The sequence below is a fragment of the Sorex fumeus genome, unplaced genomic scaffold, assembly GCF_029834395.1.
Source record: "Sorex fumeus unplaced genomic scaffold, SorFum_2.1 ptg000021l, whole genome shotgun sequence".
In the NCBI taxonomy this organism is placed as follows: Eukaryota; Metazoa; Chordata; class Mammalia; order Eulipotyphla; family Soricidae; genus Sorex; species Sorex fumeus.
Window position 1 is genome coordinate 3,630,251 of NW_026606078.1, and position 144,179 is coordinate 3,774,429.

General features: G+C 39.9%; 1 protein-coding gene across 1 annotated transcript; it reads left to right on the plus strand.

Moving 5' to 3' along the window:
- Positions 1-6,506: 6,506 nt before the first annotated feature.
- KCNK1 (potassium two pore domain channel subfamily K member 1) lies at positions 6,507-85,835 on the plus strand. The gene is made up of 3 exons (XM_056113580.1): positions 6,507-6,920; positions 78,886-79,281; positions 84,588-85,835. Exons 1-3 carry the CDS (start codon positions 6,566-6,568, stop codon positions 84,845-84,847), a joined length of 1,011 nt encoding a protein of 336 aa, XP_055969555.1. The 5' UTR covers positions 6,507-6,565; the 3' UTR covers positions 84,848-85,835.
- Positions 85,836-144,179: the final 58,344 nt, after the last annotated feature.

Consider the following 144,179-nt stretch of genomic DNA (forward strand, 5'->3'; position numbering starts at 1 on the left):
CCAGGCTCTCCGAGAGGGGCGGAGGAATCGAACTAGCCCCAAATCATCAAACAATCAAGATAAGGTAAGCCCATACTAAGGTGCTGAGATATATGATCTTATTCTAGACAGATCGAAGGCGGCTTGCCAGTGAACAGTAAAGTGATAACAGGCATTTCTGATCCCAGCTCACTCACCAAAGAACACTGAGATGGTGGGTGGGGGAATGGATTTTGAGGATGGAGGACACATTCTAAATATGCCTTGTGGGAAAAAGGACTGAACATCATTAGAATCTTTCAGATCCTCTGTGAATTTATTTTTATTTAAAATGCATTTTAAATTGAGGTGCCAGGATTTATAATTCTTAATCATACTTCTTTATGGACACATCCTTCCAACACCACATCCACCATTGAAATAAAAAAGTGTGTTATATTCTAAGAAAGGGAATATTGGCTTTATGTTAGAAAAATTGTATTATACATACAATTTTATATATTGTATATTATTATATATTATATATTACTTGTACATTAATAAGTAAAGGATTATAATAAAAATTTCTGCAAATGTAAAAAAACCCCACCTGATCAGACATATAGTATTCAATATAAAAAAAATTAGTGCAAATGAATTCAATCATAACAGGATAGGATAAGCAAAACTTTCTCCTTTTTTTGTTTTGCTTTGTTTTGTTACTCAGACGCTATGCATTCATGAATTCTTTGCAGTGTAAAGGGGCCTAATGGAATGGCAGGGATAGAATTCAGATCAGCCACATGTAAGGCAAGTACCTTACCCACTGTACTATCTCTCTAGCCCCCCAAAGCAAATGAACCTTTCTTTTCTAGTAGAAGGCAAACATAAGCGCTATGACTGAATGCCATATTCAATGTCAAGTGATGAAGAGTTTGCCTTGATTTTAAAAGAAGCTTTTCCAATACTTCTAGCAGATTGGTTTCAAGACTATGAATTCTAGTTGTCTGTCCTAAACAGTTACCTGTCCTTGAGGCTCTCTCTGTATTGCTTTTTCAAATTTGAATGATAATTTAGCTGGTTAGAGTATTCATGACTATTTCATTGAGTTTTTGTACTATATCTCCCCATTCCCTCTGACTCATAGAGTCTCATTTGATAGACCTGCTGTGAATCTTATGGGCTTTCCTATGTATGTATTCATAACAAGCAATACAAAAGAGAGTATTGGGGAGAATGTCTGCCATGAGGCAGGGGGAGGGGTGGGAGACTGTAGTCATTGGTGGTGGAAGATGTGCACTGCTGGAGAGTTGGGTGTTTGATCATAGTAGGACTGAAACTCAAACAGTGAAGCTTTGTAACTATCTCATGGTGATTCACTAAAAAAAAAATGCAATGTGGCATTCATGCCCAATTCAATCAGCTTAACGAATGGCTGAATAAATAGCAGTACTCCTACATTAAAAAAATACTCCCAAGCAAGTATATACACTACACATTTCAATCTACTCATTCATACAGACTCTTTATTTGTTTTTATCCCTTGACTACTGTGAATAATGGTGCTATGAATCTGGTTGTGTATATACTGTTACATAGTTGTACTTCAATTCTTCTAGAAGTAAATCCAGAAGAGAAATTACAAATTATAACAATTTGTTTTTGCTGCAGTTTGACTGAGTTTCCCCAATTTGTGCTTATGAATTGCATAGTTTGATCCCAAGTGAATGACTTTCCTAGAACTACCAGCCCTACAATTGTTTTCATCATCTCAACCTGTTGAGATAATTAATCCATTTACATAACTGCTTGCCATTTATGCCTAATTACCAATACAGCACAGTAGCAATTATTTATACCATTAGCTTTGTGGCAAATTAATTTGCAAGGCTCTATGCCAGGTGCAAGTTTTGTTTCTCATAACACTTGGTCACCTGTCTCTAAATTCTGTCGATTACAGAGAACAGAAAGCAGCCTCCCACTGACCTGGTAACATATCACTTCTCCTATTCCTTTCAGCTCCTCCTATTCCAGTCCTTTTGTGAATCTTTGACTCTTCTTTCAGTATTCTTCCATACTCTTTTGTGTTTTATATTTTTAGGAGAAATGCTTGGGATAACCTCTGGAACACTGTGTTGTGGGTGGGACAGCAGGGTGCCCGCTTCATCTCATAATATTCCCTGGAGAGAAATAGCTAGCTAGCAATGTAATACATAGAAATCATGTAGGGCAAATATTTATACAGAACAGAAATATCACACTATGTCTGATATTGCTAATTTCCTTGAAGACAGGTAAAACCTTTCCAGATCAGCAAACCAGAAATAGGAAGAGAGAAATATCACCTTTATAACAATGATCCCAGACAACTCTAAGAAACAACACTTCATACTCAGCCTACCTTCAAGTTTGGGCTCCAAAAACTGATGATACCTTGCACGGTAGGACCTAAGTCCCTCTCAGAACAATCACATAATGTTTCCAGTTTCTACCCGTAGTTTAAGAACAGCATACGTTTCCAAAATATTTGATATCTCTGACCTAGTTGCAGTATGAAACTGGGACAGAGTCTCAATAAAAGAAATCAAATCTTGGGGAAAATGGCAAATTAATCTGAAGAAAACTTCCAATGATAAGTTTTAATGTTCAAACACACTGCTGATCACTGCTTCTCTGGTTATTTTTCACTGCATAAGAAGCCACTCCCAAATGTGATTGCAGAAAATAACAATCGTCTTATCATATCTCATGACTCAGGCCAAGTTCAGGTGAGGGATTCTTATTAACCAGTTTCCTAAGTGGTATTCAGCATGTGGATGGCTCAGTCTGGAGGGTGAAGATAACTGCACTCAGATCTCAGGCCACCGTGAGGATAATGGATAGAATGGCCCAATGGAACTTCCTCCTAGAACTAACATTCTTTCACATGGCTTTCCTAACAAAGCAGATTACTTGATTACATCAGGTTAACCAGGAATCTTACATGGTAGCACAAACTTCCAAAATAGACATATTCTAGTAAATCAGGACAACCTGCTGGCGTCATTCTATTATATAATCTTGGAATCATCAAGTGTCATATTTCTTGTACTTTACTGATTGATACTTACAAGTCCACACAGTAGGAACACAGGTAAGGGATACAAACCCTACCTATTGGTTGGTAAGAGGAAAGTAAAACAATACACAACCATGTTTTAGAGTTGCTGAGCATATATATGTTTGTATTTGTGAGTAGATAAATACTTAGAAATTATATACTGCTAATGCCATACCTGTGTATGCAATTGACCAAACTGCAACTAACGGGTCGGATTGGGGGGTTGGGGGGGTGGGAGGGATACTGGGATCAGTGGTGGTGGAGAATGGGTACTGGTGGAGGGATGGGTATTCGAACATTGTATAATTGAAACCCAAGCACAAACTTTGTAAGTCTACAACTGTACCTCATGGTGTTTCACTAATAAAAATTAAAAAACAAAAAAAATAAAAAATCTGCAACTAACAAGCTACTATATTCAAAGGGTTATGTGGTATAGGAGCAGGAAAAAAATGCATCTCCTCCAGATATCATAGGTTTTGTGGATGAGTATAGCATGTATGCCATACCCTAGCAAATTGGTGATGGAGAAGAGGTGGTTCCAAATACCTAAACAGAGGCACTGAGAAAAAAAGAATAGGAAAATACTGACACAGGAGAAAAGGCAAAAGGAGAAGTCTGGGACAACTAAGATGGAAAAAGTGACTTCAGGAGTAAATAGAGTCAGCAACATTTTGGCCCTTGAACCAGTCAAAGGCCAGACTGAAGAGATGGCTCAAAGGGGTGGAGCACATGTTTTATATGAAATAAGTCCAGGTTTGATCCCTGAACCACATCCTCCCTAAGCACTGATGGGAATAATCCCTGTACACAGAGCCAGGAATGCCCAGGTCTACTGTCCCTCCAAAAAAACAAGCGCATGTCAGGACCGGAGCAATAGTACAGTGGGTAGTACTTTGGTCTTGAGTACAGTCGACCTGGGTTTGATCCCTGGCATCCCATATGGTCCCCTGAGCACTGCCAGGGGTAATTCCTGAGAGGACAACCAGGAGTAATTCCTGAGTATTGCTGGGTATGACCAAAAAGCAAAAAAAAAAAAAAAGCATGTCAATGTGTGAGTCTCCTGCCCCCGTGCCTGGCTGTCCTCGCTGGGGCCCCTTGGAGGGGAGCAGGTTGAGTTTCCCTCCCTGCCCCGATCAGGGCTCCGGCAGCAGAAGACCTCCAGAACCAGCCACCGCCATGCTGAGACCACTCTCCACACGCATGAAGGTACCAGCAGAGGAACAAATGCGGGTACCGGGGCTGAGATCTCCAAGCCTGCTCATATCGGGGCTGAGCATCCTCCACCCAGATTCTCCATATTCCAGTAGGCAGGAGTCACACCCACCAATGGCCCCCTGGTGCCGTGTAATCCCATCAATGGCCAAGACTCAGAGACTATAAAACCCAGTTCCTGGACATCTTATTATCTCATTCTTACTTTGGACAAACTGGCAGGCTACCGAAGGTAACCTGCCCACACGGCAGAGTCCAGCAAACTCCCCGTGGCGTACCCAATATGCCAAACACCAGTAACAATGATGGGTCTCATTCTCCTAACCCTGAAAGAGCCTTGAATATGGCACTTTTTAAAAAAAAATCTCAGGGCTAGGACGAAGGAGACGTTACTGGGGCCTGCTCGAGGCAATCGACGAACAACAGGATGGTCGTGATCTCCCGATCGTGATCGTATGGGTCTGAGAAATAGTACAGGAACTGACAAAGTTGTCTTGCACATGGCTGTCTTCAGTTTGATCTCTGGCATTGCATATGATCCCCCATGCACTGCCGGTAGTGATCCCTCTGTACAGAAGTAAGCCCTGAGCACCATCCAACATGGCCCCAAACCAAAATAAATAAACTGCCAAAGATCAATAAGTATGGGGGAGGAGGGGCAAGAGTTATGAAACAGGTTACATAGAAGAGCGTGGAGACACTGGAGACTTGGGTGGATTTCTTAGAGATAAAGAATGGACCTAACAGAGAAGGAAGGAATCCAGTTCTGAAGGGTAGGGGATTGATTAATGACATGAAGGTCTTCTGAGGGACTGAGAGTGGTGGGTTAGAGATGGCATCTAGAAAGGATTTAAAAGCAACGCTTCGCGCAACTGGAACTGTGATTTTCCTGAGAGAAAGAAAAAGACAGGTCACTGGTTAAGAGATTCTGAAATGCAGAAAAGTAGGCAGATGGTTTCGACTTTCTGAGTAGGAAATGAGGTTATTTACCGAAAGTGAAAAAATCACTGATGAGTATGCTAGAGATTTCAATGAAAATTTCTAGATAAATCCCCAAGTACAATATTTTCAAAAAGAAGTGGCAGCACACAAGGTACTGAACTAAATGATTATACAATTATATTTCGTATTTTACTATTTTCCTGTTCAAGTAATAATATGTCTGCTGCAGAGGATTAGAAAAACAAAAATATACTGAATACTTAAAAAAATACACTGAATACTGCACTATCACCCAAAGAAACCTTCAGGTGATAATTTTATTTCCATGCAGTCCGTGTATTGTGCAGAGATAGCTCTTTTTTACAAATCAAAATACAAATATTTACACACATGACTATATATTCACAGGTAAGAGTGCTTGCATTTCAATAGACTTACTTATATGGTATGTACTTTATGGAGACACTATGCTACATAAATACTCTCATAGCTTTGTCAAATTAACTTTCCAAAACGGGTGTATCCACGGTAAGGTATTTGCTGATCCTCATCAACATTTGCAGTTACCTTGAAAGGAAACGAATCCTGGAAAAGCTCAGTGTCTTTAGTTAGTTATATTGGTAACTTCTTTCTATCCCTCGTGTTTTACTACATTAGAGTGTGAGTGATGAGGACCTGAGGGCAGGAGACATCTACAATCCCGGGTGCCTTCAAACCCAGAGTTTGGAACGCTCATCATAGGTTCCAGCTTGCTCAATTCTTTGGCCAACAAGACTTGAAGGAAGGAAAGTATCCCAAGGCTCTCCATTTTGTCACAGTAGCTTGAATTAAGAAGAAATAGGTGGAAAACAAATGTAAATCCGAGGAAGCACAGAGCCTAGAAGAGCCCCTTAAACGCACAACCCCTCACCCCCAACCGCGTTTGAGTGCCAGTGACCCCCCACACCCGACCCAGAGGTTCAAAGCGCAGGGTGTGGGCTTCCCGGGCAGTGGGCAGGTCCGGTCTTCAAGGCCAAGTTTGCAGCGCGCGGAAGCGGTGGATTCTCGGGTTACCTGAGCTGGCAAACACGTCAGCGCCACATCATCTGGGCTTTTTATATATCAAGGAAACAGGAAAAGAAGAAAAGAAAAAAAAAACAACACAACCCTCTGGAGTGAGCCAATCGCGGGCAGCCGGCTGTGCCTTGGAGCGGGGCGGGCGGGCGCGCGCCGGGCAGCGGGCAGTGGGTGGGAGCTGGGCGGGCGCGGGGCGGGCCCGAAAGGGCGGCGGGGCCGCGGGCCGCGCTGGGGCCAGTCTGCGGCGTGTGGGCCCTGGAGGTGGCGGCGGCGGCGGCGGCAGCGGGGGGGAAGATGCTGCAGTCCCTGGCCGGCAGCTCGTGCGTGCGCCTGGTGGAGCGGCACCGCTCGGCCTGGTGCTTCGGTTTCCTGGTGCTCGGCTACCTGCTCTACCTGGTCTTCGGCGCCGTGGTCTTCTCCTCGGTGGAGCTGCCCTACGAGGACCTGCTGCGCCAGGAGCTGCGCAAGCTGAAGCGGCGCTTCCTGGAGGAGCACGAGTGCCTGTCGGAGCAGCAGCTCGAGCAGTTCCTGGGCCGGGTGCTGGAGGCCAGCAACTACGGCGTGTCGGTGCTCAGCAACGCTTCGGGCAACTGGAACTGGGACTTCACCTCCGCGCTCTTCTTCGCCAGTACCGTGCTCTCCACGACAGGTAGGAAGGGGCCCCCGCCGCTCCTCGCTAACTTTGCTCCTAGGATGCCATCCGCCCCGCCCCGCCCCCCACCCCCGCCCCAAACCTTAACCCCGAGCCCGGGGCGTCCTACCGCGCTGTCCCCAAACCACCCCACCAGACCTGACCACTTGGGGCCCGGGAGCGGACGCGGCCACTCGCGGAGCCGGAAGCCGGCGAGTGGCTTCGGAACGTGACTTGGGTAGTGCTGTCTCTTAACTCTTGACAAGTGATCCCGAAAGCGTTTACTCGGGGGTTGTCTCGGGGACTCTTCGGACCACGTTCTTTCTGAAGCGATACCCTTATGGCCAACCAACCGCTTCACCTGCGGACCCTGCGCTCCGCGACCCGGGGAGGACACGGAAAGTAGCCGGTGCAACCGAGAGCGCCCGGCGTCCTCCCGACCCATCCCGCAGGGCCCAGGCTGCAGGATCTAAGGACAGTCAAGGGTCACCTTCCGGACTGTCTCGTCTTTGGATAATCCACGGACATTTTGGCTGCTTTCGCTCTCGAGGACGTTATTAAGGTGACATCACTCTGCTCCTTGCCGGTGACCTCTTAGCGGACAGGCCGATCCGGTTTCCTTTCAGAGGAGGAGGAGGAGGAGGGGTGAGGGAAGGAGCATCCGATTGCCCGTGTTCTGGCAAAATGGGGGCACCCTGATTCAGCAGTCTCTGCAACTTTAGGTCTCCTCGGCCACCCTTAACTTCACAGAGCCACTTCCCCGCACCGCTCCTGCAGCCGGACGCTGGCGGTCGGAGGAGCTTGGTGCGGAGGAGGCCGGGCCGAGCCCCAGGGTACAGTCTCTGGGCTAGACTAAATGACTGAAGGCTGACTTTATCCTGCCCTGTCCAGGAAAGGATCATAAACCTCGGGGGAGATATTTGCAAATTGGTTTCTTGACTCCGCAAAGTATCCCAAAGGCAGTTCAGTGTAGTACTGTCTTCTAATCCGTGACATCAGATCTCCAAGTCAAATATTTTGGCTGTCACAAGGTCACCGACATTCAAGTTACCTGTGTAGTCCTGGAATCTAGGTCTCCTGATTTCTCTCCCAGAAACGCTTTGTACCCCTGTCCATTTACACTCTCTCAAATCCTTTCACTGATGAATCAACTCTGTGTGACTCCAACTCTTTCCCCCTTTTCCCCCTCCCACCGCCTAGGGTTGTAATCCCCTGGGACTAAATCGGTTGATTGTTTTGGTAGTTATTTGGTAATGAAGAGTAATGCACTGTGTAGATCTTGTAAAACAATGACCAAGAAGTCTGGAGTGAATTACTGAATGATGGGTTTACTCTGAAATAAACAAGAGTAATTCTAACTTTTAATATATATATATATATAGTAAAGGTAAAGTATATATAGTAAATATATATTTTTAATTATATGGAAGGTAGCCCTGAGACATGTTATCTTTCTTTTCATCTTTACCAATATTTACTGTGAATTTGTCAAGTACTTTTTCTATTGTCTTTACCTCTCTTTTCCTTGGATCATTTATAAGTTTTCATGTCTTTTTTTCCTTAAGTATGTTTGTATTAAATTGAGATCATTCTTTGCAGAAAAGGCTACAGAAAGTCTATGACCCAACCACAGACCTGGAAAAAATGTGAAGAATGATAATTTTTAGCATTTTCCATGTAATGGTATTTTAAAGGAGAGCAGGAATAAGTAACAAGATTATGTTTGTTTTTCCTGGGTGGGATTTTTTAAATTTATGATGTAATTCATATACAATGTGGGCATCAAATACGCCTAATGTGAAAAGCATTAGTTTGCATCTGACAGTTATTTCTCAGATTCCTACTCCTCTTTTTTCACATTAGGAAAAATTGCACTTTTTGTAACAGTAATGAGTCTTATTATTGTTATTCAGATTGCATTGTAGTTCCTAAAAAAGTCTGTATTCATTCAAAACAAGAGTTCATTTAGGAAATCAGTGCAAGGGGCATTTAAGGATAAACTAGATGAAAAGGTGCCCTTGGTTTATAAAATTAGCAAACCAGTGAATTAACATTGATGGATCACAATTGAATTTATTAGTTCAAAAAGAGTTTGAATGGGCCTTAGAATTCTATTCTAAATCCAAAACACTCTTTAGTTTTGTACTGACTTACTGTCTGACACATTTGATGTTCCCTATATCGAAACACTGATCTTTGTGGCCGAGGATCCGACAATTTAGGGTCAAAAACAGTGTATTTTTATTACTAGAACAGTATTTTCTGGGGAAGTACCAGGCAAGGCAATTGAACTGTGGTTTAAGCTTTTCTTTTAGCTAGATGTTATACATGTAGAATTGAAACAAAAAGCAAACCAAAAACTCTTGCCACTTTTTGTTTGTTTGTTTTGGGGCCATACCTGGCTATGCACGAGGTTTATTCCTGTCTCTGAATTCAGGAATCATTCCTGGAAGTTCTTGAAGGATCATATGGAGTGCCAGCGATTGAGCCCTGGACAACCACGTGCAAAGCAAGTGCCTTAACTACTGTACTATCTCTCTGGCACCCTAGACTCTTACCACTTTTGATGGTAAATCACTCAGATAATTGTGAGGCAGCCTTCATGCCTCTTTTTTTTTTTTTAGCTTTTTGGTTCACGCCCGATGATGCTCAGGGGTTACTCTTGTCTGCCTGCATGCTGGAATTACTCCTGGGATGCCAAGAATCAAACCCGGGTCAGGTGGGTGCAAAGCAAATGCCCACCCCACTGGACTATAGCTCCGCCTGCCATGCCTGTTTTCAATGATGAATAGCTTAACGTCACAAATGTGCTGTTATTAGGAGTCCTTGTCGTGCAGGAATGTAGTTGTACTGATATCGGACAGCACAGCCTTTCTGGAAGGCAGTGAGTAAAGTTTTCACCATCCCTTTGGAAGAAATTTTAGGTGGTAATTCAGCATTGTTTTCTTTATTCTGTTAAGTATAGCATTGTAGCACTGTAGCACTGTCCTCCCACTGTTCATCAATTTGCTTGAGCAAGCCCAGTAACGTCTCCATTGTGAGACTTACTGTTACTGTGTTTGGCATATCGAATACGTCACGGGTAGCTTGCCAGGCTTTGCTGAGCGGGCGAGATACTCTCGGTAGCTTTCTGGGCTCTCCGAGAGGGGTGGAGGAATCGAATTCCAGTCAGCCAGGTCCACTGTTTGCAAGGCAAATGCCTTACCTGCTGTGCTCTCGCTCCAGCCAGTCTTAAGTATGAACTAGATGAAAGATGACTCTGAATAACATGACAACATCTACATAGGAATCAAAAGAATGGGGAAAAAAAGGACAGCGCACTTTTATAGAGTAAAAGGCTGTATAAAACTGAGACACATATGCTCGGGAGATAAATCAAAGGGTTAGTACATATACTTTGCATGCCAGAAGTTCAGGTTCTATTCCTGGCACATCGTGCCCCCCCCCTCAACCACAATGAAGCCCACCTCCCCTAAAGTACAGCTGGTAAGACCCTAAAACCACAGCAACATAAAAGTAAGATAAAGGAGCTATAATAAAACGAGGAATTTTCCACTATTAAAATAAAATGTATCCTAATAAAAATTAGAGACTAATTGGCTTTGATAAACAATTCATGCTTTGGGGCCAGACAGATAGTACAGTGGGTAGGGTGCTGGCCTTACAGGAGACCAACTGTTTTTAATTCTTAACATTTCATTTGGTTTCCTGAGCCTTCCAGGGGTTATTCCTGAGTACAGAGCCAGGAGTAACCCCTGAGCATTTCTGGGTGTGGCCCCCAAACCAAAAATAACAACAAAAACAATCCATGCTTTTAAATCACTGCTTTTAATAACTAAAACGACCCTGCAAGAATTTTTGCTAAATAGAAAGTCTTTAGTAATGTGAAGGAGGATAGCCAAGGTTATTAACTAAGTACTTTTTGACCAAGTACCTTTCCTTAGGAGAAGTCAGGCTGGGGAAGTGTGAAAATCACCTTATTAGTGCTAACCAGAGAAACTCCATGTTGACTACTTTAAAATAACAATCTTGGGAGCGGTTGAAACTACAGTTAGATTAGACATTAAATTTTGACCTGGCAAGCAAATGAAAGAATTTCATTTGTGTCTTGCTATTTCTTTTTTACTTTTTTGTTTCTTTTTTAATGATATGTCTAAAATTGTTTTTCAAGGATTAAGAAAATAATGTCTAGATGACATTGAGTAGGAGTAAAAATTAATTTTTATTTATTTATTTATTGTTTTGGGGGCCACACCTGGTGGTGTTCAGGATTTACTTCTGGCTTTGTACTAAAGAATTACTCCTGGAGATACTCATGCAACCATATAAGATATCAGGGATCAAACCAGGTTGGCTATGTACAAGGCAAGTACCACATCTTTCCAGCCTCCCAAAATAATTTTTATTAAAGATACCTTTAGTAACCATATGAAATTTGGAGCAATCTCATTCAAAGTTAAGAACAATTTACTGTAAGTTTGTTGTTTTTATTCATTGCTCTAAGAAAAGCTGTATCATGATGATGGATTTTTGGTTAAAATAAATAGATTTTCTTGTTGTTATTTTATTTGTTGTTTTGTCTTTAGGGCTTACTCATGGTTCTGTGTTCAGGTATGACTCCTGGAGGGACTTGGGAAACAATATGGGGTTCTAGGATTTGCTGCATACAAGGCAAGTGCACTACCCTCTGTACTGTCTTTCTGGCCCTAAAATAAATATAGGTTTTGTATGCATATGAATATAAAGCCACCTTTGGCTGCTTTCTAAGTATGGGGTTTACTGCTGCCTCAGCCGTGTCTGTCATTTGTAAGAAAGATGCCTTTTATCAGGATACAGCTTGATCCATTTTTAAGAAAAGAACTATTGAAAGCTTTATTTATAATGCTCAGAAGGATTATGAGATAGTTCAAGTAGTTCACTTGCCTAGTGTGTTGGAGACCCTGAGTTTAATCCTTAGTTAGTACTGCACACATTCCCTGTCCCCACCACCCAGCCCCAGCATCACTGAGTGGGCTTTGATTAAAGCAGGTAGAAAATTACTATAGTATTGGTAATTTTCAAGGTAACAGGATGGTCAAGGGTAACAGAGATTGGTGACATTGTTTTTAAGAGGAGAAATGTATTATTATCTATAGTTACTATTTGTTGAACCTTTAGAATAGAATGGGGTACATAAATTAGCTCTTGGACCAAATTTGACTCATTACCTGATTTTGTGAAGCTAAGAATTTCCTTTCTCTAGCCAAGAATGCTTTTTATATTTAAAAATGACAGAATAAGAAAAGAATATTTTTGACACATTAACTTTTATGAAAATCTATTTTCAGTATCCACGAAAGTGTCATAAAAGCACAAAGTTGGTTTGTGCACAGACAAACCCATTTGTTTCTGTCATTTGTGACTGCTTTCCAGCTACAATGGCAGAGTTGAGTGGTTGTGACAGAAACCATATGGCCACAAAACCAAAAATACTGTAGCTGGCATTTTGCAGAAAGCGTTTGCTAATTCCTATGTTAGAATGATCCTTGGAAGGAGCTCTCACAGAGTTCCAAGTGATTTATCTCCTTTCAGAAAACATTCTTTTAAGACAATTTAGCCACTCTGACTTTTTGTTATGCTTTTAAAGTGGAACATAAAAGAATTGCTAAGGAATTACTCCCAGCACTACTCAGGCAGCTATATAAGATGCCAGGGATCTATTCTGGGTTGGTTGCATGCAAGGCAAGTGCCCTATTCATTATACTATCTCTCCAGCCCCCCAATTTTTTTTACATTATATAATCACCTATACATCATATTCCTTGAATATGTAAAGAGAAAATTAAAGGGGAGGGAGAGAGATAATAGTGGTAGAAGCAGAAGACAGGAGAGAGAGAGAGAGAGAGAGAGAGAGAGAGAAAGAGAGAGGAGAGACAGACTTAGTTTGATTTCCAGTACCACTAAAAAGCGCACTATAACACTATCAATTTGCAAACAAGTCATATAGAATGTCACTAATTTCAGGTTAAATTTATGAAATTTCCTTTTAATAAGTCATTATGATCATTATGTTTCTTGTGAGGCCCTTTCCTTGCAGTGCTGCAGGGACCACACAGTTCTAACTAAGCTCAGGACTTCTGGTATGCAAAACATACATTCTACCATGTGAGCTACTAGACCATGTCATCTCTAGACCTTACCTTAAAAAGAAGATTGAATAAGCTACAATTCACACTAATATAATTTTATCTAAAATGTGTAGCAAAAACTATATTATATGCAACAGAACTGACAATGAGTAAAGATTTTTTTTTCACAGAAAGCAAACATCTGTCAGCCAAAAGAAAGTTCTGAACTTAACAATCTGCTTGTTATTCATCAAAGAACCTTTAGTCTGTTTTGAGACTTTACCTTTAATTCTAACAAATCTAATGATCTGGGTTTAATTCTTATAACAGATGATAGAAAGAAAGGTAAACAGAAGTGAAACTTAAACACATATACAAGTAAATACAAGTGGAAATGCTCAGAAAGACAGATGTAGCTCAGCTATAAAAAATTTTCCTTGCATGTGTGATAATCTGGGTTTTATTTCTGGCACTGCCAAACCAACTGACCTATAAAGTACTAAGAGTAAAATACTAAAAGAACTATAGAGTCCATGTGGCATTTAGTGTTTGCATGTGTGATCTTTCTTGTATTAGAAATGAATGATGTGTCAGCGTACTATCCTTACTTACAGAAGCTCAACCTACAGTTAAAACAGTGAACTTCTCAACCGCAACCATGTCATAAAGCTGGACATGGTATGGCCTTGATTTGAATCCAGATATATTTGATTTCAACTTTGATCTTTCACATAGTTGTAGAAAGTTTTATGGACTGTTTCGTGTTTTTCCAAAATTCATATGTTGAAACCTGTGACTATATTTGGTGGTCATGGTCACGGTACTCCTGTTGTTCATTGATTTTTTCGAGTGGGTCCAGTAACATCTTCATTATGAGACTTGTTGTTACTGTGTTTGGCATATCAAATACATCATGGGTAGCTTGCCAGGCTCTGCCGTGCGGGCAAGATACTCTCGGTAGCTTGCCGGGCTCTCCGAGAAGGGTGGAGGAATCGAACTCAGGTCAGCCATGTTGGCTGCTTGTAAGGCAAATGCCATACCACTGTGCTATCGCTCCAGCCCCATATTTGGTGATTGTTCTTTTAAAAAGAGGGTTAAGAAAGTACGTGAAGAAATAGTTTTCATCTGCAACATCTGAAGAAACCTAACCTACTGACACCTGGATCTTACGTGGACAGTTTACAGACTATGAAAAAATTGAGACAAGCATATGCTTGGACACTACCTCCACTACCCAGCCGTCGCCACACTCCAGGACGCTTTCCGGACACATCATAAGACACTAAATACCCATCTTCCGGAATTGTCGTACCATATTTGATAGGGTTCAAATATGGTAACACCTACAAGGGTGATTAGAGGTCGCCCCAAAAGCCTCTACCCCTCTCGGAAAGACTGGCAAGCTGCCGAGAGTATTCCGCCCACACGGAAGAGCCTGACAAGCTATCCATTGTGTATTCGATATGCCAAAACCAGTAACTACAACTGGTCTCATTCACCTGACCCTGAAGGCTTCACCGACATGGCAGCACTGAGAAGGATGAGAAAGGAGAGGCCAACAAAATCTCAAGGCCGAACTAGGCTGCCACAACGAAGGAAGACAAAAATGATCGTCTGTACTTTCAATGCACGTATGCTAGCATCAGATACATCCATCGAGGACCTGATGGTACAAGCGAGAATAATCAAGTACGACATCATTGGTCTGACCGAGACAAGAAGGCACGAATCTCACCATGCTGTTTTCGACACTGGAGAAGAACTGTTCCTCGGAACATGCGATAAAAGAGGTGTGGGAGGTGTCAGTGTCCTTGTCAACACAAACTTGGCCAAGAGCATTGATTCATTCGAATGCCTAACAACCTGAATCGGACGTTTACATTTGAATAGATGTGGCTCACTGCCGGCAGCTTCTATCTTCATTGTCTACGCACCAACATCTCATTATGATGAAAGAGAAATCGAGAAGTTCTACATGGAGCTGGAGAAGTTCTAAAAAGAAGACCACACCTTCTACAAGATCATCGTGGGTGATTTTAATGCCAAGATAGGACCAAGAAGATCAGCTGAAGAACTTCACATCGGGACCCATGGCCTAGAATGGAACGAACAGGGTGAGAGACTGTCTGAGTTCATCATGTCGACCAAGACCATCCATGGTAACTCACAGTTCCAGAAGGCAGAATCTAAACGTTGGACATGGGAGTCTCCCGGTGGATGATTCCACAACGAAATAGACCACATCATATTCAATTGACGGTTTTGCCTGACCGATGTCACTGTTGTCCCAAAATTTCGAATGGGATTGGACCACTATCTCCTTCGTGCAAAATTCTACTTCACAGAGCGGGGAGAAAGGGCTGCAAAGTTCAAAAAGAGAACTCCCAGAACGACCACCAACTGGGAACTCTTTGGCACTATTGCGGCAACATGGGAAGATGCCACTGTTGACAACATTGACGAGGAATACGATCAACTGGTTCAGCAACTCCTTGAATGTGCGAGGAACGCCAAGAGAGAGATAGCCACAAAAAAACGCCTGTCTTCGAAAACTCTTGAGCTAATTCGCCAGTGTGGTTTGGCGCATGCCTCAGGCAACCACAAGCTAACGTCTGAGCTCGCAAAGCAGTGCAGAGATGCGATCAAGGACGACCTCAAAGAGAGAAGAGCAGAAGTACTGGTAGATGCGGCAGAAGCTGGGAAAAGTATTCGTTACGCCCACCTGTCCTTCGCCAACTACAAGACCAAGATGACTGCCCTCTGACGTCCTGATTGATCCATCACATCCTCCGGAACGGCAATGGAAAAGATTATCCATGACTTCTACTCAAATCTCTTCGATAGCCATGTCCACTTGCCGACATACCAAATTCCACAGGATGGATATGTCGTTCCCAACGTTCTCCCTTCGGAAATCCGACACGCCATTTCGTCGGTAAAGAAACAAACAGCACCCAGCCCAGACAAGGTCAGACCTGAACACCTGAAGAACCTGCCATCAGTACTCATCAATACACTGGCTCGGCTCTTCACTCACTACCTGTCTGAATGCAAGGTTCTGTCCCAATGGAAAACCAGCAGGACCGTACTACTGTTCAAGAAGGGAGACATCCATTACCTTGGCAACTATCGCCCGATCTGCCTATTGTCTGTCATCTACAAGTTGTTCACTTGAGTCATCCTAAATAGGATTGGCAGAACACTAGATGAAGGACAACCATGCGAGCAAGCCAGGTTCCGCAAAGGATTCAGCACCATCGACCATATCCACACAATAACCAAACTCATTGAGGTTTCTCGGGAGTTCAAGATGCCGCTCTGTTTAACGTTCATTGATTTAAAGAAGGCCTTTGATTCTGTTGAGACGGAAGCGGTCATTGAAGCCCTAGCCAATCAGGGCATTCAAGCCCAATACATCAAGATCCTCCATGAGCTGTATTGCGGATTCACTACCAGGATCTCACCATTCTACAAAGAAGTGATCGATGATGTCAAGAGAGGGGTTCGGCAGGGTGATACCATTTCACCGAAACTCTTCAGTGCCACCCTCGAGAACATCATGCGACGACTGGAATGGGAAGGAATGGGAGTGAAGTTAGATGGTCGGCAATTACACCACCTCCGCTTTGCTGATGACATTGTTTTAATAACACCAAACATCAGCCAAGTGGCACAAATGCTGGCCGACTTTGACCGTGAGTGTGGAAAGTTAGGACTACTGCTGAATCTTACGAAGACAATGCTTATGAGAAACAGCCTCGTTTCTGATGCCCCATTCGCTCTCAATGGAACGACCATCTCCGAATGCAACAGCTATGTGTACCTAGGTCGAGAAGTCAACATGACAAATGACCTGGCACCAGAGCTACGCAGGAGGAAGAGAGCAACTTGGACCGCCTTCAAGAACGTTGAGGAAATAGCTAAGAGGACGAAGAATCTCCGGCTCCGGGCACATCTCTTTGATTCCACTGTTCTTCCTGCATTAACATATGCCTTAGAGACCTGGGCCCTAAGCAAACAGGATGAGAACGCTATTCAGGTCTCCCAAAGAAGAATAGAAAGAGCTATGCTTGGAATATCACGTTTCACTCAAATGAGAGAAAAAATCCGGAGTTCCGACATCCGTCGACGATCAATAATCAGGGACGCTGTCTCATTTGCCAAGGTGTCAAAAATCAGATGGGCTGGTCACGTAATGAGATTTAAAGATGACCGCTGGACTAGAGCTGTTACTGACTGGATTCCACGGGATGTCAAAAGACCGCGTGGCCGCCCACCTACCAGATGGTCAGACTTCTTCGGGAATATCATGAACGATCAGTTTGAGGCTCTTCATGTTCCCAGAGCGAACAGATGCCATTGGGCTACACTAGCACACGACAGGGACAAATGGAGACGTTACTGGCGCCCGCTCGAGCAAATCGTTGACTAACGGGAAGTTAAGTGATTAAGTGAAAAAATTGATTTCTAAAAGGAACCCCCATTTCACTAATAGTGGGATTGTTATCTTACTCAACCTCTATGGAAAATGGTATGGAGACTTGTAAAAAATATATAACAGAACATCCATGTGATCCAGTAATGCTACTTCTTGGTATATGTCTCTAGAACACAAATACACTTATTTAAAAAAATAGAAATATGCCTATGTTCATTGTTATTTAACAATAACCAATATCTGGAAACAACGCAAGTTCCTAATGACAGATGAGTGGATAATTTAAATATGGTTTACCCAATGGAATACTACTCAGCTTTAATAAAGAGTCAAATCTTGCATTTTACAACAGCATGAATAGGTGTAGTGGGTTTAATGTAAGCAAAATAAGCCAGACAAGAAAGACACATACCAGATGACATCGTTCATGTATAAAGAAATAAGAATTTTGAATAGACAATGGCCATTTGAGTAAGTCCTAGGCTTCTGCCAACAGAACTGAGTTTGCCAGCAGCAGGAAAGGACCTAGAGATAATGGCGGAGGGTAATGATAGTTTGGTGGTACTTGAGGTGTCATAACATACACTAATGTAAGCCATGTTATGTCAGTAATAAATGATAATAAAATTAATTTTTGCTTTTTAATTCATCTAGTCTTGGGTACATTGTTGAGGCAGCTTTAGAAAACTAGCAGCACTGTGTAGCACTGTAGCACTGTCCTCCCATTGTTCATTGATTAGCTCGAGTGGGCACCAGTAACATCTCACAAGAAATTGTGAGACTTGTTGTTACTGTTTTTGGCATATCGAATAAGCCATGGGTAGTTTCTAGCAAACTAGTACAGAAAGTAATCAGTTATTTTGTTGTTGTTCATAAATGAAACAAATAACAGAAGCATGAGGTACAGATTTTCCCCTCTTTCTTATTGAGGTACTATTGGTTTTTAAATGACAATATTTATATGTTATGGGGCCAGAGAGAAAGTACAGCATTGCACATGGCTGACCTGGGTTTGATCCTCAGCAGTCCCCTGAGCAAGCACTGCCAGGAGTTTTCCTGGTATAGAGTCAGGAGTAACTCCTGAGTATTGCCAGGTATGGCCCAGAACCCTCTCAAAAATTTACATGTGTTAACAAAACAATGTTACTGCCCCATACCCACCACCAGATTGCCAATATGCCTTCACCTCTGTCCACTGGTTATTCTCTACCCTTTTTTTGTTAATTTCATTGACTCACTGTGAGATAGTTACAGGCTTTCATGTTTGGGTTACAATCACACAATGATCAAACACCCATCCCTCTACCAGCGCACATTCCCCACCACCAATATCCCCGGTATACCCCCTCTTTCCCACCCTCCCCTGCTTCCATGACAGACATGATTCCCCATAATCTCTCTCTACTTTTGGGCATTATGGTTTGCAATACAGATCCTGAGAGGTTATCATGTTTGGTCCTTTATCTACTTTCTGTACACATCTCCCATCCCGACCAATTTCTCCAGCCATCTTTTTCTTAGTGATCCCTTCTCTATTCCAGCTGCCTTCTCCCCTTTGCTCATGAGACAGACTTCCAGCTATGGAGCAATCTATCTGTCCTGTGTATATACTATCCTTAGGTGTCAGCCTCATGTTACGTTGTTTTATACTTCACAAATGAGTGCAGTCCTTCTATGTCTGTCCCTCTTGTTCTGACTCATTTCACTTAGCATGATACTCTCCATGTCTATCCATTTATAAGCAAAGTTCATGACTTCATCTCTCCTGACCACTGCATAGTATTCCATTGGGTAGATGTACCAAAGTTTCTTTGACCAGTCATCTGTTCTAGAGCACTTGGGTTGTTTCCAGATTTTGGCTATTGTGAACAGTGCTACAATGAACATATAGGTACAGATGTCATTTCTACTGTGCTTTTTTGCATCCTCGGGATATATTCCCAGAAGTAGTATTGTGGGTCATACGGAAGCTCAATTTCTAGTTTTTGAAGGACTGTCCATATTGTTTTCCAGAAAGGCTGGAAAGCACTATACAAATTCATTGTGGTCCCTATGATGATACCCACGACATTTTTAAAAGAAATAGACAAAACACTCCTGAAATTCATATGGAACAATAAACCTCCACGAATAGCTAAAATAATCCTTGGGAAAAAGAGATGGGTAGCATCACCCTCCCCAACTTCAAACTGTACTATAAAGCAGTAGTAATTAAGACAGCATGTAGTGGGGTAGAAGCAGACCTCCAGACCAATGGAACAGAGTTAAATATTCTGTCACAGACCCCCAAATATATGACCACTTAATCTTTGACAGAGGAGCAAGAAAAGTGAAGTGAAACAAGGAAAGCCTCTTCAACAAGTGGTGCTGGAAATACTGGATAGCTACCTGCAAAAAAATGAACTCTGACCTCTGTCTAATGCCAGGCACAAAAGTCAGATCAAAGTGGATTAAAGACCTCAGTATCATACATGAATCCATAAGGTCACTGTCACTGTCCTCTCGTTGTTCATTGATTTGCTCCAGCGGGCCCAGTAACACTGTGAGACTTGTGTGTTTGGCATATGTGTTTGGCATATCTAATACATCAGATATTAGATATGCCATGCTTGCTGTGTGGGCAAGATACTCTCAGTAGTTTGCCGGGCTCTCCAAGAGGGGAAGAGGAATCAAACTCGGGATTTGCTGTGTGGGCAAGATACTCTCAGTAGTTTGCCGGGCTCTCCAAGAGGGGAAGAGGAATCAAACTCGGGTCGGCCATGTTGGCTGCGTGCAAGGCAGATGTCCTACCCACTGTGCTATCGCACCAGCCCAATCCATAAGTACATAGAGGAAAATGTAGGCAGAACTCTCCACGATATTGATGCGAAAAACATATTTAAGGGTGAAACAACACTGACCATGCAAGTGGAAGCAAACATAAACAAATGGGACTACATCAAGCTAAGAAGCTTCTGCACTTTAAAAAAAACAGTGATTAAAATACAGAAAGAGCCCACAGAATGGGAGAGAATATTTACCCAATACACATCTGATAAAGGATTAATATCCAGGATATACAAGACACGAGTAAAATTGTACAAGAAAAAAACCTCCAACACTATCAAAAAATGGGGAGAAGAAATGAACGGAAGTTTCCTCAAAAAAGAAATACAAATGGCCAAAAGGCATATGAAAAAAATGTTCCACGGGGCTGGAGTGATAGCACAGCGGGTAGGGCGTTTGCCTTGCATGCTGTTGACCTGGATTCGATTCCCAGCATCCCATATGGTCCCCTGAGCACTACCAGGAGTAATTCCTGAGTGCAGAGTCAGGAGTAAACCCTGTGCATTGCTAGGTGTGACCCAAAAAGCAAAATAAATAAATAAATAAGAATTAAAAAAATAAAATGAATTTAAAAAAAAAGAAAAAGAAAGAATGTTTCACATTGCTAGCCATCAGGGAGATGCAAATCAAAACAACAATGAAATATCATCTTACACCACAGAGACTGGCACACATTCAAAAGAACAAAAGCAACCAGTGCTGGCGTGGATGTGGGGAAAAAGGGACACTCTTTCATCCCCTACCCTTTTAACCAGTGCCTTCCACCCCCTTAGTAAGTTTAGTTCTGTGGTCAAAATTCAAGGGTTTGTTTTCATTGAACATTCTCTTCTCTTGCTTTGCTTCTTTATATATCACAGAGTCATTCAGCATTTGGCATTGTTTTGACTTAAGTTTCATCCACCTTGTAGCAAAAGGCAAGATATCTAATAGAATTCTGTTCTGTTGATATGCCACATGTTTACCCTCTTATTCATCCACTCATTTTTGGTCACAGAATTGAGTTATTGAATTGTTTTAAAATCTTGGATACTGTAAATAATAGGGGAATGAACCTAGGTTTGTCTGCATGTATGTGCGTGTGTGTGTGTGTGTGTGTGTGTGTGTGTATCTTTGAACTAGTTTTGTGTAATACTTGGCTTAAAATTTAAGATTAGAATTTCTGAGTTATATGATATTCTTATTTTTAATTCTTTGAGACGTTTCCATACTGTTTTCACAGAAGCTGTCACGATTAGATATTTGCCAGTAGTATTTGAGGGCTCCTTTGTCTGCACATCCTTGCCAGCACTTGTTTCTGACTATTTTTTTTTAACAGAACATTTTTTAGTTAGGCATTGTGAATTACAAAGTTCTTGACAGTAGAGTCTCAGCACACTTTTTAAAATGAACAAATTCTCTTGTTTTCCATTTGAAAATATACATAATTGTGTGACATTTAACCTCAGGGGTGCATCCTGAGAATTGTGCCACTGGGTGAATTCATCATTGTGCAAACATCATAGAGTAATTACACAAACTCAGAAAGTATAATCCAAGGTTTCTTCATTTTTTTATTCACAACTCCTTTTCCCTTGAGAATTATTTTTTCTTTTAAAGTTGACACCATGATTTATGAAGTTGTTCATAATACAGTTTCAGACATGCAATGTTCCAACACCAATCCCACCATTAGTGTGCCCTCTCTCCACCAGCGTCCCCAGTTTCCCACCCACCATCCTAGCCTGCCCTCTTTGCCCTTTACAGACACAAATTTATTTAATATTTCTTGTTAAAGCAAAAATGGAAAATGTAATTATCAAAAAAATAAATCGGGGGTTGGAGCAATAGCACAGCGGGTAGGGCGTTTGCCTTGCATGCGGCCTATCTGGGTTCAATTCCCAACATCCCATTTAGTCCCCCAAGCACTGCTAGGAGTAATTCCTGAGTGAAGAGCCAGGAGCAACCCCTGAGCATTGCTGGGTGTGACCCAAAAAAGCAAAAAAAAAAAAAAAAAGAAAAAGAAAAGAAAATCAATAAAAGTCCATTTGTGATAATTGTTAACTCTCACAATGTTGTTACTAAAGTCCTTATCTGAGCATTTACCAGACTGGTTGCTGCTAGTTGAAACTTCTCTATTGTTTCGCTCATTGAGCTTGGTCTTCTATGCAATTTTCCCTTCAAATTTATTATGGTCCTACGAGGCTGATAGTACTATGAAATTTGGAGGTGTTATGTGCTCCAGGAGTGTGGAGCTGGGATTGTTTGGTGGCTTGATGGGGTTCAGTTTGTGCTGTTTTCAGGCAGAAAGGAGAGTCTCTCATTCCAAAAAAGTCCCAGAGCTGTCAGCCCAGACTAATCTGCCTAGGATGACTCAATGGCATCATGCTCTTTTTGAGATTAGTTGTGGAGTTGGACTCTTTCTTTGTGAGAGGATGTTGAGTATGTGTGTGGGGACCTACAGCATTTTCTGGTGTGTATGTGGGGGGTGGTGTTAAGTATGGGGAGAAGGATGGGAGAATTGGAGGGAACCTGTCTATGCCCATTTTGAGAGGACGTAGAGTTTTCAGCCTGTAGATCAGTTCCACTTGGGAAGATTCAACTGCTGTTGTTCTTTTTCTGTTTTGATACAGACCATTCTCATAGGTGTGAAGTACTATCTCATTGTTTATATTTGCATTTCTCTGATAATAAAGCTAATAAATATTTTATGTGCACTTTGGCCATCTGTGTATCTTCTTCGTTAGAAAGTCTGCTCAGCTATTTTCCCTATGTTGATGGAGTACTTTTTTGTTGTTGTTTTCTTCTTTGCATACTCTGCATATCTTGGATATTATCCCTATGTTAGATGAATGATACGTGAATATTTTCTTCCATTCAGTAGGATATCTTTTGTTTTATTGACAGCAGAAGCTGTGATTTACATTTTGTTATAATCCCTTTCCAGTGGAGTCAAATCCCAAAGACACTGAAACCAATTATCATGGAGTATTTTGCTCATGATCTCATCGGTGCATTTTATAGTTTTGGGTGTAGGGTCTAAAACTTTGATACATTTTAAATTAACCTTCATTTATAGTATCGGATAATGATCCAATTTTATTCTTTTGCAATGAGGGTATCTGAGTTTTCCAGCACCATTTTTGGAAGAGCTTTTTCTAGAATCAGAATTTTTAACTCTTTACTCTTGGAGTAAAGTTTTATATGCCCGAATAAGACATTTTTGTTAGTATAATACTTGATGTTTTTGAATGATCAAGAAAAGGCTTTTTTATGCATCTATTTAATAAAGCAGTGATGTGTGAAACAAATTCTAGAAATATACATTTCTCTCTCTATTATTCCATAGTTACTATCTTTAGGGCTGAAGCGATAGCACATTTGCCTTGGAAGCGGCTGACCCAGCTGACCTGGGTTTGATTCCTCCTCTCCTTTCAGAGAGCCCGGCAAGCTACCGAGAGTATCTTGCCCACATGGCAAAGCCTGGCAAGCTACCCATGACTTATTTGATATGCCAAACACAATAACAACAAGTCTCACAATGAAGACGTTACTGGTTCCCACTTGAGCAAATCGATGCACAATGGGAGGACAGTGCTACTATCTTTATTTTTTAATTAAAAAAATTTTTTTTTGCTTTTTGGGTCACACCCGGCAATGTACAGGGGTTACTCCTGGCTCATGCACTCAGGAATTACTCCTGGCGGTGCTCAGGGGACCATATGGGATGCTGGAAATTGAACCTAGGTTGGCCGCATGCAAGGAAAACGCCCTACCCACTGTGCTATCGCTCCAGCCCCAGTGCTATTATCTTTAAGCTTATATTACTACTGGTGGTACTTGGGAGTCCATAATTGGTGCCAGAGATTGAGCTAGGGTCAGTTGTATGTAAGGCAAGTGCCTTAACCCCTACACTATCTTTCTGGCTCCTAAAAATAGTTTATATCCAATAATGGTGAAAGAATAGATGTTAGTCTTTAATGTGAAAGCCCATAATTATTTATAAAATGTTGTTCTTAAGTATTCGTAGGCTTTTACTCAAAACTGGAGCAATAGCACAGCGAGTAGGGCATTTGTCTTGCACACGGCTGACCTGGGTTGATTCTTCTGTCCCTCTCAGAGAGCCCAGCAAGCTACCGAGAGTATCCATCACGCACAGCAGAGCCTGGCAAGCTTCCCGTGCCGTATTCGATATGCCAAAAACAGTAACACCAAGTCCACAATAGAGATGTTACTGGTGCCCGCTCCAGCAAATCAATGAACAACGGGATGACACGACAGTGCTTCAGTGCTATTTTATGGCATCAGGAACATACTATTAATATTATAAATGACAATTTGAAATAAATTATATGTTTTATTACATAACTATAACTATAACTCTTATAGACGTAAGTTTCATTTGCCAGTGACCCCGTGGGAAATCTGGTGCTCTTCAGGACAAATAGTTTTATAACGCTGTTCATTGGATTATACTTCTGGGTAGGAGGAAGACAGCTGTGGAGTAGATGAGTATGGGATAGTTGGAGTATGTGAAATTACTGGTACTTGATTGTTTTGATGACCCAGGACATAGAAATTTCATAAAAGTCAATATATGATGCATTGGCCTTAAGGACAGAGATAACTTCATAGTTGCACTGTGCTAGGTTTTGTTATATAGAGACATCACTGCTTCCTAATTGGCATCAAATCTGTGGGATTCTAAAGACTTAATTCCTTTTGACTACACTGTAATCACCTGACCTGTCACTGAGGAGTTGTCTCTCTCTAAAAAGGAGTCATCTCCTTGATTCCCTTGTTTTTGTCTCCTGGACTCATTTTGTGCTCTGGTTTTTATTGTTTTTCCTGTGTCTACTTGTTCTGTTATTTCACTCCTTTATCTTGTTTTAAGAGTTGGTGATTACTTTCTTAGTGCAAGGTGTGCCCCAGAGCCAAGATCAAAGTGAAGGACTGAGTGAGAATTGGAAATAAGGAGTGAAAAACACCGAAAGATGGGGTGATTCTTTCCCTGATCATAAATCAGACTAGCAGAATTTGTCTGTTATTTTCTAGTATTCAAGTCTTCTTTTTTGATACCTAAAACAAAAGCAGTTCTTTTGTGAAACTAAAATATTTGTACTCTATAGTATTATTTTTAAGGAACCTATTTATCTTTTATTTTATTTATTTATATTTATTTTGTTTGGTGGTAGGGCTGGAGCGATAGCACGGTGGTAGGGCGTTTGCCTTACCAAGCGGCCAACATGGCCTACCCGAGTTCTATTCCTCCGCCCCTCTCGGAGAGCCCAGCAAGCTACCGAGAGTACCTCGCCTACACAGCACAGCAGAGCCTGGCAAGCTCCCCGTGATGTATTTGATATGCCAAACACAGTAACAACAAGTCTCATGATGGAGACGTTACTGGGCCCACTCGAGCAAATCGATGAACAACGGGAGGACCGTGACCATTTAGGACCGTGATTTGGTGGTTACACTTGGTGATTCTCAGAGCTTACTCTTGGCTCTATGCTCACGATCACTTCTGGCAGACCTGGGGCATAGGGATCAAAATCGGGTAGGCTGCATGCAAGGCAAATGCCTTACCTGATGTACTACTTCTCCGTTCCTGTACTTTATATGTGTATGCATTGTGACCCAATTTAAGGTATTTACTAAATTGGTGTCTTAACCCCTTTTCCCTTTTTATAAAGACCTCTTTAAAAAATTAAACATTAAAAATTATTATGATTTAAGATAGCATTTTAAAAAATATTAATGTACAGATTTTTGATGTACAATTACCATGTTTTGCAACTCCCAGAATATCCTTTATACCAAAGTCCTTACATTACTTTTAGTCCACCTCTTCATTACCCCCAACCTCTGACTTGGTAAATTGAGTATTCACAGATTTGTTCTCTAAGGCTAAGGGTTTGCCATGATTCAGTACTGTTTATTTTCTTCTTCTTTATTTTTCTGTTTACCACAAGTAAATTAGATCATCTCGTGTTTGTCTTTTCCCGTCTGACTTTCTTTGCTTAACATGGTTCCTTCCAGTTTACAGAGGCCTCTTGAAGTTTATTCAGATCTTGGTTTTGCTGTTTGATCAGAGGCACAGCCTGAAGGTGAATATAGTTCAAATAGGATATTAGAAAAGCAGTTGGGAGGAGTGTCCATGTAGCAAGGAGGAGCTTGCTGTAGCCTAGGGACTGGATCCTGTTTACCCAGACCTGTACTCCTCTGCTTCCTGCGCTCGCACCAGGGTAGTGTCCTTTACACCTTGTATCGCATTATATGTTGAAATATTTTATTCTTCAGCTCTAGCACTCCCATCTTGTATTACTATGATTTGGTTTTCTATCAGTCCCCCTACAAGTGTAGTTTTGAGAGTAAGCATTGGCTGGGCTCATTCTGCATTGCTGGCATTCATTAGGTCCTCCAGAAGTACAATTACGATACCTTCTTCCACATGTATATTCAGGGAGGTTCTAAAGATGTTACTCATTTCAAGAGACTTTATCGATCTTGGTAAGAAAACAGAGGGTCAGTTATTAAGTGATGCAGTTACTCATGTGAAACACATAATACAACATTACATATAAAATATATAATACCAATATGTTATATGTCATATAAAAAATCAGGAAACTTCATGTACATGTAGTGCAGTGTAATAGGCCATAGGGGAATTTAAAAAGAGACAGGCACTCTTCAAATATTTATTGAGCTTTCACATTCTCAGATGTTGTTAAGAGGCCAGTGGTTCTCAAAGTAGACTGCACACTAGACTCACCTAAACAGACAGAAAAAATACAGCGGCCTGGGTCCAGTCCTCAGAAAGTATTCTGATCTAGTTGTCAAGGTAGTGGTTCAGTTTTCATCCTGAGTGTTAGAAAGATGTTAGAAATTTTAGAAGTTTTTCAAGTTATTAAAATGAAGAGGAATATTTGAGAACCTCTACTCTAGGCAATTATGGATCTTGTTTGCTCAGATGAGTTCATCTAGAATGAGAGGAAGGTATGGTGAACAAGGTAAGTGAAATGCAAAGGATGTTGTTACAAAGGAAGAAATATCCTGCAGGCAAGGTAGCCTAGGAGAAAGGGAGCATGTATGGCAGGGAGTGCTGAGGGGTGCACTGGGGTCTAGACTTGCCATCTTTAATAACCAAAATAGGCCTTCCTGAGACTGTGGTATTTGGGTAAAGAACTGAAACAGGCGGGTGTTAAAACTCAGCTTTCTGAGAAACTGTGTTCTAGGTACAACTGGAGGTACAACTGTGCCCTAGGTACTATTGGAGGTACATCTGGTGAGCCACTGAGGCTGGAGTTCAAAGAACAAATGGGGACATGAAGAAGGGAAAGGGCCGCTGGCATAGGGAGTTGTACACCACAGCAAACTTTTGGGTTTTCTCAAATAAGCTGGCAAGTATTGGGGAAGTGAAGCAGAGGGATAATATGACCTGGTTTATTTTCTAACACATTCTGTCTCGTTGATATGGGATTGTGAGGGTGACAACAAAGTGCCCGCAGTGTGTTTTATAATACCCCCCCATGACTCATAGAGTACTGGTAGAAGGAAGTAAAGGTCAGATTTTCATATAACCATATAACCATGATAGAAGAACTTGCTGATGAATCCAGGTGTGAGGTCTGTGAAAAAGAATAATCAAGAAGAACTGAAGAGATAGTACAAGTGGGTAAGGAGCTTCCCTTGCACATGGCCAGCCTGGGTTCAATCTCCGGGACCTTATCTGGTCCCCTAAGCCACTCTAGGAATGATCACTGATCACAGGACAGGAGTAAGCCCTGAGCATCTCTGGGTATGGCCCTCCAAAAACTAAACAAACAAACAAACAAGAAGGTCTTTTTATTTTTTTTTAATAATTTATTTATTGAGGGGGCTAGAGCGATAGCACAGCGGGTAGGGCATTTGCCTTGCACGCAGCCAACCTGGGTTCAATTCCCAGCATCCCATATGGTCCCCTGAGCACCGCCAGGAGTAACCCCTGTGCATCGCTGGGTGTGACCCAGAAAGCAAAATAATAATAATAATAATTTATTGAATCACGGTGTGATAGACTATTACAAAGCTGTTCATGATTGGGTTTCAGTCATACGATGTTCCAACACCCATCCTTTTGCCAGTGTAATTTCCCAGCACCAATGTTTCAAGTTTCCCTCCAACCCCCTGAACTCCCCCTCACCCCCCATCTGCCTCTGTGACAGGTACCTTTTCTTTCTCTCTTTCTCTCATTTTGGTCATTATGGTTTGTAATAAAGATGCTGAAAGATTATGTATATTCCTTTACTTACTTTCAATGCTCTTATCCACATTGATCATTTTCCACTATTGTTGTCATACTGATCCTCCTCTGCCTTATATCTTATCTACCCTCCGTCCTCCCTTCCCCCCTCCACACACTTATGGTAATTTCCAACCATTGACCAGTCCTCCTGGTCCCTGTTTTCCCTAACTCAAACAAGAGAGTCTTTAGAGAATGAAAGATCTCAGGATTATCTGGTCTCTGTATTTGGCAGAAAACAGACTAGAAAGACAGTTTGAGTGGAGGGTTTTGAACTTGAGAGCTCTACTGGGTTCTGCACTCAACCTGGTGAGGTGTCCAAGGCCTGAACTGATAATGCCGTGATGCTCCCATATGGACCATGACCCCTTGCTTTCTTACTTGCGTCATTTATCTGACTCAGAAGCTGAAGAAGGCTTTTGAGGGGTAACATCTGAATTTGGCCTTGAAGAAAAAACTGAAAGTCCAGAATAGAGAAAATTTATCTAGTTTGCGAATGTGAATTCTCTGGCTGAGTTGCTTTTTGGTGAATACTTTGACAACAGTTTAAGTGTTTTCTAACTTCAGGTCAAGAAAATGTGTTTTCAACTTTAATTTTCTGGAAAAATCAGGAGCTGGGCGAGGACAGAAAATTTGTTTTATTTTTTAGAAGTAACAATAATATATTTCTTATTTAATATTATTAATTATGTTTTTGTATTCCAAAGAACAGCAATAAATAAATGCCTTAAGTGTTTAGGAGCAGCTAGTAAGTACATAAAATTACAAAAAAATCAATCAATCTGGATTGCTTGTTTATTGTTCATAATGATACTTTCAGGTATTAAATAAGAAAAACATCAATTGCTTCCCTGTATCCCCATATCACACTTACCTCCCAAAATATCTATCACTGTATCACTATCAACTCGTTGTTCCTCGATTTACTTGAGAAGGTGCCATGAACAACTCTATTCCTCCCATCCCTGATATTTTAGCAGCCTCTCCTTACTCGTCTTTCCCAACCATTGGAGGCTTTTTCAGCATCAGGGGAATGAGATCTGTTATTGTTACCATTTTTGGTTTATCGAATACTCCACAGGGAGCTTGCCAGGCTCTGCCTGTACAGATGGAATACTCTCGGTAGCTTGCCAGTCTCTACGAGAGGTGTGTGTTTGTTGCCTAATGTCTAAACCCCATCAAATATGGTGTGGTAATTATGGAAAATGGGTGTGAAGTGTCTTATGATGTGTCCAGAAAGCAGCCTGGAGCGTGGCGGTCAGCTGCCAGGACTGGGTCCCTTAGAGTGGGAAGGGCTCTCACCCACCCCACTCTGGGGCACCCCAAGTGAAAACAGCCTGGCGCAGATTCCCTTTGATAAAATAATATATCAAAATAAGATATCTAAATATTTAAAAAAATATATCAGCTTCAAATAAACACACAGTTTGTAACTGATGGGAGCATGGTCTAGTGACTTCTCTGTACACATCTGAGTGATCATTATTTTGTCCATGTTTTTAAATTTGCAACTTTATCTTTGCACATTTTCTCACTTGAGTAACATGGCTACCTGCTTTTTGTCAGTAATTTCTCAAATAAGCTTCCCAGTGATCTCTCAAATAAGCGTTTTTGTAAATTCCATATTTTCGAGGTTTCCCCCAGCTTGTAATTGAAATATTTGACACCAGACTTGAAAAGTTAAAATCTTCTTGTAATGAAAGTTCTTCGAATGCTTGTTCACCAGTCACCAGGCACTCAATTATTTAAAGACATGTTAGTGGTTGGGTGGATTAAGTTGATTAAAGCAGCTGGAGAGGCTACCGGAGGCCCTTGGCTTCCCTGAAAAAGAAAAGAAGCCCCCATCCCGCCTACTTACCACCCAGTGCTGTGACATGAGCCATAACCACAAAACAACTTCTTATCCATGACTGCCTGCACAGATGAACTTCCTGGCAGGGTGCAGAGTGGAGCTACGGATGAGCCCTCCAAGTTCACACCCTCTAACTGCAGGGAAGAGTGCTGGTGTGCAGACAAGCAATCCACCATCTGTTTCGCCCATCTTCTGTTCCCCTGCCTCCGCAAAGCATCTTATGTTTAGAAATTGAACCAACAAAGATGGAAAGAGCAACACTAAAATTGTAACAACAAAATAAGCAAACTTCTGTTCGTAGTTTTTGTAATATCACCGAGGCCTCGTTTTGCTCTGGAGAACTCTGTCTGAATACCTATTATTTGTAAAGGGTCATCTGGAGGAAGGAAAGAGCTTGTCTTTGGCAGCCACATAGGCACATGCTTGCTTTGCTGATGACCACTTTTTGTGTATTTGTTTCTGCTGGTCACCAGTGCCACTGAAGGAGTGCCAGAGAGCCAGACTCCCAAATAACAATGGACAGGTTTTGCCTCACTGACCCACTAAGTTAATATTTTTAAAAGTATAGTCTCATTGAGTGAAAATGAGAAGGGCTAGTTTTTTTTTTAATTTTTGGGTCACACCCAGCGGTGCACAGGGGTTACTTCTGGCTCTGCACTCAGGAATTACCCCTGGCAGTGTTCAGGGCACCATATGGGATTGGGAATCGAACCCTGGTCAACTGTGTGCAAGGCAAATGCCTTGCCTATCCGCTGTGCTATAGTTCCAGCGCCGAGAAGAGCTATTTTTAGAGAGAATTGGCTTTTTTTTGGCTTTTGCTTTGAGGGCCACACTCAGTGATGCTCAGGGGCTACTCCCACTTTTGTAGCTCCCACTTGGGGGACCATGCTGTGCCAGGGATCTAATCCGGGGCTCTTGCATGTGAAGCATGTTGTCAGCCCTTTGAGCTATCTCTTCAGCCCTTAAAAAGAATTTTTATTTTCAGTAATAAATGAATAAATGTGGCATAGGAATGCTTTTCAGGGAATGAAAAGAATGAAAGATCTCAGTACCAGGAAATTTGAACATTGGGATGAGGAATGGTAGGTCTGGGTTTGCTTTAGGCAAGTCATTGTCAGTGAAAATTTATCTATAAATTCTCAAGAGTTCAGTTGTTTCCTGTAACAGCTCTGCCCTGCGTGTTCCTAGGTGTTTTTGAATGTCTGTCTTCTCTTTACCCAGGACATATGCATACATAGGGATAACCTCTGGCCTGAAAAAAATATATAGCCCAGCTGGGAGACTAAATCAAAACCTAAAATGTTGAAAACTATGGAATATAGCTTCACAACTGCTGAATTATATGAGGCTATAGGAACTGTAAGAGATTTTGAGGGTTAGAACAGTATGAGCTTACAGGGTTAAAGAAGCTTCAAGAAGGATGTGGGTTTAGATGAACAAGCAACTGAGGGAAGTTTGGTTAGCTTTCCCAGAGGAAAGAACTTTTAAGGAACAGGACATGTATTCAGCACAGGTACCCTAAAAGAGGAATTGATACCAACCAAGAGAATAATGATGCCAGCTTCACCAAGCTAACCTGTTGGTTGATTAGAGACTTAAAGGTGGAGATGGAGGGTCTCATGTGGGAAATGGAATTAGCTCTGAACTTCATAGGCAACAGATTCTGATCCTATGTGGAGATTGTTCAGCTTGCAGGCTGACTTAACACAGGAAAAACTGGATAACACAGCTCACTTATCTCAGCGGAGGTAGCCTTTCAAACAGCTTGAGCAGTAGAGAGAAAACTGCCCAAAGTATCATCCACCAGGCCACGAAGACAGAGTCAGAAAGATGGGCAGGGGAAAGCATGGAAGAATGCATGAGAGCCTTTAGGCAGAACATCAGTGGAATTACCTAAGTCCTGGGGGACATCATTGGGTCAAGTAAAGTGCTCTGGGAATTTCCCATTCTGAGCTGCCCTATGAGGCCTGGTGAGTAGACAAGTTGTTGCTATATGTAGGAGGTTTAAAACTTTCTGGGAGTATATTTGGTGGGGAACATAGAAGGGAACGCCTCAAATTCTACACTTGTTTTCATGCATGTGTGGTAAGGCCAGATCACAGCCTTAGGGTGTGCTTCTGAGAGCACAGAGGGAGGCTATCGGGGTCTGGGTCTTCAAACAAAAATACTAGGAGTTCAGGCCTAAAATAGTGATTAAACTCTTCACTTCATGGCTATACATGAGCTCAGTAATTATTTTGTTGGATGCTGATAAATTAGCATTCTAAATAGTTTTGAAAAGTTCTAAGTAGGTTACAGGCATTCCCCAGACGGTGTTTATACAACCATCTTTACATAATTTTTGACATATGAAAGTCTCAACTTCATTTTAGATTCTGAATGACTAAACTGTACTTAATGAGGTGCTTTTCTTAAAAGAAAAGGGGGAGAGGAAAAATAAACAAAGCAGGTGTTAGAAATATACTTCTTCGTATTTTGTAATATCTTTGTATTAAGATAATATCTTAGCACATTGGGCTTGGCATGCAAATTGCTTCTCTATAATTTTTTAGTATTCTCACTTGCTTTAGAGCATCCCATTTTCTTTAGAACTTTGTACTTCATAGGAAATCTGGGAGGGTGTAATTACTGGAAAAAAGCTTATGAGAATTAGGAAATGGTACCACATCTCATTGTATATAAGTTTATACTCTTATTCTGTCTTCTTTGTTGACATATATAATTTTAACTATCCACATAATCACACTTGGAATGTTGCCTTTTCCTTCTAGCTACCTTACTTGAAAACAGTGAATTCAAAAAGTGAATTTCATATTGAATTCACATGTGAATAAGTTGTTCTTTTAGCCGAGATGTTTTTACAAATTCATTGGCAAGTCTGAATACACTCGTATGTGGAAGCGTTTTAGAAGAAAATTAATATCAGAATTTTAAACCCCTTTAAGACTGGCCATCTAACTTCTCAAGATTTATTCTCATAAATCTCTGACACAAGATTGAAATGATGACATGAGAGGTAGAGCCTTGGCATTTCCAAAAGATAAAACAAGTTAGAGGGTCAGAAGGGTATGTCTCAGAGGTATATTGCATGCCTTGCATGCTGGAGGCTCTGGGTTTAGTTGTTGATATCAAAAAATAATGAAACATACTAATTCTCAACTCCTCCCTTTCCCAGCTTTTGGTAATCAAAACAGTAATAGCAAAACTGAAAACATACAAGACCACCCCAACAATTAAAGTGCATTTATTATTATTCCTCTAATAATGTTACCCTCACATACACATTTCTTTGAATATACTTTCTTAAAAAGGAACAAACTCATGCATAAGTTAAGGTCCTCAGAATGGCACATCATCCACAATCCCCTTTACTTATACGTCTGTGAGTGTTTGTACTAGATATGTTGGGCACTGATTATTATAGTGTTTCCTATAACACTATACTGTTGTTAGGTTCTGACCTCCTGAAGTATGCCCAGGAGAGTGTACCACCCAAAGGATGTCTAATGTCTGTTTATCTGCTGGGGAAAAGGGCAAGAATCACTGCTCTGAGGCATTGCATTTAATTAGGCTCACATCATTATGTTTTTCCAAGAAAGGGTTTGAAACTCAAAAGCAGACAAAATTAACTTAAACCGTAAGTCTTTGAAGAGAGTGTGTATTGTGGAGCACACCATGAATTTAATTGCATTTCTCCTTGCTTATATAAGTAATAGTTATGAATATCTTTGTCTCATCTATTAAAGAGTGCAATAAAGTCACCCGCCCTCATCCTTATACTTTGCATGTTTTAGAACTTCTGATACATTGGGGTTCACATTCGTAACACAGTAATCACAATTCATTTGTTTGCAAAGTTTTCCTCATTTCTTCTCCTGTGAAATGAGGTTGGATTAGAATGTTGCTCTCTTTTCTTAAAGAAACATCCTCACCATGCTCATACTTTAGACTTATTTCTGCGTGGTCATAGGTTCCTCCATGGGAGGAAATGGAGCAGGTAATTCTTCATTTCTCATTAACTGCAGCAATATAGAGAATTTTTTTTTATCAGAAACTTGAGAGATTGACACTGACTTCTAGTTCAACCCTCTTTGACTTGCCCAGGGTGAACCACTATCCCAGGACATAGAGTGGTATAGCTTTGCCTGGTCCTTTATCTGAAAGTGGCTTTGACCTTGGTAGCAACACCAAGCAGTGACCAAGCTACCTTGCAAATGCATACCTTCACACTCTGCTTCCACTTCTGTACTGCTGAGCATTAAGGAAAAACAGTAGAGCTTTGTCTACTAAGTGGCATGGGGCTGTGGTGCTGAGGAGCTTCTTATCACAGGTCAATGCATGCTCTGTCCCCTCAGTACCTGGAATGTTCTCTATAACTGTCCCAAGGCACCTGCCTAAGTTAATGATTCCTCTCACAAGATGTTCTACATGAATTCACTTCTACATGAATGTAGTTGCCCATTTTCCATTTTTCTCGCTAAAAATATAGTGCTAATTTGAATCTAATTAGTTTTATGCATAAATAAATTTAAGTTCTTATGCATAAATAGTCAAATTGTGAGATTATATTAAGCAGAATGTACTATTAGTAATTTGACTCAGTCATAACGTAAAGTCAGTGTACTACAAGCCTCAAAGGTCCATTTCTTCCCATAGTCTTGCCAATACTAGATTTTTTTCTTTCTTTCTTTTTGAGACTTTGAACTAAACCCTTGTTGAAATTTAGTGTAAACACTGCTGCTGTCTCAACAGGCAACGGCTCATCCTTTATTGCTGCTTAGATTTGACAAGGTTCTATGAAGCCCAATAATCTCTACCACCTGCTGACCACACACTGAAGGACACCTACTGGAACTGGCTCTGTGTCCTTCACTTAATTGGGAATTGCTGATACTGGCTGTTTCAGCAGCTCTCTGATCATCTCTGGGGTCTGGACCTCTTTTTTTTTTTAACTTTTTATTAGTGAATCACCGTGAGTTACAGTTACAGTCTTAAAAACTTTCGTGCTTATGTTTCAGTCATACAGTGATCGAGTACCCATTCCTCCACCAGTGCCCATTTTCCACCACCAATGGTCCCAGAATCCCTCCTACCACCACCACTTCGTCCCCTCCACCCCATCTGCTTCTGTTGCAGGGCATTACCTTTTGCTCTCTCTCTCCTTTGGGGTGTTGTGATTTGCAATAGAGGTATAAAGTGGCTGACATGTATGGTCTATAGTCTACTTTCAGCCCGCATCTTCCATCCCAAGTGGGCCCTAGCACCCTTTACTTGGTGGTCCCTTCTCTATCTGAGCCGCCTTTTCTCCCAGCATGTGAGGCCGGCTTCTAAGCTGTGGAGTAATCCTCCTGGTACTTTTTTCTACTATTCTTGGATTTCCCATTCTTTTACTTTATATTCCACAAATGAGTGCAATCTTTCTATGTTTGTCCTCTTTCTGGCTCATTTTACTTAACTGGATACTTTCCATGTTGATCCACCTATATGCAAATTTTATGACTTCATCTTTTCTGACAGCTGCATAGTATTCCATTGGTAGATGTACCAAAGTTTTTTTTTTTTTATTAGTGAAGCACCATGGGGTACAGTTGTAGATTTACAAATCTTTGTGCTTGGGTTTCGGTCATACAATGATCAAATACCCATCCCTCCGCCAGTGCCCATTTTCCACCATCATGGATAATATCCCCCCCATTCCCCCTCCTCCCATCCTGCCTTTGTGGCAGGGCATTCCCTTTTGTTCTCTCTCTCCTTTTGGGTGTTGTGGTCTGCAGAAGAGGTATTGAGTGGCAAACATGTTCAGTCCATAGTCTACTTTCAACATGCATCTCACCTCCTGGGAGGATCCTCCAAACACCCTTTATTTGGTGCTCCCTTCTCTATCTGAACTGCCCTTTCCCCTAGAATACCCAGCTGGCCTCTAAGCTATGGAGTAATCCTCCTGGTGTTGATCTCAGCTATTCTTGGGGTATTAATCTCATATTTTGTTACCTTATATCCCCCAGATGAATGCAATCTTTCTATGTCTATCCCTCTCTTTCTGACTCATTTCGCTTAGCATGATACTTTCCATATTGTACTACTTGTATGTAAATTTCATGACTTCATCTTTTCTAAGAGCTACATAGTACTCCATTGTGTAGATGTACCAAAGGTTCTCCAACCAGTCATCTGTTCTTGGGCACTCAAGTTTCTTCTAGTTTCTGGATATTGTAAAGAGTGCTGCAATGAACAAACAAGTGCAGATGTCTCTTCGACTACACATTTTTGCCTCTCTGGGATATATTCCCAGGAGTGGTATCGCTGGGTCAAATGGGAGCTCAATTTCTAATTTTTTGAGAAACGTCCATACTGTTTTCCAAAAGGGCTGAACTAGTCGGCATTCCCACCAACAGTGAAGGAGTGTCCCCTTCTTGCCACATCCGCACCAGCAATGGTTGCTTTTGTTCTTTTGAATGTGGGCCAGTCTCTGAGGTGTGAGATGGTATCTTATTGTGGTTTTGATCTGCATCTCCCTGATGATTAATGATGTAGAGGATTTTCTCATGTGCTTTTTTGCCATTCGGATTTCTTCTTTGAGAAAGTTTCTGTTCATTTCATTGCCCCATTTTTGGATGGGGTTGGATGTTTTCTTCTTGTGGAGTTCAACCAGTATTTTGTATATCCTTGATATCAATCCCTTGTCAGATGTGTATTCGCAAATATCCTTTCCCATTCTGTAGACTGTCTTTGTATTTTGGTCACTGTTTCTTTGGGGGTGCAGAAGCTTCTTAGTTTAAGATAGTCCCATTTATCTATCTCTGTTTTCACTTGCTTGGCCAGTGGCGTGGCATCTTTGAAAATACCATTAGCCTCAATGTCATGGAGGATTTTGCCAACTTTGTCTTCAATGTACCTTATGGTGTCTGGTCTGATGTTGAGGTCTTTAATCCATTTTGATCTTACTTTTGTACATGGTGTTAGGCAGAGTTCTGAGCCCATTTTTTTGCATGTAGCCGTCCAGTGATGCCAGCACAATTTGTTAAAGAGGCTTTCCTTACTCCACTTCACATTTCTTGCACCTTTGTCAAAGATTAGATGATCATATGATTGAGGGGCGATGTCAGTGTATTCAACCCTGTTCCATTGGTCTGCAGTTCTGCCTGTACCAAAGTTTTTTTAACCAGTCATCTGTTCTTGGGCACTTGGGTTTTTTCCAGATTCTGGCTATTGTAAACAGTGCTGCAATGAACATATAAGTGCAGATGTCATTTCAATTTTACTTTTTTGCATCTCCAGGATATATTCCCAGGAGAGGTATTGCTGGGTCAAATGGGAGCTCAATTTCTAATTTTTTGAGAAGTGTCTGGATCTCTTTTTTAGTAGTAGCCCCATCTAAGCTCCCACTTGACTTGCACTCCGGTTTTAATTTGCTCTTCAGCTTTTCTTCCTTATCAGGTTCCTATGCCTCCAGTTCACAGAACTTAATTTTAGAGTAACATTTCATTTCTTTTTTGTAGTAGTACTGTCCTCCCGCTGTTCATCGATTTCCTTGAGCGGGCACCAGAATGTCTCCATTGTGAGACTTGTTAAAAATTTTTTTTCCTATTGAATCACCATGAGATACAGTTAGTTACAAAGCTTAACACCTCATTTCTTAAGTGGTATTTTTTTAAGCATATGAATGAGGAGATGATCTTCTATATTCTCAGAAATGTTTTATAATCTGCCTTCCATATGTCTAGCATCTCTGTCAAAATTTTTTCCTTGGTTCTTAGGCTTGATTAATGATTAACCAGTTTGAATCTAGATGTAATTTCATGGAGAACTACTGATTGCTCATAAGCGCTTCATATGAAAATGGTAGTAAGATCTTTGGGATATCTTACAAGGAGGTGAAGAGGACATTAATTGCATTGCTTTTGCTTTATGACCCTTAGAAATTAATTATATTTGAGTATATTCGTGTCATTCCTTTGTGCTCTTTGAAACAAAATATGTAAAAAATTATAGAGGGAAACTCTATTACTAGGTATTATAGGGAATTTTCTAATGAGTCAGTTAAAACAAGCCAGACTAACGTAATACACTAGGAAATGTTGCTAGATCAAGAAAGTTCTTTTAAATCTTCTTTTCTAAGGAAAGAAATATTCCTGAATCTTGATTTTATTGCACTCATCAAATGACAGTTTTGTAATATGGAACCATCTTTGGCTATATTCTATGAAAGAATAAGATTGTGACATTAATTTCTCTAAGGTATTGCATAAAGTATTATAGAACCTTGAATTTAGAGAATAGGATATTTAGGACTAGTCTGTCAAGGAAAGAAACTTCAATTGTTTTCAGTGTTTAAAACTGTGCTTTGATTTAGGGGTGATACTTTTTTTGTTTGGAAGTGAGAGAGAAGGAGGGGTTACAAATCAGTAGCACATGGTTTCAGAAGCAAACGCTAAACCTCAGTGATGACTAATGTCAAGACAACACGTTTTAATGTTTTGTATGATGATAAGTCTGTTGGTAAAGTTCTAGGTCCACAGCAAAATAATAGTCCCTTTTATTAATGTACTGAGCTTTTGCTGGCTATAAGAAATTGTGCAGATACATAGTTAGTAATGACAATGATGGTAAGGGACAATAGGAAATTCCTTCAGTTTGAGTACTTACATTTTAATATTGCTTCTAAAGTTTTCAGACTGCTGCCACCTATATTTCTTTGATTTTTAAGACATTTAAATATGAGTAAAGGATCTTAATTGTTGCAGTTTCTCTGAAAGCTATCATTGAGAGGGCAAATATTTAACCAGAATCAGGAAGTGACAAGATGGGACAGAAACTCAAGTGATCCTTAAGACAGAAACCTAGGGGTCCTGGAAGAGGATCTTTCAGAGAGTTGGTGAGGTGTGACTTGATGCAGAAAGGCTCATGCGATTATTAAGGCCACTCTCTGATCTGTGTCTAGTAATTGTAACTTTATTACATGGTCCAGATTGTTATTTTAGGGTTTTTTTTTTTTGGTATTAAACATCCCTAGGAAACCTCTGCTGTTGCCAGCAATCCCTTACTTATGCTTCCTTAGAGTCGTTGAGCAGAAAAACGGAAAAAAAATGGTAATGGAAAGAAAAATGGAAATCTCATGGAAGTGGAAGTATATCACTTTGCCAGTGTCTTGCTGGGGCACATGAATATGAAGGTGGTCACGTTGACCAGATGGACATACTTTATTTATTTTATTTACTTTTTGGGTCATATCCGATGATGCTCAGGGTTTATTCCTGGTTCTGCACTCAGGAATTACTCCTAGCGGTGCTCGGGGGGACCATATGGGATGCTGGGAATTGAACCCTATTCAGCCATATGCAAGGCAAACGCCATACCCTCTGTGCTATCTCTCCAGCCCCAGATGGACATACTTTACATAAAAAAGTAATTGTTTCTTTTCAAAATTAAATTTACTTATAATATTCATTGCTATGCAAGATTTTCATGCCATGGATCAAAGGATATTTGAACATCAGTACTCTGGTTCATCCAATCCATTAGTTTAGGCCGAGCCCTTGAAAACAAAATTCTCTTGGGGTGAGGGTAGGGGAGTGATAAATAGAACCCACCAGATATTTATGGCAACCAAAATATTATCTATGATAGCACAGTGGGTAGGGCATTTGCCTTGCAGGCAGCGGACCTGGGTTCGATTCCTCTGCCCCTCTACGAGAGCCTGGCAAACTATTGAGAGTATCTCGCCCCCCATGGCAAAGCCTGGCAAGCTACCCGTGATGTATTCGATATGCCAAAAACAGTAACAACAAATCTCACAATTTGTTGTGAGACGTTACTGGTGTCCGCTCAAGCAAATCAATGAACAACGGGAGGACAGTGATACAGTGATACTATATTAATTGGATATATGTCATTATTTGTTTAAGTTTATGTATTTTACCATACTAGAGTGAATCCCTAGGTAAACTATGGACTTTGGTGTTGTGTCAGTGTAGCTTCCCCAACTGCTAGTTTTTCCTAAGTGGAAGATATTTCCCCCACACCCAACAAATGGCTAATGGAACAGTTTAGATAAAGGTTCATAGTTGTCTTGGGTGAAATTAGAGGGTACTTTCTCTGCTTAAAAATGTAGATTTCTGGGGTTTGGACAGAATGGGAGGCGGTGCGGATTAATTTTATTTTTTTTTGTAAAGTCTCTCCATTTTTTTTGTAAAGTCTCTCCATTTTTGGAGAAGACTGTGCTCCCTCTGAGCGCGTTACTCTCTTACTCTTCATTTCCCCACTTATCTGCTTACCCCTCTCTCTTCCTCTCCCAAAACCTCCAAATAAAATCTGTTACTTCACTGCTTGTCTACTCCTGAAATTCCTTTCTGCGAGCGAGACAAGAACCCTAGAAACCCCGGGTAAGGCTTGGGACTGGTCTCTCCTTTCCTGCAAAGAGCAAATTCTCGCTCCAACTTGAGTCCGTGGCTCCCCGAGCAATCGGGTGGCGGGGATTAACTCCCGTGCCGAGAAGACCAAGCAGACTTCAGGTGTGGCTTGACGGCCACCTTGTGGAGCTGGCGAGGCTTAGGCCCGTGCCGAGCAGGGGCCACTGCAGACTTTACCGGTCCTAGCCTACCCAGGGACTCTTGGGTGGCAGAGGCGGAATGAGAGAGAGTGATCATCATTCTCTCCTCCCAACTCGTGTGAGCCACCCGTGGGGTTCACCGACATCAAAGTGATTAACAGTGGCTTTAGATCAGGCCCTGCAGTGCTCTGGAGCTATTGCCTACTTGGTGCTTGGAGCTGTTCACACCTAGTAGTGTTCAAGAGAACAGTGCAGTCTCCTGCCCCCGCGCCTGGCGGTCCTCGCCGGAGCCCCTTGGAGGGGAGCGGATTGAGCTTTCCTCCCCGCCCCGACCAGGGCTCTGGCAGCCGAAGACCTCCAGGACCAGCCACCACCATGCTGAGACCACTTTTCGCACACATGAAGGTACTGGCAGAGGGACAAAGCCACGCGGGTTCCGGGGCCGAGATCTCCAAGCCTACTCAGATCAGGGTCGAGCATCCTCCACCCAGATCCTCCAAATTCCAGTAAGTGGGGGTCACACCCACCAACTGGCCCCCTGGCGCCGTGTAATCCCATCAACGGCCAAGACTCAGAGACTATAAAAACCAGCTCCCGGAACATCTTATTATGACATCTTATTATCTCATTCCTACTTTGGACAAACTGGCAGGCTACCGAATGTAGCCTGCCCACACGGCAGAGTCTGGCAAACTCCCTGTGTCGTACCCAATATGCCAAATACCAGTAACAATGATGGGTCTCATTCTCCTAAAGAGCCTTGAATATAATCTCAGGGCTAGGATGAAGGAGACGTTACTGGGGCCTGCTCGAGGCAATCGACGAATAACAGGATGATTTGTGATTTGTGATTTGTGATTTGTAAAGTCAGTTGGCCAAATAAGTTTTGGACATTGTAATAAAATTCTCATTCTGATGGTGGATTGTGTAATCTCCAGGTGGCTAGGGAAAGCCCTGCGCAGCTCTCTCTGGCTGCCTGCATTTGATGTTCTCGAGTCACTCACCCCAGTCCTGGGACAGCCAATGCCATGGGTGGACAAAGGAGGAAATGAGGGCCACCAAGCTGGTTGATTGATGATCAGTTGCGATTTATACCATTCTTCCCACACGCCTGTTCCAGTCTCACTGAATCCTTCATTCTAGTCTTACACTGCCCTTCATTCCCATCTCCTCCTGTCTCTCCCGCTCATCTCTCCATGCTCTATCTCGCAGCCTTGGTTCTCATCTCTCCATGTACCTGCTCCTGCATTCTTCTCGTACCTTCTTCTCCCTCTGTCCCTCTTGCTAGTCTCTCCGTGCTCTATTTTGGTGCCCTGGAATCGCCTTAGTCTTTTACCATCTCTCCAGCATTTGGGGGTACCACACCCCATCTGGTAGCACAATTAACATATCAAAAGCCCGTCCTGATCACACATCAGGCTCAAGAGCTGAAACACCTGGGGTGTTTCTCTTCTCCTTGGTCCAATAGCTTAATTAACATCTTCATTAATATCTTAATTCTACTTCTTAATATTAGTTATTTTGTATGGACACAGTAAGAGATACATTGAGCTTGTAGGGTGTCTCTCCTGGGGACATCTTGCTATAGATCTCAGAATACAGTGCTCAGGTTAGATTAATGTTTCCTAACCCTAGTAGGCTCCTACTCTAGATGTTAGTGTTTGGATCAGGACAGAATTTGTCCATGACCATGCTCTTAACTTATAGTTAAGTATTATGGCACTTTGGCCAGGCTGATTTTGATGCCAGGATAGCTCAGAGTTTGTCCTAGTTCCATCCAGTCCCTCATCGGGACCCTGTTTTGGGGGTGCTAAGAAGTAAGGGCAACTGAGGCTTAAGTCCAAAGAATAGATGCCCAGAAATGAATATCATTCAGGTCAGTTAACTCCCAAATTACAAAAGTGTAGCATTATTCCTATGTCTATACAAAAAGGACATTGCTCTGAATCAACTATGCAAAGGATTTAAGGAGAAGAGAAAAGCAATATTCACGAGTTAACAGAGTACAAAGAACAAGGTTACAAATAAACACAGAGGAATGGGAGCACTGTGATGGGAGTAACTCAATAAACCTAAGCTCCCTGTGACAAGGCAGAAAGGACAAACTAATGTTATCCTAACTGGATATTAATAGTGGAAAGGCAGTTGGGGGAAAAAGATACATGGTAGCTCTCTGTAGCTTTCCCTTTTTCTGTGAACATTAAAATTTCTATAAAAGAAAGTCTTTTAAGACAGAGAGAGGGAGAGAGAGATCACTTTGATTACAGCTGAAGAAAGTAAATTCCATGCATTTTCATTTTATTTTTAAGAACCATTTTAGTATTATACTAGAAGCAATTATCAATTTACAAAAGGGAAAATAATATTTGATTTTTTGATAGGAGGTATTAGGGCAGGGGCCTTCTTCTCGTGGTGTTCATGAAATACTGGGGTTTGAACCTGGGGCTCAAACTTTTGCTACTTTTTTGCAATTTTGTGACTGGTTGAATAAAAATGGAAAGATTAAGCAAATATTAAGAATGCCATAATCAGTAGGTTGATGGGGGTATAAGCTGAAGAAAGAGAAATTCAAAGGAAAATGAGAGTACCCTTCAAGAGGGTATCCTTTGGATATCCAGACTTTCATTCAGCTCTACAAAGAAATGAATTTGTCATGAGAAGCCTCAAAGGAATCATAACTGCATGTTGTTAAATGAAATATACAATCTGAAAAGGCAAAACACTATGTTTTTAATTATATGACATTCTTGAAAGGTCAAAGCTATGGAGACAGTAAGAAAAGCTTGAGAAATGAATAGAGAAAGCATGGAATTTTTAGGGTAGTGAAATTATTCTGTATGACACTGTGATGATAGATGAATGTAATTGTGTATTTGCCCAAACTAATGTGCAATGCCAAGAGTGAACCCTAATGCACACTGTGAAGTTTAGGTAATGATTTTGTCTCCCTATAAGTTCATCAAGTATAACCAATGTATTACTTAGTGGGGGATGTTGATAATAGGATGATCCTTTTATAATTTGCCAAGAATTTTATGGGAACTTTCTATAACTCTCAAGTTTCCTCTAAACCTCAATCTATTCTAATAACATGTCTAATACGAGAGATAAACTGGAGGCAGAAAGTCAATAGTGGTTTCCTCTAAGTTTTACTGCAAAGAGAAACAGAAAAATGATAGTAGTTGGAGCGATGGGGATAAGTGCTAATTTGTTTAAGATGGAGAGAATTGGTGGTTTTAAAAGAAACCAGATGTGTCAGACAGGGTCCTTCAGTAGGTAAATGAGGTTGGGATCATGCCTAGATAGGGAGCCATTGTCCAGAGTGGAAGAGAAAGGATGGGAAAATTTTCCCAAGTGGCAAAGGTACAGTAGGGTGTTTTCTGTTGATGTCCTTTTTTTTCAAGAGATGAGCAGGTCAGGTCATTTGCCAAGGTGTCAAAACTCAGATGGGCTGGTCACGTAATGAGATTTAAAGACGACCGCTGGACTAGAGCTGTTACCGACTGGATTCCACGGGATGTGAAAAGACCGCGTGGCCGCCCACCTACCAGATGGTCAGACTTCTTCGTCAAGATCATGAACGATTGGTTTGAGGCCCTTCATGTTCCCGGAGCGAACAGATGCCATTGGGCTACACTAGCACGCGACAGGGACAAATGGAGACGTTACTGGCGCCCGCTCGAGCAAATCGACGACTAACGGGAAGTTAAGTGATTAAGTGATTAAGTGAGCAGGTCAGGAGATTTGGAAATAAACACACTTAAAAAATACACCTTTTTTCCATCCTGCCCATCTATGAGTTTTTAGTTTCTTTTAAGCTAGCCTTTCAGCCTTGTCAAATAAAAATTTACATTTGGCAGTAAATGGAAATTTATCTTTTCTTAAACACAGAATAGCCAAGCTTTTAGTGGGTCCTTTTGACTCTAACTGTGGTTTTTCTTTTCATTGTAGGGTCTGATCAGTGATGAAAATTTTCATCTGCATAAAATTTAAACAATAAGACTCCCCCCACCCTTTTTTGCATAGAATATGCTGACTAGAATATATTGTAGGTTTGGGAATCTCTGGATTAAAAGAAAATTCAACTTAGTCACTTGAAAAATGTAAAACTCATTTTACATTAAGCTGACTGAAGTGGGCATTAACTCCACATTACTTTTTTTAAAAATTTTTTTATTGAATATCACTACAAAGCTTTTCATGATCGGATTTCAGTCATACTGTGATCCAGCATCAATACTTCCAACAGTGTACAATGTCCCATCACCAATGTTTCCTGTTTCTCTCCCACCATCCTCCAACATGCCACCCCCCATCCACATCCTCCCTCTGTGGCAGGCACATTTCTTCTTTCTCTCTCTCCTTTTCCTTTTGTGTATTATGGTTTGCAATACAGATATTAAGAGGCCATCGTGTTTGTTCTGGGCATTCAGTATTGTTATTAGAATGGTAAGGGTGGAGTAGCTTTTTAACTGAGTGACAGCTTTGGATGTGGATGTGACTTCCAAGGCTTCTGGAAGTACAGGGAGGTGGAGGTAGGTAGCCTATTCCAATCCCAAGAAAGTCTGGAGATTTCAGTCACAAACCCACATACCCAAATTTTCAGCAGCAGATTTTATCTCCATGAGGTCTGCTCTGAGATAGAGGAGTCAGGCTGGGACATGGCCGTGATTGAGGAAGAAAGTGACTGCCGAGGGCTCTGCTTGGGTGGGTACCAGGCTGAACTGCCCCCCTTCGATTTACCCTGGTCTATTCAGCCTTTCGCTGGTCCAAGATTAACTGCAGCTTTTGATCTTTTTCAAGATTTATGTATGGGTCTCTGAAGCAAGGCTGGTAGAATAGCTTACAAGGTGGCACTAGAGTTGGTTTGTGGGGGTGACTACCAATGCTTACAGGAATATAGGGAAGTGGAGGAAGGTAACCCATGCCAACTCCGAGAAAGCTTGGAGATTTTAGTCAGAAAACTTACATATCCAAATTTTGAACAGGTTAATATCTAGATGAGGTCTGTCCTGAGATGGTGAAGTCCAAATGGGGCCACAATGGCAGTTTTGAACTGTGAGAGCAAGAGGCTTCTCAGGGTTCTGTTTGGGCAGGCACCAGGCTAATCTGCCCCCTTCCAATTTACCCAGGTCTGTTCAGCCTTGCATGGGTCCGAGATTAACTGCAGCTTTTGGTCTCTTTAGACATTTATTTATGGTCCTCTGAAGAAAGACTGATAAATGAGCTTGTATATAGCTGAGCCATAGGTGGTTTGTGGGCATGGCTCCAACATAGCTAATTTTTTGGTGTTTAATTTCTTGAGAAATTTGGTTCCTAGTTGTTGGGGTCTGGTGAGAGGCAGAGTGGCAATTTGGCATATCAGGAAGCCTGAAGGCACCATCAGACTGTTGATGCATTCGCCCTGCAGGTACAAGCTGAGCTGCTGGCAGCACTATACCTTCTCATTTTGCATTTTAAATTATTCTATTTACTGTACTGATTGGACTCAATTCTTGGAGCCTTTGAAGAACTGAGATCCTCAAGGGCTGCGGGGAAGAAGAGGGATATATAGATTGCATACTAAATACATTTTATATTATTATCATGCAGATTGCCGAAACTAATACTTGATGAAATGTTCTGGTTAAAAAAAAAACAGAGTATTTGTAGTCCCTGCCTGGCATATATGGGGCCTTCTCTTGCGACAAATTTCTTCCTGTCCTTTTAACTAAAGGAAGCATTGGCATGACGGTTGGTGAGATAATACAGTGGGTAAGATGCCACTGTGGGTAAGTTGCTGTATGCAGTGGACCCGGGCTCATTCCCTGGCATCCCTTATGGTCCCCCAAGCCCCACCAGGACTGACGGTTAAATGAGTGCAGAACCAGAAGTCCTGAGCATAGTCAGGTGTGGCTCTCAAATCAATAAACAAATAAAAATAAGCATTGATTAAAGAGGAATGTGTGTTTAATGAATAATCTAACACATATCCTACCCACACACATACACCTCAAATAATTAAACAGGAATTTTTTTAAAAAGCAAATAAAAACAACAAAATTATTGGGGTTAAGAAATCAAGAAGTATTGTCCTGAGGCTTTGGAGGCTATGTCCTGGCTTCCCTAGGTGCAGTCCCATTGTTGTACTCTTTTGACTTTGAAATGAACAAGATTTCATAGGCCTTTGTTCTGATAAGGATACACACACCCTAGATGGAAGGAAGTAGTAATGGCAGCTGCACTATGGAAGCGTGGGGGTGAAAACAGCACAGCCTTTGTTGGCTTGACTAGCTTTGTAATTTAAGTCATTTTCTTACCAATAAAGCCCATCTTTTTTACTCATTTGTTCCCATGCTTTTGGATGGCAAGACACCTCTTGTGTCCAAAATGATAAAGCAGCCAACTGTCTGAGTGAAGATGTTTAAAAGAGGAGATGTGAGCCTCCAACTTACTTGCTTTCAAGAAATGCCTTTTTAAACAGGGTACTCATGCACCTCTTTGTACACACAAGACAGTGTTTGACATTCACAAAAGGAGAAAAGGTGACTTCTCGTTATGTTTTAATGTTCAGTTTACACACACACACACACACACACACACACACACACACACACAAATTAAAAACATCCAGTTCAGGGGGTGTGGTGCCGCCAGCAGGTCAATCTGTACCTGCAGGGTGAGTGCATCAGTAGCCTGATGGTACCTTCAGGCTTCCTGATACCCCCAAACTGCCACTGTGCCTTTGGCCAGACCCAACAACTTGGGGCCAAGTTTACCAAGAAATTAAATAGCCAAAAGTTAGTTATGTGGTAGCTATGCCTACAAACCACCTCCAGCTCAGCTATAACAAGCTCATTTATTGGCCTTATTTCAGAGACCCTTACATCTCAAAAGAGATCAAAAGCCACAGTTAATCCCGGACCCACACATGACTGAACAGACAGAGTAAATTGAAGGGGGTCAGGTTTGCCAGGGGTCTACCCAAGCAAAGCCCCTGGTAACCACTTGCTTCCACAATCCAAAATCACCTCCATGCCCCTGGCCTGACTCCACCATTTCAGGACGGACTTTACCCAGATATAATCTGCTGAAAATTTAGGCATTGGGGCTTTGTGACAGAAATCTCCAGTGTTTCTTTAGTTGGGATGGGCTACCTCCCCCCATTTCCCAATACTTCTGGATGCATTGGCTTCCAGCACCCCCATGTCCAGTGCCATCATGTAAGCTCTTCTACCGGCCTTACTTCATAAATAAATCTCAAAAGAGATCAAAAGCTGCAGTTAATCCCAGACCCGTTCATGACTGAACAGATCCGGCTAAATTGGAGGATACGGGTTGGCCTGGTGTCTGCCCAAGCAGAGCCCCTGTCAGCTGCTTGCTTCCACATTCCAGAATCACCGCCCTTTCCCTGGCCTAACTCTACCATCTCAGATCAGAACTCACCAAGATATAATTTGCTGAAAATGTGGGTATGTGGGTTTTGTGACTGAAATCCCCAGGCTTCTTGGGGTCAGAATGAGCTGCAAAAGGAAAAGAAGAGAGAGTAAGAAGGAAAGTGCCTCCCATAGAGGAAGACTGGGGTTGGGGGGGTGGGGTGTTGGGGGATGGTGGTAGAGAAGCAGGGGATATTGGTGGTGGGAAATGTACACTGGTGGAGGGATGGGTGCTGGATCATTGTATGACTGAAACTCAATTATAAACAGCTTTGTAATGGTCTCATGGATTTTCAATTAAAAAAATTTTTTTAAAAAAGTAATGTGGAGTTTATTCCCCAATTCAATCAGCTTAATCAATAGCTAAATAAATAGCAGTACTTCTACATTAAAAAAAACAGGTCAGGAAATTAACAGAAGGAGTGAGATTTCCTTATTTTTAAAAAGTTCAAAACAAAGCGCTTCAGCAGCAGCTTCAGAGTGGACAAATCCTAGAGGTTGCAGTGATGGCCTGAGGCCACCCTCCTGTTAGTAGGTTCTCTGTGCGACTCAGCTGATGATGAACAGGACATGAAGTGACAAAGTTCTGTATTCAGGGACTCAGTGAATAAATGGAACAATATGTAGGAAAGCGATTTATGCTAGAAAGCAATATTTATAGAAAGGGAGGAATTCACATGATTTTACCACCTAGTTCTTCCTATGTTTGGTTTCATGGGATAAAGTGTGAGTCTACAGAAGTAGAGGGTTCAGTTTCCTAATATTCTGTGATAATCACCTACAAAATAAATGATGCTATTTGCTGGTTAGGAAAGTCAAACAAATGCTGAAGGAGAATTAGTTTCCTCTGGCCATAGCCTTTATAAATTTTATTCTCACATTTCTGCACCCACATGTATATCCACTCCTGTTATATCCAATCCTAATATATCAAGTTCTTTATTTTTTCAGAGCACAATTTAACTACTTACATGGATCCTAAATCATACAATCTTTTGCATTTTCAAAATGTTATCTTTTTACTTAGATTCAAATCTACATTCTTCTTATTGAAGTTATTGTGGAAGTTATTTAACTATTCTGTTGTCATTTTTTCAAGTGCTAATGAAGAGAATAAAAGTATCTACCTCAAAAGTTGCTATTAGCATTGAATGAGTTAATACACTATACTGTATCCCAAATATTAGTTCTTATTAAAATTTTTAATTTTCTTTTTGGCCCTCACAACTTTTTGAGACAAAGAAGAACATGGATCAGATCTTGGGAAAAGATGCTGCACTTAAAATTATTTGGGAAAATGAAATAAAAAATAATAAATTACATGGTACATAATAGATGAGACACAGAGTTCTGAACATCACAACTAGAGCACATTCATCCTTTTTTTGAGCTGTTAAGCCTACTCGGATGGGGCTGAGCATCCTCCACCCAGATCCTCCAAATTCCAGTAGGCGGGGGTCACACCCACCAACTGGCCCCCTGGCACCCTGTAATCCCATCAACGGCCAAGACCCAGAGACTATAAAACCCAGCTCCCGGAAGCGAGCGGCCACATTCGCGGCTGTGAATGACGCCTTATTATCTCATTCTTATTCTGGACAAAATGGCAGGCTACCAAATGTAACCTGCCCTCACAGCAGAGTCTGGCAAACTTCCCGTGGTGTACCCAATATGCCAAATACCAATAACAATGATGAGTCTCATTCTCCTAACCCTTGAAGAGCTTTTAATAAGGCACTTCAAAAAAATCTCAGGGCTAGGATGAAGGAGATGTTACTGGGGCCTGCTTGAGGCAATCGACGAACAACAGGATGGTCATGATAGTGATCGTGATCAAAAAAGGTCTATTTTTTTTAAACAATAGTTAAAAAAACTATCGTTACTTTTCCAATTGTTATGTTGTCTTCTTGATTAATTTATCTCATAAAAGAAAAGAAACCTTCCTTTTTACCATCAAGCCTCATTCTCATTTATGTTCCAAGAATATTTAAATTAGAAGAATCCATTGTCTGTAACTATATTGAACAATATCTAGACACTTGTAGCAAATACTTAAACCCTCTTTCCATTAATATCCTAGGGAAGAAAATTGTGCATTTTGTTTCCATTTAGAATCCATTTAAAAATCAAACTCCAAAGTAATCAGTCATCTTATGAACTTCGGGTTTGCTGCATATTTTCTTGGTTTCAGTTTTGGTTTTCATTTAAGACTTCCGACTTTTGAGTACTGCTTCCAGAGAAGCTTTACTGAATGCTGGTTCCTTCTTATATTGTGGTCGGTTGAACTTGCCTGGCATAGATCCTCTTTGGCTTGCTTCCTCCTTTGTCACTGATTTGTGAGTTGCTAATCTGAAACTGTGGGCTGAATGAAAAAGATGCTGACTGAAAAATTGACCCTGCAGCAGCTAACTGCTTTCAGTGTTCCCATTTTGCACTTGAGAATTTGCAAGTGTGATTGCAAGCTTTTTCTTTAAAGTGAGAAATAACATGAGAAATCTCTTTACAAACAGAAGACTGCAATCCCCCTGACGTGATTGAGTCAATAATGACAAAAAAAACTTTTTGTAGTATTTTTACATAGTTAAACCATGAGAGGTAAACATTTTGGGTAACATTTAAATAAATTGGAAAAACACTCTTCTGTAAAATAACTGTTTTTGTACCCATAAATAATTTTTAAAAGTTCTGGGCACGCTTAATAATAGCAACAGTACAATATTAGTATAAGTGTGGTCTTAGTTTTGGGACTTTATATCTTGCTCAGTGGGCAGGTATTTCCTGAAATAGAAAATCTTATTGCTAAACTCTCAGGAACCAGCTTTAAGTCCGGTCTTGCTTTTAACCTAGTAATTAACTTGAATTCCTTAGACTCAATACACGCTAATTTCATCTCCATTGAAAGATAGATTTAAAAGTAACTCTTGTTAGTTGTTAATAGTAAAACTGAGTTGGCATCAAAAATGATTTTCTTATATAGCTAATTTCCTTAAGGTGGAAATTTAATATGTTAATATGTATTTTTAATCTCTTTGGTAGATTAAATAAATTGCTCCAAAATAAATGCTTCTAGAAAATCATTGAGGAAAAAAAGGTCAGATTTGCCTAGTAATTTAATAGTCTCTCTAACTGTTTTCACATGGGTGGATGCTCTCAAGGTTCATGGGCTCCATGAATATTCTCCACTGAAAGTAGGAACTTACTACTAGTATTTTTGGTATTTCAGATCTGGATACTCTATTACCATAAAAAAAAAGAGTTTTGGGTGGGTAAGTTGCTTGTCTTGCTCATAGCTGACATGGGTTTGGTCAAGGACCCCTTCAGTTCCTCAAGCCTACCAGGAATGATACCAGAGCATAGAATTAGAAATAAACCCTAAGTACAATTGGGTGTGATTCCTCCACCCCCACCTCTCACCCCCGCCTCAAAAAAGAAAAAAGTGTTTCTAATATATACCTCATTAGGTCATACCCTATAGAAATGCTCTACTTTCAGATACTGGGTGAAACTTGTCTTAGTTAACCACACATAAAAACAGTGCTGTGCTGGGGTTCTGGAATTTGGGAGATGACTAAGAGTCCCAGCAATGAAGTTTATGTTAAAGAAGTGCATAAACTATTCATTAGAATTCAAGTGACGGCAATAATTAAGATTGTATTCAACTACAATAAACCAAATGCCAGTTTAGAGTGGCTTACATTGAGAAAGGTGGGCTTGTATAACTTATAACATGTCTATCCTGCAGACATCTTTAGACCCTCAACATCACAAGATGACTAGCACAATACACTACAATAAAGGAAGAAGCAGCAAAACTCTCAACCATCTTCCCTTCTACTGTTAATTCATTTTTTTGAGATATATATTTTTGAGATATATTTTATTTTTTTAAGGAGTACTGCTATTTATTTAGCCACTGATTAGCTGATTGAATTGTGCATGAACTCCACCTTACTTTTTTTTTCATCTTTTATAATTTTATTTATTGAATCACCGTGAGAGCAGTTACAAAGATTTCGGGTCTAAGTCTCGGTCATACAATGAAACCTTACCTTCACCAGTGGCCATTCTCCACCACCAAAAACCCCAGTATACCCCAATCCCACACCCTCCCGCTAACTGTGGGGCAGATGATTTCCACATTACTCTCTCTCTACTTTGATCACATTCAATATTTCGACACCAGACCCACCATTATTATTTGAGATTTTACCCCAAAACTCAGATCTGCTGAAAAGGCAACAGTAGACAATTTGTGTTCTGTTGCTGGTTATGAATAACATATGATGTCGTGTGGCTGCAGTAGGGCCATGTGATTTTGAAATTCCGAAATTTTAACACTTAAATCTGGAGAGATTTCTGCCAAAAGCCACTCAGTTTCGAGATTTGCTCCTGAGTCTCTGGGATCATGGCCGTTGAGCAGCTTGATCAGGAGCCAGAGAGGCCATTTGTGGGTGATGACTTGGGGTCTCATTGGGGTGGGGAGGACAGGACCAGCTCCACCCCATCCCGTGAGGCCCAACAAGTTTGATCACTGCAGACCCAAACCTGACTGTCCAATGGCCTCTGGAGGATGACAGCAACCGAGCCGCCAGGAGGAAGTAGGCGGAGGGACAGCACCTTTTCCCCCCTGGGGTGGCCTGGCGACAGTAACCTACTGCATGGTCTGGATGCATTTCTGCCAAACGCCACTGGGTTTCGAGATCTGTTTCTGAGCCTCTGGGATTATGGCCGTTAAGCAGCTTGATCAGGAGCCAGAGAGGCCATTTCTGGGCGATGACTTGGGGTCTCGTTGGGGTGGGGAGGACAGGACCGGCTCCACCCCCATCCTGTGAGGCTCTGCGTGTCTTGTCACTGGGGACCCAAACCTGACTGTCCAGTGGCCTCTGGAGGATGGCGTCCACTGGGCTGCCGGGGGGAACAGGCCAAGGCACAAAACTTATTTCCACCTCGGTTGGCCCTGCACCAGTAACCTACTGCAGGGACCGGATGCATTTCTGCCAAAAGCCCCTGGGTTTCGAGATTTGTTTCTGAGTCTCTGGGATCATGGCCATTAAGCAGTTCAATCAGGAACCAGAGAGGCCTTGCCTCCAATTATATAGCTGAGCTGGAGGTGGTTTGTGGGTGTGTTTCCCACATACCTAACTTTTGGCCGTTTACTTTCTTGGCAAACTTTGGCCCAAGTTTTTGGGGTCTGGCCAAAGGCACAGCAGCAATTTTGGGGTATCTGGAAGTCTGAAGGCGCCATCATGCTGCTGATGCACTCGCCTCACAGGTACAGATGATGGCACCATACCCCCATGTTAATTCATTTTTATCTCAATAGTCAGACCTATGCCTTGTGGTTACTACTGGATTCCAGGGTGAAGAGGGAAGGAAATGTAGAATTTTTCCAGCCTCTCTAGAAAAGGGAGAAGGTGTCCTCAGTGCATTGAAAGCTGGTATAGTGTCAGATGTTAATGGAGATGAGTAGAGATCAATATTTAAGGGAATTGGGGACAGATCAGGAAAATAAATGGGAAATGGCATATTCTAAATCCTGTGTAAAGGAAGATGGTTCTCTGATATAGCTAAGAGCTTGAAACAAAGAGGAGGCTGGACATATGGGCACCACTTGAGGGGAGGAATCTGTATTTTAACTTTTTGCAATGAGGATTAATAGTGGGAATGGAGTGCAGAATAGGAAAACTCCATCTAGGGCAGTGTGTGTACAGGAAAGAAATTCTTCAACTCAGACCACAGTGGTTGCAGAGTAAATGAGGTATATTCTTCCGCATCACAAAAGACCTGTGATGAGGGAGAAAGAGCCAGAGATTTCAGTGAATGTACAGGGAAGCAACTTTCTAAGCTAGAGGGTGCAGGTGGTGGAGCTTGTTTGTGAGTTGAGCTTGCTTGTTTAGTCATAGGTAAGCTGAGTGAGAGATAGCCCTAATATATCCTGAGGTGGCTGGAAATGGAGGACTGGATTGGAAGAGAGATATAGATCTTGGAGTATATGTAGGTCAGGGACTTTGTATGGGTAACATGTAGATACTGATTGAAACAATGGTTGAGTGGGAGTGCCACAATGGTTGAGTGGGGTGGCAGAGTAACCCATTCACTCACTCTTCACCAACTGGTACTCATGTCAATATATGAATTCAAAGTGTCCCTTTTCCTCCCAAATTATAACATTTTCTCTGATGAGCTCCCATGAATGTAGCAAATTTCCTTGAGTGAGTTCTCTGTAAGCCCCGAACTTCTCCCTGAAATTGCTGTACTTCTCTTTCCTTATTCTGGCCTCAAAATTTGATATACCCATTGTCACCTGCCTACATAAGGAAAACATGAGTCATGGAGACCTGGGTCTTTTACATGGGTGTTTATTGTCCATGAGATCTCAGATCAGATTGGCAGGAGTAGCTAATACTGCCTTTACCCTCCTCTGCCCCATTGTATTGGTATGAGATGAATCCATATATATCACAGCTCACATTACTGGCAGATGTAATTGCCCCATCCATGCTCAGTATGGAATACTAGGAATGTGGAAGGAAGGCATGTGGAAGTACAAAATCACCTTAGGTGCCACCATGCTGACAGCTATTTCCATTCACTTTTCTTTGCAATGGTACTGTCACCTAGGCTAAGAGATTTCATCCTGTTTCTTAAACAGATCCCCTATAACTCTTGTTGTCAACATGTATTAGGACACACACTTGATTGCTTAAGTGGCTTTCTAGGCTCCAAGGTAACAGTAAACAGAAAAACAAAGACCCTGTGTCCATTTAGGTTGGAGAGACAGTCAGCATGTTACCAAATACAGTGGGATTTAGTGCTACAGAAACTAAACAGAAACAGGATAATGGACTGATGAAGAGAGAAAGGGACTACCTCGGAGATGGGGAGCTTTTAGCCTGTGCCTGAGATATTGATACTGGTTTTTCAGACTATAATGAAGAGAATGTACTGCTCCTGTGAAAGCTGAGTGCCAGGAGATTTGGAGCTTAGAAAAAGGAGGGCAAAGACTCTGAGGTAGGATTTTGGAATCTGAAGAACAGACAAGAGACTATTTTGAAGAGATAGTACTTGAGGGGCTGGAGCAATAGCACAGTGGGTAAGGCATTTGCCTTTCACTTGACTGACATGAACGACCCGGCTTCAATTCCTCTGCCCCTCTTGGAGAGCCCGGCAAGCTACTGAGAGTATCTCGTGCACAGCAAAGCCTGGCAAGCTCTCTCTGACATATATGCTAAAAACAATAACAAGAAGTCTCACAACTTGTTGTGAGACATTACTGGTGCCCGCTGGAGCAAATCTATGAACAATGGGAGGACAGTGCTACCATACTTTAGGGATATCATCAAGAGTTTAGTCCCCCGACTCTGAGGTCCCCTCACTGAACCCATTTTAAGTTGAAAATATCTTGAATCAAAAATAAATTGAGTGTGCCTAGCCTATTCAACGTTATAGCTTGGTCTCACCTATCTTAAATGTGCTCAGAACACTCAGAGTTTGGTAAAAATCATCTAACACAGAGTTTATTGTGTAATAAAGCATCTAGCATCTAATGTAATTTGTTGAATACTTTTCTGAAAGGGAAAAACAGAATGTCAGTTTACCCTTGTGAATGGTAGCAGTAGCTCACTTCTGCCACCCAGTATCACAAGAGAAAGTCCTATTGCACATCACTAGTCTGTGAAAAGATAAAAATCTAAAATTTGAAGTATATTTTAACTTGAATGCATATTCTTTAGCACCATCAAAATTCAAATACCAGACTATTTTTAAGTCAGGGCAATTGTCTTTAGTAGAAAAATTTAGTTGAAGAAATAGTCAGGGGCCAGGTGATGTAGAGTTCTATAAATCAGAGCAAGGAATTTAAGGGGACAGTTTGAATATTTGAAATAAAAGTTGTGGAACTTTTAATATAAAGTGCTATAATTTGTGTCATTAAAAGTAACCCTACAGCATTGTAGTATATTACTAGTCACTGCCAAAATTTATATTATGTATAACCATAAAACGTGTATACTTGATTTTTGGGTTTTTATTTTTGAAAAAAGAGTCTTACAGATCTAGTTAAGAATTTGGAGTAAGGTAATTATGGTTCTTTTAATTAATTGACAATTGTCTTAATATGAGTCAGAAAAGATGATAGATATAGAGTGGGAAGACTTTATAAAGATATAGGTGTAGGGGTAGTAATGGAAGTTACACTAACATAAGCTGCAGACTTCCAGGAGAAGCTGGAGGAGAAGAAAAAATTCTCCCCTAAGCATTTTAGGAGATGTGTAACTCTACTGACATTTCAGTTTCAAAAACTGGAACTCCAGAACTGTGAGACCATGCCTTTCTATTTTCTTTTAGCAAGCAGTAAGTTTCTTTCTTTTCTTTTTTTATAATTTTCTTTTTTTATTGAATCACCATGAGGTACAGTTACAGATTTACAAACTTTCGTGCTTACATTTCAGTCATACAATGATCAAGTACCCATCCCTCCACCAGTGCCCATTCTCCACCACCAATGGTCCCAGCATCCCTCCCACCACCCCTATCCCATCCCTTCCACCCCACCTCACCTCTGTGGCAGGGCATCCCCTTTTGCTCTCTCTACTTTTGGGTGTTGTGGTTTGCAATGGAGGTATTAAGTGGCCTTCAATTTCAGTCTATAGTCTATTTTCAGCACTCTTCTCCCATCCCGAGCGAGAAACCATACCCTTCTATTGTTTTAAGTTATCACATTAGTGGCAATTGTTTATAGCAGCCACAAGAAACTAATTGTGGCATAGTCTTGACTTATATTAAGGGATAAAGGGAATTAAATTATAGGGCTCAGTGGAGAGGATGTAAATAAATCCAGGGGAAAAGTAATGTGAGTTGGATCAACTATTTGAGAATGGTGAAAACTGGTAATTTAGAACATATTTTGAAAGTAGGATTTTTAAAAAAATTTTGTTGATAGGTTTTATGTAGAGGACTAGGAAAAGATGATATTTGACCTAAACAGGTATTAGTTCTATATTCAGGATGAGAGATGATGTGTTGGGAAGAGGTGGTTCTGAGTATTGCATAATTGAGAAGTGTCATGTGGACATACGCATTTTGAGATGCTTGTATCATATTCAGCATGGATATTTGAATGTAATAATAGGATTGTGTTTTCAGCTTTAAAGAAGAAGTGAATGTAAATAGCTTTGGACATCATTAATATATACATCTATAAAAATTCTCAGTGCTGTACATTGGAGTTCCTTGGGGTTGCTCCAGTATACCAATAGCTATAATTTATCCCAGGGAAGTTGAAATGAAACTTTTAAGACTCTGAAGAGTGCTGCAGATGACTCTAAAGAGAATCTGATTGAAGAGCCACAAGTATAAAGATAATTATTGAAAGCCATGGGCTGGAGCGATAGCACAGCAGGTAGGGCGTTTGCCTTGCAAGCAGCCAACATCACCAACCCGAGTTCAATTCCTCCACCCCTCTCGGAGATCCAGGCAAGCTACCGAGAGTATCTCGCCCACACAGCAAAGCCTGGCAAGCTACCCATTACGTATTTGATATGCCAAACACAGTAACAACAAAGTCTCACAAAGGAGACGTTACTGGGCCTGCTCGAGAAAATCGATGAACAACGGGAGGACAGTGACAGTGATATATATTGAAAATCGATGAACAACGGGAGGACAGTGACAGTGATATATATTGAAAACCATAAGTCTGAATGAGTTACCCCAAACAGAACTATACAAGACAGAACTATGGAAAATATTTTATTAATAGGTCATGGGTAGGCTAGATTCTGATCCCTGGATGTTAGCGTGACCTTAGATTGGGTTGGTGTTGTTTCTTTTTTTGGCCCATGAGATAAAAGAGAGAAAACAAAATTAGTATAGATGGAGTCAATTATTAGGACCAAGTCCTGGAAAACTGATATGATGTACACCCTAAGAAGGAAAGATTATGGAAAGATTATGAAGTATCTGTGTATAGAGAGACAACACATGAGAGTAAGGTAGGTCTGAATCCAAGTGAAGCATTTTACACTTGCAATAGCCAAGATCACAGCAACAGGTGTCTAGTGTATATATACAATGGAATAATACTTAACTATAATAAACGACAAAGCATTTCCTTTCCTAGACCATGGATAGAATTGATGGAATCTTATCAAGCAAATTAAGTCAAAAGGAAATGAAAAATAGAAGATTAGTAAAATTATCTGAAGAGTATAATGAACAAAGGAAAGGAATAGACAATGCTCAGTGAAAATGAATGCTTAGATTCTAATGCTTGGAGGTTACCAAGATGGGGAAGGTCATATGTACTCTAGTGATGGGGAATGGTTATTAGGTGGTAGGGTTATATAGTAACTCTTCACCCCTGCTACATACAAAAATGTGTAAACCATTTTTATTTGACTAATTTAAAAACAAAAGTTATAACCAAATCAAATTTGAACAGTGAGATTTCTCAAACTGTTTTGAAACTCTTTTATTTTCTAAGTATTATATTGTATATTGCAAAGGACATTGTTTTATTTGCATTTTATCCCCTTTCCTAAGGCCTGAGAGCCTCAAATTCTATAAAGTTTAATGGAAATGGGGAGGGAGATGTTTAACAAAGAACTTTTGCATCTGGAAAGTGTAGATGTCACCACTAAAGCAAAGCATTTGTTTTCCTCTAAGAGTCACCAAAACCCTTTGAGCTTCCCTATTCTGTTTTCTGTAAAAGAAACATTGGAAATCTGATTTGATTCAGAAGGCACTTAGAGCTCTCCACCCACAGTCACTTGATCACTTGACATCCCATTACTCATTGATTTGCTCAAGCTGGAGCCAGTAACGTCTCCATTCATCCCTGTCGCGTTCTAGTGTAGCCCAATGACATCTGCTCAATCTAGGAACATGAAGAGCGTCAAACCAATCGTTCAGGGTCTTGACAATAGGTGGGCGGCCAAGTGATCTTTTGACATCCCATGGAATCCAGTTGGTAATGACTCTAGTTCAGCAGTCATCTCCAAATTTCATTATGTGTCCAGCCCATCTGATCTTCAATGCCTTGGCAAATGAGTCAGCGTCCCTGATGCTCGACCGTCAATGAAGTTCAGAACTTTGAATTCTTTCTCTCATTTGAGTGAAGCATGATACTCCAAGCATAGCTCTTTCGATTCATCTTTGGGAGACCCGAATAGCATTCTCATCTTGTTTTCGTAGGGCCCCAGGTCTCTGAGGCATATGTTAATGCAGGAAGAGCAGTGGAATCGAAGAGATGTGCTCGGAGCTGGAGGTTCTTCGTCCTCTTAGTTATTACTTCGACGCTCTCGAAGGCATTCCAAGCAGCTCTCTTCCTCCTGCGCAACTCAGGTACCAGGTCATTAGTCATGTTGACTTTTAGACCTAGGTACACATAACTGTTGCATTCGGAGATGGTCGTTCTGTTGAGAGCGAATGGAACGTCAGGAACGAGATTGTTTCTCATAAACATTGTCTTCGTGAGATTCACGGTCAAAGTCAGCCAGCATTTGTGCCGCTTGGCTAATGTTTGGTGTTATGAGAACGATGTCATCAGCAAAGCGGAGTTGGTGTAATTGTCGACTGTGTATCTTCACTCCCATTCCTTCCCATTCCAGTCGTCGAATGACGTTCTTGAGGGTGGCACTGAAGAGTTTCAGTGAAACGGTAGCACCCTGCCAAACCCCTCTCTTGACATGGATGATCACTTCCTTGTAGAATGGTGAGATCCTGGTAGTGAATCCGTAATACAGCTCACGGAGGACCCTGATGTATTCAGTTTGAATGCCCTGTTTGGCTAGAGCTTCGATGACTCTAAAAGAAACATTGGAAATTTGATTTGATTCAAACTGCATTTAGAGCTCTCCACCCACAATAAGGGAGGTAAGCACTGGGCCAAGAATCTATTGATTATCTGTGGATGAGAGTGGAAATTCAGCATCAGGTAAATGGTGTGTCATCTTATCATCAAACTTATGTTTCATTACTTTTTCATTCATTACTTTCACAGAATAAATTACCCAGATATTTCCTTTGGGAAATAAGTTGAAATCCAGAGTTATCTGTCATAGTATCCATGCCCAGGAAAATGCCTACAGCATGAATTTTAAAATCCTGTTATCAGAGTGCACCACTGGGAAACTTTTACAATGTAATAACTTTTAAAGCTCAGGTTAGTGATGACTGTAGGATAATTATGTCAAACCAGAAGACAAATCTGAGAGAAAGGCAGGTAGAGAAAATTATACTCTGATTAATAGATCAGAAAGCCTGGTTTAAAGTATTGGGGCTTTAGAAAAAGCTGGACCTGTTGTTCTGCCATTTCTATGTTCTGTTACTATGTTGTCAAATTTTCTAATACATTATTCTAGTTGGTCAAATGTTATTATTTTGAACACCTAGGGCTCATATTTGCAGACCATTTTTTAAATGCTTTCAAGCATGTTATCCTGTTCCTGTACCCAGTATACTGGATTCTTATTGGTTTGGTTAATAGAATAACTTCCTCAAGTTTGATGCTATTTCTAAGGCTACTACATGGGCCTGCTATTCAAAGCTGAACTGTTATTTTCACCACTTTTATACCTGGCATGCCATTTTTAAAACATTTTATTTTAAGCACTATGGTTTATAATACTATTAATGGTAGAATTTTATGCACAAAATGTTCCAACATCACACCCTCCACCAGAATGTCCCCTTTTCCCCCATCATAATACGCTCAGTTCTATAGACCAGTTCTCTGGTTCTATTGCCTTTGGCTTTTGTTAGTCCTTTACTAAGTTTTTTTTATGTTCCACACATGTAAGAGAGCTCATTCTGAATCTTATCCCCCTTCTTCTGTCTAACTTCACTCAGGATTTCACACTCTTGAGTCAATCTATGTAGAACCATGCATGATTTCATCCTTTATAGAAAAGTATCATTTCATTATGTATATATAATAAGAAAATTATGATATATATGATATTGATATCATATATCATAAAGAAATTATGATATATCATAGCCATAAAATATCATAATTACTTTATCTAGTCAATCTAGTCATCTTTTCTTGGATACTTGGGTTGTTTCCCAGATTTTGGCTATTGTGAATAGTGAAGACAGAACACAGGAGCATAGGAGTGCAGATGTCTTTTCTAAATAGAGTTTCTGGGGCCCTGAGGTAGATGCCCAGACTCGAATTGCTGCATCATCTGAAATCTTAATTTTTTTTAATTGACTCACCATGAGCAACACTTACAAAGCTTTCATGTTTGAATTTCAGTCATACTATGATCGAATACCCATCTCTCCACCAGTGCATATTTTCCACCACCAAAATCCTCAGTATCCCCCCATCATCTTATTCCTCCCCGTCTCTATGGCAGACAGTTTCCCCCATACTCTCTCTACTTTTGGGCATTATGGATTGCAATATAGATACTGAGAGGCTATCATGTTTGGTCCTTTATCTACTTTCGGCACACATTTTCCATCCTGAAAAATTCCTCCAACCATCATTGACTTAGTGATCCCTTCTCTATCCCAGCTGCCTTCTCCCCCAGTTCATGAGGCAGGCTTCCACTATGGAGCAATCTTCCTGGACCTTGTCTCTATTGTCCTTGGGTGTCAGTCTCATATTATATTATTTTATATTCCACATGGGCTGGAGCGATAGCACCGTGGCTAGACCATTTGCCTTGCACGTGGCTAACCCAGGTTTGATTCCTTCATCCCTCTTTGATTCCTCCATTCTTCTTGGAGAGGCTGGCAAGCTATGAGAGTATCCTGCCTGTGTGGCAGAGCCTGGCAAGCTCCCCATGGCATATTCGATATGCCAAAAACAGTAACAACAAGTCTCACAATGGAGACATTACTGGTGCCCGCTCGAGGAAATCAATGAACAGCAGGAGGACAGTACTACAGTGTTTTATTCCATAAATGAATGCAGTCATTCTATGTCTTGCCCTCTCTTTCTGACTCATTTCACTTAGCATGATACTCTCCATGAGCATCCACTTATATGCAAGTTTTATGATTTCATCTTTCCTAACAGCTTTAGAGTAGTTCATTGTGTAGATATACAAAAGTTTCTTTAACCAGTGGTCTGTTCTCAGGCACTGGGGTTGTTTTCATATTCTGGCTATTGTGAACAGTACTGCAGTGAACATATAGGTGCAGATGTCATTTCTACTGTGGAAAGCTTAATTCTTAATTTTTGAGTTGTTCATATTTTTTTCCAAAGGGATTGAAACAGTCAATATTCCCAGTGCTGGGAATTGTATCTCGCTGATGATTCGATGAAGAGCATGTCATTGTTCATGTGTGTTTTGGTCATCTGTATGTCTTTGAGGAAGTTTCTGTTAATCTATTCTCCCCACTTTTTGATGAAGTTGATTTTTTTTCTTGTTATGTTTTACCCACTCGAGCAAATTGATGAACAACGGGAGGGCAGTGCTACGTTTTGCAAGTGTTCTTTATATATCTTGGATATTAATATTTTTTCAGATGAGTGTTGAGCAATATTTTCTCCTAGTCTGTGAGGAATCTTTCAATTCTTGTACTCATTTCTTTTGTGGTGCAAAAACTTCTTAAGGTACCTTCTCAGACCATACTTTGAAAATGAAAATTAATAACACAGGTAAAGGTAAAGGTAAAGGCCCTCCCGTTGGTTGTCGATTTGCTCGAGCGGGCCCAGTAACGTCTCCATTGGAGACTTTGTTGTTACTGTGTCTGGCATATCGAATACTCTCGGTAGCTTGCCGGGCTCTCCGATAAACTGTTTAATAACACAGAAAAGGGGAAAATTTAAATATTTGGAAACTAAACAGTTTATTACTAATCAGTGCATCAGGGTGCAAATCAGAGAAGAATTAAAAATATTCCTGGAAAAATATAAGAATGAAGACATGTTACCATTACATATGAAACACAACAGAAGCAGTATTGAGAGGAAAGTTCATAGCAGTTTTATTTATTAGGAAGCTAAAGCACTCAAATTAATGAACTAATAGCACAGCTTAAGCAACTTGAAAAAAGACTATGAAAGAGAACTCAAGACAAAGGAAGGAAAAAATAAAACAGAGTATAAATCAGTGAAATGAAGACTAAAAATAATTTTTAAGATCAAAGAATAAAGAACTGTTTCTTTAAAAGAATAAGCAAGATTGTTACACCATTAGCAAAATTCACAAAGAAAGACATCAAACACTAGTAAAATGGATCAGAAATGAATAAGGAGATTTTACAATAAATTCCACAGAAGTTGAAGGGATCATCGAGACATGAAAAGGATCATTTATGGCATGAAAACCTTCTTGCCATAAAATTAGAGACCCTAGAAAAAAATGGACAATTTTTTTGACTGATTACTTTCAAAGGTTGAACTAAGAAGAAAAGAGTATCTGAACAGGCAAAAAGCTATCAAAGAAGAGGAAATGTTAATCAGAAGCAAATAAAAGCTTGGGCCCAGTTGGGTTTACTAATGAGTTCTTCCACACTTTTAAAGAATGCCTACTCCATGTCCTTTTCAGGTTTTTCCAGGAAGAAACATGAATCTTTCCCAAAGAGTTCCTTTTTGGGGGGATCACACCCGGCGATGCACAGGGGTTACTTCTGACTCATGCACTCAGGAATTACTCCTGGTGGTGCTCGGGGCACCATATGGGATGCTGGGAATTGAACCCGGGTCTACCATGTGCAAGGCAAACGCCCTACCCACTGTGCTATGGCTCCAACCCAAGAGTTCCTTTTTTAAAAAAATGAAAAATAAATTTTATTGGATCACTGTGAGATAGTTACACACTGACATGATAACGTTTCAGTCATACAATGATTAAGCACCCATCCCTCCTCCAGTGCACATTTTCCACCACTATTGTTCCCAGTGTCCCTCCTGCCACCCCCACACTATCCCACCTCCTGCCTCTTTGGCTGGTACATTCCTTCTTACTCGAATTTTGGACATTATATTTGCAATATAGAAACTAAGAGGCCATTGTGTTTGGTCCTTAGTCTACTTTCAGTACATATCTCCCATCCTGAGTTATCCTTACAACCATCATTTACTTAATGGTCCCTTCTCTATCCCAACTGTCTTTTCCCCCAGCACATAGGGCTGGCTTCCAAACCATGTTGTGATCCTCCTGGCCCTTATCTCTCATATTACGCTACTTTATATTTCACAAATGAGTGCTGTCATTCTATGTCTGTCCCTCTCTTTCTGACTAATTTCACTTAGCATCATACTCTCCATGTCCATCCACTTATATGCAAATTATATGATTGAATTTCGTCCAATAGCTGCACAGTATTCCATTGTGTAGATGTACCAGTTTCCTTAACCACTCATCAGTTCTTGGACACTCAGGTTTTTTTCCAGATTCTGGCTATTGTGAACAGTGCTGCAATAAACATACAAATGCAGATGTCATTTCTACTGTGTTCTTTTTCCATCTCCAGGATATATTCCCAGTAGTGGTATTGCTAGGTCACATGGGAGTTCAATTTCTAGTTTTTGGAGGAACTTCCATATTGTTTTAGAAAAAGGCTGGACCAGTCGACATTCCCATCAACAATGAAGGAGAGCCCCTTTCTCCCCACATCTGCACCAGCACTGATTGTTCTTGTTCTTTTTGTTCTCTTCCAGTTTCTGTGGTATAAGATGATACCTCATTGTTGTTTTGATTTGAATATCCCTGATGATTAGTGGTGTAAAGCATTTTTTTCATGTGCCTTTTGGCCATTTGAATTTTCCAAAAAGTTCCTTGAGGCAAACATTATCCTGGTATCCAAACCAGACAGAGAAACTATTAAAAAGAAAATTATAGACACATTCTGGATGACTATAGATGCAAAGATCCTCAACAAAGTACTAGCAAGCTGAATTCAATATTACTTCAAAAAGCATACACTTTGACCACTGTATCACTGTCTTCCTTTTATTCATCAATTGCCTCGAGCAGACCCCAGTAACGTCTCCTTCGTCCTAGCCCTGAGAATTTAAATAGTGCCATACTCGAGGCTCTATCAGGGTCAGGAGAATGAGACCCATAATTTTTACTGGTTTTTGGCATATTGAATATGCAATGGGAAGTTTGCCAGTCTCTGCCATATGGGCAGGATACTTTTGGGAGCCTTTGACCAAGTAGGATTTATTCTAGGCATGCAACAATGGTTTGTAGAGTATTTAGGATTTTTTAAGTACAGGATTATGTCATTTTCAAATAGTGATTATTTGATTTCTTTTATTTTTTTAATTAATGTTGGAGTACTGCTATTTATTCAGCTATCAATTAAATTGATTGAATTGGCCATAAACTCCACATTACTTTTTTTAAAAAAAGTTTAATTGAATATTCATGAGATAGACCATTACAAAGTTTTTTATAATTGGGTTTCAGTCAATACAATGATACAGCATCCATCCCACCCCCTAGTGTACATTTCCCACCACCAATGTCTCCTCTTTCCTTACCACCCCCTCCCCCAACACCCCACCCCCAAACCCCAGTCTCCCTCTGTGGGAGGCACTTTTCTTCTTGCTCACTTTCTCTCCTTTCCCTTTTTTGCATTATTGTTTGCAATACAGTCACCAAGAGGTCATTGTGTTTGTTCAGGTCATTTTGTATTTTTATCGGGGTGATAAAGCTGGAGTAGCTTTTCAATTGGGTAGCTGTTTTGGGGAGTGGATAAGACTTCTGAGGTTTCTAGAAATACAGGGAGGTGTGGGAACATAGCCCAACCCAACCCCAAGAAAGCCTGGAGATTTCAGTCACAAAATCCACATACCCGAATTTTCAGCAGATTGTGTCTCCATGAGGTTTTCCCTGAGACAGTGGAGTTAGGCCAGCAGCATGGTGGTGATTTTGGATTGTGGGAACAAGCAGCTGCCTGGGTCTCTGCTTGGGCAGGCACCAGGCCAACCCACCCCCTCTGATTTACCCAGGTCTGTTCAGCCTTGTGTGGGTCCAAGATTAACTGTGGCTTTTGATCTTTTTCAAGATTTATTTATGGGTCTCTGAAATAAGGCCAATAAATTGACTTGTGTAGCTTAGCCAGAGGTGGCTTGTGGGCATGACTCCCACATACCTAACTTTGGGTCGTTTAATTTCTTGGTAAACTTGGCCCCGAGTTGTTGGGGTCCAGCCAAAGGCACGACAATTCTGGGGTATTAGCAAACCTGAAGGCACCATCAGGCTGCTGATGTACTCGCCCTGCAGGTACAGGTTGACCTGCTGGTGCCACCACACACCCTGATTTATTTTCTAATAAGATATGCAACTCAATCAATTTAGGACATATCAATATAAGAAAAAATAAAGACCATATTTTTTATAATAATGATCATGTCATATCATATCAATCAATAATGATCATATCAGTAGATGCTGAAAAAGCATTTGAAAAGTTCCAGCCCCCATTCATAATAAAAACTAAATAATCTGTGCATATAAGGAACTTTCCTCAATATAGTTAAAGCCATGAGCCATAAACCCACAGATTACATCATAATCAATGGTGAAAAACTGAAAACTTTCCCTCTAAGGTCAGGAAAAAGACAGTACTCATCACGCTATTCAATATAGTGTCAGAAGTTTTTGACATAGCAGTTAGGTAAGAAAGAGATAGTAAGACCACCCAGACTGGAAAATAAATAAAATGGTCACTATTTGAAAATCACATAATTCTATATTTAAAAGAACCTACATGCTCCACAAAAACCTCCTGAAATGAATGATCCTATACAATAATATACAATGAATGATCTATACAATAATACTAGCCTGCCCACAGGGCAGAGTCTGGCAAACTCCCCGTGGCGTACCAAATATGCCAAATACCAGTAACAATGATGGGTCTCATTCTCCTAAGTAGCCTTGAATATAATCTCAGGGCTAGGATGAAAGAGACGTTACTGGGGCCTGCTCGAGGCAATCGACGAATAACAGGATGATGAAATGAATGAATGAATACAATAATATAGACGTCTATAATAGCAATACACAGATATCTGACATTTTTATATGCAACAATGAAAAAGAAGAAATAATAAAAAAATTCTGTTCGCAATTTTGCTTCCAAAGAAAAAAATTAAAAGAATTAAAATGGGAATCATCTTTTTTTTCCTTTATTTTATTTTATTTTTTTTAAAGTTGTAGATTTACAATTTTTTGTGCTTTGGTTTCAATTATACAATGATCAGATACCCATCCCTCCACCAGTGCCCATTTTCCACCACCATAGATAATATCCCTCCCACCCCCATCCCCCCATCCCCCCTGTCTCTGTGGCAGGGCAATCCCCTGTGTTCTCTCTGTCCTTTTGGGTGTTGTGGTCTGCAAAAGAGGCATTGAGTGGCAAACATGTTCAGTCCATAGTCTACTTTCGACATGCATCTCCCCTCCTGGGAGGATCCTCCAAACATCCTTTATTTGGTGCTCCCTTCTCTATCTGAGCTGCCCTTTCCTCTAGGATACCCGGCTGGCCTCTAAGTTATGGAGTAATCCTCCTGGTGCTGATCTCAGCTATTCTTGGGTATTAATCTCATACTTTGTTACTTTATATCCCCCAGATGAATGCAATCTTTCTATGTCTATCCCTCTCTTTCTGACTCATTTCGCTTAGCATGATACTTTCCATATTGTACCACTTGTATGTAAATTTCATGACTTCATCTTTTCTAAGAGCTACATAGTACTCCATTGTGTAGATGTACCAAAGTTTCTTTAACCAGTCATCTGTTCTTGGGCATTCAGGTTTCTTCCAGTTTCTGGCTATTGTAAAGAGTGCTGCAATGAACAAACAAGTGCAGATGTCACTTCGACTACACATTTTTGCCTCTCTGGGATATATTCCCAGGAGTGGTATTGCTGGGTCAAATGGGAGCTCAATTTCTAATTTTTTGAGAATCGTCCATACTGTTTTCCAGAAGGGCTGAACCAGTGGACATTCCCACCAACAGTGAAGGAGTGTCTCTTTCTCGCCACATCCACGCCAGCATCGGTTGCTTTTGTTCTTTTGAATGTGGGCCAGTCTCTGAGGTGTGAGATGGTATCTCATTGTGGTTTTGATCTGCATCTCCCTGATGATTAATGATGTAGAGCATTTTCTCATGTGCTTTTTTTGCCATTAGGATTTCTTCTTTGAGAAAGTTTCTGTTCATTTCATTGCCCGATTTTTGGATGGGGTTGGATGTTTTCTTCTTGTGGAGTTTAACCAGTATTTTGTATATCCTTGTACATCAACCCCTTGTCAGATGTGTATTCGGTGAATATCCTTTCCCATTCTGTAGATTGTCTTTGTATTTTGGTCACTGTTTCTTTGGAGGTGCAGACGCTTCTTAGTTTAAGATAGTCCCATTTATCTATCTCTGTTTTCACTTGCTCGGCCAGTGGCGTGGCATCTTTGAAGATACCATTAGCTTCAATGTCATGGAGGGTTTTGCCAACTTTATCTTCAATGTGCCTTATGGTTTCTGGTCTGATGTTGAGGTCTTTAATCCATTTTGATCTTACTTTTGTACGTGGTGTTAGGCAGAGTTCTGAGCCTATTTTTTTGCATGTAGCCGTCCAGTGATGCCAACACAATTTATTAAAGAGGCTTTCCTTACTCCACTTCACATTACTTGCACCTTTTTCAAAGATTAGATGAGCATATGATTGAGGAGAGATGTCAGTGTATTCAACCCTGTTCCATTGGTCTGCAGTTCTGCCTTTGTTCCAGTACCATGCTGTTTTAATTATTACTGCTTTGTAGTACAGTTTGAAGTTCGGGAGGTTGATTCCTCCCATTTTCTTTTTCCCAAGAATTGCTTTAGCTATTCGTGGGGGCTTATTGTTCCATATAAATTTCAAGAGTGTTTGCTCCATTTCTTTGAAGAATGTCATGGGTATCCTTATAGTGATTGCATTGAATTTATACAATGCTTTCGGTAGTATTGCCATTTTGACAATGTTAAGTCTCCCGACCCATGAGCAGGGGATATCTTTCCATTTCCTTATGTCCTCTTTTATTTCCTGAAGTAGCGTTTTGTAGTTTTCTTTGTACAGGTCCTTTACTTCCTTAGTTAAGGTGATTCCTAGGTACTTGATTTTCTGGGGCACAATTGTGAACGGGATTGTTTTTTTCATGTTGCTTTCTTCTCTCTCACTGTTTGCGTATAGGAAAGCCATGGACTTTTGGGTATTGATTTTATAATCTGCAACTTTACTATACGAGTCTATTGTTTCTAGGAGTTTTTTTGGTGGAAGTTATTGGGTTCTCTAAGTAAAGTATCATATCATCTGCGAATAGTGAGAGCTTGATTTCTTCCTTTCCTACCTGAATGCCCTTAATACCTTTTTCCTGCCTAATCGCTATTGCAAGTACTTCCAGTACTATATTGAACAGCAGTGGAGAGAGTGGGCATCCCTGTCTCGTCCCCGATCTGAGAGGGAAGGCTCTCAGTTTTTCCCCATTGAGGATGATGCTTGCTGTAGGCTTGTGGTAGATGGCTTTAATTATGTTGAGGAAGGTCCCCTCTATACCCATTTTGGCTAGGGTTTTCATCATAAAGGGGTGCTGGATCTTATCAAATGCTTTCTCTGCATCTATTGATATGATCATATGCTTTTTATCTTTTCTTTTGTTGATATGGTGGATTATGTTGATTGATTTCCGAATGTTAAACCATCCTTGCATCCCTGGGATGAATCCTACTTGGTCGTGGTGTATGATCTTTTTGATGAGTAGTTGGATTCTATTTGCTAGTAGTTTATTGAGGATCTTTGCATCTGTGTTCATCAGGGATATCGGCCTGTAATTCTCTTTCTTTGTGGTATCTCTGTCTGCTTTTGGTATCAGTGTGATATTTGCTTCGTAGAAACTGTTCGGAAGTGTTTTTGATATTTCAATTTCGTGGAAAAGCTTAAAGAGCATCGGGAGTAAGTCCTCTTTAAAGATTTGGAAGAATTCACTAGTGAATCCATCCAGGCCAGGACTTTTGTGCTTGGGGAGACTTTTTATTACCATTTCAATTTCCTTGATGGTGATAGGTCTGTTCAGGTATTCCAGGTCTTCTTGGTTCAGCCTTGGGAGTCTGTAGGAGTCTAGGAATTTATCCATAAAATGGGAATCATCTTAAGAGATGAAAGACTTAAACCAAAAAATGGCTATAAATTACTACCAATAGAAATAAAAGAAGACATGAGAAAATGGAAACACATCCCCTGTTCATGGATTATAAAGATCAATATTGCCAAAATGACAGTCCTACCCAAAACACATACAGGTTCATTACAGTTTCTATAAAAATACCCATGACAAATTTTAAAGTCATAAACCAAACTCTCCTTTAAATAGCCATAGAAATTCTATTTAAAATAATTAATTAAGTGGGAGGTTTCTCTTTCCTCAATTTTAAGTTAGCACTTTGGCTAAGGTAAGGTAGATAGGTCAGAAAGTGAGCTTCTCAACAAGGTAATCAGCTCAAAGGGAATGTTGAAAATAGTAAGTAATTTGATAGCACAGCGGGTAGGGCGTTCGCCTTACAAAGCGGCCAACATGGCCGACCCGAGTTCGATTCCTCCGCCCCTCTCAGAGAGCCCGGCAAGCTACCGAGAGTATTCGATATGCCAGACACAGTAACAACAAAGTCTCCAATGGAGACGTTACTGGGCCCGCTGGAGCAAATCGACGATCAACGGGAGGGCCTTTACCTTTACCTTATCGAGCAATTTATTATACTTATGCCTTCCACAATTTTGATTTTATTAAGTAAAGCTTCATTTGGTGACCATAACGTATAATATATAGAAGCTAATGAGAAGAAATCCATGAAGGACAGGTTCAGTAGTTAATACATTTGCCTTGTATGTATCTGGTCCGAGATCAGATGAGATGGGGCACATTCAGGGTGCTATGGCCAAGACCCAGAGACTATAAAACTCTGCTTCCGGAAGCGCACGGCCGCTAATGTGGCCGCATGACATCTTCTCATCTAGTTCTTACTCTGGAGAACCTGGTAGGCTACCAAAATTATCCTGCTCATACAGCAGAGTCTGGCAAACTCCCTGTGACGTATTCAATATGCCAAATACCAGTGACAATGATGGGTCTCATTCTCCTGACCCTGAAAGAGCCTCAAATGTGGCACTTTTTAAAATCTAAGGGCTAGGACGAAGAAGACGTTACTGGGGCCTGCTCGAGGCTATCGACGAACAACAGATGACAGTATCTGGTCCTAGTTGATTCCCATTACCTCAGGATCCCCTGAGTATCTCTGAGATAGCTCTGAGGGCCCCTAAACCTTACAGGTTGTGGATTTGATGGCCCCTCCACTCCCATCAATATATCCAAGGGCCAGAGCTGTACTGACTAGCATCGAACTATCTAATAGCAGTGTTGGTCAAGAATTGCTGGGAGTGGTTCCGGGGACCACCTTATCCCCATTTAGCAACCCTCTCTCCCCAACCAATAGATTAACAGTTATGATAATATGAAAAAGGTAAACATCATTATAATTTGAGCTCTAGAGCTAAGAAATATCTTTCAATAAATTTAAAAGGTAAAGGTAAAGGCCCTCCCGTTGATCGTCGATTTGCTCGAGCGGGCCCAGTAACGTCTCCATTGGAGACTTTGTTGTTACTGTGTCTGGCATATCAAATACTCTCGGTATTTAATCTAGGGAAAAGTAAATGTGTAAAAATGAAACAATTGGTATCAGCTAGAAATTATTAATATTACTAGTTTGGAAAGGAGCTAAAATGGATATGCATATACAATTTTTGCTTTGTTTTCTTCAGCATTGGAGCCACATCTGGAATTGCTCAGGATTTATTCCTGGCTCTACATTTAGATATAACTTCTGGTGGGGCTCTGGAGATCATATGTGGTGCTTAGACTCAAAGCTGGGTCAGTCTTGTTCAAATCAAGCACCCTACCCACTCACTGCACTATCTCTCCAGCCCCAAATAAACGGTTGTTATATGTTGTCACGGGGGCACAGGGGGGTGGGGGGCTGAAAACACTTATTGCTTAGCAAAGAAAGCATTCATTAAGAATTCCTATGATACTCATATTGGTTAACTAAAAATTAAAGTTAGAAGATCAAGTATTTTTATTAATTTTGTATAGGTAGCAGTGTAGCACTGTCCTCCCGTTGTTCATCAATTTGATCAAGTGGGCCCAGTAACATTGTGAGACTTGTTACTGTATTTGGCATATGGAATATGTCATGGGTAGCTTGCCAAGCTTTGCCATGTGGGCGAGATACTCTTGGTAGCTTGCTGGGCTCTCTGAGAGGGACAGAGGAATCGAACCTGGGTTGACCTGGTCAGCCGCATGCAAGGCAAACGCCTTACCTACTGTGCTATCGCTCCAGCCCTTTATATAGGTAGTATTTAAATAATAAAAATTATTTAACTAGAATCAGTAGAACAAATGTAGTTTACTGTATGTCAGATGTTGTATGCTAATCCTCGACATACAAGAGAAAAATGATTATTTGCCAGTGAACACTTAATTAAATAGTGTATAGGTGAATGTAAGACCAGAGGCATAGAATCCAAGGAATAAATGAGACGCTACACCAGGGCAGAGGTCTAGCTCTCACCTGGAAATCACAGTACTATATTCTTCTGTAAGAAACTGAGTGTTGTTGTGCAAGCACAACCTAGGAACTGTGTACATGAACCCCTGGGAATGCCTTCTGCTGAGAGCTAGTGGATTGTTAGAGCATTAGAAGTTATTCTTAGGTTTCTGTTAATACTCTCTCTTTTGAACTGACAATTTGAATAGTACCTGAGCCTAGAAGGAAATGTCATAGATTGTATAACCATTGTATTACAGGTGACTTTCCAAAGACCTAAGTAAGTTACCTTTGACCTGTGGTTATTAATAGTGGAGAATTAGAAACACTCTATATGTTCATCAATTTGGGGATGGTTAAATAATCTAGGGCTCTTGCATACTAGCATACTACCCTCCTCCCACAGACAGACACCAGGGTTGTTCAATCTTACTCCTGGCTCTGCATTCAAGGATCATTCTAGGCAGGGCTCTGGGGACCATATGAGGTGCTAGGCATTAATGTACTACCTCTCCAAACCTTTCTCCCTACATCTCCAGGGTTCTTTCATCGTACAGAAAACTGTATTTAATGAACACGTAAGGCATATCACAAGTGGTAGAGCACATAAGTCAAATGTGTGAGTCTCTAAATGTAATTCCTAGCATGAAATGGACTCCCAAGCACTGCTGGCTGTGAAGCCTATAAAATTAGAGAATGAACAGGTTTATCTTTATTATTTGACATGGAGCCAGATATGTTGTTCAAAGAAAACTTAACATTTGGAGAACAAAATACATGTTTTACTATTTACGATAAAAATTGTCATTCTTTTAAATATCTAAATGTTTAAAAAATAGAGAAACTAATTTAATATAACATAATAACAGTAATTTGGGTAGGTAACTAGAATTGAAGAGGAAATGGGTAAACAATTTTATTTCATCAGAATTTTATGGTGGCATGGTGGCAGGGGGTTGGAAAGGGGGGGGAATACTAGGGTCTCTTGTGGTGGAGAATGTGCACTGGTGGAGGGATGGAGGGATGGATGTTTGATCATTGTATGATTGAAACTCAAACATGAAAGCTTATAACTGTATCTCACAGTGATTCAATTAAAAAAAAGGAGCTTCAGGTTGATGCATTCTGGCAGGTGCTTATTGCCATTATTGTTTCTAGTTATTCTTCAACTATGCTATTTTTAGTTACAACATCCATTGCAAAAGTGCAGGGTGTTCCGTTCTGAGACATTCAAACAATTTTTTAGAATCCTCTGGGGTTCAAATATGTTGTGTCAAGCGTATCTCTTTCTCAGAAAGAAATACTCTGAGATAAAAATAAATAAGGGCAATATCTTAACAAGGAATGCCACTGGCCTTGCTCTCTGTTTGGATATGAAAAAGAAACCTCTGTGATTAAGTAGCAGCAACAAGAAATGTTTAGAAAAATACCACATGACTGGAGCAAAAAGGGGGTGCAAAGGTGATGACATTTACAATCCCTGTGACTTTTTAACTCAATTTCCTTTGGTTTGTTGTACATCCTACAAAATGTATTGGATATAGTCCAGTTTTAGTGTTTCCTAATACTTCTAGTTAGTCTAATTTAATCCTCCTTTTAGTTACCTCTTTCAGATAAACATCCTTTCATAAATAAGCAAGTAATAGAAGCTTTACATCTCTATTACACATAACAGTGTTTCTCAACCAACATAACTACCAGAAAGCCACAGGTAAAAAGTGCATAAGTGATGGGGGTGAGGGTGGAGCAATGGAACAGCATACAGGGCATCTCTCTTGCATGCAATCAAATTGTATTTGATCCCTGGCACCGTGATCACTGCCAGAAGTGATTCCTGAATGCAGAGCCATGAGCAAGCCCTGAACACTGCCAGGTATGGCCTAAAAATAAGGAAAAAATGCATTAAATGGGGGACTGATGCCTGAGAATAGGGAGCCAACTGGTAGGATGGGAGCAGGAAGGAACAACAGGAAGAAAAGTTTGGAAGGGGATACAATTGGAGAAAGGTTGAGAACACCAGTAGATGCCATTGTTGGGAGGAATAGTCATTTTATCCATAGAGTTTTTCTAAATGCAGGTCTTTGAAATGGATTATCACAATATTAAAAAGATAAAGATCTATCGTAGGCAAGATTTCTGGAAGCTTTTTATTGAAACCATGAAGTAGAACATATTTTCAGTGAAAACTAAAGTGGCAGAACAAGTAAGTTTGCTCCCAAGATTATTCAATGAATTGGAAGACACAACCCCAGTATTATTGCTCTCCTTAGGCTGAATAGCCCTGTGGTCAAATAGCCCTGGAGAGACTCAGGGTATAGAATTGGGATGGGGGTGGGAGGTGAGGGTGGGAGACTGGCTGTCTACTGAGAAAGAGACACTTATGAATTAAAGTGTTTTTCCAAAACAAGGGCCAGGAGGACTGGTCAATGGTTGGAAGCTTACCATGTGTGGGGGGGGCAAAAGCAGGGTGGGGGTGGGGAGGAGACATGGGAGGAGGGAAGAGGAAGGAAACTGGGGACATTGGTAGTGGGAAGTATATACTGGTGAAGGTGGATGGGTGTTGGAACATTATATGACTGAAACTCAATCATGAACAACTTTGTGACTGTGTATACACTCTGATTCATTTAAAATAAGAAATTATGAATAAAAAGTATTTTTTTCAAAAAGAAAATATTGAGATAAATTTCAGTTCTCTGCTGAGATTGAATTCAGGGAATGAGGTTCTTATTCCATGGCTTATTTTCTTAGCATGTATCATGGTAACTTAATGGAAAAAATTTTCTTAGGACACTTATAAATATGATACTTGAGAGTTAACAGGATATCCAGCAAATATGGAGTTGGATACTACAGTACAAGAACATTTGTACATGGTAGTTTCATCTCATGATCCTAAGTTTTTGAAATCTGTATTTTAGTATACTTTGGTGTGCTCAGTCTAAGCCCCACAAATTAAATGAATAAAATTAGAAAAAATATATATACATATGTATAAAATAGTAAATATCTAAGGCATATGCAAAGCTCACTAAATTCTTTGTGTTTTGTAATGAATCTTAACTGATTTGATTTAAAATACAAGATTTGCTTTATGATTTATCTGGGGATTCAGTTGAATGAACATTAGTAAATTATTTACTATTTCATTACAATACAGATAGTTAAGGGTTTCTATTTGATTCATTAAGCTGTCTAGTACAAAAGAATTTCTGTGTGATTTCGTTCAGAGAATGGCTTTCCCAATGTGGCTCTCCCTGAAATTTTAAGAATACAAATGAGGTGTAAATTTTGCATTTCACATCACATCAAAAATAATGTAGCTAAACATTAGGAGAAGACACTAGAATGCAGTAAAATTTTCATGTTGGTGATTTTTCAATCTCTTAGTGGGAACAAATTACTGATATAAAAATGTGTCACTTCAGAGTGAGCTCTTACAGTCTGTTACTTAGGTAAATCATTTTAGTAAACAGATTTTATTAACATTCTACTAAAAGGCAATCATCATTTGAGAATAAAACTAATATCCTAAAACATTTAAAAAATATAACTTTGATTTATTCTACCATACTGGAACTGAAATTTCTTGCAAGAGAGATTCTAAAGAGGTGGGATGTGTGCAGTAGTATTGCACTTTTATTTAAGAATTTACAAAGTTGCCACCAAAAACTGAATAAGATCAGAGATATAAAGGCTTTTGCCTAGTCTAATTGACTCAGCTAATCTTAGGTCTCCTCCACATAATTCCTGCCTATGTGAAATCTACACCTTCCTATTTCTTCTTGAACATTGTTACCTGTTCTTTTTTTTTTTTTAATTAGTGAGACATCATGAGGTACAGTTGTAGACTTACAAACTTTCATGTTTGGGTTTCAGTTATACAATGATCAAGTACTTTTATACAATGATCAAGTATCTGTTCTTTTAGTCTTGGACTCACAACTGAATTTGTGAGTTGTGAGTTGCTTTCTGGTGGCTTGGTTATGGTTAAATAAAATTGCATTCTCAGATTCAATTTCCAGCCCTTACCCTATCCCCATCTCTGATAGTTAAATCTTAACACCTAGCTTGGATGGTAACTGATAGGTTCCTTTCCTCTGTGATTAGGACTGCTTTATTCAAGTCTCATTCCTTTGTCAGTTCCCCAATTCCCAACCCCCCCCAAAATCAACAGTTGTCTTTAATTGACATTGTGTGCATGAACATTGCTTTGACATGCTTTCTGCATCCTTTCTGATATTTTCTGGAGAATATAGCTCAACCATTTCCCTCTTTAACCATGCTCAAAAATTGGTGTGGCTTTGCTGGAGCAGCTGGGTGTGAGAACTAAATGGATTCAGGAACTAACTGATGCTCAAAACCCCCTAATCCTTTGAAAAAATCTAAGCTTTGAACTCTCTCCACAGAAAAGTGCCAAATGTGGGTGGTTGCAATATAGTTTTTGGGAAATCCTGGTACTCTTTTTAGGTCAGTTCATACCTTTCTTTCCCACCCCTGAATTTACCTTTTGTAGTGGATCAACATCCCTGAATGTTGGGGTGAGGTCATGCACCAGAATTGTATGGAAACTTTGATGGTCATATTTTCCTGGCCACTACCTCGAGGAAAACAAAGCAGAGGTTTGAGGCATCAGGAGCTGAAAGTTTTTTTAGTGACATTTACGTTTAAGCCAAAATTATTTTAGAAATCAAGCTTTAGAACCACATTTTAGTTATAATCACATGAGGGTTTTTTGGGGGTTGTTTTTAAATTTTTTTTATAGAATCCAATTTCACAAAAATGGCATTTCATTAGCTTTTTCCTGAACTGACTTGTTCAGCTATGTTAATCTTTTCCAGGTGAAATACTCAGGAGAATTTTGAGCCCGGTTCCTAGCTGAATTCCTCTTTGCTTACACTTACTGAATGAAGAGTCTTGTGGTGGGCTTGATTTGAGAATTCTCAAAATAAAACTAGTTTAGACCACTTGCCCTAATTAATTTTTTTTAATGTTTGCTTTGTTTCAGAATTTTTGGTATTTTAGAACCTACAGAAATGACAAGGGGTAAAAGCCACAATTTCTTTTTGTTTTAAATTTTTTATTAGAGACACCATGAGGTACAGTTGTAGACTTACAAATTTTTGTGCTTGGGTTTCAATTATACAATGATCAAATACCCATCCCTCCACCAGCGCCCATTTCTCACCACCACGGATCCCAGTATCCCTCCCACCCACCCCCAACCCCCCCATCCCACCCTGCCTCTGTGGCAAGGCATTCCCTTTTGTTCTCTCTCTCCTTTTGGGTATTGAAAGCCACAATTTCTGAATGTACTATTTAACCAAACATTTAAAAAAATTTTTAAAAGAAGTGCACAATCCTGTATGCTTGAATGTTCCTTTTAATTATTTTTTGTGTTTTTGTATTCATTTAGTCTCCTCCACAATACCTGATTCTATTCCCCCACAGAGATGTTAATAATCCTTATGAAAATGCACTTGGAATGGTTTGAGATTTAAATGTAAACTAGTGAGAATTCTTGCAGATAGAGGGGAATTTCTTGGCCTGATAAAGTAAATGTCCTGTGATATGTTTTCTTGAATGGGTAAGGAGGTATGAAATTAGCACTTCATCACATGATTAAGAAGTGTTGGAAACAGCTGAAGAATATTGTAAAGAATGGTGAACATCCTGAATGTATAGTATCCACTGTGAAATTTAAAGTATCAGACTAGTGGGTGTGACCAAAAGAGACAGTACAGAGGATAAGGACCCTTGCCTTGCCTTTGGCCTACTGGTTCCATCTCCAACACCATATGGTCGTGAGCATTATTAGGAGAAGCTGCCAGATGTCCACCAGGTTAGGCCCCCAAACCCCAAATAATAATCAGACCTGAAGCCTGGCACTGCTCCTGGATTTCAGGAGAATAGAGGTGAAAGATAAACAGTTGTTTAAAAATGTTTCCACCCCTCTCTTCTTTGTCATTTCATTTTTTCCTTCTTCTTTCAGGTTATGGTCACACTGTGCCCTTGTCAGATGGGGGTAAGGCCTTCTGCATCATCTACTCGGTCATCGGCATTCCTTTCACGCTCTTGTTCTTGACAGCAGTAGTACAGCGTGTTACTATCCACGTCACCCGAAGACCTGTCCTCTACTTCCACCTCCGCTGGGGCTTCTCCAAGCAAATGGTGGCCATCGTCCATGCTGTTATCCTTGGGTTTGTCACTGTGTCCTGTTTCTTTTTTATCCCAGCGGCCGTATTCTCTGTTTTGGAGGATGATTGGAACTTCCTAGAATCATTTTATTTTTGTTTCATTTCCCTGAGTACCATTGGCTTAGGGGATTATGTTCCTGGAGAAGGCTATAATCAGAAATTCCGAGAACTCTATAAGGTTGGGATCACATGTGAGTATCAAGGTTCACAGACTGTTTCCTTAGTCTCTGTTTTTCCTTTCCAAATCCTACCTCACCTACTAATGAATATTAATTTATGAAAGTCCTAAATTTTGATTGATAGTTTTTTTCAGTTTTGCTACCTTCCCAAAAATGTTTTATTTCATTCAGATTCCCTTCAAAATTCTTTATGCAAAAATTTTCTTACCAACAGTTATTTTTTCCTGGTTTCCCTATAGTTACTAATCAAGGTCTTAATAATAATAATGTAATGGGCATTATAAAGTATCAAAAAATCACACAGAATGAAATTTTTTTAAAAAAATTATTATTAAAATAGTTACTTTTCTTTATTGATATTTAATTGATATTTTATTATTGAGTTAAAATGGTTATGATAGTGTTAATGGTTTGGTATATACCCTACTAGTGTGCTTCGGTCACTTCTGGTTCAGAACTTTATTCCCCTTCTCCAAGCTCCCCTCAACCCTTACTTGGTATCTCTAACTTTGTTGTCAAGATTAAAGGGTTTTTGTGGAGTTCATACCCAATTAAATCAGCCTAATCAGTGGCTGAACAAATAGCAGTACTTCTACATAAAAAAGAAATTCAAAGGTTTTCCCTGAATTTTAGCCATTCCTTGCTTTGCTTCTGTATGTAACACATATGAGTAAGTTTATATATTTGGAAATTTTTATTTACTTTTGGCTTCAGTGTCATACTTTGCAGTACTTGGAGTGTCACTCCCAAATCCTGTGGTGCCAGAGATTGAACCTAGGCCTTCTGCATGCAGAGTATGCAGTCTAACTCTGAGAACTGACTTCCCAACCCTGAGATCATACTTTGAACTAAAGAAAACTAGGGGCTAGTATGTAACTCATTAGCATCAATCATGTTCTTTCACTTACCAAGAAAATCTTAAAGCAGTTGCTTGTCTGGTTTGTCAATCTTGTTCTTTTTTGAAGAATTGCTAGAATGTTAGATGCTAGCAATTAGCTAGTTAGAATGTCAGCAATTTTTAGAAACTTATGACAATAATTGCAATAAAATTCACTGGCTAGTGAATTTTGATTTTTCAATAGTTTTTTTAAAAAGCAATTTGATATGGAAAGCTTACTAATCTATTTACCAAGGAACTTTGTTTTTATGTGTCTCTTTCCAGAACTTATCATTTTAAGACAAATATAATTACATTGTAATGTATGTACAATTTTTATGTCTGTTTTCTCAAGTATTTTACAAGACTTCATTATGTCAGGTCTGCAAGGAAAATCATCATAGGTATTCAGGCAGTCAGTTTCTCTTTCTCAGACCTGTTTTTTGGTCTTAGTCTGATAAAATGCATAGTTGAACTATGTATATTTTACCATGTCTATTAAATTATGGGCCTCACCCAAGACAAAGACTTCACTGTTGACATGGCTGTGAATAGTGCCTGAATACTAGACAAGTTCAATAAATACACACCAAACAGTTACCAAAATGTTTTTATATTTCTCCTAGCTACCATAAATGTTTAATGTCCTCATAACTTATCACCAGGTGGCTCTACTACAATCTAACACTGCCTCTATTGTTGAATATTTATATTGCTTCCAATTTCAGGACATTATTTTTTAAAACTTCAGTAAGATTATTTTGTGTATTTATGATTTTCTGTTTTGTTTTCAAGAATTGATATAAAGGGACTATACCTTTATATATAAGTCACTGCCTTACATTCAACCATGGTGATCGCAATCGTGATTCAAACCCTGGGTACATGGTCCACTGAGCACCACCAGAGGCTACTCCTGAGAACAGAGCCAGGAATAACTCCTGGATAGCTGTATACCATCATTGTGGCCCAGACCCACTCTTAAAAAAAAGTCCCTCAAAACATCAAATTGCTAGGAATCACCTTAACAATAAAATCAATAAAAAGACATCCTACCAAATGGAGGAAGATATTTTCACAAAATATATTGGACAAAGATTTAATATAAAAATATGAAGTATTCATACAGCTCATTAACAACAATAAAAACCAATAATCTCATCAAAAAATGGGAGAAAATGAACAGGAACTTGCACATAGACTATAAATATGGTCAGTAAAAATGTGTTCATCATCACTTATTGTCAGGGAAAGGCAATTACAGTGATAAGTAGATATCATTTCACACCACTGAGAATGGCATATATTCAAAAGACTAAACACACCAGTGTTAGAAGTGATGTAGTAAAATATAAACTTTCATTCTGTCCTGGTAGGAATATTTTTCTGGTTCAGTCCCTATGGAAAACAGTATGGAGATTTCTCAGAAAAGTTAGAACTTTCATATGATCCAGTGATTCCACTTCTTGGCAAATACCCAACATAAAAACATGAATTTTAAAAGACATTTGTGCACCTATGTTCACTGTAGCTTTTAGTACAACAGCCAGGATATGGAAATACCTAAATATCCAGTGAAAAATGAGTGTAGATAAAGAAGTTATTTATAGTTAATGGAATACTATACAGTCAAAAAAGATGAAACCATGGAGTTTTATTTAACTGAGGGTATCAAGCTTAATGAGAAATTCAAAGGGGAAGAACATACTGGGTGATCTTATTCTCTGTGGCATAGAGAAGAATAAGATAAGGGAATGGGAGGTATCAAATAATTGAAAGTCATTACCCTGGATTACAGAAGTGAGAATGGTGGTGGTGTGGAGTGACCAGAAATAACAGAAAGATATTGTCAACATTAGTCAAGGCTCTTGAACACTTCCATGTAGAGCTAAGGTAACAGTACATTAAAACCAGGAGTCAGCATTATTGTAATCATGTGGCCCAAACTGTAGCACTGTAGCACTATAGCACTGTCCTCCCAAGCGGGCACCAGTAACATCTCACAACAAATTGTGAGACTTGTTGTTACTGTTTTTGGCATATTTAATACGTTACAGGGAGCTTGCCAGGCTTTGCCGTGCGGGCGAGATACTCTCGGTAGCTTGCCGGGCTCTCCAAGAGGGGCAGAAGAATCGAACCCGGACCGGTCATGTCAGTCGTGTGCAAGGCAAACACCTTATCTGTGACCCAAACTATAATAATTAAAATTTTTAAATGTGTTTGCTAAGGAAATGGAACTGGAGGCCTGGAAGGGAACCTTGGGACATGGTGTAGTGGTGATCGAAACTCTGGTTGTGGGCTTCAGGTTAGAACATTATATTCTCAAACTCCATTATTACAGTTTTGTGTAATAAAAACCCAGGTGCCTAAATAAAAATTGAATTAAAAGAAAGAGCAAATCAAAGAAAAAGTTCCATATCCTCAGTAAACATGGTTTTCATAAGTATCATTGCCCTATTTAAATTTATCTGGTATGACACTGGCAGAAGCAAATAATAGTAACTTCACAATGAAACTAAGTAGACTGTTAAAATCATAAAAACGAACAACACCGAAACACCAAAACTTCTTTACATAATGGAAATCTAAATTGTGACTTGATCTCAGAAGAAGTTCAGACGTCTCCCAATGACCCATTTCTGTGTGCTGCAGAAGTGAACCCATATTAACTTCATGTAAAGTAAATGGCTTACCTGCTGCTTACTCTCTCCATCCCCAAATAAACATTAAAACAAAAAAAATGTTGGACTAGATTGACAGCACAGTGGGCTCAGCACTTGTTTTACATGCAGAATACCTGGATTCAAGCATGAAACTGCTTGAGCATCCCCGGGAGCAAGAAGTAGCACTTAAATACCACTCATTGTGTGCCCGCCCCCGCCCCCCAAAAAAAAAGCAAAAACAAAACAGTAAAATCTAGGAAAAAAATTAAGTAGCACTGGTTTATATCAGAGGATTTAGGGTGGCATTGTTTATACACCAATTTTCATATATTTTGTATTAGTTTATTACTTAAAGTCTAATTCTGTCTTTCTCAAGTGACACCATTTTATCTAATTAACCCACTTCTCACTTTCTTTTTACCTTAGATAATCAAAACTTTGTTTATTTAGGCAAAAGTTTGTTTTATTTAATTCATTTGGTTCTTTGTATACCACATAAGTAGAAATATATGTTTGACACTGACCATTTTAATATCTGCATCGTCTTTAAAGGAGTTTTTATAGTTTAAACTCTTATTTCTTAAACATCTTATTGTGTGGCACAAATAATAATAAAAAGTATTATGTGCTTAGGTCAGTGCTATGGCTCAAAGGGATGGAACTTATATAAGCTTCGCATGCAGGAACCTGCCTAAGTTTGATCCCCAGCACCATATGGTCTCTTGAGCATTGCTGGCACATGTGAAAGGCATGGTCCTAAAACAAAATAAGATACAGAAAATGGTACCTACCTAGGTGCTGGAGCAATAGCATAGCAGGTAGGGCATAAGCCTTGCATGTGGCTAACCAAAAAAGTATTATTCCCAGCATCCCATATGTTCCCTAAGCACCACCAGGAGTAATTCCTGAGTGCATGAGCCAGAAATAACCCCTATGCATCACTGGATATGACCCAAAAAGGAAAAAAAAATGGTACCTACCTAGATTTGTTCTGAGCAATCATGATAAATATTTTTTTTTTCTAAATGCCTCTGGCTCTTTGAGAACCTTTGATTGGAGGAAATTTCACATCTCCAAGGCCACCCTGACTGGGAAGAAGGAGACTGCTTATGGGAGGATTCAGTATGTCATCTCAAACAATGCTTCTTCAGCCCCAACTTCTAATTTTTTTTAATCAAAAAATTATGCCATGTTGAGGCTGGAGAGATAGTACAGCAGGTAGGGCATTTGCCTTGCATGCTTCCAACCCGGGTTCAATTCCTGGCGTTCTGTATTTTCCCCTGAGCACAGAGTAATTTCTGAATGCAGCTAGGAGTAACCCCTGAGAATTGCTGGGTATGACCCAGAACCCAATAAATAAATAAATCATGTCATATTATAGTGTGGGTTGGAGCGATAGCACAGCGGTAGTGCGTTTGCCTTGCACGCAGCCAACATGGCCGACCTGAGTTCGATTCCTCTGCCCCTCTCGGAGAGCCCGGCAAGCTACCGAGAATATCTCGCCTGCACGGCAAAGCCTGGCAAACTCCCCGTGAGGTATTCGATATGCCAAACACAGTAACAGCAAGTCTCAGGATGGAGACGTTACTGGGCCTGCTCGAGCAAATCAGTGAACAACAGGAGGACCGTGACCATATTATAGTGAATAATCTACACTCTTTGAGCCACAGTAGTCCAAACCATCCAAGCAATCAGGAAAGTGATCATGAATGTATTTACCGAGAGTTTTGATTCATCTGTAATGAAACCCCAGAGACACTGTCATTTCTCTCACACAGGTTATCTGCTGCTTGGCCTTATTGCCATGTTGGTTGTCCTGGAAACCTTCTGTGAACTCCATGAGCTGAAAAAATTCAGAAAAATGTTCTATGTGAAGAAGGACAAGGATGAAGACCAGGTGCACATCATGGAGCATGACCAGCTGTCCTTCTCCTCCATCACCGATCAAGCAGCTGGAATGAAGGAGGATCAGAAGCAGGATGAGCCTTTCGTGGCCCCTTCATCATCAGAGGGCTCTGATGGCTCCGTGAACCATTGAGCTTAGAGCTTTGCTACATTGTTCTCGAGAGTTCAGTGTCAGGGCAGTGAGGAAGAGGTTTCATTTTGTTCATTTTTATGAAAATGTAAAAACCCAAGATAATATTTTAATAGCTACTGATCGCAAGATTTTAACAAAGAAAGAAAGCTTTTACTCTAGAGAACTAATACCTAGCAAATGGGCTATATTCCTATATTCATCTGTGACAAAATATTATCTAGACATCACTACTAGGTGAAAAATACTTGAAGCAGAGTGCTCCTAAGTCTAGAGGCAGATTTTATACTTTTAACTGGGGACTTTGGGGATTTGCACTTAAATCTTTAGTTGATGGCAAAACAGCCATATTTATATTTAAAGGCAAAAAAAAAGCATAGAAATGGTTTTATAAATAAGTTTATGTGGATCATTTGCATGTGCCCAAACACAATCATTATTTTTGTAGAATCTAAGTTAAAAACTATTTATAATGAATAGGAAACGTTTGACTATGTACATATAAAATTTAAATATGTTTATATTCTGTATATAAGCTTTAGGTCAGTGGTTTTCAACTACCAGTCCATGGATCGGTGCTTGTCTACAGGTGTAAAAGTGTTGAAAACCACTAGTTTAGGTCACCTGTTTCCAGCATACTCTTAATCCAAGATTGTAGATATTTTTTCCTTTAGATTTCTATTTATATTAAATAATCAAGAACTGCTTCAATAAAATAAGGGGAGTAGTTATGTGCATTGAAGAGTGGGCTACTGCAGTATTCTACAATAAATCTCTTTACCCATTTGCAACAGTATGTTAGAAACATCTAAAGTGTTTTAGACATTCCTCTGGAGGTAAGCAAATGATGAAAAATGTGACTTGTAAACAAGAGTAAGACATTTTTGTTTTGAAAGTGGATTTGAATGTCAAATTAAATTTGACCAATTCTGTCAAATTAAACTGAGAATTTTATGTTTATAAGCTGAAATAAATAACATTCACAGCTGGTTGCAAGCTCATGCTTTAATCTCTCAGGAAAAATTTTCCTCCATGTAAGTTATATATATAACTTCCTTTATAGTAACCACAAAGCAATAATTACATGGAGGACATGTAATTATTAGGAATATCAGATATTTAGAAAGACTCTACATTAAAACTTGTGCTCATGAATTTAGTCTCATCTACAAGAGGTGCTTGAGATATTGCTAAAGATCAGCATCTCTGACGATTCAACTAATTAGAACTAATCAGACATGTACCTGCTATGTTACATGCTGCCCTGAACATTTCTAGCCCTGTCTGTGTTCACTTTTAAAACCAGGTGTCTCTAATTTATAGTAGGATCCTTTATTATTTAAAATTTCCATTTGTCTCAGAGGTCACAAAACTGTAAGAAAATTTTACTCAACTCTATAGGCTCAGTGTAAGCCACTTACTAGTAAACCATCCTCAGCAGATCCCTTCCAGTGTTCTAAGGTGTTCTGTTTTTCCAAGTCTCATTTTACTGTCCAGTAAACACATTTCTATCTGCATTCCAGGCTTACCATGTCTTCAGAGTGGAAGCCGCTCTGTTTTCAGTGTAGCATTTGTTTAAGTAAGGAGGGAAATAATAAAGACTTCAACATAATGGACCAGATCTGGAAAAGTTTGCAGTGATCATAATACTTTTTATAGTTCATTGAACATAGCAGCGGGTGGGAGAATGTCTGCTGTGTTCCTCTTGCTTGACTTTGAGAGGGGAGGAGAATATATAAAGAGGCAGAGTCTAAAGTAAAGGGAAGATTTTTAATCAAAAGGTTATTAGTAAACAGTAATATTAGGTACTCGATTTTCAAAGCATATTTGAATCTGAATAGAATGCAATTTATGATGCATCATAAGTTGTACTTGTTTGTTTTGATGTAAAAAATGAGACAAACATGAGAGCAAGTTTTGTCTCCTACACCTTGTCAGTTAAGAATTGTAAGAGTGTCAGTTGTGAATTTACTTTTTGTCATTTACCAATAGGCAGAGGTTTCCTTGCAGTCCTGAGGGAAGGGTAAGTTGAATCTCAAGTAGGGGAAGTCCATGAGGTAGGACAGTACAGCCGAGTTATTTAGGTCCCTACCTTCTTTTAAAGCTAGGTAAGAAGTTTCACTTCCAATTTACTCCAATCACATGTAACCACAGGATGATTAAGGCAAGAAGCAACATCATTCAGGGTCCACAGTTTCACTTGTAACATCAGACTCAGGGAGGGCTATGCCGTTTTTTAGGGAAAACCACCTGTTATTTTTAAGTCTCTCTATGAGTTTTCTCTATCCTTACATGGTATGTTTCTTTATCTTTACACGGTATGTTTATCAATGTTCTCATAAACAAGTGATTGCTTTCACTTTATTTTTTTGTTGTGCTTTCTCTTCCTTCCTTCCTTCCTTCCTTCCTTCCTTCCTTCCTTCCTTCCTTCCTTCTTTCTCTCTTTCTTTCTTTCCTTTTTTGTAGGGGAGAAGCACACCCAATGATGCTCACCCAGGCTTACTCTTCCTCTGTGGCTCAGAAGATCACCTAGGCATTACTGGAGGAATCATATTCTGTGCCAGGGACTGAACCAGGGTTGACCTCATGTAAGGCAAGGCTTGCCTTAATTCCCTGTACTATCTTTCTGGACCTCATTTAATTTATAAATTTATATACTCCCTTCCCATTTGGTGCTGCTCTGTTGCATTGAAAAGTTGTCACATATTTGGTTGTGTGATCAGTCATTCTTGGGTTCCAGTCCTTTCTGGGCGTTGTACATCTGGTTACGGTAGTTGCACACTCAACTGTACTGACCAGAGATCTAACACTAATTTGCTCATGTCCCTGGTTTTGGTGCACCAAATATCACACACTGTGTTGTGGCACTGATGATACAAACAACAGTGCTACCTGTGGGGAATTGCTGGGGATTATGTGGTTCAGTGCTGGGGATTAAATTCGTGGTTTCTTGCCTACAAGGCAGGGATTCTACCACTGAGCTGTTCCTGGACTTTTTTCCTTTTAGAATGTTAGCATCTGTCACTGCATTTGAATTATGTTTTCTGAACCATTCAGCTCAATCTGTATATATAATTAAAACTTACATTGAAACCCTCATTTAGAGTGTAGACTTGAAGGTGGAAGTGGATACTGAAGATGATTTTTTAATCAAATTACCATGAATTACAAAGTTATAAGGTATTTATGATTGAGCTTCAGGCTTATATTTTTCCAACACCAATCTCTTCAACAGTGTCCACTACTCTCTGCCAATGTCCCCAGTGTCCCTCCCACCCCAGGCCTACGTCTGTCACAGGCACTTTTCCCCTCCCACATTGTCCTAGTTTCCCTTCCCTAACTAATCCTCTCACCCCTGCCTAGTGCCAAGCTTCCTATTAAAAACCAATTCTCCTGCTGAGAAGATAATTCTGTGTGATCAACAGGAGACTGAACTGAAGGATCAAGTTCTTGAGTAGAAGTGTTCCAGATAGAGTGTGTAAAAACCCTATAGTATGCTCTTAATATATACTGTATAAACTTATCATTAAGGAATAATACTGTGCTAGAATATTTTTTAAAAATTTCTACTGTGATGATGTTCAGGGGGGTCACTGAGTATCACTTGAGAAACCATGTGGTGCCAGAGATGAAACTCAGAGACTCACACAGGCAAGAATTGTGTACTTCCCCTTGAGCCATATCCTTGACTCCTGTGTGAGAATTTAAAGTTTCATGTATCCTGTTAAGTATGATGAATTTAGAATAGAAATTACCATTTATCTTGCTGTAAGAATTCCTCAATATCATCAAATCTAGAAGAACTACAGATCAAGTGACAGGAACTGACTCCAAAATCATCTTATGAAGAAAGTTAGGGGCCAGGAGGACAGCATAGAGGTTAGAGAGTGTACATACATGGTGTTCAGCAACACAGGATCTCCGGAACATCAATGGGAAGTCCCCAAGCACTGATGAGGTGGCTCTATTCATCCTATGGCACTACAGTGCCTGAACTGCCTTGTGGTCTGACTTCTGAATTACTGACTCAGTTAGCTAAGTACTGCCAAATATTGCCCTGCTACCCATGAGCATTAATGAAGAGTCCCTTCTGTCAAATAAAAACAGAGAAATTCACCCATTTATTTCACCTTCCCTCCAACCCCACTTCTCTCTGGTAATCATCAATCTTTTTTATTTCTATGACTTTAGGGTTTTTTTTTTGTCTATTTTGTATTTTAAATTCCATGTGTTAGTAAAATTTTACAGTATTTATCTCTGTCTAACTTATTTCTCTTGCCATAATATCCTCAAGACATTGAATATGTGATTTGTGAATATTTTAGTAGGTTGTCTTTAATTGGAGGCTGGACTGATAGCACAGTGAGTAAGGCATATTTGCCTTGCACACAGCCAACATGGCCAACCTGGTTTTGATTCCTCCACCCCTCTCGGAGAGCCCTGCAAACTACCGAGAGTATCTTGCCCGAGGGGCAAAGCCCAGCAAGCTACTCGTGACATATTCAATGTGCCAGTCTTTTTGCATTTTGAGTTTTTTTTAAGACAATGTAAGGTAATGGTGAATTTCATTCTTTTCTTCTGTCCTACCTTTTAAAAGATACTTCATTTGATTTCATTTTATTATTCAAAGAGATTATTCAAAGAGATGAAATGATATTTTCTTTGATATTTCTAACAAGGAGTCAGCTCTTGATTCCATTGATCATTTTAAAAATTACCTTTTAAGTTTCTGTCTGATTTGTGTTATTTTCTTTCTTGTGCTATTTTCGGAGTTTAATTTTTTTGTAGTTCCTGTAGGTGTAATGATAATTTATTTAGTTCATATTTTTTCTTGCTTCATGAATTAGAATTGTACTACTATAAACATCCATTTTAGAATTACATTTGCTGCATCATGTAGATTTTTGTATATTGAATTTCCATCTTCATTAGTTTCAAGGTATTTTCTTGGGTTTTTATTTTTTTGGTTGGTCTAGACACTTCTTATTTTATTTTATTTTATTTTTAAATTTTATTAGTGAAACACCAAGAGATACAGTTGTAGACTTACAAATTTTTGTGCATGGGTTTCAGTCACACAATGATTGAGCACCCATCCCTCCACCAGTGTCCACTCTCCACCACTACTAATCCCAGTATCCCTCCCATCCCCCATCCCCCACCCCACCCTGCCTCTGTGGCAGGGTACTCCCCTCTGCTCTTTCTCTTCTTTTGGGTGCTGTGGTTTGCAAAGGAGGAATTGAGTGGCAATCATGTTCGGTCTATAGTCTACTTTCAGCATGCATCTCCCATCCTGGGAGGATCTTCCCAACACTGTTTACTTGGTGCTCCCTTTTCTATCTGAGCTGCTTTTACCCCTAGAGTGTATGGCTGGAGTAAACCTCCTGGTATTTATTTCAGCTATTCCTGGGTGTTAGTCTCCTATTTTGTTACTTTATGTTCCCCAGATGAATGCAATCGTTCTATGCCTGTCCCTCTTTCTGACTTATTTCACTTACCATGATACTTTCCATGTAGTATCACTTGTATGTAAATTTCATGACTTCATCCTTTCTAACAGCTACATAGTACTCCATTGTGTAGATGTACCAAAGTTTCTTTAACCAGTCATCTGTTCTCAGGCACTCAGGTTTTTTCCAGATTCTAGCTATTGTAAAGAGTGCTGCAATGAACAAACAAGTGCAGATGTCACTTTGACTATACTTTTTTGACTCTCCGGGCTATATTCCCAGGAGTGGTATTGCTGGATCAAATGGAAGCTCAATTTCTAATGTTTTGAGAATCATCCGTATGAGAAAACAGTATTGTTTTCCAAAAGGGCTGAACCAGTCAGCACACCCAAAGCAGTGAAGGAGGGTCCCTTTCTCGCCACATCCACACCAGCACCGGTTGCTTTTGTTCTTTTGGATGTGGGCCAGTCTCTGGTGTATAATGATATCTCATTGTGGTTTTGGTCTGCATCTCCCTGATGATTAATGATATAGAGCACTTTCGCATGTGCCTTTTAGCCATTCGGATTTCTTCTTTGAGAAAGTTTCTGTTCATTTCGTTGCCCCATTTTTTGATGGGCTTGTATGTTTTCTTCTTGTGGAGTTCAACCAATACTTTGTATATCTTTGATATCAACCCCTTGTTGGATGTAGACACTTATTATTTTAATCTCTGTATATTTGTGGGGTGGTTTTAAGTTTTTTATTGTAATTTATTTCTAGTTTCATTCCACTATGGTCAGAAAAATGACTCTGTACTTGTTTCAGTATTTAGGTGAAACAACTACCTCTTATTGCTTAACATAGCCTTATATTTTGGTTGTTTCTTGATTGTTTGTGGTTTTTATAGGAAGCCTTCTTTATTCTTGATAACTCTCAGCTGGTGAGGACATGACATGACCTGTCGTTGTTCCAAGGAAAAGGATTTGATTTAGCACCTTGTTCAGACACTCACATTCCAGCTTTTAAAATACATCTATATATGGCCCTGTGGGGTCACATTTGTAAAACCCCTCTAACTTTTGGACCTGGTGCGACAAAGTATATAATCTCTTTTATAGCAAATACCAGCAATAGTTAGATCAAGGGTGAAAGTAAAAATTGCATCCCCAGTCTTCATTTCTTGAGAGTCCCTCTGACTTCATTAGTGTAGTGCATTTTCTGAGACCAAGGTAGCTTACGAGATCTGCATCAGTGAGGCTGGTGTGTGCAGAGTCCACCAACTCTAGTATAAAAATGGTACCCATCAATCCTACTCAAGTAAAGAAAGGTGAAGCACAAAATGGCACCCATCAGTGTGGTGGTCCCACAGGAAGAATTTTTTCTTTTCCTCAGCTTATAACTCTCTTTAATGCTGGTTGGATGTTTTTCCAATTGCTACCTTTTTGATGGATCTCTTGGTGAGTGTCTGTGTGCTTGCCCTTCAGGGAAAATTGGGTTTCTCACAGCGTCTAGAATCTTAAATTTTATTGGTTTCCTAAGCTATATATTGTGTGTGTATTTGTGTATATGTGCAGGGATATCAGTGCTATGTCTCTCATATGAGTTCCATGGACTGGGGTATCTCATGTGGGACACAAAATCCCTCCTTCAGGAGAAGCCTTATGTTTGAGTGGTTATAGAGAGTTAGTTGTTCTTCTTATCAAAATCACATCTCTAATTCTCATACCTGTTCTTGTATAGTCTTTTTGTCTCTTGTCGTGAGGCAGTTCATTTTATTCCTAGATCCTTTTTTGAGAAATGCATACCATACAGAGCTCCATATTTTAAATTTTTAAATATCTATGGGAAGAGGAAGTCTGAATCAAGAATCTTTCTCCACTGCCATCTTGAACTGATCATTTAGTTAGAAAAGTTCATTTTAAATGTGCTTTGGAAGGTGAACATAGAATTTTCTCTCATTAATAATTCATTGAACAGGGTCGAGTGAGATAGTTCAATGGGTTTAACCCATGCTTTGAATGTAAGAGACCCAAGTTCAATCCTTGGCACTTAGATGGTTCCACGCTCCACTGATTTATAATGGCTCTTGAGCACTGTCTGGTATGACCAAAACAACAATTCAGTGACAGTTTTTTCATTGTGCGGCATGATACAATCATTTATTTCTGAGATTTCTTGTCAAAGCCTGCACACAGAGAAGTAACTGTGATTAATACTGAGATCCTCCATTCAGGGAGGCAGTCCTTTTGGGATGTTGTTTCAGAACCATATACATGTCCAAACAGATGATTACTTAGAAATTTACAAACAAAACTTCCTCAAAAAGCTGAAATAGAAATAATACTATATTTACCATTTATTTAATACACTGGTAAATTTTTAAATGTCTCTACAGTGTATTTAAAGTTTCCTGAAGGATCATATATTTCAAAAGTTTTTTGCAATGAAAAATTGATATATCTAAAACCTTTGTGAGAATAAACACATGAAATTGTTTGCTCAAAATCTTTTTCTAAATATCTCACCTATCTTACTTGCTATCTCACCCCACTTTCAAAAGACGCAGTAAAAAACCCAAAAGTAAACAAGAATGCTTTAAAGCAGTGGTTTTCAACCACTCATCTAAATACAGATATCAGTCCACCAGGTGTAAAAAAGGTCAAATAATACTGCTTGAAAGTATTTTTCACAGTATGGCAATAAAACACAGTGAAAAATTAGATCCCTCTTTGCTTTACCCAGAATTTATTCACACTTACTTTAACAACAACAACAACAACAACAACATTGCTCTGCATTCTTAATCCACAGAAAATAAAGGAGAGCATTACTACTCAGTAGTTGTATAATTTTGTGTTAGCATAATATTTATATTACAATTTTGGTTGGCAAAAGCTAAAAATAACCGAATGTTTCAATATGTAGTATCAGTAATTCCTATGTGGTTTCCTAAGGTTGGGCAAAATTTAATTGGCACCTCCTGGCTGTCCTCTGCCATCCCCCTGGACCACCTGTACTTCAAGAACAGCAGTTGATGCACAACCACCATTTGTACACTTACAAGGAAAGCTTATCACATATTCCAGGAGTTTGACAACATTTCTCTTATATGTAGCAAGTTTTATCTATTTTATCCAAGCCAAAGTGCAGGTCAACATGGTTATAAAAATGTGGATGCTTATGGTTAAAGTAGATTTTCCATGTTAGTTAAAACTTGCGAGGTGTTGGTTAAAACACACCCAGTGTGTCTCATGGATCCAAGTTACCCCATTTTACCCCTGTGGAGAACTGTATGCTGTCTCCTCTGAAGTGCATTAAAATGAGTAGTTGCTGCTGAGAGACTAATAGGAAAGAAAGAGGCAGTGTAAGAGAAAATTGGTTCCCAAGTGTTTTCCAGCAGGGGAAAATGACCCCCAGTACAGCATATATCTGATATCACTTAAATAGCATTTTTTTTTTTGCTTTTTGGCTCACACCCGGCAATGCACAGGGGTTACTCCCAGCTCTGCACCCAGGAATTACTCCTAGTGGTGCTTAGGGAATATAAGATGCTGGAAATTAAACCCAGATCAGCCGTGTGCAAGACAAATACCCTACCCACTGTGCCATTGCTGCAGCCCCTAAATAGCAATTTTTATAACAATGTTAAGCTAAGTTTAATGTACTCTCAGAAGATAAACTAAGATATATTTACATACAAAATTTATTCTAATTAGCTTTAAGAGGATTGCTTTTTAAATAATAATTTTTATTTTTCAATAGATAAACCAATTAAACATCACATTTTTCCAACCATTGATAACATGGTGAGAAACATATGAAGATTACTTTATTGCTAAATTCTTCTGTAAATAAATAGGATGCTATTAGTTATCTTATCTTGAAATATACTCTTAATTATCTATTAATCATTTGTCTTTTAATTATACTGATTATTATTATCTTTAATCTTTAAAGGTTTTTCTATTCTCTTGCTTCCATTATTTATATACATTTTATTGTTTTGCTGCACATAAATCAGCACTTAAGTTCCATTCTTTAGTAGTGGCTTGAAGCACCAAAGTGTGCTAAGCATAAAATTGTTGAACATTCAGATGGTAAACATAGTTCCACAGGTTCACAAGATATAAGCATACTTTACTTTATACCCCTTTAAGTTACCTGGTTCTTGCTCTCTGCAAACATTGTTGCTCTAAATTGCTGCATTCATTTGGGAGAAGAGTCCTTTAGTGTGTTCATTTGTTTAATGGAGTGTTCCTCTGCAACAGTGATCTGCTTGGTACAGGGTGAGATGATTGTAATTTAGGACAATGTGACCTTAAAAGCTGGAACTAAGCTTATTCCCATCCATTTAGGTATGATCTTGCAAGATTTTTAAAGTTGATATAGTTTATGGCAGGTGCCATAGTTCACAGAACTCTATTACAAAGTGAAATACTAGACTGTCTTTTTTTGTCATGGTCTAGCATTTCCTCCCAGGTAGCGCCATCTGAATTTCAGGACCTGAGAATGAGACCAGGCTGTCCCAGACACCCCTGGCATGGGGCTGAGTGAGGCCCCCTTTATTTATCCTGTTTATTTATCCTCAGGTTCCTGTTGGAAATCACTTCCCAGCAAAGGCCTGTACATGGATCTCTGGGGACCTAGCTGGTCTACCAAGAGCACATTTCAATAATCTACCAAGAACATATTTCACTTCTTTAAGTGGAGGTTCTTAAAGGAGAGAACAAAAGGGCCTAGATTCTTTAAGGATTTTCTTTCTGTATTAAGATTGTGAAATTGTAATGGCTTTCATTGCTCTAAGTTGGAAAGGAAAGAAGCATTTTATATCATATAAAAATAATCTGGTAAAGAGAGTCATAAATAGCTTTTTCCCAGATAATAAAAATAGTAAAGTCACATATATTTATTCCCTGAAAGTCATAACATCTGATAGATCACAGTTAATACTACAGAGAATGGTCAAATGTTTTGAAAAGGGTTGGTTGTAAATTTGATTTTCTCCTATAGGCCAAGGAGAAAAAACGGTGGAACTAGAGAAAGAATGAAGAATTATTCAGTATATTATACATTATTTTTTGGAGGAAAGGAAAAAAAGATCAATTTTATTGTACCAAATTCATCTAAAAGTCTAAACATAGTTTATTAAAAATTTCATTGCAATAAATTTCTGAAAATGAGCATTGATAAAAGTTCAAATAATTATATCAGTTAATTATAACTTTTATGTAAATAGATTAGATCTGAGTATGTAAAACATTTTAAATTATTGAGACTATTTCAACTTAAGTTTTGAATATTCCCAGCCATGCCTCCTATGGGAGTCATGAACCATTAATTACAAGGGCAGGAACTACAAAGAAATCAAGTTAGACACTCTTTCATAGCTAATTTATAGTAGGAATCAATTTTTGTGGTAATAACTAAGCCTAAGGAATATCTACAGGTGGTAAGAGGTTCAAGTGTTACAAGAACAGTAGTTTCATGGTGTGGAATGAGATACTAATTCCAAAATATTCAGCTAGTGCTTGGCACTTAGTATCATATGCTTCCATGATTGTTGGCTGCTACTATTAAAACCAATGGTGGTGTTTTGTTAAAAAGATGATAAGATACCTATACCTGTTGAAGAAATATGATTCAAGTTATCATGAAGATTCCTGTGTATATATATATGAAATAACCGTGTACCAGTTAGCAACACAGGTCCATTAAAATTCCCCTGTGTACTAGTCTCATGTGGATAAAAAAATAAAAGTGGACTCAAAAGAGAAATGAGCCCTTTAAGATTGTTATAAAAATATCAAAAATAATAAAAGTCAAACCACTTCAGTAAAAATAGTATTAGAGTTTGTTGTACATATATGAATTATTTGCACAATGGAACTCTTGAAATCAAAGCTGTTCAATAGGCTTAGAGGCTTAATGTTATAGGATGGTTTATAAAGTGGTAATGAGGAAGTTGTTAACAATAGTTCGTTCCACAGCTTCAAGTTAGGGTGCTGTCATTAGGCATATTTGTGCTTTCTGTGGAAGTGGTTATGCTACTGTGAGTCTTCATCTATTAGCTGGAAGGAAGCACCCTCTTTAGGAATTTAAGGTTCATGGAGCTTTCTGTTTTACAATTGATTTATCATGGTTACAATACTATGGAATTCCAGGTTTATAATTTCAAACCTCTGAATATGTATTAGACTTCTTGTTACCCACCACCCAATTTCTGTGTCATTTCACTCCATAGTGATTTTCTTGCAGGTACTTATTAGAGTACGTGGCACATTTCTTATCATAAGAAAGTTCAGTTATTGGCATTATTTCATAACCATTCTCAAAGTTGAATTTAAACTATATTTACATTTTGTGTTTCCAAATAACAATAGTAGCACTGTCCTCCCATTGTTCATCAATTTCATTGTGAATGGGTACCAGTAACGTCTCCATTTTGACATTGTTACTATTTTGGCATATCAGGGAGCTTGCCAGACTCTGCCATGGGGGCAGGATACTCTTGGTAGCTTGCCGGGCTCTCTGAGAGGGACGGAGGAATTGAACCCGGATTGGCCTCGTGCAAAGCAAACACCCTACCCGCTGTGCTATTGCTCCAATCCATTGTATTTAATTAGAGAAATATTAATTAAATAAAACAGTTTTAGTAACCAAAGATAGAGAAGAGTACTCAAAATAACATTAATTAGAAAAAAAGATTAGGATTTGAAAACTTGGTAGAGTTATCAAAGTATTTTTATGTGAAAAGAAGTACAGAATGTTCCATAAAGACACAGTGTTAGGAAAGTTAGTGGCATATAGTCTAGATCAAAATGAAGGACACTTGAACTGAGCAAGATAGGTTGGAGTTTGTCATAATTATAAAAGCATGTGCTGATTGAATGTGAACTGGAAACAAAGTAGGAGGGAAAAAAGTAAACACATTCAAAAAACAGTTTTAAAGAGTTTCAAATATGATGTTTGGGTTTGATGTAATGCAGATATTCAAGAAAATAACTGAGGTTGTATGTGCAAAACACCCATTACAGTGTCTCACATTTGGAAGGAAGGTTTCAACAAACAAAAAATAGTCAAAATGTTTTCTGCAGAAAATGCCCAAATGAATTGAAGAAAAGAACATTGAATTTAACTTCAAGGTGGAGTTGGAAACTTAGTGAAATAACTTGAAGAGATAAGGAGAGACTGAGTGGAGATAGAAGGAATAGTGATCTTAATATTTAAACAATGAATCCGGTCAGTATTTTAAGTAAAGCAAATTTATCACTGGAAACCAATGACATACATCTTTCTTTCTAAGATATTTAGCTGTCCATAATCTAAATATTTTATATCCTTCATAAAATTTTAGTTTAACACACAATACTCATACCATTTAATGTCTTTCTATTTCATTCTTAAGTGGCTAAATTCTTACTTTTAGGAAGCTGATTTAGTAAAACATTTGCTAATTATAAGGCCAATAACATTTACATACGTTTCATAATAAAATTTTATACTACATTCTACCCTATATATTTGGTTAAAGTGGATTCACTTCCAAATTATTTCTCTAAGACTGAGTATTAATTGTGGTGGCCTTGGTGGACTCAATTTTTAAAGGCTGCCCTATATTCTGCAGTGACCACTGATCCAAGAGAGGTTGGAGAGGTTGAGTTTTTTTCTTCCTTCCTTTCTTCCTTTGTGACTATGATTTATTCATAATTTAACAATCATAATTCATAACTTACTGAAACCCTATAATGTGCCATAGATTAAACACTTGTGAAACTAAAATAAGACTATCCTTAAGAAGCTTGTACTATAGTGATCAAGACAAGTCATCTGCTAAGTCATGTTAAGTGCTGTAGTGGAAACTTTCACGGGCAGCTTAGAACTTCCATGAGTACTGCAGCATGACCCCTGGCATAATAACAGAAAATGTGCTTGAAAACAAGACTGTGTTCTAAAGTACAATCATAAATCAATGACATCACAGGAAAAGCCTCATCCACTGCCTGAGATAAACATACATCACATATGTGAAGGTGTGTGACTGTAGTGCACAATGTAAGTGGAGGCAAGGTTCAGTCAATGACGTACATCTGCCACCACTACTGTGGGAAGACCTCTCAAGAGCTATCAGTCCACCGTCCAATTAGAGGTGAAAGACTGACCTTCTGGCACAGCCTAAGGGGAAACAAATAAAAAAGGGAAAATGACAGACAAGCCATGATATTTTAGGTTAGCAGCACTTGAACCTTCTGAGAACTTCATTCCTTTTACCTTCATCAGGGGGATAGCACAGCCATCCAGCAATGTCCCAGAAGAGATTCTTAGGCAGGTTGTTGGGAATCAGAATAATTATAAGCAATTATAAGCAATAAGGGGGCAGTGAGCTCTCCTGGGCTGTTCCCCTCACTGGCAACACTGAAATCAGTATATTAAGATTTTAGATTTTCTTATCATTGTCATGCTCTTCCCCATAATCTTCATATAGACAAATGAGAGTTCTGACACTGAAAGCAATGATAGTACTTTACAGGAAAACCAAACACACCTAGATTCATAAGCAAAAAAATCCTGTAGGAAACTTTTGTCTGAATAAGATAGACTTCTTCAATGAAAACAAGTCTTTATAGGGCAAACTGAAGAAAATCCATCATAACAAAACTAATGAATTTAGAGAATCTCACAAACCTCAGAGAAACAGTTTCAAGATATTAAATAAATAAGAGCCACATGGGAAAAGGAATTCTTCAACATAGAAATTGAAGATACTGAAAAGTTTCAAGCAAAATTGCTGAGAATAAAGAGCATATTGACTGAAACTAGATCTTAGTTGGGAAGAATAAGGAGTAGACTCAATTTCATAGCAGAAAAATTGAAAATTGAAGATAAAATCACAGCAATGACTCTAGTACAAGAGAAACGAAAAACAAGATATAGTACAAATGAAAAAGTCATTGCAAGATATCTGACTCATTAGAGAGTCAAACTTCAAATTATGGGTAAAGTCAGAAGTGAAGAGAGGGAACTGTTCAGGGACAATACTAAATTTATAGCTGAGAATTTATTAAACCTAAGGAAAAGTGTAACCATAGATGTCCAGAGAGCTAAGAGACTACCCAAATGTTTGAATCCTAAATTATTAAACCTACACAGAATGACCTACTCCATTTTCAAAATCAATGATTAGGGGCCAGAGAGATGGTACAGTGGATAGAGCACTTGTTTTGCATCCAGCTGACCCAGGTTCAAAGCCTGGCACTACATATGGTTCTCTGAGTTCTGCCAGGATTGTTTCCTGAGTGTAAAGCAAAATTATTTCTGAGCACCCCCTGTCACAAAACAAAGCAAAAGTCAATGATTAAAACTACTGAAGGCTAGTAGGAATAAAAAAGTAACATAAAACCCCTCTTCCAGGTTTTCAACAGCTACTCCCACATACATGATGTCAATATCATGCTAATTTCAAAATAAAAGGAATATAGTCCCCAAAAGAAAAAGTGTAGACAGAGATATAATGATCATAAGATGTATGTGTTCTTCCCAGTGAGTGCCATCACTAAACGTGAGAACCCAAGGATGTACTACAACCAAAATTGCACAAGCATCACAACTTAAGTTCTACACCTAGTGAGTAACACAACAGAAGTGTGAATACTTTATCAAAGTGTGTCCCACAATCAAGTGTGAAATTACTTGGCTGAAATTACAACAAGTGGTAAAAATCAGTTATCACATAAAGAACTATAAAGGGAAAGGAAGGGAATCAGGGAAATGGAGGGTTGGAGAAAGGCAGAACACAAACTCTTTTACAATTTTATCAAAACATTAAATATCTGGGAGTGAACCCAACAATGAAGGTGTAAGATCAGAAAAGTGGAACACCACATAAAAAAAGCTGAAACTAGATCATTAATACCAAATATGAAAATTAACTCAGATGCATTAAAAATTAGGTATCATACTCAAAACCCATAAGTTATGTGGAAACAAAACATGAATAATGTACTCTGTGACCTCAACATCAAAGATGAATTTGGAGCTTAAATCCAATGGCACAGGATTTATAGCAAGAGTAATCAAAAGAGTAATTAAAGAGAAATTAAAAAAACTTTTACATAGCAAAAGAAAGTATAACAAGCAAAAAAGGGAAACCTATCAACTTGAAAACTCATTTTTACATTACATATCTGGGAAAAGCTAATATCTAAAATATGTAAATAACTCATAATTAAAACACCAGTAAAAAATCACCTAACTTTTAAAATTGGCTAAATTATCCAATAAAATTATTGGATAAAACAATTATCCAATAAAAGACAATCAGATTACCTAGAGGCATAAAAGTCTCTTCAACATCATTTATTATTAGAGAAATGAAAATTACAATGAAATATCATCCTAAACCCCCAGAATGGTAATTTTAAGAACATGGAAACAACTTGTCGGCAAGGATATAGAGTAAAAGGAATTCTGAAAAACTGTTGCTATGAAGATCCTCCGTGAACTGTATTATGGATTCACTACCAGGTTCTCACCATTCTACAAAGAAGTGATCATCCATGTAAAGAGAGGGGTTCGGCAGGGTGATACCATTTCACCGAAACTCTTCAGTGCCACCCTCGAGAACGTCATGCGATGACTGGAGTGGGAAGGAATAGGAGTGAAGATAGATGGTCGGCAACTTCACCACCTCCACTTTGCTGATGACAGCAAACATTACCTTCTAATAACACCAAACATCAACCAAGCGGCACAAATGCTGACCGACTTTGACCGTGAGTGTGGAAAGGTTGGACTGCAGCTGAATCTCACAAAGACAATGTTCATGAGAAACAGTCTTGTTTCTGACGTTCCATTCACTCTCAACAGAACAACCATCTCTGAATGCAACAATTATATATACCTAGTTTGAGAAGTCAACATGACGAATGACCTGGCACATGAGTTACACAGAAGGAAGAGAGTGACTTGAAACGCCTTCAAGAGCGTCGAAGAAATAACTAAGAGGACAAAGAACCTCCAGCTCCGAGCACATCTCTTTGGTTCCACTGTTCTTCCTGCATTAACATATGCCTCAGAGACCTGGGCCCCACGAAAACAGGATAACACTATTTGGGTCTCTCAAAGAGGAATCGAAAGAGCTATGCTTAGAGTATCACACTTCACTCAACTGACAGATAGAATCCGAAGTTCCGACCTCCGTCAACACTCAAGAATCAGAGATGCTGTCTCATATGCCAAGGCATCAACAATCAGATGGGCTGGACACATAATGAGATTTAGAGACGACTGCTGGACTAGAGCCATTACCAACTGGATTCCACGGGACGTCAAAAGATCGTGTAGACACCCACCTATGAGATGTTCAGACTTCTTCGTCAAGACCCTGAATGATCGGCTTGAGTCTCTTCATGTTCCTAGAATGAGCAGATGCCATTGGGGTACGCTAGCATGCAACAGGAATGGATGGAGACGTTACTGGCGCCTGCTCGAGCAAATTGATGAGTAACGGGGTATCAAGTGATCAAGTGATGAATGTATATTGATGCAGCTCTGTGAAAATATTATAGAAATTCCTTTTAAAAAATCTAAAAATGGAGATTTTACATATCCCATGATACCACTTCTTGGCACCAATCCAGTGGATATGAAAAAAAAATATTCATACTCTATCTTCATGTGAGCTTTATTTTTAATAGTGAAAACATGGAATCAATCTAAATATCCATGTTCAGAAGGATGAAGAAGATGTCACATATAGACTCAGTGGAATACTATTCTGTCTTTAAAATTCATAACAGAAGTAGGAAAGTGAGCATAGAAAGATTGCTCAGAGGTTCAGAGCACACAAGGGAAAGTCATTTGAATGGTGAACATGTCTTGCTCCCCAAACACCATAGGAGTGACCCCTGAGTCCAGAGACTTTAAGAATCTACATGCACGGCCAGTTTGGGCCCAATAGTTTCCTATCCCAAAAATGAAAAATGAAATAATGGTTTTACACATATACAGAATGTTAAAGCAAACAAACTGGAAAGAAACTAACTCAAACCTGGTAAAGCCTACGGTAATTGCAAGACAGATAATGTGAGTCGAGGTCACAGTGAAATGAGAGGCAGGGGTCTTTTGGTGGTGTAATGGAACTAGAGTTGGCGGTGGGTGTTTAACAGATACACACATATAAAGATTTGAATTAATCTGTGAAAGTTCATGACATTGTAAACTGGTTAAAAGTCAATGAAGGAGTCTGGGAATAGCTCAGGGATCATAGACACCTGCCTTTCATGTGCAAGGATCAGAGTTTAATTTATGCGCCATATCCCACCCCATCCCACCCTCACTCCCAGGACTGCTAGGTATCCTTCTGGTGTTCCTACACCGCAGCTGAAGTGACCATGATGGCCTGAAGCACCTTTGTTTTGGAGCTCTGAACTGGCCTTCTTGAACACTGCTTGGGAATACACCACCCCTTCCTTCAAGTAAAAATTTAATGAAGGTGGAGCTGGAGCGATAGCACAGTGGGGAGGGCATTTGCCTTGCACACGGCTGACCCGGGCTAGATTCCCAGCATCCCATATGGTCCCTTGAGCACTGCCAGGAGTAATTCCTGAGTGCATGAGCTAGGAGTAACCCCCGAACCCTTGAGCGTCACCACTGTGACCCAAAAAGCAAAAAAAAAAAAAGGTAATAAAGCATAGGGAATATGACTCAAGACATAGATCGTGAACCTTACAGATGAAACTTGCATGTGAATTTGTTCCCAGGTACCACATGATCCCTACTCCAGCCTGATTGGGAGGATGTGGCTCTGGTGACTCCCAAGCTTGTTGTGTTTAAGCACCAAAATATCAAGTGTTCAACACTGGCCCCTGCGCATCACTGGGACTTCTCTTATATTTTAAAAAAGTTAATTAAAAGGTAAAATAAAAAAAAACATATAAATAGATATAAAGGACATTCCACAATTAATTTCAAATATTTTACACCAAGAAATAGCTATAAGAAACCATAATTTGGGGGCTGGAGAGATAGTACAGTGGGCAGGGTGTTTGGCTTTCAAGCAGCCAACCCTATTAAATTCCCAGTTTTCCATATGGTCCCCTGGGCACTATCAAGAATAATTCTTGAGTGCAGAGCCAGGAGTTACCACTGAGCATTACTGGTATGGCCCCAAAACAAGACAAAAAATAAATCACATTTTTTTTAACATAACCGCTAAAACAAAACAAACCTGAGGTACTTCTTCCCCAATTCCTAGAGTGTTAGCTGTTTTTGGTTCCCCATGAGTTGCTCACTGTGAATACCCTTCATGGAAGGAAGTACCTTTTTCCCAGAAGTCACCCTGCTTTGAAGAGCGTCTATCCAGTAGTAGGCAAACACCTTACCCACTACTACTATCACTTTGGGTCCCATTGTGCTTGATTCTGATAGTATGATTTTTCCCCCAAGACTATTTTGTGGGAATTATCAGAAAATTTCAAAGCAATCCAAAAGTATTTACAGTTTTAGGCATAAAATGGGACTCTGCACCAGGCTGTTTTCACTTGGGGAGCCCCAGAAGGGGGCGGGTAAGAGCCCTCCCAGCCCCAAGGGACCCAGCCCAGCAGCCAACCTCCACTACCCAACCGCCTTCATGTTCCAGGTCACTTTCCTCATGTTCAGACCGAGCCTCACATATGAGTGAACATATTCCTGGACGCATTATAAGACACTCCTTACCCGATCACGATCACTATCATGATCATCCTGTTGCTCGTCGATTACCTCAAGCAGGCCCCAGTAATGTCTCCTTCGTCCTAGCCTTGAGATTTTAAAAAAGTGCCATATTCAAGGCTCTTTCAGGGTTAGGAGAATGAGACCCATCACTGTTACTGGTATTTGGCATATTGGGAATGCCACGGGGAGTTTGCCAGACTGCCCATGTGGGCAGGTTACATTCGGTAGCCTGCAATTTTGTCCAAAGTGAGAATGAGATAATAAGATGTCACGCAGCTGTCAATGTGGCCGCGCGCTTCCAGAAGCTGGGTTTTATAGTCTCTGGGTCTTGGCCGTTGATGGGATTACATGGCGCCAGGGTTCCAATTGGTGGGTGTGACCCCTGCCTACTGTAAGAAGGAGGATCTGGGTGGAGGATGCTCAGTGGGTCCCAGGGCTGAGATCTCCAAGCCTGCTCAGATCAGGGCTGAGCATCCTCCACTCCTTACCCATTTTCCATAATTACCACACCATATTTGATAGAGAAATATATGTATATATGCCTCTCAGAGAACCCAGCAAGCTACTGAGAGTATCCCACCTGCACGACAGAGCCTGGCAAACTAGCCATGGCATATTCTTTATGCAAAAAAAAGTAATAATAACGAGTATTGTTCTCCTGACCCTGAAAGAGCCTCAAATATGTTGGGAAAGATGAATAAAGAAAGGCTGCTAAAATCTCAGGACTAGGACAAATTGAGACGTTACTGGTGCCCAATCAAGTAAATCTAAGAACAATGGGATGACAGTGATACAGTGATACAGGCATAAAATATTAATTTAAAAGAAAGACAATAAAAATGCAAACAAATACATTAAACAACATATAATTAAAATGACGCTGGGCTGGAGTGATAGCACAGTGGATAGGGCATTTGCCTTGCACTGACCCGAGTTCCATTCCTCCGCCCCTCTCGGAGAGCCCGGCAAGCTACCGAGAGTATCTCGCCCGCATGGCAGAGCCTGGCAAGCTACCCGTGATGTATTCAATATGCCAAACACAGTAACAACAAGTCTCAAGAAGGAGACATTACTGGGCCCGCTCGAGCAAATCGATGAACAATGGGAGGACCGTGACTGAATTAAAGTGACATCAGTAAACAGAGTCTAATTTTCTGTTTGATATCAAGGTGTTCTTATAAAACTGAACTTCTCCCCTGGTTGGTGAAAATTAGATGCAGGAAAATACTATTACCCAAATCATAGCTGAAAGTGAAATCATGTCATATAGCATCCTGAAGTGCAGTGCCCTCTCTATGAGAACATAACAATGTTTCAAGATGTGAGTTTTCTTATGGATGATTATGCCCCTCAGAGACACTTATTTATAGTTCATGTTCATGATATTTTCATGAGTTAACTCAGTGTCACTATTTCAATGGTGTAGATAAAGATGTTATAAAAACACAAAATAGTGATAGCACAGTGGTAGGGCGTTTGCCTTGCACGCAGCTGACTTGGATGACCCAGGTTAGATTCCTCCGCCCCTCTCAGAGAGCCCTGCAAGCTACCCAAGAGTATCTTACCCACATGGCAAAGCTTGGCAAGCTACCCATAACGTATTCGATATGCCAAAAACAGTAACAACAATCGAGATGTTACTGGGCCCGCTCAAGCAAATTGATGAACAACGGGAGGACAGTGCTACTGAGTCATCATGGTTTGTATTGAGTTATTTAGAGTAAAGTGGTATTTTACCTAAAAGCTAATTTTCTTCAACATTACTGATTATGTGACCATTTCAAATTTGAAGAAACAAAATTTGACTTTTAGATTTTCCAATTCAACTGCTTCCTGAAAATTGAAAGAGCTGTCAACTTTTGTTTTCCTTCTAGTGTGACTTTTATAAAAAATTATTTGAGCAGTTATTTGACCTCTGTACCATTTCTTCTCTTTGCTATCAGATTCTTTCCTGGGGGACAATAAAAGTACCACTGAATGGCCCAAAAGTAGGCTTATTAACATATTTAACTAAAAACTTTCCTTCAGTGAAAGCATCATAAGCATACCCTTTTTTTGGGGGGGGTCACACCCGGAGATGCATAGGGGTTACTCCTGGATCATGCACTCAGGAATTACTTCTGGCAGTGCTCTGGGGACCATATGGGATGCTGGGAATCAAACCTGGGTTGGCCATGTGCAAGACAAATGCCCTACCCACTGTACTATTGTTCCAGTCCCAAGCATACCTCTTTTAATGTACCTTGAAATTCAATATGTATTATCTGGTATAAAAATAATGGTAGTGCAGGACTGGAGAGATAATACAGTGGATAGGGCTCTTGTTTTGCACACAGCCAACCTGTGTTCAATGCCTAGAACCCCAAATAGACCATAACCTTGACAGAAGTAATCCCTAAGTGCAGATCCAAGAGTTAGCATTGCCAGATATGTTCTCCCAAACAAAATCAACAACAGCAACAACAAAAACTACTAGCAGCAATGGAACAGAAACATTTGCTTGCCAGTAATAGAAGTTTGGATGAGATTCTGACATCTGACAAAGAGTGAGGATGGTTCCTATTCACTTTACTCTCTGTTACTCTTCCTAAGACAGAGACACTGTTCTATGAGGCATCAAACAACATGTATTGTGACTCTTTTTGTTTCAGAAAAGAACTCCAGATGTCACAAAGAAGTTGGATTAAGTTTCCTTCTACCGGTTTCCAAAAGTAATGCCATTTCCATTCTAAGGTAAGACTTAGAATGGCTGCAGTATCTACCAAAGTTGTTTCAGAGGGTGAGCATATCACTTCAGCTTCTCGATAACTGGAAAATTTGGGTGTCCTGAAAATTGTGAATCAATTTGTTGGCTGACGCAGAAGATTGGGAATACTGCCCAGACACTGCCAATTATCTGCAGCCCCAATGGGCCTTTTAGACTCAGTCTTCTATTTACTCTTTTCTTGAATCAAGCCAAAAAGTTTCATATATATATATATGTGTGTATATATATATATATATATATATATATATATATATATATATAATCACTATGGGAAAAGTTACAAAGCCTTCAGGTTTAAGTCTCAGTCATGCAATGATCAAACACCTTTCCCTTCACCAGTACTTACTTTTCACCACCAAGAACCCCAATATACCCCCCTCCCACCCCTCCCAGAGCATGTGAGGAAGATGAATTCTACTTAACTCTTTATCTACTTTGATTACATTTATTATTTCGACAAAAGATTCACCATTATTGTTTAGAGTTTCCACCCAACAATCAGAACTGCTGAAAAGGCATTGTGAAATAATTTGTTTTCTACAGCTGGTTATGGTTATGTTATGATGTTATGAGAACCATATGATGTCGCGCGGCTGCAATAGCGATTTTGGATTTCTGATATTTTACTAATTAAGTCTGGAGGGATTTCTGCCAAGAGACAGATAATTACGAGATTGTCTTCTGTGTCTCTGGAGCCATGGCCATGACAGAGAGCCGCTCGTGGGGGCAACTTGTGACCTCAGTAGGGCATGAAGGACGAGACAGGAATGCCCCCCTTCCCATGAGGTTGCAGTTGCCCCGTCACAGCCGGCTCATACCTGGCTTCCCAAAAAGCTCTGAGGTGGCTGCCATCTTGCTTCCCAGGGGGAAAAAGGCAGAAGGGAGCGACACCCCTTCCCTCCCTGGAAGGCATGATACCGTGGATTAACGCATAGTCCATTCACTTTTCTGCCGCAAGCTGCCGGACTCTGAATTAAGTCCTTGTGCCTCTGGAGCGATGGCTGTGCCGGAGAGCTGCTCATTGGGGGCAACTCGTGAGCTCAGTATGTCGTAAAGCTCAACCCAAAAAGTTTCTAAGGTGCATATGCTGCCCGAGTCCATGTGCTGCTTACGCTCACATGGCCAAGCACATGTGGTCCCCGAGCACATGTGTCGCCCACATCTCCCCTCTTGAGATGTGTACTTTCATGGTTTCTTGTCTAATGCTTGGATGTGTCTAGAGGGTCTCTCTCCACCCTTGGAGAAGCCCACGTTCTCTCTTGAACACATTCCTCTTTCTCACTCTCTCTCTCTCCGCAACTTCAAAAACCCTCCAAATAAAATCTATTTCTTTCAAAAAAAATCAAAAGCAAAAAGTTTCTAAGTCAAAAAAACCTAAAAAAGCCTTTTAAAGAACAATGAGTGGCAATGCCTGCACATTAACATAAGAGATAAATATTAAAATCAGAGGATGCTAAAAGCAGTCAGAGTCTTTTGAAATGCTAGAGAGCTTTCTTTATAACTCCTACCCATGCCTCAATGTGAAATTCTATTTTTTAAAAAAATTTAATTGTATTATCATTTTGGTTTGGGGCCATACCTGCTGGTGCTCAATGGTTAATTCTGACTGTGCACTCAGGAATTACTTCTGGGGATGTTGTGGGGGCATGGGGAAGGGGAAGCATATGAAACACCAGAGATCGAAATAGGGGAGGCCAAGTGTAAGGCAAGTGCCTCACTCATGGTACTATCGCTCTGGCCCCTCAATGCAAACTTTTAATGAAATAAAGCTTTTAATACCATTTGGAATTTTAAACATGAATTAAATCCACTGAACAGTATTCTTACACAAAATCTTTGATACTGGAGGGGAGATAGTACAGCATGTAGATGCTTGCCAACCTATGTTCAACCCCCAGAACCCCATATAGTCCTCCAAATCTATTAGGAGTATTTCATGAGTTCATAACCAGAATAAAGCATTGAGCGCAGTTGGATGTGGTCCCAAAACAAACAAACAAACAAAAACACTCCTCTGAAGCATACTTGAAAAATAATACAACAGTAAGACAACTACCTGGCATACACCCCAGCAGGGTTTGATCTCCAGTATCATCTATGGTCCCTAAGTCACCACCTGGAGTGATCCCTGAGCACAGACATAGGAGTAAGTCCTGAGCACAAATGGATGTGGTTCAAACCACAAGAAAATAAAACTGAAACCTTTCTAGAATTGATGTGTAACAAGAAACAAAATAAAAATACTGCAGAATAAATATACTGGAGAGGACAGTAGGTACAGCCCTTGCCTTGCATGCGGCCGATCAGGATATTCCTGGCATCCTATATCACCCCATGATCACTACCAGGAGAGATTCCTGAATGCAGAGCCAAGAATTATCCCTGAGAACTTGCGAGTGTGGCCCCCCAAATGAATAAAATATAAAGCAAAATAAAAAAACACAAAAATAATCTGGGAAGAAGGTAGAATGAGAGTGCAAGGGGTAAGGTGTTTGCCTTGAATGTACACTACCTGAATTTGATCCCTGATATTTCATTTGTTTCCCCAAGACCCTAAAGGAGTGATCCCTGAGTGCAGAAATAGAAGTAAGCTCTGCGCATTACAAGGTATGACCTAAAAACATAAGCATTTTTCTGTACACTAGCAATAAGCATGTAGATAATAAAATTTAAAATATAATTCCAGACCAACCTCAAAGAGATCTTCAGAATTCTGGAGCCTTATCCAGATTTGGAAGGTCAAGACCCAGGCCTGCCAAAATGCTCAGTACCCCACACGCCCCTGACATTCTTTGGGAATATAAACAGCCTACCCTCACAGCTCCATGACTCATCTCAAAAAGACACCAAGATGCTGAATTATCCCAGTTCCTCACCTCCTGGATTAACATAAAACAACGGCAACACCTCCAAATTTCACATTACTGTCATCCCTGTAAGAACATAGAATATTAGATGAGAAGTTGTGTAGAAACCTATCAAGCTCAGTGAATGAAAACAATGTAACACAGAAGGCTCAACTAACATCAAACAGCTCAGTAAACCCTCAATGACTTTTGTAACACCACTGTGAGATATAAAGCTTTTCACAAATTTTCTCTTACCAAACTATTTTTGAGAATTACATTTGCTATTTTGTTGAAACAAGCAATTTCAAGTAAGCTATTTTGTGCCTGCTAAGGGACAGACATGAGGGGTGGACAGGGAATCAGGAACATTGGTGGAGGTCACACCGGTGGTAGAATTGGTGTTGGACCTTGAGTGTCTAAAACAATGTATTATTAACAATTTTGTAAATCACAGTTTAAGAAAGTTTCAAACATAAAAATTAAATAAACTATATATCATGTATAATTGACTCAGAAATATTTATATACAAATCTAACAAAAATTGTATAGAAATTATTTAACATATAAGATGCTGAAAACAGTATCAAATCTGATGGAAGAAATTTAAGGTTAATATGTCACTGAAAAGCCAAAAACCTGTTTACTGATTTGAAAATCAAAATATTAGATATCAGCTCTCCTCAAGTCTTGGGGAAACCCAAGCAGTTTTCTATTTCTATCAAAATCCCTAAAATATACTGTGTATATAACAAAGCTATTCTAAAATTTATATGTAAATTTAAAAATCTAGACTACATAAATCAAGTTTTAAAAAGAATAAAGTTTATCTTATTTATATTAATTTTTATTGTACTTGATTATAATATTTTTAACATTTATGGTATTGATGTACACAATTATATCAAAGCCATGAAATTATGATCTATTTTAGTTAACCAGGATAGCATGGTATTGGTATAGGAATGAAAGAAGAGAGGGAGAGAGGGAAAGAGTTAGGGAGGAAGAAAGAAAGTGAGAGTAAAAATAGAGAAAAGAAAGCGAAAGAAAAAAGGAGGTTAAAAAAGTAGGTGTGGTCATAGACAATAAATACAATTTATTTTACTATTAAGACACATCAGTGTTTTAGTTTCAGGAAGTAACTCAGTGAACACTTTTTATATTTAAGCAGGCAGAAACTTCTGAGCAAAACTCTCTGGCAAATTTTGTTAAAGGCTGATTGAATAAATCACAAGCACACTCTGATAGTCAGAGTATGTCCAGCTCTGGAGGAAACTGAAGTCTTATCTGGTGTTCCTGTGCCAGTTGCTTACATTTAAAGAGTTTTTTTTTAAAAAAGAAAAAATAAACAAAATACCACACACACACACACACACACACACACACACACACACACACACACACACCCACACACCTCAAGACTTTAGGAACTTCCTCTTCTCTCCCCAGAGATTATAAATAGTATTTATTTACGTCCAGAACAAAGGTGCTCTCTCTTTCTCCTACTTTCTCCTTCAGTCTCCTACCAACCACCCCACACTACCTCTCCTAACATTGCCCACTTACCCTCCCCCACCGCCTGATTAAAAAAAGAGATGTACTAGCTACCAAATGAATGCTGAGTTTCATGAATTTGAAATTTCTCTACTATTGTAAAATAGGCACATACAGATACACATGCCCTTTCTTCTATATCACCGTAAGAAAATGGAATGTGGGACTGGTACTGCTAAAGTACTTATGAACTCTATTGTGATTGAGAATCCTAATGTTTCCTGCCAAATAAACATAGATATAAAAACTTGATAGACAGGTTCTCTTGTAAGGTAAATCTTACTTTATTACAGCAATTAAATAAAATCTATTTTCTTTGGAGGCTGAAGGGATAGTACAAGGGGCAAGATGCTTGACTTGCATGCAGTTGGCCCTGTTTTAATGCCCTGCACCATATTATGATAATGCAAATTCTGCCAGGAATAGTTTACATCCTGAGATAAAGCTAGGAATAAGCCCTAAGCACCACTAAGTGTGACCACAAATCAATTTTTTTCTTTCTTTCAAAGTTGAAGGTTAGAAATATAGTTCTTGTGGCTGCATATTTCATAGTGGCTACACTGGTTGTGTACCTATTGAAACTTAACTTCTTACAGTAGAATTTCTCTCTTGCCTTCCTTTGTTTCTTTGGTACACAGAGCCACTTCTTGGCTTAGAAGTCAGGTCAACCGTGTGCAAGGCAAGCTCCCACATCAGAGATGCATCTGTAAGGAGTTCTATTATCAGCACAGAACCATCTTTTTAGTCTTGGTATTTCTTTAAAAGTTCCTTAGTATTTGGCGTTCCAAAGAAAATATTATCTACAGTTTCTTTTTTCACTTATTCCTTTAAGTCATTTAGGGGGAAATGGGAGCATGTTGGGCACTAGGGCAGGGAAACAAAATGCCATGTAGATCTTTCAGCCATATGTCCTATCTACAAGTTTTGCATCTTATGCCTTGCACAGTGCCTACCATATAGTGATAATTTACAAAATTATTACTGAGTGAGAGATTTGGCTGCAGTGGGTAGGGAGCTTGCCTTGTACACAGTTGACCTAGGTTGTCTACCACACCACATTTCATACTTTGAGCCCCACTAGGAATGATTCCTGAATGTAAAGCCAGGAGAAACTCGTGAACACTGTCAGGTGTGACCCCAAATCATGAACTCTTGAATGAGAAAATGGATAAGTGAATGGGTCTTACATGACTATTTTTTGTCTTTCAATTGTACTGTTACTTTAAGTTCTACTTCCTCTTTTATTTGCTGTCATTGTTGGTGCCAGTTAGTTCCTGACTACAATCAACTGGAATTCTAGTTGTACCTTCCAGTACCAGTTTTCACTTCAGTGCTTGTGCTGGTGCCAGGAAAAATTTGATCCCTGCTGTTTTCATTTTTTCTCTTCTTCTCTCCTCCTTCCTACCACCCCACTCACTGCATTTCAACATAGTTTCAGCATTCATTTCAAGATTTTTCTGTTATTTGAAAACTGCTCCCTTGAGTATACTGTTATTCCCAATATTTTTATTACCCCTTTCCTCTATGTAGTTTGGTTCCACACCATACTAACTTTTCAAATGCTTTTTTATATTTTGCTATTAAACACCTTCTCAGACCACTGAATAGGAGCCATATCTAATCCTGCCATGTTTCTTTTATCTGGCAAGAGAGCTGAACATATGCCTCAAAAAGCCAAGACATATGGAGAGCGGAAACTCTTCAATGTTTTGTTCATAATAATAATGAAAGCAGAAATGAGAAAAGGGAAATAACATTTATTTATGAACACATATGTCAACAACATATCAACACATATGTTCCTTCTATGGAACAGGCACAAGTCTAGATACTTGGAATAAAAGTGAACAAAAGAGAAAAAATCTTTTCCCTTATATAGTTTACATTCTTAAGTACACTTGCTATTTATTAGGTTTTTTAAGTAAATTGCACATTTTCTTAATTAATCCTCACATTTACTTTATCACATAGTGGTGTTGGGATTGTTCTTTTACCCATCAAAGTCATTGTGCTTTCATCTGTGATTGGTGATGATTACCTTTTAAGATATTAGGAAAGAACACCAATAATTATTAAGAACTACTGTGTTCCTGGTATTGTTGTTAGGTGTTTATAAGCTACTACTCAGCAACTTTATGAAATGAATCATCTCAGTTTAGGTTAAAAAATTCATATTATAAGAAAAGTAGAACAACTTAATGAAAGTTCTATACTACTAAGTTACAGAAGATTCAAATCAACTCATGTCTGAGTCCAATGCTCACTCAGAAATCATTCAGGAAGCTATTATATAATAGCTTTTTTTACATAAAATATTTATTAATTATGTTTTATATAAAATACTATATGACATATAGCAAGCCTCAGGAAACCGCAAGCGAACGTTTGAACTTGCAAAGCAGTGCAGAGAAGCGATAAAAGAAGACTTCAAAGAGAGAAGAGCAGCAGTGCTGACAGATGCGGCAGAAGCCGGGAAAAGCATTCGCAATGCCAGCCTGTACTTCGCCAACTATAAGACCAAGACGACTGCCCTTAGACGGCCTGATGGATCTATCACATCTTCCAGAAGGGCAATGGGGAAGATTATCCATGACTTTTACTCGGATCTCTTCGATAGCCATGTCCACCTGCCCACATACCAAATTCCAGAGGATGGATATGTCATTCCCAACGTTCTCCCTTCCAAAATTAGACATGCCATTTCATCGGTAAAAAAGCAAACAGCATCCAGCTCAGGCAAGGTCAGACCCAAACACCTGAAGAACCTGCCGTCAGTACTCATCAATGCACTGGCTCGGCTCTTCACACACTACCTGTCTGAATGCAAGGTTCTGTCCCAATGGAAAACCAACAGGACTGTACTACTTCACAAGAAGGAAGACATCCACGCCAGATCTGCCTGCTGTCTGTTGTCTACAAGCTGTTCACTCAAGTCATTCTGAATAGGATTGTCAGAACACTAGATGAAGGACAACCATAAGAGCAAGCCAGGTTCTGAAAAGGATTTAGCATGATCGACCATATCGACCATATCCACATGATAACCAAGCTCATTGAGGTTTCTCAGGAGTTCAAGATGCCGCTCTGTCTAACATTCATTGATTTAAAGAAGGCCTTTGATTCTATTGAGACTGAAGTGGTCATCAAAGCCCTAGCCAAACAGGGTGTTCAAGGATTCACTGTGAGCTGTGTTACGGATTCACTATCAGGATCTCATCATTCTACAAGGAAGTGATTTTCCATCTATAGAGAGGGGTTCAACAGGGTGATACCATTTCACCTAAACTCTTCAGTGCCACCCTCGAGAACATCATGTGACGACTGGACTGGGACGGAATGGGAGTGAAGATAGATGGTCGGCAACTACACCACCTCCGCTTCGCTGATGACATCATTCTAATAACACCAAACATTAGCCAAACAGGACAAATTCTGGCCAACTTTGACCGTGAGTGTGGAAAGGTCAGACTACAGTTAAGTCTCACGAAAATAGTGTTTATAAGAAACAGTCTTGTTCCTGAAGTTTCTTTCACTCTCCACTGAACGAACATCTCCAAATGTAACAGTTATGTGTACCTAGGTCGAGAAGTCAACATGAAGAATGACCTGGCACCTGAGTTGAGCAGAAGGAAGAGAGCTGCTTGAAATGCCTTCAAGAGCATCGAAGAAATAGCTAAGAGGACGAAGAACCTCTGGCTCTGGGCACATCTCTTCGATTCCACTTCTCTTCCTGCATTAACATACGTCTCAGAGACCTGGGCCCTACGAAAACAGGATGAGAATGCTATTTGGGTCTCCCAAAGAGGAACCGAAAGAGCTATGCTTGTAGTATTATGCTTCACTCAAATGAGAGAAGGAATCCTGAGTTCCAACCAACCTCCATCAAAGGTTAAGAATAAGAAACGCTGTCTAGATTGCCAAGGCATCAAAAATCAGATGGGTTACTGAGATTTGGAGACTACCACTGGACTAGAGCCATTACTGGCTGGATTCCATGGGATGTCAAAAGATCGCATGGTCACCCACCTACAAGATGGTCAGACTTCTTCGTCAAGACTCCGAACGATCGATTTGAGGCTCTTTGTGTTCCTAGAATGAGCAGACACCATTGGGCTATACTAGCATGCAACAGGGACGAATGGAAATGTTACTGGTGCCTGCTCGAGCAAATTGATGAGTAATGGGATGTCAAGTGATCAAGTGATCAAGTGACTATATGACATACCAGATTATTAAAACTGGAAACCCAAATTTCTGTTGCAAATAATTTTGTAACACTGGAGGAGAAATCTCATTGCAATTCCAGTGCAATTACACTATGTAAAGGAAGGGTATGGTATGGTGCATAATTGATTTAGGGCACATTCAGATTAGTTTTCAGTCCTGGGTGTGGTGCTTTTGTTATATTAGATTTTTTTTGTCTTTTGCGTATTTATTTTGTAGAAATATTAGAATATTTAATCATTGATGACCAGAAAGCAATTAGGTATATGGTTTCAATTTCAGGCAGATCAGTAAATCAGTTGCTCTGGAAATTAAAGCTGTGGAGTGGTTAATAAGAAATAGCAAAGTAGTGAGAAAAAATTAGTCATCAAGATAACAATATTTAAGGCTACGGTCCTCAAACTTGTCTGTGCATAAAAAGTTCCTCTTACTGGTGCTTCGTAAACTTCTCCAGTTCTTAACAGCCACAGTAAGGCAAAGGGGGCAAAGCAAAAAAATCATTCATATGGGGCAACCAGTGCAGGAATTTCTTTCTATCATCACAGGAAAGCTTGGGAGAAAGTTGGAGATAAACCTAAGGGGAATATAAGTTCTTCCTGCTGTACAGATCCCTTGATCAATAAGAAATGACCTTCACTGTCTCTTGTGACCTTCTTCAGTCTGAAATCAATGTGGTCTGATACCAGAATGGCCACCCCAGCTCTTTTATTGGAGTTGTTTGCCTGTAGAATTGTTTTCTAGCCTTTGACTCTGAGTCTGTGTTTGCTCTAACTGTTCAGATGTGTTTCTTGCAGGCAGCAAAATGTTGGGTTCAATTTCTGATCCATCCTGCCACTCTGTGTCTTTTGCAAACCATAATGCCCCAAAGCAGAGAGAGAGTATGGGGAATATTGTCTGCCATGGAGGTGGGGGGAGGGTGGGGAAGGGTAGATATACTGGGGAGGTTGGTGCTGGGGAATGTGCAGTGGTGGAGGGATGGGTGTTTGATCATTGTGAGATTGTAACCCAAACATGAAAGCTTGTACCTATCTCACTGTGATTCAATAAAATTCACTGCATTGCTGTTATCCCATTGCTCATTGATTTCCTCGAGCAGGCACCAGTAACATCTCCATTCGTCCTAGCCCTGGGATTTTAGCAAGTACCACATTGGAGGCTCTTTCAGGGTTAAGGGAATGAGACCCATCATTATCACTGGGTTTTGGCATATTGAATACGCCACAGGGAGCTTGCCAGACTCTGCCGTGCAGGTAGGATATTCTCAGTAGCGAGAGCGAGACCTAGACAATAAGAAGTCGTGGTCGCAAATGCAGCTGCGAGCTTCCAGGAGCTTGGCTTTATAGTCTCTGTGCCTTGGCCGTTGGTGGGATTACACGGTGACAGGGGAAGTTGGTGGGTATAATACATAGCTACTGGAAGATGGGTGTTCTGGGTAGAGGAGGCCCAGTCCCAACCTGAGCAGACCTGTAGATCTCAGCCCCGGGTCCTGCACACCTGGGTTCCTCTGCTGGTTCCTTCATGCATAAACAAAGCTTATCCGAGCATGTAGAGAGTGGTCTTAAGCGTGGCTGTGGCTGGTTCCAAGGTCTTCATCTGCCGGGGCTCTTCTCAGGGCGGGAAGCGAAACTCAACCCGCCATCCTCCAAGGGGCCCCAGTGAGTACAGCCAGGCACAGGGCAGGAGACTCTGAGGGCTGGAGCGATAGTACAGCGGTAGGTGCCTTGCACGTAGCCGACCTGGGTTTGATTTCCAGCATCCCATATGGTCCCCTGAGCACTGTCAGGAGTAATTCCTGAGTGCAGAGCCAGGAGTAACCCTCAAGCATTAATAAGATTTAAAAAAATTATAAGTAAAATTTAAAAAAACCCTAAGAACCCCCATCTTTATTTATATCATCTCTAATATGCTTGTTTGAAAGTTTACTTAAAAGATATGTTACAGTGGACTGAATTGATACCACAGTGGGTAGGGCATTTGCGACCAACGTAGGTTCAATTCCCAACATCCCATATGGTCCCCTGAGCACTGCCAGGAGTAATTTCTGAGTGCAGAGCCAGGAGTCACCCCTGAGCATCGCTGGGTGTGACTCAAAAAGAAAAAAATATACAGTACAAACCTTACTAGCAATTATGGCTTAATAGGTGCAGAAATCTATATTATTAAAACCTGCAATGAGTTTTGTCCCAAGTAAGCCAAGAATCTTCTTTTTTGAAACACAATTCTAAGAACTAGATGGAAGAAACATTATTCAATTATCTAAAATTCAGTGTCTATAAGAATGAAAGAATGAAGTGTTGTGAAAAAGCAATCATATAGTATTCCGAAAAGGGAAAAGAGACATAGAAAAATGAATACTTCTAAGAAGTCAAGTAAGCTATAGACTGAAAACATGTTTATTCAATCACCAGCAAAGGGGTGACTATACCTTTAATGTGATCTTAGGGGGAAGTAGAGAAGGGACAATTGTTGGTCAAAATGCAAATGAGATGCTTAGCAGGGTGAAATTCGTTTAAAAGCAAAAAAGTTCTTACGATACTTAAACATATTAAATGCTTGTGAAGGAACTAGTAAAGGGGAACCAGTCATTATATATGAGAAGGATGAAATAATTTTGTCTCTAGAAACGTCTGAGGAAATGAGAGATGGAAGAAGGTGAGGATCTTGTTTCAGAGAACTGTAATTATTTTAGAGAGGCTGTTCAGAGCCATGGTTCAACAAATGTGCAAGCATCAAAATTACAAGGGCAATTTTATGACCTCATTTTTCCTAACAGCAGTGTAGTATTCTATTGTGTAGATGTGCCATAGTTTCTTTAACCAGTCATCTGTTCTTGGGTATTTGGATTGTTTCCAGTTTCTGGCTATTGTGAACAATGCTGCAATGAACATACAAGTACAGATAGCATTTCTACTGTGATTTTTTTCATCCTTGGGATATATTCCCAGAGGTAGTATTGCTGGATCAAATGGGAGTTCAATTTCTAGTTTCTTGAGGAATGTACATATTCTTTTCAAAAAGGACTGGACCAATTGGCATTCCCATCAACAATAAATGAGAATCCCTTTTTTCCCCTCATCCTCACCAGCACTAGTTGTACTTGCTCATTTGTATGTGTGCCAGTCTCTGTGGCGTAATATGATATCTCATTGTTGTTTTGATTTGCATCTCCCTGATAGATTATAGTGATGTGGAGCATTGTTTTCATGCACGCACTTTTTGACATTCAAATTTCTTCTTTGAGAAGGTTTCTGTTCATTTCTTCTTTCCATTTTTTGATGCGGTTGGGTGTTTTTTCTTGTAAAGTTTTATATGCCTTGTATATTTTTTATATTATCCTCTTATAAGATGTGTATTGGGTGAATAATTTTTCCAATTCCACAGTCTGCCTTTGTATCTTGGTCACTGTTTCTTTTGAGGTGCAGAAGCACCTTCAGTTAATGTAGTCCCATTTGCTAATCTTTGCTTCCATTTGCTTCGTCAGTAGTGTTTTATCTTTGAAGATGTCTTGAGTAAAAGGAGAGGAACAGCTATAGAATTACTACATTCATTTGTGGAATATTAAAAAAAAGTGTGAAACTAATATCCAAGGCCAGGGAAAATGGGCCAGGAGAACTGATCAGTGCTTGGTCAGTGATGTGGGAGATTAAGGGTAGTTAAGATACAGGAGGATCTATTAAGACAATACTGGTTGGAAATGATCACTCTTGCCAAGAACTGTGTTGAAAGCAGGTAAAGGGATGTAGATGATAACCTTTCAGCATCTATATCACAAACCATAATGCCTAAAATAAAAGAGAGAGAGAGAGAGAGAGAGAGAGAGAGAGAGATGCCTGCCAGAGAGGCAGGCTTGGATGGGGGTGGCCTGAAGGGCTGGTAGGGAAACTGGGGGACACGGATGCTGGGAAATTACACTGGTGGAGGGATGGGTGTTGAAACAGTGTATGACTGAAACTCAATCATGAACAATTTTGTAATGCTCTATTTCAAGGTAGGACTGGAGCGATAACACAGCGGGTAGGGCATTTACCTTGCAAGCGGCCAACATGGCTGACACAAGTTCGATTCCTTCGCCCCTCTTGGAGAGCCTGGCAAGCTACCGAGAGTACCTTGCCCTCACGACAAAGCTTGACAAGTTACCCGTGACATATTTGATATGCCAAACACAGTAACAGTTGTCACAATGGAAACGTTATTGGCCCCACTCAAGCAAATCGATGAACAATGGGAGGACAGTGACAGTGACTATTTCAAGATGATTTAATAAAAAAAATTTACAAGGGAGCTTTAGAAAAAGTCACAATTCTTCCATTCTTTCACTCCTGAACCTAATTTAATAAATATGAATATTTCAATATCATAAAATGGTCATATAAAATATAGTCTATTTTTAGAGCCTTCGAATGAAGTCTAATTATTAAGTTTTAAAACCATTTACTCATTAACTCATTTGCTCATTAACTCATGGAGAATACTTTTTTCCTCTTAGTCTTTCCCATAAAATTAACAATGAAATATTACTCCTTGGAGTAAAAGCAACATATTCTTGGTCTTGGTATTTGGAGGTAGACTCCAGAATGCTAACATTTGTTCAAAATACTTTTGGGGGCTATTTTGTAAGTATACTAACAGTTTTCATTAATTACTTTAGCATTCCAATAACCTTGATTGTGCTTGAATTTTTCATTTATGGCTGGGATAGCACAAAAATAAAAAATATCTAGTAGTAGAGACTTAAGATGGATTTATTTTTAATTTCAATGTAGAGACATAAATAGAACCTGTACTGGGATAATGACAATAAGGAAACTAAAAAGCCAAGGCCTTTAAGTGTCTGGCACAAAGAACCAAGGAAACAACTTTAACAACCTGCTTCGTTTTCCAGTTCTGCCAGTATCTTCCAGTATCTGCACATATCATTAAGAGTCAGTTATCAGTTTTTTGATCTATTAATAGTTCCAGTCCCTAAGTGCCTTTCTGGAAGGCCATAGTATTTCAATGATACAAGAAATGCAGTGGCATTTGGTATATACTTGCCATATAGACACAATTATTATGCTAGCCAATGCCTTCAGTGAAAAACTTATCACCAAAATAGTTTTCAAAATGGGATTTTGAATCTTGAAGGAACTTAGCATTCTAGATGACATACCTACTAATCAGAGTTCAAATATTGTGCAGACATTGTCTGACACCATAACAGTTTACTGATTGTGGTGATGTGGTATACATATGGAATAATATATGATAAAATAACTATGGGAATCTTACTAAGTTTCTTTAGCAAAAGTTTAAGGGATCCCTGATTTCCTGAAGATGAAAAACAAAGCCTTGCCAAATGCCTTGAGTTTATGTGAGTATTAAAGTTCTTAATTCTCATCGTCTCATTTGTCACTTCACCTAGGTAATTGTGGTTTAACTTTGATGTGACAACTCAAAAGTCTCCTGTTGCATTATCGTCCATTTATATCCTTAAATCAGAACCCCAAGATTTAGTCTTCTACTTCTTAAAACCTTATATCCTTTTTTTATCTTCAATTCACTACCAACACACATCATTTTTCCTCAGTTGCTCAATAAACCAAGCCTTTTTCTAAAGCTTTTGAATTAATACAACACATTTATAATTTATACGTATTGAAGTGTATATATTGAATATGTCTGGAATCAAAATGTTTTATAATCAGTAATTATTTGAAATAATAATAGCATACCTTTTTAATATTTGGGGCTATAATAGCAGTATATTACATCCTGTGGAGAACGAAAAATACAAATTTAAAAACTGGAGTGTCTGCCTCTCTCCCGCTGGTCTCTTGTGCCTGATTCAGCATTAGCATTCTTATATCAGCTCCAGCTTCCTCACCGCCTGCTCAGGTAAGTGTTCTCTTCTTCACCTCATCACAATGTTCATTTTATGTGTGGCACTTTTGCAATTAATAACATACCTAGTTACTTGCTTATTTATTGCCTGTCATCTTTATAAAATGTAGGATCCACAGGGGGTTTGGGCTTATTCTTGGATGTATTCCCAGATCTGGTGGGTGATCTATGGGTCAAACCTGAAGATGTCAAAGATCAAGGCATCTCTTCTATAAGATATATGCTTGTTCCCATTCTCTTATAGTCTGAAATGAATAGCTTTATCAATATCTTATTAGGCTCTCCACTTTTCACAGCAATCATTTACTGCTTAATTCTCTACCACTTAAAAAATAATAGGACTTTTATAGTGAATGATACCATGAATGAAATTTTCATAGGGAAAGATTTTGGCAAAAAAGAAGTCCTATTAGAAAATATCTGTCCTTAAATACACCATAGGGATGAAAGTAAGGCAATCTTAATTGATAATTTTAAGTAATGATGGGTAGAATAATAGGTAAAGGTAAAGGTAAAGGCCCTCCCGTTGATCGTCGATTTGCTCAAGCGGGCCCAGTAGTGTCTCCATTGGAGACTTTGTTGTTACTGTGTCTGGTGTATCAAATACTCTCGGTAGCTTGCCGGGCTCTCCGAGAGGGGCGGAGGAATCGAACTCGGGTCGGCCATGTTGGCCGCTTGTAAGGCGAATGCCCTACCGCTGTGCTATTGCTCCAGCCCCCGGTAGAATAATAAATCCTGTAATTTTTGATATTGAGATTATTTGACTTTGTAAGTTGATATCAGACATGTACATTTAACCAAAATAAAGTTTAAGCTTTTGGAATCTGACTGATATTAGAAAGAGAGTAATCAAGAATAGAAATCCAATTAGTAGGAGGTACCTTCCAACTCATCCTCCTGATACATGGCAAACAAGCCAACAATTCTGTGATTATAGGAGCTGTTGCCACAAAAAGAAGCTGTGTCCAAATTGGGAAATAGGACCAGCCCTTGAACAAAATAGCATTCAGTGACTGAACTGAGACCTATGGTGAAAGAACCAGGAAGGGGGAGTATTCCTCACCTCATCGTTTGAAGCACGGGTAGAATTAGGCTTTTTCTATAAAGCAGAACGCTGCCACTCTTTCTGTTTCTGTGCATCAAAAAGGAGAAGATGAGATAATATTAGTGTCATTGCTACAATATCCTTGAAAAAATCTTTCCCTGGAAGAAATACTCTTTAAGAGAATATTCTTAGTGTCCTTGGAAACAAGATTACATTTCTTTAATTTCCCCTATGCTTGTACTATGTAATTAAGAGTCAGGCTGTAGTCAGGCTCCATTCATCTCCTTCTACTGTACACCAGAGACAGCCAGGCTTGGATGCTTTGGCACAGCACACAACTCACAACTCAGTAGGTTTTATGGTTCCCAGGCTTCCGGAAGTGATGTGTTTTGAGTGTCACTCTTGAATTCTGTGAAATTTGACACGTGTCCCATGCTGGAAATCTCAAGATGTAGAGGCAGGCAAATGGCACCTCACCTTCACAAGCACTCATGAAGGACAGGGTTTCTGGCACATTCCATCCTGTGGTTCATTTAAGGTCCATTTATACCCCAACCCAATGAGGTTGGGAGCTGAATAAGCAATTCTTCTCAATCCTCGGATCCTTTCCCACAGGTTTTTCTAATAAACACATGGCATTATTGCTTTGTCTAAGTAAAAAAGATAAAGATTATTTTGTGTTTAGGTGATGTCCACCTTTTCATACTCCTAAGCTCTTTTGATTCAGTCTTCCATGGTCCCAATTTAATGACATTTAAGCCTGATTTTAAATCAAATTGAGACCAAAATGAAAAACTAAAGTTGTGGTCTTGAACAAAGATTTCACTCACATGTTGGTAGGGATATGGCAGCTACTGTAAGCTTTTGTGATGTAATTCAGTGAAAACATTATTTTTTGTAGTTGAATCCCAGTACAACTGGGATCTCAATAGAGATAGTTGGCACAAGGTGCTGGTTTCTGTGTCATTCTTTATTTGACCCCATACCCTTTCCTTACATGCAGCCTGATTTAGCTCTCCTGACTGCAGCTGTCCCATATTTCTATGGAAGCAGCAGGTACTGCTGTAGTCCAGACAGATATTTTAGTTGCAATAAATAGAAAAATCTTATGATCCCAAGTCCATTGTACCCATTTTGGTGAAATGTCGTAGAGCAGGCCGACAATGCTGCTCTCAAGGGGCAAGTGGAGTCTTGAAGTCAAGGTCACTGGAACGTACTCTTGCCACTGTAAGATCTGGTAGCACATTAATAAATAACATACTTATAGTCAGATTAAATCATATCTTAGTGGTCCATTTCTCTACAAACATCGTCATTCATCTATGTCAGCAAGGCATATTACTAGAAAATGGCAGGTCATTGGTTTACAATGCTTTTTGATAAATTTCTTTTTTGTTTAATGATCATGGGTGTCTTGCAGAGTTTTCACATTGCACTACTGGCTTGCCAATGTGATACAAGATGTCCACATAGTCTATTACTAGATTTAGGTAAGTTCCCTACTGTCCAGGCAGCAGGTGTCAGAGCCATTCTTGACCTGTGGTCAAGGCCATGCAGTATCAACATGACATAGTTTATGTGATTGGCAGAGAAGGTAGAAAAATAAATAAATCAACCAACTTTACTGTCCTGTTTGTCATTTTGTTTTAGCATGGTTGTAAGTTTTGAAAAATAAAGTTGAAGGTTGGTAAAGGGAGGCATCTTGCCCTCAAAGAACTGTAGCGACAATCACAGGACCAGACATCCAAGAAGTCATGGTACAAGTGATGTAGGCAGGTAGATAGGGAAAGGCTCTCTGCAATGAAACAAAGTCTCATAGAAGAATTCTAGGACCAACCCACCCTGTGGAGACAAAGAATAAGGACTTGATAAGACCATCCCCAGACCCTGAAGATATGGGCCTCCTCCCCATGAAATTCCTCCTTTCCGAGAACCCTCTTTCAATCCGGTTGACTCCAGCGACCCAGCCCCAAGGAGATTCCAGGACATTCCAAGTCAGATGATTCTCGAACCCCTTTTCAATCCGGTTAACTCCAGCGACTCAGCCCCAAGGAGATTCCAGGACATTCCAAGTCAGATGATTCTCGAACCCCCTTTCAATCCGGTTGACTCCAGCGACTCAGCCCCAAGGAGATTCCAGAACATTCTGAGTCAGAAGGATCTATAAGAACCAGCTGGAGAGCCCACTTGGTGCTCTCTCCACCCTCGGAGAAGCCCGCGTTCCCTCTGGACGCGTTACTCTCTCTCTCTTACTCTCCATTCCCCCGCTTATCTGCTTATCCCTTCCTCTCCCTCTCCAAAAGCCTCCAAATAAAACCTGTTACTTCACTGCTCGTCTACTCCTGAAATTCTTTTCTGCGAGCGAGACAAGAACCCCAGAAACCTCGGGTAAGGCTTGGGACTGGTCTCTCCTTTCCTGCAAAGAGCAAATTCTCGCCCCAGCTTGAGTCCGTGGCTCCCCGAGCAATCGGGTGGCGGGGATTAACTCCCGTGCCGAGAAGATCAAGCGGACTTCAGGTGTGGCTTGACGGCCACCTTGTGGGGCTGGCGGGGCTTAGGCCCGTGCCGAGCAGGTGCTCACTGCAGACTTTACTGGTCCTAGCCTACCCAGGGTCCCGGGAGACAGAGGCGGGTGGGGAGAAAGTGACTGTCTTTCTCCTCCCCACTTCACATAAGTCACCCATGGGGCCCACCGACATCAGATGGCGACCACGAAGGGACTTGCAGTGAAGGAATCCACGAGGAAGGAGGTAATCTGTGGAAAATCTGCTGTGGAAGTATGCTCCCTTGGAAATCTCTAGGGGGGAAGGGGGAGGAATGTGATAATCTCTGTGTGAATGTGTGTGTGTATGAGCACCCTGATAGGAAAGCCCACTAATGAGAAGATCCTGGGAAAACTAAGGCAGATCAATTTCTAGGTAGAAATCCCTTTTCCCAAGCAGAATCAGCTAGAGGTCAATTCAAATGCTAATGGAGGTAGTCAGCAGGTTTAGCCCTAGGCAAAGTGAAAGCATCAGCAGGGAGCATTGGAATATGTGGCAAGCTAAGAGAGGCAGAACTTTTCTGTTCTCCCCTTAATAGGCTTCTTGGAAACCCATGGCACTCTAGGTATGGCTCCATACGTGTAAGCCATGGTCATGTGGACGCTCGGGAGGCAGGCCCCAAGGGACGCCTGGGGTAACTCAGAAATCTCTAAAGGAGACGTCCTTTAAAGAGAGATTTTTCTGATGGGCCGGCATGCAGTTGTGGTCATGTCCGCGCTGTCTCTAGAACCACAACACCACGGGCCGGCATGCAGTTGTGGTCATGTCCGCGCATTCTCTGGAACCACAACACTAGAAACTATTAGAAGGAGAGCTTGCTAAGGAATTATTCTACCCTAGATTTTTCTTTTCCCTCCCTTTCATAGGTTATTGCTGACACTTAGGAGATATGGGAAATTCTACATCAGTACCTAAACATTCTCCTTTGGGTTGCTTGTTAAAACACTGGAAGAGCCTGAAGCTAGATAGCTTAAGTAAGAAATATCTTGTTGACCTCTGTAACACCACGTGGCCTGAGTATAAGCTAGAACTTGGGGAAAGATGGCCGGTGAATGGCAGTTTGCATGACCAGATCATTTTGCAGTCAGATCTTTGCAGGTAACAAAAGAAATAGGATTATCAAAGCAGAGGAGGCAGGAAAATGCAAGATCATATGATTAATTGTTTGATATCAGAAACAAAGAAGTATGTCACTAATGCAGCCTATCCCCATGTCTGATAAGAAGATACCAGTTCCCTGCCTCAGAACTAGCCTTGATCAAAATATGGTAACATCTGACAACCTTAGGTTTCAACTGCTTTGTCATAGTTTATTTTGCCTGTTGATATCAACAAAAGCGCTTTCTTGACCCATTTTTAACAAACAGGAGACTGGGTGGTCAGGCTGGGAAACGGGGGCCAACAGGGCTTCTTTGCCCTGTGGACTGCTCCTTCCTTTGTCAGTCCATCAGTTTTCTCCCTACCATTTTTGAAGGGTCAGATCAATCGATCAGCTGCGGATGTCTGTACATGTACGTGTGGTGGTCTTTAGTCAGTTCATTGTCTGTCTGTCTGTCTGTCTGTGTGGAACACTCGAGTGCTGGTATCAGGTTGAAATCAGAAGTAGAAATTCTTGAGAAGTCAGTGATATGCAACTCAGTGATTGAAGGAATGCAGTTGTTTTTGGAACTTGTTAGACAAGGTTTAAATGAAGATTTCTTATCAGAAGGTTGAGCCTACAGGGAAAGCAGAATTCTCAATCTAGATTTCTTATTAGAAGAACATTAATGATTAGTAACAGTTGAAATCCTTTTGAACTTAAGAATCTGTACTATCTAGAAGAACTGTGGAACTAGAGTCTGAAACTAAAGTGAAATAAAGTTCAGAAAATGCAAGGTTTTATCTTACAAGCCTCAGCCAATTGTAATGAGGAATTTAGCTGTTTTACAAACAACAGAGGTACATAAGCCACTAAAATAAAGTTTCCTCATATTAATAAATAGTTTTCTTATGTTACCATAAACACTGTCCAAGTGCTTTTTTCTATGCTAATATCAAAGTTTGGAAAAAACTAAAGGGCTTTTTCTGTGTCTGACAACATGTTTGTATTCTTGTGGAATTGGTAAAAGTATCTGGTGTAGAAAGCTTATGATTGAAATAACTCAGGGACAAGAACTATTGAAATTAAGCCAAAGAGGGCTTACCATGTTTTATATTAATTGGCAGTTCAAAGGTTTTATGCTGTTATATCAATGCACATATTTGTATCTGCGTTGGATTAGAATATTTGACCTAGAAAATCTTGTGAGTTGAAATAATGTGGTACATAAAACAGGTTCATGTTTATTTTAAAATATGAGTTTCTAGAGTTATAAAGTTGGTTGCAAAACTTATCCTACCAGTGGTTTTATTTGATCTCTGAGACTTTTGGTAACTAAAATTTCTAAAGGTACCTAGCAAAGAATTATGAGTGATCTCAGATGTCATCTTGATAGTCTGAAGCCATAGCATTGCACCTTGGTGAAAGTATGAGATAACTGTATTGTTAACCAGCTTGTCCTGTATGTGAAAATGCATGCTATTATTATGATAACTTTATTTCATGCCAAGCTTTGTCTCCAGGTATCAACCTAATCCTGACCTTCACAGAACTTTGTACACAAGTGTAAAATGCTTTCTGTTCTATGGTAATCTGAGTGTTTAATCTTTTTGCATTTGTGTTTTCCTAGAAATCAGAATTCTAAAATGTCTCTTGGTTAATTTCTAATGTAAAGTGAACTTTTGCCCAATGAATATATGTTGTAAGAACTTTAGTTGTGAGCATCTCTAAAGCCTTTTAAAATATCTATAGAACTGATGTAATGCTTTTGAAAAGGTACTGCAGAGTATTTTTGTCATGTTAAATGAGATGATTGGTAACTAGTGTCCAAACTTGGGAGATCATGTTGTGCTAAATTCAGTAAAATAAGAGTTTAAACTTGTGGGATGACTCTTGGGAATATAGACGTGTGTCTTAAGTCAGAAAGATGATGGATGGATTGTCTGGACTACTGTTACAGTGCTCTTAGGATCATTGAATTTTTCAAAAGTTGCAGGAAATCAAGGGTTTTGACATGGGATTGAAAACACATGTTAAACGGTATGCTTTATCTCTACAGATTTTAGCTTCTCTGACTAGGACCCACAGCAAACAGGTGTATTACATCTCTGTGAGTAAAGTGAAATGCTTGCTTTTCTCTTCTTTTGTACCTTCAGTATGTTTTTGATGTTTCATGGCGCTATGTTGGTTTGCATAAATCCAGATAAGTCTTTCCTCTCTGTAATAGGGTCTTCCCCTCATGCAGACAGGAAAAGCCAACTATGGGACCCCAAAGCCCTCTTTCAGGGAACAGGGGATCTGTCTAAATGACAGGAGCAGGAATTTAACAGGTATTGTTTCATGTACCCTACAAACCTCAGGGCAACCCTAGAGGCAGGCCGGCTCGAGGAAAGAGTGGAAATCATCACTGCTATGGAGAATGAGGAATCCAGGACTCTGTAATGACTAACTCAGTCTGGGCCTACTCTCAGCATCAAGGAAAAACCTGGAAACCAGGATTTCTCCCAGCCCCGAAGAAGGGATGGGATGGACTCCTTTCTGCCAGGACATCTATGTGGAAAATGAGGCCCGAAGGCTCAAGACCATCCATCCAGTTCATCGTGGGACATCTTCTGGCCAGGCCTGGGTAACCCTGACGTGCCAGATAAGATTAATGCCACTTTTGGTTTGTCTCCTGTCTTTAGTCAATCCCCAGGACTTCTCAGTAAATAATGGGGTATCCCAAATGGAGAGTTCTCTAATCTTACTGTGTTTATGCAAAAGAACAAGCCAGGTTTGTTAAGCTATCTTGCAAAGTTTTAAAATGAAGGTGGAGAGAAAACCATGTTTCTGCAACTCGTTTTTTGTAAGAACCAGATTCTAATTCTACAGAGGTGATTGAATAAATGTATTTAATCCTGATCTAAAAGGTACTTCCTCTTTTGGGAAATTTAGATAAAACTTGGTTTACTGACTGTAGGTAAATAGCCTACTGTATAAAGGAACTCAATGTTATACATGCTGTCACTAGTCTGATCAGAGCATTGGAAGCCAGAGTTTTACTAGGGTGAGGCTCATCTCAAGAGTACAGAATTAATTGCTTTCCCCCAGTTTGTGAATTGGCCAAAGTGTCAAGAAAGGGCATCTAAACTGGTTAAATTAGAATGGATTAATATCTAGTCTAAAGTACTGTGAATTTTCTTTCTATACTTTCTGTATTGCTTCTCATTTTCTGTGAACAGTCATTTGAAGAGAACAAGGATATTAACAGTTCTTAATTTTTGTTGCATCATGGGATTAACACCAGATAATATTTCCTCTAAGCCAGAATGCTCTGCAGAAGAGGAACCTGGACATTGGAGGTTTCCAAAAGGAATTTGATGGATTTACCCAACAAGGAAAGTTACTAACTCCTGGACCTATGCAATGGAATATTATTAAAGGGGTATGCTTTAACACCAGTGAGAACCATCTTCCATGGAAAGGAACTGAATAGCAAGTAAGGTAGAAGAAATTCAGAACTATGCTTTCTGTGCTCATATGTTCAGGGTATAAATATCGGTAGGGCGTCTGCCTTGCACGCAGCCAACATGGCCGACCCGAGTTCGATTCCTCCGCCCCTCTCGGAGAGCCCGGCAAGCTACCGAGAGTATTCGATATGCCAGACACAGTAACAACAAAGTCTCCAATGGAGACGTTACTGGGCCCGCTCGAGCAAATCGACGATCAACGGGAGGGCCTTTACTTTACTTTACTTATTGATAGCTTCAGTGTATGGGCAGAAGCTTTTCCAATCTGCACTGAGAAAGCCAGAGAATGACTTGGTGTTTCTGTGTCCAGTAGAAAAATCTGGACACAGGAAGTCATTTTTATATCAGCCAACCCTGTGGGGAGAGTTATTTCTTTCCATTATTTTAATGATAGATATGGGTATGGCATTATGTCGCTTTGGTTTCTGTTGCTTTAACTCTTGTTTTTTTAAGACAGCAAACAACATTGTCCTCACTGGGTCAGAAAGGACCTTCTACTCCTCCCAGGGTCTAACCATTTCAAAGTGATATCCCTCAGTCTAATCGAACTGATTTTTTCTTTCAGATAACTTCAGGAACCCAACCAATTCATTGCTGAGGGCCACTAAAAGCTGAGGTAGTATGAGATTTCACCCCTTGTGTAGGCAGGGCCAGCGTCCCATTGTCAGCATGAAGCAGCTCCAGAAGATGGACCTTCTGCCATTCTCCCTTAAAGATTTAAGGTGGTGGAATCTCTAGGGGGGATTTGATGTAGGCAGGTAGATAGGGAAAGGCTCTCTGCAATGAAACAAAGTCTCATAGAAGAATTCTAGGACCAACCCACCCTGTGGAGACAGAGAATAAGGACTTGATAAGACCATCCCCAGACCCTGAAGATATGGGCCTCCTCCCCATGAAATTCCTCCTTTCCGAGAACCCCCTTTCAATCCGGTTGACTCCAGCGACCCAGCCCCAAGGAGATTCCAGGACATTCCAAGTCAGAAGGATCTATAAGAACCAGCTGGAGAGCCCACTTGGTGCTCTCTCCACCCTCGGAGAAGCCCGCGTTCCCTCTGGACGTGTTACTCTCTCTCTCTTACTCTCCATTCCCCCACTTATCTGCTTATCCCTTCCTCTCCCTCTCCAAAAGCCTCCAAATAAAACCTGTTACTTCACTGCTTGTCTACTCCTGAAATTCTTTTCTGCGAGCGAGACAAGAACCCTAGAAACCTCGGGTAAGGCTTGGGACTGGTCTCTCCTTTCCTGCAAAGAGCAAATTCTCGCCCCAGCTTGAGTCCGTGACTCCCCAAGCAATCGGGTGGTGGGGATTAACTCCCGTGCCGAGAAGATCAAGCGGACTTCAGGTGTGGCTTGACGGCCACCTTGTGGGGCTGGCGGGGCTTAGGCCCGTGCCGAGCAGGTGCTCACTGCAGACTTTACCGGTCCTAGCCTACCCAGGGTCCCGGGAGACAGAGGCGGGTGGGGAGAAAGTGACTGTCTTTCTCCTCCCCACTTCACATAAGTCACCCATGGGGCCCACCGACATCACAAGGAGCTTTCACCTGAAACCAAGCCAAAGAATATCATACTTGGACAATTGTCCTTTCCCCTATAGAAAAGCACAGTTTGTCCTCAGTTTACCCTTCTCCAAGAAGCCTAAAGATAAGAACATACTGCTTCATTTTGTCTTTTTAAGAAAGCCTGACCCATATTTTGCTTAGAGTTTAGATAAGATAGAGTGTATCTCAGGGGATCAGCCTATAAAGGGATTATTCATACTGGCACTTTAACCTGAAATCCACCCTTTCTAAAAACATGGTTTCCTGTTTTCGTTCTTTATAAAACCCCATTCTGTGACAGTGCAAACAAGATGTTTGGCTTGAAGATGTATTTCAACTGAGGTCCTTGTTACCAATAAAGCTCTTTCTCAACTGGTCATGATGTTGTTTTATTCCCCCCCATTGGTCCTAGAGACTCAGTGGAACTGATTCTTCTTGGTTACCTAACCTCCTGGGAGATCGGAGTTGATGGATCAGACCTGGTCTCCAGATCACATATCTAAAACAGTCTCCAGTGGTGTGTATACCTAGAGTCCTGTTGGTCTTCATGAAACTCTTCCTCAGGTGTGTAGCTAGCTTCCCTCTAACAGTGGTGTTGCCTTTAACCTGAAAGAGGATGCTCAGAATTGTCCTTGGAGTTCTCCACAAAACTAGTTTATTCTGCTGTTCTGCCTTGGTTCTACCTCACAGTTCTCTCCTCTTAGTTCAGCCCATCTTGGTCCCCAACCTTCCCCATCTATTATTCCCAATGGCCTTTCTACAGCCCAAATTTGAAGGCTTTACTCTCCAGAAAGTGGCTGAGATTCAGCATAGAGGAAATCTTCACCCTACACTCTAGCACTTGAAATTTGTGAGTACTCTTACCTTACCCTTTACCTGTACTGATTAGCTCTCAGGACCCTTATCATTTCCATTGCTTGCTCCAGCATAACCAATGACAACAGGTGCCTGTGAAGTCTAGCACTAGAATAAAGAGGCCTCTTATGGTCCTGCTCAAATTTCAAGTTGACTGGGAGCAGAGAATGCAGAAAAACCAATGAAAGAGTCTCAAATATTCTTTGTTCTCAGACCCACAAGAAATCTTTCCATGCTTCTATTGTGGAAGGCTTGGTTCTACAGCCTCCATCCAGACTCCCCTCTGAGCTCCAAGTTCCTGAAATATTTTCCCATTTCCAAAGAAGGTGAAAAATCCTTTCAGGGATTTAAATATTAAAACACCGTTTGAGGTAGCTCACTCCCTCTGTTCTACAAGCTTTACCTTTTCAGCTGCCTGCAAATAGGTTATTGTTTTGTAGAATCTGTTCTTATGATTCTTCAAAGCCATGTCTTAAAATGTAAGATTTAAAGTTCACAACCCCAAAATAGTTATATCTTTATATTATGGCATTGGATCTTTAAAGCTCATGAGGCATCTAGATACGTCTTACAATGTCTTTGAAAAAAGCAGAAACATTTAAATGATGCCTCAGAGAAACTGCTGTTTCTTTATGAGCACCTCTAACTTCTCATGCCAAACTTTAAGTTGAAGTAGACGTCAGTGGAAGTTCATGATAGTGCAAGTGGCATACACTTGGCACGGTGATCCTTGGGAGCCTTGAGTGATGGAGGCATCAGCCCTGACCTGGGCTTTTGGATCCCAGAGAAGTCACAGCCAACATGGTTTTATCCTAATGTGACCACATCAGACTTTTGCTTTCTAATTCTTGAAATAAATAAATAAATTCTTAACTATGGCTTACTTGGTAATTTTGTGAAGTGTTTAATCTGAGAGTCCTTCCAACAATTCTATAAGCACCTTATTTTTGTATTAAATCACTTTTTAAAAATTTTGTTTCATATTTGAGAAGTGTAAAAAATTAATCATGAATAAGGAAATAGACACTTGAGCAAAAGAATGAAGTCTTAAACTTTTTTTAAGTTCAAGACTTTTTAAAGGTGAGTCTCAGGTATTGTTATAATAGCAGAATTAGAGTGTATATCCAAAATATCAGTGCTCTTGAGAAAGATATCTCCTTTGGACCAGAGTTGTAGTACAGTGGGTAAGATGCCTGTCTTACCGGTTGACTTGGGTTTGATCCATGGCACCACATATGGTCCTCTGTGCCCCTCCAGGAATGATCCCTGAGTGAACAGCCAGGAGGAATTGAGTCCAGCTGGATGTGGCCCAAAAATCAAAAGCTAAAACTTAAAATAAAAGAAAGATAAGAAACTTATCTCCTCCATAAATATTGAATTCAGATTAAGATTGAACATTACCATCAAGTTGGTCTGGGCGTGTAGCTCGGTGGTAGAGTGTATGTCTTACTTGTAAGGGATGCTAGGTTTGATCCCCAGCTTCCCTCCACCACCAAAACTCCAAACATCGACTTTATCAACCTTATAATGTATTCATTTGTGAGCTGAGTTTAGCTCAAGAGATAGAGCACATGTCCAGTGCTTGACGCCCCAAATTCTATCCTGGCACCACATGGATCTTGTAGTCGTGCCAGGAATATAGCAGCTGGTCCCAAGCAAAATAGATCACAAGGAGCACTGGATTGCAAAGTCAGAGCACTGAACTGTAAGGTGTAGATTTAACTGAGAATTATCAGAAATACTTCCTGATTCCCTCTGTTTCCCTGGAGGGACACATCTACATTAAAAATAGGGCTGAACTCTTTATAATAGCCAGAATCTGGAAAAAACCTGAGTGCCCAAGAGCAGATGACTGGTTAAAGAAACTTTGGTACATTTACACAATTGAGTACTATGTAGCTGTTAGAAAAGATGAAGTTATGAAATTTACATACAAGTGGTACTACATGGAAAGTATCATGTTAAGTGAAATGAGTCAGAAAGAGTGGGATAGACACAGAAAGATTGCATTCATCTGGGGAACATAAAGCAACAAAAAGAGAGACTAACACCCAGGAATGGCTGAGATTAGTACCAGGAATTTTGCTCCATGACTTGAAGGCCAGCCACATGTGCTAGGTGAAAAGGAAGCTCAGATAGAGAAGAGAGCACCAAATAAAGGGTGTTGTGAGGATCCTCCCAGGGTGGGAGAAGAATGCTAAAAGTAGTCTATAGACCAAACATGATTGCCACTCAATGCCTCTCTTGCAAAACACAGTACCCAAAAGAAGAGAGAGAGAACAAGGGGGAATACCCTGCCACAGAGGCAGGGTGGGACGGGGGGGGGGGATGGGGGGTTGGGGGGGATGGTGGGACCCGTGGTGGTGGAGGATGGGCACTGGTGGAGGGATGGGTACTTGATCATTGTATAACTGAAACCCAAGCACAAAATTTGTAAGTCTATAACTCTAGCTCATAGTGTTTCACTAATAAAAAAAATTTTTTTTTTTAAAAATAGGGCTGAAGAGAGAGAGAATACATAAGGTAAGACTCTTGCCTTACACACGCCTGACCTGGGTTTGATCCCTGGCATAGATATGGTCCCTGGTGCCCTGCCAGGATTGATCCCTGAGTTCAGAGCCAATAACAAAACTTAAGTATAACTGGGTATATGGATATGGTTCAACAAATTAAAAAAATTACAAAATAATATAATGAAAATCGGGCTAGAGAGATAATAGAATGGGTCGCATACTTCTTGTGTGTAGATGATCTGAATTTGATCCCCAGCAACCCAGACAGTTCCCAGGGCACTTCTAGGAGTGATCCTTGAGCAGAGAGTCAGGAGTAACCCCTGAGTAATGCTGGCTGTGACCCAAATAATAGCTGAAACTGTTTCTTTTTTTTTTACTTTTAAAGATTGATTATATTGCACTTGTAACAAATGTTAACCTTTCCTCCCAAATATCTTCACATTTCAAGCATAATGAAGACTTAACAGAATTTAAGATTTAACAGATACAATCTAATATCTTTTGTGAATTATTTTAACTATCAAATGGAGTGGTCTTCAGATTTTCTTGGAGAGTTACTTTAAGGAACATCTTTTAAATATTAAATATTTTTAAATAATTAAAGGAACATTTTTAAAATAATTTAAATATTTTTAAATTATTGGTGATAAATCCAAAGGTCAGTTTTTAAAATGACAAATTGGTATAATGCTTTATAACACTCTCCAAAAATGTTTATTTGTCCTAATGTTCTGTAAGTACAATTCTCGCCTCAAAACTTATCCTAGGTCACCAGCTTTTGACTAAAACACACTCTAACTGCAGAAGGAATTATTAAACTCCCTTTCATTCTGAAATCCAAAATTTTTATGTTCTGTGAAATTAGATCTATATCACTATGTGAATGAATTCGAATATTTTTTAAAGAGATAGGGTAAAAATGGGGAAAGTATTGTATGATTCTTAATAGCTTTTTGGTCTCCTAAACTACCCATTTCATGGTGCTAGTCTCTGACTCAAGAATAGCTATTGCAAAAATGATCTTAGAGATACCAGCATAATGTCAGGGGTAGATGGTTGAGTTGGCTGTACTTACCTAGAGAACCTGATATTAGATATGTGTCAAGTTAAAAGACATGCCTCACACATAGTCTTGTCACACCTACTACCTCCTTAACTCCATTTTATCTCTCTCCTCTTTATACTTTATTTTTGTTGTTCTCCTCTATCTTCTTTCCATCCTATTGCCTATTACAGCATCTAATTTTAGTTTTGCTCTTTTAAGGTCTTAAAAATCAGCAAATAAAATTTCTTTATTTTCATAATTTCACCTATCTTCTGCCATATGATCAACAGAAAAATTTACAAAAAGATACATTTTAATATTACCCATCAAACTTAGAGGATAAATATGGGGAAAAAAAAACAATTATTTCTTCATGTTCCCTAACTTTCTTATTATCATTTACCATTGATATCACTTAAAATTTTTATATTTTTGGGGGGTATGGTGCCGCCAGCAGGTCAATCTGTACCTGTGAGGCCAGTGCATCAGAAGCCTGATGGTGCCTTCAGACTTCCAGATACCCCAAAATTGCTGCTGTGCCTTTGGCCAGACCCCAAAAACTTAGAGCAAAGTTTACCAAGAAAGTAAATGGCCAAAATTAGGTAAGTGGGAAACACACTCACAAACCACCTCCGACTCAGCTATATAATTGAAGGCATAGCCTCTCTGGTTCCTGATTGAACTGCTTAATGGCCATGATCCCAGAGACTCAGAAACAAATCTCAAAATCCAGCGGCTTTTGGCAGAAATGCGTCCGGTCCCTGCAGTAGGTTACCGGTGCTGGGCCAACCCAGGTGGGAATAGGTTTCGTGCCTTGACCTGTTCCCCCTGGCGGCCTGGTGGCCGCCATCCTTCAGAGGCCACTGGACAGTGAAGTTTGGGCAGGCAGTGACGAAACTTGTTGGGCCTCACGGAATGGGGGTGGAGCCGGTCCTGTCTTCACCATCCCAATGAGACCCCAAGTCATCACCCACGAATAGCCTCTCTGGCTCCTGATCAAGCTGCTTAATGGCGATGATCCCAGAGACTCAGAAACAAATCTCGAAACCTAGTGCTTTTTGGCAGAAATGTGTCCGGTTCCCGCAGTAGGTTACTGGTCCTGGGTCAACCCAGGTGGGAATAGGTTTTGTGCCTTGGCCTGTTCTCCCTGGCGGCCTGGTGGCCGCCATCCTTCAGAGGCCACTGGACAGTCAAGGCTTGGGCCCGCAGTGACGAAACTTGTTGGGCCTCACGGGATGGGGGTGGAGCCAGTCCTGTCCTCCCCATCCCAACAAGACCCCAAGTCATCACCCACAAACGGCCTCTCTGGCTCCTGATCAAGCTGCTTAACGACCATGATCCCAGAGACTCAGGAGTAAATCTCAGAACTCAGCAGGTTTTGGCAGAAATCCCTCCAGATTTAAGTGTTAAAATTTCACAATTTCAAAATCGCACATCCACTACTGCAGTCATGTGGCATTATATGTTATTCATAACCAGCAATAGAAAACAAATCGTCTACTGTTGCCTTTTCAGCAGATCTGAGTGTTGGGGTAAAATCTCAAATAATAATGGTGGGTCTGGTGTCGAAATATTGAATGTGATCAATGTACAGAAATGAGTAATGTGGAAATCATCTGCCCCACAGGTAGGGGGAGGGTGTGGGATGGGGGTATACTGGGATTGTTGGTGGTGGAGAATGGGCACTGGTGAAGGGACGGGTGTTCCATTGTATGACTGAGACTTAGACCCAAATGTTTTGTAACTGCTCTCATGGTGATTCCATAAATAAAATTATAAAAAATGAAAAAAAGTATGGAGGAGTTCATGCACAATTCAATCAGCTAATCAGTGGCTGAATAAATAGCAGTACTCACTCCTTCACTTTTGGTGGGAATGTCCACTGGTTCAGCCCTTCTCGACAACAGTATGGACGATTCTCAAAAAATTAGAAATTGAGCTTCCATTTGACCCAGCAATACCACTCCTGGGAATATATCCCAGAGAGGCAAAAATATATAGTCGAAGTGACATCTGCACTTGTTTGTTCATTGCAGCACTCTTTACAATAGCCAGAAACTGGAAGAAACCTGAATGCCCAAGAACAGATGACTGGTTAAAGAAACTTTGGTACATCTACACAATGGAGTACTATGTAGCTCTTAGAAAAGATGAAGTCATGAAATTTACATACAAGTGGTACAATATGGAAAGTATCATGCTAAGCGAAATGAGTCAGAAAGAGAGGGATAGACATAGAAAGATTGCATTCATCTGGGGGATATAAAGTAACAAAGTATGAGATTAATACCCAAGAATAGCTGAGATCAGCACCAGGAGGATTACTCCATAACTTAGAGGCCAGCCGGGTATCCTAGAGGAAAGGGCAGTTCAGATAGAGAAGGGAGCACCAAATAAAGGATGTTTGGAGGATCCTCCCAGGAGGGGAGATGCATGTCGAAAGTAGACTATGGACTGAACATGTTTGCCACTCAATGCCTCTTTTGCAGACCACAACACCCGAAAGGACAGAGAGAACACAGGGGATTGCCCTGCCACAGAGACAGGGGGGGATGGGGGGATGGGGGTGGGAGGGATATTATCCATGGTGGTGAAAAACGGGCACTGGTGGAGGGATGGGTATCTGATCATTGTATAATTGAAACCCAAGCACAAAAAATTGTAAATCTACAACTGTAAAAAAAATAAATAAATAAAATAAAGGGAAAAAAATAGGAGTACTCCTACATAAAAAATTTTTTATATTTATTTTATCTATGTGTTTATATATGCAGGTATGTGCATATCATATGTAAAATTATTTATGTCTATGTCTATATATTATTTGTGTGCATACATAAGAATTCAGTTTTATAATATATATGCATATTTTCATGAATGTAAGAATAAATGTTTTTAAGCTAATATCATAGCTTAAAAACATTTTTAACCTTGAATTTTTTACTTAAAACTAAATTTCATAGTTCTTTCTAGATATACCCATAAATACGCTTCTACTTAGGTTCTTTTTCCTTTTTTGGTTTAAAAAGTTTTGATGTGCAATTTTTTTATTTTATTTTAAATATTTTTGAAGGGGAGGGACACCTGGCATTATGAACATTTTCAGGTGTTACTCCTTATTCTGTGCTCAGGGATCTTGATGGGAGGACCATGTGAGGTGCTAGGAATAAAACTTGGGTTGGCTGTTTGCAAGGTAAGTACCCTATCCATTGTGCTATCTCTCCAATCCCAGTGTGCATTATTGAAACCTTTGGAAGGATTTGGATAAAATGAATGAAATCCGTCTGTCATAGTGTATCTTTACCTTAGAACTACCTGACATGGCTGCTCCATGAAAGTCTAACTTCCAAAGAAGTTGTCCAGTCTAAAAAGAGAGGATTCCAACTAAGACTCCTTCCCAAGGGTCCAAATGAACCTCTGGCATGACACAAATAGCAAAAGCTATCTTTAAAATTTTTGTCAAATGTAATTATTTCCTTGGTTCAATCAATAATTAACTTCTAAAATAGTGTTAGTGTTGGAGTAGGCAGTTTACAGAGGAGCAAGCAGCTGCTGATTGAAAACTCTACTTTGGTATATCAAAGAGTTTACTATCTATTGTTGCCATTAACTCAGATAGGATACAGTTTCAACCCCCCTGGCACTTTCTAAGAGGAGTATTTTGTTAATTAACTGATTGAAAGTATATCCTATATACACTCATGAAGAGGTCTTGTAATGCGAACTGTCAATCATTTCATTAAAGATTTGAATGTTTGAACCAGCCACCTTCCAGGAGATTGATTTAATTGTGTGAGAAATGACTTAATCAATATTGTCTATGTAATGAAGTCCTACAAAAACACTGCATATGAAACTCTAGACTCACATTCCATTAAAATACAGGGACCAAAATCTGTGTATGCAACCTTTTGCTTTACACATAGGGTGTTTAATAGAGTTATTTTATTAGATTTTTGCCATGACACAATATCTGTGACCAATTACAATTATATACCTTGTTAGTGTTACTGAAGATAACAGACATCAGTAGAGCTAGATTTTAGTCTTCTGCTAGTTGCTAACGTTGGAATATGTATAAATTATGTAACTTTATTATTTGTATTGATTTCTTTCTGAAATTACATATAACTAATATTTCTGAGTACTAACTATGTGCTATGGAATTCGATATGGAGTTTCTGTTGTCATTTTATTTTAGAGTTTTCATAAAAAACTTGGTAATATATGCTCATTATTTTCATTTTTGATGACAAAAATAGTTTTATAAAAAGACAAATTGCTCAATGGAAATTAAGACATTCTTTCCTTGATATTTTCCCTGTTCATTTATTAGTTAATACTCCCACATGACAGATACTAGTTTCTATAGATTTGTCAAATAAGACTAGGGTAAAATAGTCTGATTGTCAATAATTCATTTTTGGCATTTTTCATTTTCCATGCGTATCCTAGAAATAACATATTCTTTCCAATAATATTATTGCCCTTTTCTGCTCAAACTTTTGAATACTATTTTTAAAGAAGCATAAGAATATTTTTTTGCTTTCACAAGCTTTTCCTTCAATATATCACAATTACATTTAATTGCATTCATTATTAATTCATTGCAGAACTTATAGCATAATTATCTCCAATTGTTTCTAAGTTTCGTTTCCAGAGGTCATTCATTTATTTGCATGTAGTAAATCATATTGAACAGAAGATATCAATTACTTGTTAAATAATATAAATTACTTGATAAATATTTTTTATGCTACTAGCAAAATTAAATCTGTAAAACTTATAATCACGTTATCATTTTCCCCCACTTTTTTTAAATCACCATGATTTTCAAACTTGTTCATGATTATTTGTCACAGGCATTCAATATTTCAATACCAATCCCACCACCTCTGTCACCTTCCATTCACCATTGTCTCCATTTTCCCAACCACTCCTTAAGCCTGCCCCCATAGTAGGTCCACAGTAATTTATTTTATATTGCTTGTTACCACTAAAAGGATAACAGAATGATCAAAAATACTTACATAGAAGATTTGTGAAAATTGTTGTACCTCACCATGAGAACCTGAAGTCCTTGTCTTAGGGTTTACTAAGCTGTTGTTGCAAGTTAAGTCTTCTGTGTTAATATTTTCATTAGTTGAGATTAGTTTCTGTATTAAATCCCATCCAATATATATAGTGTGCTACTAGGGAAATGTCAGTGTTGTAGAGTTTGGAAATGTCCAGAAAATCCAGAATATTTAACTGGGCAGTCTGGCTGGAGGTGTGGTTGTGATTTTGGAGGGTGGGAAAGGCAGCTGAGGTTTTGTTTGGGCACAAGCTGGCATGCACCTCCCCCTACTTCCCGTTTCCCTCCGCCCCCCCGCCCCCCCCCCCCCACACACACAGATCTTAGAGGTTTCAGCTGGGATCAGCTATCCAAGAAATTTTGAGAAATAGTTCATCTCTTTCCATATTTACTTATGAGTCTCTGGAACAAGTCTGATAAATGAGCTTACATGGTGGCAGTAGCGGGACATATTATTATGTTCTGCATTACACCCTTGGGGCTGGGGTAAAGTGGATTGGGCTCTTGCATAATACATGACTCACCAGGGTTCAATCCCTGGCACCCAATATGGTCCCTCCAGCCCCACCAGAAGTGATCCCTAAGCACAGAGGCAGCAGTAAACCCCGAGTACCTCTAATTGTGGCCCCATCTCCCCCATCCAAGAATAGATTTACTCTTGATTTTTGAAGATATATGCATATTTAAATTTTTCAAAGTTACTATTTTTTTGGCTTGCTATTTAGTGTCAGATATACCAATTTTGATACAGTCTTATATTGTCCATATTCTGACTGAACATGCAAAATGCTGAGAATTGCTACAGGACACTCAGGCATTCCACAATATAACATAATGTTTAACTATAACAATATGCCTGCGTTATTTTGCTATGGCTCCTTTGACGTAACATACAATAACATAATTACTAGTTTTAGTCTGTCAAGCCTCCCACCGCAACTATCACATATAGAAAACTGGAAAAAATGTTCTTTAAAAATAAGACTGTAGTACTGTAGCACTGTCCTCCCATTGTTCATCAATTTGCTCCAGCGGGTCCAGTAACATCTCCATCGTGAGACATGTTGTAACTGTGTTTGGCCTATTGAATATGTCACGGGTAGCTTGCCAGGCTTTGCCATGTAGGCAAAATACTCTCAGTAGCTTCCCAGGCTCTCCAAGAGGGTGGAGGAATTGAACCAGCTCGGCCTGGCCGGCTGCGCACAAGGCAAATGCCCTACCGCTGTGCTATCGCTCTAGCCCTAAAAATAAGACAACATGGTATTTTATAGATTTCTGTTTTGGTACCAGTGTTCCAGTCTTATGCAAAAATAATTTACATAGAAATTCTGGAGATCCAGCACTATTGAATCTAATCATTACTGATGGAACATTCTGTTGTGTGGCTTTCTACAAAGTGATCAAAGATTTGATTTGTTCCCATTTCATAGCTCCACTCTTTCTAAGCACTTTAGAATCCTTTATTTTTATCCAAAAGAAAGCAATCTATTTTAAATAATATTATATTTTTCTTCAAAAACCCAAAGAACCTTAATAATCAACAGATTACTTGTCTGAAGGGAAAAAGAAAAGAATTTGGTGTCAGTTATAGAACAGGAATATGCAGTGTCACCAAGTTCTAGTGTGTCCCTTTCCATTCCAGGGGGAAACTTCTCTTTCTATACTTCCAGTAATAACAAGCTCCTTTTGACCCGCTCATTCTTTCTCATTAGCACAGGACTGCATCTCTAGGAGGCTGCCGGCAGGGCAGATTTAGAATAATGTTTCCCAGCTATACTCTAGAGTGAGCACTGATTCCACTACCTTTTTCTACCAGTGAGCATCATGCCATCACCCTCATCACTGTGCTCATTTCAGCTCCCAAGATGCCTATGGCTCAGGGTATTGGCTTAACAGGATTTATCACTTCCTAAAATTCTAAAAGCTGCAGAGAAGACCAAGAACCTTCAGTAGACACTATGTTCCATAGGCAGCATTATCAAACATGTAAATATGTATTGAACAACACTTATAATTATGTCTCATGAGCCTGTTCAGCACTGAATCATTATCTATTTTTTTAAAATGTATTATAACATTGTATTATAACATTGAATAGATTGAATAGGCACTGTTGCCACCCCCACCACGATGAGGTGGTGAATTATGGAGGGGAAATCGGTTGAATATGATATAGTCATATTCAATCGATTTCCCCCTTGAAATCGTATTATAACATCATGATTTACCAAGTTGTTCATAATATAGTTGTTTCAGACATTAAATGTTCCAACACCAATCTCACCACCAGAATAAGCTTCTCTCCACAAATGTCCTAGTTTCTCACCCACCCCCCCCAGCGTGTGTCCTTGTAGGTACACAAACAAATTTACTTCATAATGTTTGTTACAACCAACACAAAGGAAAATGAAATTATGAAAATTTAGATCAGTAAAAGTCAATTTGTGATAATTGTTGTATCTCACAACAGTGTTACTAAAGTCATTGAGGATCTATGGGTCTGGTTGGTGCTGGTTGAGCCTTCTGTGCTGTTTAGGCTCAATGAGTTTGGTGGTCTTTTATGTAACTGTCCAATCAGAATTGCTCTGATCTTATGGGGAGGACAGCACTATGAAATTTGGAGGTGTCATATGTTGCATATACCGTCCAGGAGCTATGAAGCTGGAAAAATTTGGGGGTTTGGCAGCTTGATGTGGTTTAGTATGGAGCTGAGCCATTTCTACGTCAGGTGTGGCTTCAGTTTGCTAAGCCTTCAGGCAGAAAGGAGAGTGGCCCCATTTCAAAAAACCTCCAGAGTTATCAGCCTGGACCAGTTTATCTGGGGAGATTCAGTGGCATCATTTTCTTTTCCTTTGGGGGGGTTGGGGTGGGGTGGGGTGTTTGGATCTCATTTAGCAGTACTCAGGAATTACTCCTGACTCTGTGCTCAGGGATCACTCCTGGCAGGGTTCGGGTGACCATATGGGATGTCAGGGATTGAACCCTGATCAACCCACATGCAAGGCAAGCTGTACTATTTATAGCTGCCATACTACTGGATCCAGAGATTATCACAACAAGCTCCCGGGAGAGCACAAGGCAGAGTCTCTTATTCTGTGCCTGACTATCCTCTCCAGGGCCCAACAGCTGAAGACCTCCAGGCCCCAGCCAAGGCCATACTGAGGCCACTCTCCACACACTTGGATAAGCCTCAGGCATAACAGAACTGGCAGAGGAAACCAGGTGTGTGGGACCCGGGGCTGAGATCTCCAAGCCTGCACGGTTTGGGACTGGACCTATCAGTAGCTAGGCAGTTACGCCCTCCAACTGCCGTGTAACCCCAAAAACGGCCAGGATGCAGAGATTATCACAACAAGCTCCCGGGAGCACGCGGCCGCATTTGCGGCCGCGCAACTATTTATTTACTTTTCTCTAAGTTTTCAGGGTACCTTAAATATCCCACCCGCACGGCAGAGCCTGGCAAGCTATCCGTGGTCTATGCCAAATAGACCAAATTGATATGCCAAATCCAGTAATAAATGGATCTCATTCCCCTAACCCTGAATACGCAGAGTCGAGAAGGATATGGAAGGAGAGGCTGATAAAATACCAAGGCAGAAAATAGGCTGCCAAAATGCAGAAAAACAAAAATGATTGTCTGTACTTTTAATGCTCGTACACTGGCATCTACTGCATCCATTGAAGACCTTATGGTACAAGCGCGAAAGATCAAGTACGACAT

Coding starts and splice junctions, on each gene's coding strand:
- KCNK1 (XM_056113580.1), top strand. CDS start 6,566: ATGCTGCAGTCCCTGGCCGGCAGCTCGTGCGTGCGCCTGGTGGAGCGG. Junction 6,921..78,885: donor TACCGTGCTCTCCACGACAG/GTAGGAAGGGGC, acceptor TTCTTCTTTCAG/GTTATGGTCACACTGTGCCC. Junction 79,282..84,587: donor CTATAAGGTTGGGATCACAT/GTGAGTATCAAG, acceptor TCTCTCACACAG/GTTATCTGCTGCTTGGCCTT.